Below are 144,179 nucleotides of genomic sequence, written 5' to 3'. Positions count from 1 at the left end.
CTACAGTCAACTCAAATATAGGGAAGGATTAGGAAAAAAAATGGTTAAACTACGGATCTACGAGGTGGGACTTGATTATGAGAAGTGGGAAATGATGAGATGGTAGTGGGGACCAGTGGTCCAAAATTGGTAACGTACCTTTGCTGCCAACACACCACCTCACCCTGAATCACCATAAGAGGAAATAGAACATCGTTCCCATGCATTCATGCATTTCACCTCCTTAAAAATCCCTCACTCAAGTTGCTCTCATAACCCAGGCCACCCACCAAAAGCAAAGATCCATCATTCTGCACAGCAATTCCTATAAGACATGCACAGGAATTCCTACAGGATACGATCGATCTGTCTACAGGATACATAGAGACTGTCTATAAGATTGGTGGAGAAGAGTTCAAAAGGGATATCACAGGAATTTCCCACTGCAACTAGTCTAAAGAGGTAGGATCTAAAATTTCATCCTCCTTTGCAAGTAAATGAACCAAGGATACTCTAAAATTGAGTGAATTTAGCAACTGTGTGAAGTGAATTAAATACACAGTCAACTCTGTTTTTCTCCTGCATTTGAAAAATTGTGTCAACCCTCTCATTTTCTCCTCAATCTTCACCATGAATATGTTAGGAGGGTTTAATAGGAGAGAGCCCACAAACACTGTGAGAATCCAACAACACCCCTAGGTGCTTGAAATCTTTACAAGACACATATAGATTGGGATTTTTCGAAAAATTCAGAGGGTATGATGATGAGGTGGCTCAAGAATTTTCTCTCTCCCTCACTCCACACAGCAGAATCCATGCCACTATTGTAGTAAGGGGCCTCACTATAGATCTCACCCCAAATCTCATTAGTAGGGTCACCACACTTCCCTTAGGAATCCCATGGAGAAAAGAAGACAAAGGAGACAGCTAGGGGGCAAAAAGAAAATTCTTTTTAGAAGGTGAAGAACCCACTAAGGACAAAAATGGAGTAAGGAGGGAATGTCTTCCATACTGATGAAGTGAGGTAGGCTATCAACTCATCAAATATGTATCATGTGAGGGTAGATATAGTGTTGTCTATGGCTATCATTTCAGGATCCTTGAGGAATTATGATTTGGAGTAGAAACACCACCTCACCGAAGACTCAACATACCATATTTTTTGTTGCAATCACTCATAGACTCAATCATCAAAGTGAAGGAGGGGAATTCCCAACAATTGGCTCACCATGGGTTGATTAGGATGCCCTCCAAAACCTCAGAACCCCTATAACATGGTCAGTTTTCCAGGACTTTCCAGTAGAGGATGACATCAAAGCCCTCACTTATGATGTTAGTCCTACTATTAGCGAAGAGGAGGTATAACAGGAAGAGGAAGATACAGAGCAAGATAAGGATGAGATGGAGGAAGAAGGAGCTGACACAGAGGAACATGATGAAGATGAAGAAGAATAGGGAGAAGAGAAGGAGGATGATGAAGAAACAGAGGAGGAAATTAAGGAGGAAACCGATGGAGATGAGGAGGATCTACAAGAAGAAGAGGACATGAAAAACAAAGAGGAAGGAGGCAATGCAACAGAGGGGAAAGAAAGAAAGGAGGAGTCACCTAGGGTGTCTCTAGAGGCCACTCAGAGAGAGACAGCAACTGCCCTCACTGCTCTCAGCACCCCAATCAAGAAAAAAGGAAAAAGGCAGAGACAGACTCCACTATATTTCAGAACAATAAAGAGCACATGAATAAAATTGGGGAAGCCACAAACATCAATAAAAATTCCTATTGAGATTGAAGATTCCCCTACACAAAAAGACAAAATTCCTTCCCCTAAGTCCCCTATCACCTATGTAAGGAGGCCTACTACTAGATCAACTTCCTCAAAGGGTAAGGCAATCCTACAGGATCCACAACAAAATCTATAGGAAGAAAAAATAGTCCTACAAGATACTCTGTTGAATCTACAGGAGGCAAAAAAATTGGAAAGAAAGTTAGGGGAGCAGCAAGAAGCTAAAGAGGAGGACCCAGAGACAAAGGAACCCAGCCCCCAACCTAACCTAGACTCCTATTACTAGTTTATTGAAGGAGGCAGGGTAATACCTCAAAAATTTTCCATCCAACTGTTCTTCGAGCTTGAGAAGGAGAGGGCCAGAACCCATTGATGGATGCAGATCATGAAATCAAAGGGGGTGGAAGACATTGGGCACATGGAGGAAAAACTCAAAGAAATGGGCAGAGAGCTAAGTGGCTTAAGGGACGGAGAAGATATAATGAGAAATCAACTTGAGACAGAAAATGCATGGCTGAGGGGACAGCTACAGGAAAGAGAGAACCAACTAGCATGTATGGCCAGCCTCTCCTTGGAGGAAATCCAGTGTAGGATTCCAGCTAAATCCTATGCTCTCTACCTCATAGAATAATGGCTGAAGTTTCAAATTAAGACACTAGCACAGCGAGGAACCATGCCATTTCAGGACTAAAGGTAGTTTATTGATCTTTGTGATCAAAGTACACTAGAGGATAGGGCCAAAATGCCTAAGTTTTATTTTCACAACATGGCCCTTATAGACATGAATGTTTGGAACCCTAGTGCTAAGCTAGGAGATCTACAATTAATGGCTTTGGAACCATGGACGAATCGTGAGGAGTCAAGAGTTGCATAGATGAAAAGGATATTGGCTAGAGAGCAAACTGAACCTCTTTTGATCAAAGCTAAACAATCAAATCCCATGGCCCTCATCAATACCCATAAGTTGATTGCAAATGATCCTTAGCTGGCACATAGATATCTTACTACCCAAGAGAAAGCAATTTCACATTTTGAGGACATGTTTAGGCTGCTAGGAGATGATAGTATACATGCTTTCCTTAGGAGATGGAACACACTACCACATAGCTTAAAGATAAGAGAATATCACTCCCCTCAAAGGTTGAGAGAGGCACTCAACATGACACCTATGTATAAAAAATATATGCAAAGGTTGAAGGTCAATTGGATAGGCCTAAAACTCAGTCCACCACTACTCATAGGGATGCTAGAAGGGAGAAAAGAAGAAGAAGAAAAATGGCAATGGGAAGAGGTAGAAAAGAAAGTCGGCTTCTATGAACAAGAAGAGGAGACCACAACAGAGGCATGGGATGTCAAAGAGGCTACCAGAGCCATGAAGGATATGGATATTGAATAAGTTGCTCAGAGGATGAGAAACACTTTTAGTAGGGGGTGACGATGAGCCTCATCATTGGGTAATTATATGGACCTTAATTCACCTCCTAGCTTAGTCAAACCAACTATTCTCATAACTTATTGCATACTTTTGATTATATTTTGTTTATGAGACAAGTTAGAGTTGGATATTTTTCTTTGTGGTCTAATGTGCATTTAATGTAGGATTAAAGGATAAAAGCAAGGAATTTTGGCTAAGACCAATGTAAAAACTCGAATGGGACAAGGGAGAGGGATTATAGGAGGTAAATCCTCCTCATTTACTACCCCTCCATTTGAATATTCCTCCATCAGCTCAGAGTGAAAACAACCAAATCATGAGGACAAGAAGGCAGCCGAGCAAGTGAAAGACAAAGCACCAATTTATCTCGAGTTTGAGAGTAGAGCCTCCCTAATTTTAAGGAAGTCATTGGAGACTTCAGGTGTATAAGTAGCGAGGCCTAGGACCTCAGTAGGATTCATATTTTTTTGATTGTAAAACTCTACTCTATTTTCGAGCTATAAGACTTGTGATAGTTTTTGATGTAATCCATTGTGTTGGAAATAAGAATGAGTTTTGTTTTGAGCCAAAATTGAGTTAACTCATAGGGATGAAGCTATTGGGTTAGGGCCCAACCCTAGAAGCCAAGGCTCCTCTTTATTGTAGATGTATGCTAGTATAGATTCATAGCTTAATTGTTCATTTTCTTAGTAGATGCATTTCCATTACAACAATATAGATTAGATTGGTTGTGTGATATTTTGCTTCCATTTGTGCCTTCTTTGAAGTAGCAGGTTAGCAAGGAGGAAAAGGATCACCACAAGGTTGGAAGCAGGTGTCTTAGCCTCACATCCTCCCTCTAGGACCATGACTTGAGGAAGGGATATTTCAACAACCCCAAAAACACAAATTTCTAGTTATTGTATGAGCTTTGGAATTTGTTGTCTTTGATTCAGTATTTGGTTTATGTTGCCAGGAATATTTCATTGTCATCTTTTTCCATCTCCATTTCTACAATAAGATCTCACTCATGCTTTCGTTCCCTTCATCATCTTTCTTTATGCATAATATAGGCAATTGATTCATGCTTTTCTAGTTTATGTAAATGTATCTTGTTGCATAGTTTTTGGAAGACACACATGTTTTATGCAGAATAGGTACTTCAAGAGGATACCCAGAATTCATCACCAACAACCACCTTCCACTTCATCCACCTTAGCCATCTCTTGTTTCACCATCACCCTCACTAGTTTTTCATCATTTTTCATTGAAATTCCCCTAGATACATTAAGTGAATCTAGCCATCAGTTATCTTGGATATTGACTCCTCAGTTCTGCTAGACCTTCTAACACCCCATTCCACTCAGCACACACCTTTCCCAAGCTTCCCAACACCTCCAACACATCACAATTAGCTCTCGGCCGTATCCTGTAGGTTTCTTGTAATTCCTACAGGATCATCCTATAGGTTTCTAGTACATCCTATAGGTTTTCTTGAAACAGCCTGTTTTGAGGCTGAATTGACGGGAAACCTCTAGGAAGTCAAAAAAAGCCTCCTAGGACCCCTCCACACCATCCAACCACTTCATAAACCTTCTAGCCATACTCAAACACCTTCCATCCACCTGTCACATCCACAAGAACAATTAGTTTGCACACTTGATTTTGCCTAAGAAAACCAAAAAAGTGAAAACATATTTAGTTTAGTTTCTTGCTTGCACATTAGTATGGTTTGATGCTTTTTACCCCTCCAACTTAGATAGTAGAATTTATTTAGTGTTGATTTAACAATTCTGCTTAGCATAACTACTTAAATGGTTAATTAGGGTATGGTGTGATTTAGCATTACAAGTTGTTTTTTTCATTACTATAGTAGAGTACCTCTCTTAGAGTATATTTTCCCTTCTTCCATCAAAGAATCAAGATTTTTCTGACTCTATAGAAGTCTGGCTTGGAACCCCAGTGGTCTCTTGCCAGCTGAATAGTGACAAGAGGCAGGACCATCACTTTTACTTATGCATACAACACTATCACCTCCAAGTTTGTACGAACCCTGGGTTGATAAGCAAAGATGGTATCCCAGGAGTTGCAACATCCTTGCTGCAATACTGGCGCTCATCAGCGACCTTCTTCTCCACACATGCAACCTTTCTATATATCGCTCTCCCTCATTTGTCATTCATTAGTTGTTTGGAGCACTCGAGCAGATGACATTGGCAACTTGGCAAGCATGCAACCCCTCTTGTCTTGGTAAGTGACCTTTCACTTCCCCTTGTAATCATTAGATTTCACATGTGTCCTCCTTGTCGGTCTTGTGCCTACATCTTCCAATTCATCCAAGATTTTATTCCTTGTCACATTGATTTAAACCCACAGTGATTCTGACACCCCCCAACCATTCCCCCATCCATCAAAAGCCTCATTTGGTCTCCCACATTTCACTTGAGGTGCATTGTATCCATATTTGACCAACCTCAGACCCTTTTGTCTTACATGTAGTCACATCAAACCCTATGATTCCTTTATTTTTCCTAGGCCTGTGAGTTAGACGTCAAACTACCAAGAAAAGGAAGGTCATTCCCTTTCCGTACTTGATCACCCTTTCCTCATGACCTTGCAACCCAATCATCTTGGCAGCCCCATGACCTCCATGAAATCTATCACTCTCCCACAGAACCCTAGGTAGAAAAATCACAAAATTGTGCAAGAGGTTGGCCTATAACCTTGTGACTACCCCAAACTCACAACCTAGCGACTTCCTAAACCTTGCAACCTAGCAAACTCTAGCCTTTCCAAGGTATCAGGTCTGGAAGTTGTCATTCTCATGGTCTTTTGCTCTTGGGACTACCTAACTAGTGCAACCCTCCGAGTTATCCTATAAGCGCCCCTTGTGACCTAGTTGTAAATCCTACACCTTGTGCCCCTAAGACCGAATTTTACATTTAAATCGTATCATTATTATTCATGCCATCACTTTCATCTTGGGATTATCGGTTTGAAATTTCAGGTCACCTCGATCTAGAATGCATCTCCCTATCATCCTTCTTTGGAGAAATCGCACCATTAGTAGTCAAATCCTCCCACAAGAGCACATAGATTAGTATCCAAGGGATCGTCAAAATTCCACCTCTATTACCAATATATAGTGATACAAATTGCAATATCAACAAAAGCTACCAACTCTCACAGTGGGACATTTATTCAGAATTCTCAAGAAGAGACATCCCTCAAGACCAAGAAAATTTTAGGGTGTAGATCAGTGTTAACAGGTATTGGCTACACAAAGTAGTTTCACACCCATCAGTGTTCTCATGTGAAAAAACTATAGATTGGATATTGCAACACACTAAAGAAAATTGTTGGGTTATTAGGAAGTATACTCATGAAGACTTCACTTATTTCAATGCCACTGATATCACTGCCTATTATAAGCTACCAGAACAGGAGGATTTTTTCAACACCTTGTGTCTATCTAATTCGAAAGGGTTAACCAAAGACATTCTAAAGTTATGGTGGCAGGAACCCTCCAAGTTTAGGGTCAGGGAAGATGAGGTTTACATAATAAAAGGCCTCAGGAAAGTTTTCCAACTCATAACATCTATAATGAAAAGGTTATATGGAAGGGAAAATATTGACACTTTTTTGGGAACATGGGTCCCCATAATGTATACGGTAGCTACTATAGGGACTATCTTCAATAGGGAAAGAATTTTGGCGTCGACCCTAAAGAAAAATATCCAAGCAGTAAAGAATCCTGAGAGAGGCCAACCATCAAGTTTTTGTGGCATCATAACTTATGGATATAGCATGTTCAAGATGTCAATTTAAAGGATGGTGTCAAAACTAGACCCGAGAGGTATCAGAACCTGTGGACATTCACTATAAAATATTTTGGGATCCACGTTATGAAAGTATGCATGAGACTACTTCTAAATCATTCCTTGTGCCCATGTATCAAATTATTTTTGGAGGAGATGCTCGTTGCATGCCTAAGAGGGTTGAATATATGCTCATTAAGGTAGCATATTGGTTTCCCATTAAAGAGGCCACCTTTTTAAGGGTCTTCACTCTTATAATCCCCCACATGTTTTCCCTACATTGGCAACAAACAAAATAGTATTACAAGAAGTCTATTATGAGTCAACTATACGATTCTCCAAGACATTAGCCAAAGGAAAGAAAAATCCATGGCATGCCTTTCCTTAGACCATCGGGGCCTATACTTTTGAGAAATTGAAGGAATTTGAGGGAGAGGCTAAGTAGATGAAATATTTCTACTTTTTCGACTTGAGCCACCGCAGGTGTGACCCAAAGGAAATTGTAGCAACACATTGCAAGAAGGTAGGTTTCAATTGGTCCTACGTCCATACAAAGAATAGTAATGCATATAAGGATAGAGATTGGTACAATTCCACCAAAGAAATGGGATAGAGTGAAAAACAAGAAAAGGAGGGTGAACAAATGGAAAATTCCTAGGAAAGTATAAGATTGGAGACTAGAGACATCCTACTAAAAAAGAAGGAAAAGAAGTAAAATACAGATGGAAAGCGAAATAAACATAAGAGAATCCATTAAGAAGACCCAATGGATGAGAAAGAAGAGGACGAAGAAGAAGAAACCCTGGAAGAAAGGAACAAAACAATAGATAGAAGAAAGAAAGAAATAAGGAGGAAAAGGGAAGAGGAGCAGTGTAAACAATCATAAGATGTGGGAAGTAAATATGGGGAGGAACTTTAGCAGTAGAAACAGGAGGAGGATATAAGGAAGAATAAAGAAGAATAAGAATGACTTAAGAAAGAAGAAAAGGATTGGAAAGCATAAGAATCCAAACAGAAGAAATGACAAGAAGAAGAAGAAACGAGGAAGAAACAAGATGAGGAAGAATTAAAGAGAAAGTGAGAGGGAGAGGAGAAAGAAAAGAAAGGATGGAAGAAGAGGAAAAAATAAAATATGAAGAGGATAAGAAAAGGAAATATGAGGAGGATATCAAGAGGCAACATGAAGAACATGCTAAAAAAGTTTAATTAGACTACCTCAACGAACAACAAGGCAACACAAGAAATTATCATCAGTGTCAAGGGTCCAGGCTACAGATTGATTTATCCCATTGGACATTCCTCCCTCCACCCCAATTACTTGAGGGCATCTTCCACTCAAAGAGCTAGGCATCCTAGATGAGGAAGAAGAAGAATTTGATATCACTAGATTGACTTTTGATCAAATCCAGTGTAAGATTATGTAGGAAAGGAGAAAATTCTATGTGAAGAACCTGGCCAAGCCTTTATCAGTGATTACAAAGAAATAAATTATCCTAGAAACTACAATGAATCCTGATATGATCGTTGCAGCTGGAATGACCTTTGATACCGCAATTGAGTTAAATGTGAGTAGACTAAATAGATGGGTCGTTGAATTACAAGCTAAACTTCATCCTTCCAAACAAAGAGCTACCTGGGAAGAAGAGGAGAACCAGGTTCTTCCCTTACCCCTTTTAAGTGGAAAAGAGTTGCAAGCTTCCATTCAGGAGGAGGAAACAACATTAGAAGATGATATGGCCTTAGTATATCAAGAGATGATGAAGTTACATAATATTGTGGAAAAGTTCCCAACCATACAAGAATAATCTAAAGACAATATAATTATGCTTAAACAATCCACCACAACTATCAATAACATATGTGACTCAACTACCCAATATCTAGATGCACAAGAAACTCTCCCCATGAAGGATTTTATAATTTCTTAAAATGACAAGGTCCAAATCTACATCAAGATCCAATCACGAGATAAACTAGAAAAGGATGTGCATAAGGTACTAGCCTCATATAAACATCTACCAAGTGGACTAGAGTCTATGATTAATGTGAACAAAGTACCTCCCATTGGATCATTCGATCAAGTACTAAAAAAAGAATAACTTCTCCATGAAATTCATGAATTTCTCAATCCATTCAAACATGCCACTACCATGGAAAACTTACAAGTTACGAAAGAAACAATTACTCAATATGTGGTGGAACCAGTAAGGATATATACCAAGTTGGTTAACTTATCTAACCAAATCTAGGGTAAGAAGAACACTCTTTTTCCCGATGCCTTAAAATGCCTTCACAAGCATGGGGACAAGCACCAAGAGATGATCAACTTAGAAAGATAATACAAGATTTGGCACTTGTATCTTGTATAGGAGTTACATATGGATGTTCCAAAGTTGTCTATTGTTAGATTGGTGTATTAGATCCATCTCTTTCATGTAACACGTGCATAGTAGAATAGGGACTAGAGTAGAGTAGAATCTCATAGGTATGTGAAAGGTCATGAGGTAGCTCAATAGTCATGGGGAGGATGAAAGGTCATGCCCATTTCTATAAATATGCCCTCATGACACATTGCAAAGGGTTTTTTCCTGTGGACTTATCTTTGGTGCATATTTTTTGAGCACTAAGAGATCTTTTGGTGAATGCAAGAAGTAATTTCCTATTTCCACTTATGGATTTGATAGATGTCTCATGTGATGGTGGTATGGATAGTATCGGATTAATGATTTAAATTTCCATTAATTTTGGTGTAATATTTCGTCGTGTGTAAATGTGCATTATGGAATTCCTCTAACGATGAATGGATGATATATGATTTTATTACCTTATGCTTGTGTTGATAAACTAATTTTCAAAGTTAACATTGTATCATTGTGTGAATCTAAACTTACTTATTTTTTCATATAGTTATTAATCACGAAGGTATTCACGGTTGATAAAATTATATTTACATGTATGTGTGGACCTAATTTGAAGCTTTGCTAATATTCCTTTTCTTGAGGTTCATGCTTTGAAGTTATGTTGTTTTTATTCATGGCATCTATTATATTGGATTTACACAGGTTACTTATTTACATTAGTTGAGGTTTTGTTTGTTCTCTTATGTTGACACTTTTATTATCTAAAGAAAAAACTTAATTAACGAGATGGCAGTTGGGCCCACATATCAGATGAGACTCCTAAACCAAATGATGTACAGTTTGATTGGTATCCTACACTAGGGAGATTCCCTAGTTTTTGTCATTACATTCTAGCCCGTCAATAATGTATTATGTAATTCTATTATAATCCATCATACTGCACGAGTTGTATGTGTACACCTCCTGTGGATACTTTATACAATATTTTCTACCAATTCTCAAGTGTTTCTTTTAAATATAAGGAGAAAGAATTAATGCTGCACCTACTCAACACACCATCTACAATGGGATTGACATAGTCATCCCTTCACATAGTATGTTGAAAATGTTTTGAAGGTCTTATGCATTGAATTACTCTCTTATAGGATCAACATAGTGGTCTCTTTATTGTTGGATGTCAATGGTACATTAACCCTCAAATATCCTAATTCAAAGACCATTTTCCCCTTCTTCCATTTGATTATGACCTGATTATCAAAAGGATAGTCAATTCCTGATAAAGTAGGATATGGGTTAATATTTTCCACAGTCTCTTTGACTTCAAAATCAATGATGCTTTTCAATCCATCAATGTTGACCTATACCGCTGTAAGTCTACTGATGAGCCTCATCATTGGGTAATTATATGGGCCTTAATTGGCCTTAATTCACCTCCTAACTTAGTCAAACCAACTATTCTCACAACTTATTACATACTTTTGATTATATTTTGTTTATGTGATGAGTTAGAGTTGGATAGTTTGCTTTGTGGTCTAATGTGCATATAATGCACGAATAAAGGATACAAGCAAGGAAAAATGCAGGAATAAAGGATAAAAGCAAGGAACTATGGAAAAGACCTTGGTCAAAACTCAAATGGGACAAGGGAGAGTAATTATAGGAGGTAAATCGTCATTTACTACACCTCCATTCGAATATTCCTCCATCAGCGCAGAGTGCAAACAACCATCACTTTGAGGACTAGAAGAGAACTGAGCAAGGGAAAGTGACATGAACCAATTTATCATACGTATAAGTAGAGAGGCTTAGGACCTTAGTAGGATTCAAACTTCCATTGTAAAAATCTACTTTATTTCTGAGCTGCAAGACTTGTGACAGTTTGTTCTATAATCCATGGTTTTGATAGTGAGAATGAGTTCTGTTTTAAGCCAACTTTGAGTTAACTCATAGGGCTGAAGCTCTTGGGTTAGGGCCCGACCCAAGTAGCCAAAGCTCCTCTTTACTATACATGTAGGCTAGCATAGATTTATAGTTTTGTTCATTTTCTTAAGCAACCTCCTGGTTCAGTTCATTTGCTTAAGTAGATTCATGGTTTTCTGTTTTATTTTCTTAAGTAGCTTCATTTTCATTACAGAAGTATACCATAGACTATTCATGTTTTTTATGTTAATTTGCTTTAGTAGCTCCCTTTACTGTAGTTTACTTCCATTTGTGCCTTCTTTTAGTTTATAGGTTAGCTATGAGAAAAGATCACCATAAGGTTGTGCGCAGGTGTCTCGACCTCATCTCCTCCCTCTGGGACCATGACTTGAGGAAGAGACCCTTTAGCAACCCCAAAAACATAGTTTTCTGGTTCTCACATGAGCTATGGAGTTTGTTATTTGATGCAGTTATTTGTTCACCCTCACTGGTTTTTCTGTCATTTTCCTTTGAAACCTCCTTCAGCACATTCTTCATGCATCACTTCCTCACCGTCCAATCCATAAAACACCTTCACAATCACCATCTCATTCATTATTTTCTGCAACTGCTGCATTGCGTGAAGTCTTCCACTTACTTTACGCTCTTTAATATCCACCATTGATCTGTCTCTTGATCCGAAGGCTATCGCGGCACCTCAACACTTTATGCACTCTAAACCCCCACCGTTGATCTGCCTTGCTTGATCCGACGACTATCGTGTCACCCGATCGCCAACTAGCTTGGATGATCTCCACTGTTGATTAGCCCAACCTGATCCAATGACTATCGCACAATCTTGTATAGATTATTACACGACTATTATCCTCCTGAGAGCATGCGAGAAAAGTGGTTTTCTCATGCTACGTGTTGTGCAGTAAGGCTAATCGCATGAAATTTTAGAATTCTGCTTACGGCCTTGAGGGCGCGCGAGAAACTACTTACCACCTTAGAAACCTGCTCCATCATTTCCTCATGTTTCTTTTTCCAGCGATATGATCTCCGCTGTTCATCACTTTGTTTCCCTGTCCATCCATCTCTTGACTTAATCCACGCGATAAGATCTCAGTCATTCATTTCTTCGTTACCCTGTCCTTCCATCTCTTGACTTAACCTCCATGATAAGACCTTAGCCGTTCATCCTGTGCATTCACCATGTTCATCCATCTAGTCACTTAAGCCTTCGCGATAATATCTCAGTCATTCATCCTGTTCGTTCGTCCAGTTCATCCATCTATCCACTTAACCTCCACGATAAGACCTTAGCTATTAATCCTGTGCATTCACCCGTTTCATCCATTTAGTCACTTAAACCTTCGTGATAATATCTTTGTCATTCATCTTATGTTCGGTGATTGATCCAATGGTCCCTATGTGCTACTTCGTCCTTACATCCTCCTTTCATTGATTTTGACCTCTGATTGCTCTTCTGCTTGAAAATCGATTTAGCTTAATTTTCTTTGCTTACACCTTAGTATAATTTAATGCTCTTTACCTCTGCAACTTAGATAGCAGCCTTAGGTTAGTGATTGTTTTAGCAATTCTACTTAGCATAGCTATTTAGTTAGTTAGTTAGGTTATGGTGTGATTTAGCATTACATGTTGTTTTCTTCATTACTGCAGTAGATTAGCTCTCTCTTAGAATAGGTTTTCTCTTCTTCCATCAAAGAATTAAGCTTCCTCTGACCCTATAGAAGTCTATCTTGGAACCCCTGGGGTCTCTTGCCAAATAAACAGTGACAACAGGCAGGACCTTCACTTCTACTTGTGCATATAACACTGTCACCTCCAAGTTTGTACAAACCCCGAGTTGATAAGTAAAGCTGGTAGCCCTGGGAGTTGCAGCATTCTTGTTGCAATACCTAAGCTCATCACTTTTTGGCACTGTTGCTGGGGAGGTGTCTAAGTAGAATGTGATTATTGCTTTCTTCTATTTCTAGTCTCCAACTTTCTTTTCTTTTACTTCTTATCCTCAATTTTCTTGCACTAGTTTATTTCTACAAAAGTAATGTAGTAGCTTCCCTTTTTTTTATTTGTCATTATCTACTTTCCTTTCCATTCTGCAAGTAGGATTTCAATTCAGAAAGTAGTCTTTTTATTAGTAGTTTTCATTCAAATCAACAATTTCACTTCTGAAAAGTACTTTATAGATTTAAAGACAATCTTACAAAAACCAAACGAAAAAAATTTCCTTTCATGCCTCGTAGGAATAGGGACAATTCAAGGAAATTCTTGTAAAATACCCCCACTGCATCCAACAGTCAAACTTCTTTCTTCTTTAGTGACAGTGAATTGGAAAACCCTTTCGGTGAGAAACCTTACATATTTGAGGAACCTACAAGGGAAGAAGAAGAGGAATAACCCATTCCTACTGAACCAAAGGCTGAAAACTGAAATGACATAGGAAATAGAGTGAGAATTGAGGGTTCCTTCCCCATCAAGGAGACCAATGGGGAAACTAAGATGAAGAATATAAGCCCCTCTTCTCTACCTCATTTCCATGACCTGACCACAAAGGACCCTGACAATTTCCTATTTGAGTTTGTTGTTATATGCCAAACCTATGACTATACAGATGATGACCATACGTTAAAACTATTTCCATCTACCCTCAAGGATGCATCATTGCACTAGTTCATGGGTTTACTTGGAGATAGCATCACAAATTGGGCTCAGATGCAACATGCTTTTAACAAGAAATATAGGCACTACTGTAGGTCAAAGGACACTAAATAAGGGATTTTTAGGATGACCGTAGGCCCAGATGAATCCTTAGAAGACTATGAAGAAAGATTCCACCTTACTTACAAAAGGGCCAGGTGCACACTTGACCTTGAGTCACTAAAGTTGGTCCTGCTTAGAGGAGTAAGGGAGGATATTTTAGATACCTTACATATGATAGTAGGAGGAGATATCTACCAATTACCCTATGAGGATATTAAGACTGTCTTTAGAAACCATTCTAGGGCAACTAGGAAAAAGGGTAGGGGTAGTCAACCTATGGCCAGTACATCATCCTCCAACTTATCCATCAAGGTTGAAATTGGAAATATGCTGGAAGATTTCAAAAGTGATATGTTACAAACTGTTGCCCTGCAATTTGACACCATGAGCATCAAAAGGAAGCATGAGGAAGCAGAGAATGCCTTGGCCATATTTTGTCCTAGGTGCACCAGAAGGCATCCTAGGAACAAATGTCCATTGAACTGTATTAAGATTTTCTCAGTCTGTGAAGGAAACCACTCCATAAATAAGTGCCCTTCTTTACTTGGACTCAAATATGTATATCAAGGAGATGAAGGGGTCACGGAGCAGCTATGCTACAACAACCAAAGGAGACATTCTAGGCCTAAACCATACCAACAGGGTATGCAAGGGTCATCCCTTGCATATTACAACCCAACCAAACCATAAATATACCTTCTTGGTGACCCCCTGCTCATCCTTCCTTGTCTACACCCCCTCCTTAGTCTTATGCATATCAGTATCATTCCCAGCCAGTCATTTCAACCTTATGTTCAACCACAACCTCAGTAGAATACACCACTCCAAGGGTGGAGGCCCCAATTTAACAATGTTTCAGCCTTATTGCCTCCACCAACTACCCAAACACAACTCCTGCACTCTGCTCCACCAAAGAAACCCTAGATGCCTACCCAGCCAAATCCGAACCCAAACAATATGCTAGCTCAACAAGTATATAGTGGAGAGAAATCATACCCATCTTATGCTGTAGAAATTTAGGAGATCAACCTAAGATTTGGGGGAATTCTCCCAGAAAACCAACCTCCATCTCCACATAGGGAGGCAGAGGAAGAAAGAGAGGAAAGCAACCTTAAAGTAAATCCACCCTTTCCTGAGAGATTAACCCAACCACTCCAGCCTACCCTAGGAGAAACTCAACTTATAGAAGAATTGAAAAATCTATGTGTAAAGATCCCCCTTCTCCAGGCAATCAAAGATGTTCCCATTTACAATACGTTTATTAAGGAGAAACGCTTCAAGCATCCAGGAAGAAGAAAGAGGGATGCCCCTACCCTTAATGTCGTTGGGCAGTTTTCTGACTTAATGCTGGGGTAGGTAATATGTCTAAAATATTTGGACCCTGGAAACCCTGTAGTAGATGTGCACATCAATGGAACCATTGTCCCACACACTCTGATTAATCTTGGGGATACCATTAATGTGATGAACAATGACACCATGCTCAAGCTCAACCTCCAACAGTCATTGAGGAAGACCACAACATTTCTACAAGTTGCAGACCATTCCACAGTCACCCCTGAGGGAATTGTGGAGGATGTGATGGTCTCCATTGACTCCTGGGAGTACCTTGCATATTTCCTAGTTCTCCAACTTAAGGCTAAGCTTACCAGTTACCCTCTCATCCTTGGGAAGCCATGGTTGGCCACAACTGATGCTTATAGCTACAGAGTTGGGAATATGAACATTAAGAATGGGCATATGTCGAAATAGTTAGTCCTATACTGTCCTACTCAACCTACCCTAGAGCATGATTTACCTTTATGGTTGGAGGAGGAGGAAGAAGATGAGGTTTTTTTTGTGTAACTTTATGCTTTGGAAGCAACCATAGGAGGAGGAAAGCAAGATGAGGATGACTTAATTGAACACCTACTCCAAAGTCCAACTCCCAGTTCACTACCACTAGAAGAAGAAGTAAGGGAAACCCTAAACAATCATCCAATTGAATTATGATTGGCCAATTCCAACCCTCTTCGTGTCAAAACCATAGAATTTGGCCCAGAGAAAACTTTTAAAATTAATCCATCTCTTCCTGCTTTAGAAGAGGAAAAGCTATGCAACATGTTGAGAGAAAACCTAGAAGCCTTCGCTTGGAGTTATAAAGAAATGAATGGAGTACACCCCTCAATGTGTACTCACCACATATACATCAAAGAAGGTTGCAAGCCAGTTAGGCAACCACAAGGGAAGATGAATCCAACTCTTAAAGACATAGTCAAAGAAGAATTGCAAAAACTACTAGATGTAGGATTCATCTACCCTATCTCAGACAATGAGTGGGTCTCTCCTTTAGTGTTGGTTCCCAAGAAAAATGGTAAGTGGAGGATTTGTGTTGATTATAGGGAGTTGAACAAAGCCACAAAGAAGGATAATTTTCCCCTACCCTTCATTGACCAAGTGTTAGATGGTTAGGCAGGGAAGAAGTTTTTTTCCTTCCTAGATGGATTCAATGGGAACAACCAAATACAAATTTGCCCAGAAGACCAGGATAAGACCACATTCACCTGTCCTTTGGGTACTTTTGCTTATAGTGTCCTTCCTTTTTGCCTATGCAATGCTCCTGCCACTTTCCAGATAGCAGTCCTGAGTATTTTTGCTGAATTAGTACACGATGCTATGTAAATCTATATGGATGAATTTACACCTTATGGCTATGATTTTCAAGAAGCCCTGACTAGCCTAGGCAAAGTATTTCACAAATGCATTGAAATGAACCTTTCTCTCAGTTTAGAAAAATGTGAATTCTTAATGACTGAAGGGATTGTGCTAGGTCATTGAATATCTCAGCAAGGATTGCATGTGGACCCAAACAAAATAGAAATCATCCAAAGGGTCCCACCTCCACAAAAGCAGAGAGATGTCAGGAGTTTCTTAGGGTTAGTTGGATACTATTGAAGGTTCATAAAAGACTTCAGCAAGTTGGCCTCTCCTTTGTTTGGGTTGTTGGCCAAATATTCTGAGTTTATATGGTCAAAGAGCTATCAAGAGGCCTTAGAAATTATAAAGGGTAAGTTAACCATTGCACCAATCCTTAGAGGCCCAAACTAGGCCCTCCATTTTCACATTCATGCTAATGCCTCACACAAAGCCATAGGAGCAGCTTTAGGTCAGGAAGAGGAGAAATTGCCCTATGCCATCTATTTTGTTAGTAAGAACCTGTCAAAGGCTGAGCTAAACTATACTATGACTGGAAAAGAACTCATGGCTATTGTGCATTCATTAAACAAATTTAGGCATTACATTACAATTTATCAAACATTTGTGCATACTGACCATGCTGCAATCAAATATTTAATGAACAAACCAGATGTGAATGCTATAATTATAAGATGGTTGCTTTTATTACAACAGTTTGATCTAACTATTGTTGATAAGCCTGGTAAGGAAAACATTGTTACAGACCTTTTATGTAGGATGAATCTACATGTAGGTGAAGAAGGAATGATGGATGACCAGTTACCAAATGAGCATTTGTTTTCTATTTCAATTCTCTTCCCATGGTTTGTTGATATAGAAAATTATTTGGTATCAACACAGTTCCCACCAAACTTGCCCTCTAAAGAAAATACCAAAATAGTTAGGAAATGCTCCCCCTTCACTTGGATTGGGGGCAATCTGTTCAAACTTGGCCCAGATCAAATCTTGAGAAGGTGTGTAAGGGAAGACAATGTCTTTGACATCCTTTTGACCTGTCATGATGGACCTTGTGGAGGTCACTTTGCAGTAAATAGGACAACATCAAAGTGTTGCAAGCAGGCTATTATTGGCCTACTCTTCATGAGGATGTGAAAAAGTACGTTAGTTAGTGTGATCAGTGCCAGAGGATGGGAAAGCCTACTCCAAGAGATGAAATGCCCCTACAATCTCAAGTGAGTTTCAAGCCATTTGACAAGTGGGGCATGGACTGAATTGGGCCTATCAACCCTCCTTCGAAGAAAAAATAACACATTACTGTGTGCACTGATTATTTGACTAAGTGGGCTGACACTAAGGCAATTAAGGAAACAACAGAAGAGAAGGTGGCTAAGTTCCTAAAGGAGAATATATTCTATAAATTTGGGTACCCTAGAAAGCTAGTCACAAACCAAGGCAGCCTATTTACCTCCAGCATGATTGAATAACTGCTCAGCCATCACAAAATCAAGCATAGGAAACCCACTCCTTATCATCCACAAGCGAATGGGAAAGTGGAGGTGACCAATAGGGCACTGGAGAACATCTTAACCAAGGTAGTGAGCAACAGTAGGAAGGATTGGGTAGAGAGACTAGTTGAGGCCACCTAGGCCTATAATACAACATGGAAGACCACCACTGGATTTACACCCTATGAGCTGGTCTATGGGAAAAAGGCTTTGCTATACATTGAGTTGGAATATAACACATTGAGGATGGCAGCCCAACTAGATTTCGATCTTAGTCATGCAAAAAAAGAAAGATTGTTCCATTTGAATGGCTTGGATGAATTTAGAATGCAGGCCCTTTTACATACAAAGATAGTTTAGCTTCAGAGGAAGATCTGGGATGAGAAACATATCAAGGAGAAGCAATTTCAAGAGGGAGATTGGGCATTGTTATATGGTTCTAGGTATAAATACTTCAAGGGCAATCTAAGGACAAGATGGCTCAGACCTTATGCGGTGGAAAGATGCCATGATAATGGTTCAGTGTAAATCAGAACTATAGATGAAGAAGCCATTCCATTGCTTGTTAATGGATACCGATTGAAAATGTACAAGAGGCCTTTATCAAAACAATAGTTCATTGATAATATCAATAAGAAAGTGATGATGGTGGGGCAAGTTCCAACTTCTCCCTCATTAGGGCACTAAAAAAGAGAAAAAAGAATAGGGATTCAAGTGAAATCCTCCATGAGGTACTTGAGTCCCATATTTGGGTTGAAAACCTCGTAAGGCGGCCAAGGATAAGAAAAAAATGAAAAAGAGTAAGAATATCCCTGGGTGAAAACCTTCCTTGAGGCGCCCAGGGCAGATATCTAGGGTGAAAACCACTTTGAGGAAACCTAGGTGTTTTTCAAAAACATATAATAATAAAAGAAAGAAGACATAATTGCTATTTATAGGTGGGTGCGAAAGACAATCAAGGAGCAAAGAGAAGATCCAAAGGGAACCCTGCTTCACATATATTCATCTCCTCCACTCATTACCATGCATCCCTCCATCAATTCCATTGTTTTTTACTTCATTTCTTCAATTTAAGGTGAAGATTGTGTTTTATACATGATGTCGTGAATTGTAGGTTGGTTAGGTCCCCAAAATTCATTCTAGACATGATCTAACCCCTCACCTCATCCATTACCATCATCCATACACTCACACACACTCCTACTCCTTATGTCCATCATTACAACATCCTCACAGCACCATCCAACAACATGATCAAGAAATTGTAAGGGAGACACCAAACATTGCCAAGTGGTAATCAAGGAGCTACACAACAGCAATAGCATCAAATATGCAGTCACGGACATCATCAATAGAAAACAGAGGAGGAAGAAGAATGACCATGCAACAAATAGACAATGCGACACCTTTGATCTTTGACAACTGCAGCATGGCATTAAGACCACAAGTAAGTATCTCACTCACTCACTCATATGCATCATTTGATAAAACGTTGTAAAGGTTAAGAGGTGGCAAAAAGGAAATTCTTTAATAAGTCAAAAGAGAATGCAAGAGTCCATAGATACAACATTTTTATGGCAACCATTTGAGAATGCTTCAAAAATTAAGACTTGGGGCAGACACACTAGTTCACCAGAGACTCAGCATACCCTATTTCTTGATGAAATCACTCATAGCTTCCAACAGAAAATTAAAGGAAAAAAATTCCCAGTAGTTAGTTCACCATGGGTTGATTAGGATCCTCACTAAGGATGCCCTCCAAAAGCTCAGGATCCCTATAACATGGTCAGTCTTCAGAAACTTACCAGCAGAGGATGAAATCAAAACCCTCACCTATGATGTTAGTCATTCTGTCAGTGAGGAGGAGGCAAAACAAGAAGAAGAAGATACAGAGCTAGCTGGGGATGAGATGGATGAAGAAGAAACTAATATAGAGAAACATGACAGAAGTGAAAACAAGGAGGATGATACTGAAACAGGGGAGGAAATGAAGGAGGAAACTGATGGAGATGAGAAAAAACAATGGAAGGAAGAAGATAAGAAAAACAAAGAGGACAACTACAGGAAGAGGAAAACCAACTAGCATGTATGTCCAACCTCTCCTTGAAGGCCATCCAGTGTAGGATGCCAGCTAAATCCTATGCTCACCTCAGAAAATAATAACTGCAATTTTAGATTAAAACACTAGCATAAAGTAGCACCATGCCATTTCAGGACTGCAGGTAGTTTATTGATATTTGTGATCACAGTGCACTAGAGGATAGGGCCAAAATGGCTGAGTTTTACTTGCACAACATGGCCCTCAAAGACATAAATATTTGGAATCTTATTGCAGAGCTAGGAGATCTACAATTAATGGCTTTGGCATCATCGATGAACCATGAGAAGTCAAGGGCTGCAGAGATCAAAAGAATATTGGCCAGAGAGAAAAATGAACCTCTTTCCATTTGAGCTGAATAATCAAATCCCATGGCCCTAATCAGCACTCATAATCTAATTGCAAATGATCCTCAGCTGGCACACAGATATCTTACTACCCAAGGGAAAGCAATTTCACATTTTTGAGAATATGCTTAGGCTGCTAAGAGATGATAATATACATGCCTTCTAAAGGAGATGAAACACACTACCACACAACTTGAAGATAAGAGAATATCACTCCCATCAAGCATTAAGAGAGGCACACAACATGACACCTATGTATAAGAAATCAATGCAAAGGTTGAAGGTCAATTGGATAGGCCTAAAACTCAATTCACCACTACTCCAATGGATGCAAGAAGGGAGAAAAGAAGAAGTGGAAAAGAGGCAGTGGGAAGAAGTAGAAAGGAAAGAAGGCTTCTCTAAACAAGAAGAAGAGACCACAACAAAAGCATGGGATGTTAGAGAGGCTACCAGAGCCATGAAGGAAATGGGCATTGACTAAGTTGCTCAGAGGATGAGCAACACTTTCAGTAGGGGGGTGATGATGAGCCTCATCATTGGGTAATTATATGGGCCTTAATTGGCCTTAATTCACCTCCTAGGTTAGCCAAACCAACTATTCTCACAACTTATTGCATACTTTCAATTATATTTTGTTTATGAGATGAGTTAGAGTTGGATATTTTTCTTTGTGGTCTAATGTGCATATAATGCAGGAATAAAGGATACAAGTAAGGAAAAATGCAGGCATAAAGGATAAAAGCAAGGAACTATGGCAAAGACCTTGGTCAAAACTCAAATGGGACAAGGGAGAGTAATTATAGGAGGTAAATCCTCCTCATTTACTACCCCTCCATTTGAATATCCCTCCATTAGCTCGAAGTGCAAACAACCATCACTTTGAGGACTAGAAGATAGCCGAGCAAGGGAAAGTGATAGAAACCAGTTTATCAGATGTATAAGTAGAGATGCTTAGGCCCTCAGTAGGATTCAGACTTTCATTGTAAAACTCTACTTTATTTCTAAGCTACAGGACTTGTGACAATTTATTCTATAATCGATGGTTTTCATAATGTGAATGAGTTCTGTTGTAAGCCAACTCTGAGTTAACTCAGAGAGGGCTAAAGATCTTGGGTTAGGGCCCAACCCGAGCAGCCAAAGCATCTCTTTATTGTACATGTATGCTAGCTTAGATTTCTGGTTTTGTTCATTTGCTTAAGTAGCTTCCTATTTCTGTTCATTTTCTTAAGTAGATTCATGGTTTTCTATTTTATTTGCTAAAGTAGCTTCATTTTCATTATATCAATATAACGTAGATTATTCATGGTTTTTTTTTCATTTGCTTTAGTAGTTGCATTTACTGTAGTTTACTTCCATTTGTGCCTTCTTTCAATTTACATGTTAGCTAGGAGAAAATATCACCATAAGGTTGTGAGCAGGTGTATCGACCTCATCTCCTCCCTCTGGGATCATGACCTGAGGAAGAGACCCTTCAGCAACCCCAAAACCACAGGTTTCTGGTTCTTGCATGGGCTATGGAGTTTGTTGTTCAATGAAATTATTTGTTCACCCTCACTGGTTTTTCTGTTGTTTTCCTTTGAAACCTCCTTTAGCATGTTCTTCATGCATCACATCATCACCATCGGATCCACAACAAACCTTCACAATCACCATCCTATTCATTATTTTCTCCAACTGTTGCCTCGCGCGAAGTATTCCACTTACTTTATGTGCTTTAATCTTCACCGTCAATCTATCTCTTGATCCGATGGCTATTAGGTCACTTCAACACTTTATGTTCTTTAAACCCCCACCCTCGACTTGCCTCACCTGATCCAACAACTATCACATCACTTGATCGCCAACTAGCCTGGCTGATCTCCACTGTTGATTAGCCCTGCCTGATCCAATGGCTATTGCACAAACTCGTGCGGATTTTTGCATGACCATTATCCACCCAAGAGAACGTGAGAAAAGTGGTTTTGTTGTGCTGTGTGTCGCGCAGTAAGGCTAATTGCATTAAATTTCAAAATTCTGTCTACGGCTCGAGGGTGCGTGAGAAACTACTTGCTGCCTTAGAAACCCACTCCATCATTTCCACACGTTTCTTTTTCCCCCGATACGATCTCCACCATTCATCACTTCGTTACCCTGTCTATCCATCTCTTGACTTAATCCATGCAATAAGATCTCAGCCATTCATCGTTTCGTTTTATAGTTTGACAGTTTGACACACAAATGGCACGTTTGACAGTTTTTTGATTTTCACTGTTTTTCTGCAAATTTGATTTTCATCTTGCGAAATCAGGTTTTTACTTATGTAATTGATGATGTAAATGTAATTATGGTGCTTTTACCATTACCTAGGGTAAATACAGGTAAATGGACTCAATGAGGTGTAATGAATTAGCTTCATTATAGTTATGGATGAGTCACTTTAACCATCCTATACTCTAGTTATCAATTTAGGTTTTGGTGGAACTACTCCTCTCATGGATTCGACCTCTAAGGCTGGGAGGAGTTTTTTTGAGGCCTATATCTTGTATTTATCAGTCTTTTGAAAGGTTGGGAATCAGTTCGATGTTGGCATATTGATCAGAGACTCTATTGTAATCATTTTGGTAGGAACTTAATAAAGTGTTGCAGCTATTTCTTTGGGATACCAGTGGTATGGTTGTCTATCATTGTTTTTTCTTGTGTTTCATTTGTATGAATGTATTTTTGGTCCATATTCCATTTCATGTCTATTGTATGATCTCTTCCAAGTTGATAAACAAAATTCATCTCACATGCTCTAGTTTGGGGAAGTTTTCATAGTCTGGTCATTTTTCTTCAGTTTAGGAAGAATTCATCTTTCACTTTCTTCCTATCTCCTCACTTGTATGAATCATCCCATCCTAAGAAACCCTAATGTGCTAGCCTACCTTCCTACCTTTCCCCATTGAATGGACTGTAACCCTAATATTATTTTCCTTGACCTAGCCTCTTTGACCTAATATTTTCATCCAGCAAAACCCCAATCAAACCAAATGAAAACAACCTTTGCACTCATACCTAGCCGAAAAACCCTAATTCATCTAGCCCTCTTAGCTGCGATTTTGTGTAGATATCCCTCTATGGCTTGGTAAGGCTAGATACTAATTCAAAAGGTTGGTTTGTGGTTACCTCAAGTTGACTCTTCCTTAGACTTGGAGATCCAGAGGAGTGATAACATACTGGAGCCGTTGCCGGGGAACGAAATATTCATTTTCCCTGGGTGTACGAAAAATTTTAGATCTGATTGCTGATGGTGGATAGTGATTAGGCACACAAAGGCTGAAATCATTCACTTGGCAACTCCAAATCAATTTCGAAATCAAATCCAAAGACTCCACTGGAGGATGAACCTTGCCAAGAAATATGAAAGCACAACATGGGAAGATCAGGTATTCAACTTGGACTTTTATTCAAGACATCATGTTGTTTATCATGAAAGATATATTCTCTCTTCCTGAGAATTTCCAGAAATTTTTCCAAGGTATATTATGTTTGAGAAAAGATCACGAAACTCCATTGGATTCCTTTCCTTTGAAGGTTGTAAATACAAATTCCTCGTACGCCTTTGTTCTTGGTCCGGACCCTTTTTCTGAATCATATGAAGACCATGTTCAAATTGATGAACCTCAAGAGATCAAGGCTGATCCTACAACTTCTGTACATACTCCTACACCTTGTAAAATTCTAGATAGATAGAAACTGCTCATCTTGCCTCCCATACTCCATGCATTCCTCGAAAATCATTACTTATATTTGTCGAGGTTTGATGGTGAATGTGAAAAAATCACCGTTGAGAGACATATGCATAATTTTGAGACTTTCCTCGACCATTTTGAATTTGACGAAGAGGATGTCAATATTAGGTTGTTTTCTCTTTCTTTGCAATGCAAAGTCAGGAGTTGGTTCAAAAACCTACGAGCTGCAAGCATCTTAAATTTACTGCAGTTTACCAAAGCTTTCCTTGACAAGTGGGTGGTTAAAGAAAACCCTTTCCTAATTCTAGAAGAGTATGACCAGCTGAAAAGATGTCCAGGGGAGAGAGTACTACCATTTTCTGGCATATTCAATCAAGTCTATTATTTGATACCTGCCAATATAAGACCTCCTCCCGACTCAGCTCTCTTATATTACCCGGATTCCTTTGATCTGGAAATGGAGTTTCAGTTCAGAGAAAGGAACCTTGCAACACTTGAAGATATGAAGAACAATTCGGTAGATGTAGAGGCTAATTTGTTGATTAGAAGGGCAAAGATGAAGGAAGAAAAGAGGGCTAACATAGACGTAGAGAACTTGACATCTTCAGAGGTAAAGCTCAACATTTTGGTGAGTACAGTAGAGGAAATGATGCAAAATATCACCATGAGAGATGAATTTGCTGTTCAAGGTCACCATGACCCACTTATCCTAGAAAAAGAAGTGGTTGCTAGCCCTAAACACTTGCCTTCTAATCCCAACTACCATAGATCAAAAAATGGATTTATAGACTAATTTGAGGAGAAACAATCTATTGATCTAATATGTATGTTTGATGACATTAAATTTTATGATTTGTGAAAGTTTGATTAGTATGATGATGATTATGTTCTCCAAATTGAAGCTAATTCTGCAAAGTAATCAGCATCTGGTTTGTGGGTGGAGGAAGTTCAGTTGTAGCAGCTTGAATACAATGATCAGCCAACACATATTAGTGATGGTAGTGAGGAGGAAAGTGCAGAAAATGTGGAAGTAAGTGAAGGATATTTGCCTCTTTGTTTTACTTCATTTTAGTTCATCAGAGACAACTTTGATGCAATAAAGAATCAACAGTCATTAAGTCTTGATCTTGACAATTAAGAGGATAATGAAATTCTTGATCATAGCTCCTTACCCTTGTGTTTCTCCTCATTTGCAAAAAATAAGAGAAAACTATAAGCAAGAAGATAAGTGAGTGGTCAACACTATAAATGATCTGAATTGGGTCCATGAAGAAAAATCAGAGAACCATGACTGTATCAAATCAGGACAAAAATTCGAATTCAAAGAGCATGGAGCGATCAGAAAAACCTTTGAACAGTGGCAGTTGGCAGCCAGCGTGGAATGACGAGGACCTCGGTCAAAGCGTGCTAACCCAAGCCCATGGAGACTGCGCAGGAGGAAAAACTAGCCCCTAGGTAGCCCAGATCAGGAAAAGGAGGCAGTTTCTGATGCGCGATTAGCGCTTAGCACTAATCATGCATCGCTGGGCAAAACCCCTCGAGAAGGAGAGGCCCTGAGCACTCGGTCGCATGGGAGCTGGGAAAACCATGGGGAAAAGGTTAAAGGCTAAAGGCAGGACCCGCACTCCAAAACCAGTGGTATTTATTGGGGGCACCCTTGGGCGGTAAGAAGATTTGGAGAAAAAGGAGTGATTCGCGATTCCACTCAACGCCCGATGCATGGCAGGCATAGGAGAGAGAAAACTGCCGCTCATCGTGCAATAATGTCGAGCAAGTCAACTACGCGAAATGAGCGAACGACATTGGATCTGGGGGCTCCAGATCTAACGGTTGAGAACGCGCCTGATTGAGAAACTAGAATTGATGGGGGATTAACCCACAATATGTAAGAATTTTAGGTCTAATTTGATGTGGAGGTGGCAGATGAGTCATTTCCTGATGTAACCGAAGAATCGAACCAACGAGGAAAAAGTTGGCACAGTTCGTTGGAAGACAAGTGGCCATTCGCTGTGAGCTCATGAGCATGATGCAAATATAGGGGATTCCAAGCGAATAGTAGTAGGTGATCTGATGGAGGCAGAAAGGAAATTGAACAGTCGTAAGGCCGATTGGCTTTAAAGCCATGAACAGATAGAACAAAACATAAAGAGAGAAAAATAAGTAAACAAAGACAGAGAAATCAAAAGTGAAGAAGATAGTAAAGCAAGAAGCAGAAAGATAGAGAGCTGATCTGACCTACAGCATAAGTTAGCATCGAGCAATCCCTGAGAGGATCTGTCGAGAACTGAGCACCATATTGGGCTCCTCCCCTCAATACCAAAGAGGTCAAAGAGCTGGTAAGGAAAAGAGTCTGTGCACTCTAGTGGCTTGGGGAATCCAAGAACCACATTGCCAAGAAATTCTATTTCAAGAGACTCAGATTGAGCTCCTCAGTGTATTTCTCTGCTTGAAGACATAATAAAAGAAGGCCAGCACTGAGATCTGGACTGGAGATGTAGCCCTGGAGGATAGGGTGAAATCCTTATTAATTTGTTGTGTTCTTGTATTTTCTTACTGTGTTTCTCTACTATTTTCCATTTTCCAATGTATGTGTATTTTGCAATCTGATCGATCCATTGCCTAAAATAAAATGGACACACATCAGCACATGAGTCTGCAATACCTTCAATTAATAAATCTTAACTGAGATCACTCATAGGGTGATTTTTAGATCAAGTGGTATCAGAGCTTTAGGCTGTAAGGTTAGACAACCTTGTGTTGGTTTAGCCATTGGATGCTCACTAGATCAAAGGTCAAATTAGGAGAAGGAGAGTTGGTCGAAACTAATCCTAAAATTGGGAGAGTCTATCCTCGGAAGACAATGTCAGAGGAAGGTTCTGTGGGGCTAGAGCCTCAATTCATAGAAAGTTTCCTAGTTATAAAGTCCATGGTAGAAGAAATGTATAGGGACTTTAGAAAACATAAGGATGAAGACTCATCAGGCTCTAAACAAGACAAAGAAGAAGATGAGTCTCACTTCCATGACCAATCTAAAGGAAAAGGGAAAGAGGAAAGCTTCCTCACCCCTCCTAATAGCCCTGTGCATAAAAAGAAGGCATCTTTAATCAAGCTAGATGTTAAATTTGATTTGCCCATATATGATGGAGAGTTAAATGCAAAGAAGTTGGACAATTGGATTAGACAAATTGATGTTTATTGCAGAGTACAGAACATCGACTCAGACAAGAGCAAGATTCAGCTGGCAAGCCTACACCTAGGAGGCATTACCTTGGTTTCGTGGGAAGGCAAAACCCAAGCTGACATGAAAAGACATGGTAAGACCATCTCTGTCTGGAGTGAATTTGATTATGCAATCAAAAGGCAGTTCTATCCATTGGCCTACATGCAACAAGCCATGATGAGTTGGCAAAATCTTCGACAGTTGAAAGGGCAAAGTGTGCAAGGGTACACTCAAGAATTTAGAAAGAGAGAATTGATTCTAGGAATCTCATTAGACTCACCAGAGACTCTGTTGAAGTACATTTGTGGTCTACACAGCTACATGAGGCATACCATCGTCATGTTTAATCCCACTAGCATAGATGAAGTATCTGTACAAGCTACTCATTTAGAAGCTAGAGGAAAGAATGGAAATCCAGAAGTTGGGGGACCATTCCAACGCACTGTAAGTGATAGCAAGGAGAGAAGAAAGAAGAAGTGGAAAGTAAGGAAGGCTAACACTGCATAGAAAAGCAAAGCTTCATGCACTCACTATAAAAAGGATGGGCGTGATGATGGGCATTGTTGGATTCTGCATCCAGAGCTGAGGCCTGAGAAGTTTGAGGGCAAGAAGAAGAATATTGTTGCAGCTATTCAGAAAGATTTGGAGTCAGACTCGAGAGATGAAGCAACCATTACAGCCACAGGTATAAAAGGTAAGAATTCTAAGGCATCTACTAGTAATTCTGCTCAATTTGTTATTGATGAAGAAAATGAGAGAAAAATACATGAGCTTTTCCATATTCGAGTTGTTTCCAAATATCAAAAGATTGATACTTTGTTTGATAGTGGCTCACAAGTAAATTTAATTATTGGGATTAGCAACTACACCTCACAAGAGACCATACCCATTAGGATGGTTGAATGATAAAGCACAACTACAAGTGACTATATAGTGCAAACTCAAGTTTTCTTTTGGGTCAACATTTGTAGATGAGGTTGAGTTAGACATAATTCCTTTGGATATATGTGGAATTTTTTTAGGAAGTCCTTGTATGATAGAAAAGCTATTTTCTATAGAGCTGAGAACAAGTATATACTTGTTAAAGATGGAATCGAATACTTTGTAAGAGCTCATAAGCTCAAGAATAATTATACTCTCATAAACTCAGGGTGGATGAAAAGAATGATAAATTCATGCAAACAATTCTTACTAATGGTTGTAAAGGAAAAGAAACCTGATAAAACCAATGTATTTGAGGGCTGTAATGCTAAACAACAAGCTGATATAGAAAAGGTTGTTTCAGAGTATGATATCTTGTTTCAAGAACCTAAAGGTATACCACCCAAAATGGAAATAGTACATGATATTATTTTGCAGCAAGATGCTCCATTGCCTAACATTGGAATGTACAGGTTGTCTGCTTTAGAGAATGCTGAAATCAAGAAGAAGGTGTAGGAGTTGCTCGAGAAGGGGTTCATTAGGCCTAGCACATCACCATGTGGGTCACCAATTATTTTGGTGAGAAAGAAAGATAGCTCGTGGAGAATGTGCATTGACTATTGAGCACTAAATAAGATAACAATAAAAAATATTTATCCCCTTCCTCGCATAGATGATCTTTTAGATCAATTGAAGCAAGCTGTTTATTTCACCAAGCTAGACTTGCACAGTGGATACCATCAGGTCAGAGTTGCAAAACAAGATGGATGGAAGACTTCTTTCAAAACAAAGTAGGGATTGTATGAGTGGCTGGTTATGCCTTTTGGCTTAACTAATGCTCTTGCTACTTTCATGAGATTAATGAATTATGTACTCAGACCTTTTCTTGATGATTTTGTTATTGTGTATCTGGATGACATTCTGATTTTTAGTAAAACATGGGAAGAACACTTAAAGCATGTTAAGCAGACACTAGATGTTTTGAAAAGAGAAAAACTTTATGTTAAACGCTCAAAATGTGAATTTGGCAAAACATTTTTGAATTATTTGGGTCATATAGTAGGGGGTGGTGAATTGGAGATAGATCCCTCTAAGGTGGCAATCATTGTAAACTGGCCTAAACCCAAAACTACTACAGAATTTAGAAGCTTCTTAGGAGCAGCACAGTATTGGAGGAAGTTCATTTCTAACTTTACCCCAATTGCATCTCCCTCACATGCTTTAATAGGATTGAACAAGGTGTTTCAGTGGGGAGGCAAACATCAGAAAGCCTTCGACACCTTGAAAGAAAATATTAGTACAACACCTGTACTAGCATTTTCTGATCGGCAAAGACCATTTGAGATCGAAACAGATGCCAGTGACTATGCCATGGGAGCAATGTTGACACAGTACGGTAAACCCATATGTTCTCATTCTGAAACTTTTAATCCTGCAGTAGTTAACTATCCTACATATGATAAAGAATTGTATGCATTAGTTCAAAGTGTGAAAAAGTGGAAACATTACTTAATGGGCAAAGAGACAGTAATACATACTGATCATCAACCACTTCAATATCTACACTCCCAAACTAAGCTGCAGTAATCAAGACATTACAGATGGATGGGTTTTCTACAATAGTTTCATTTAGTCATCAGACATAAAAAGGGCATACATAACAAAGTTGCAGACATGTTATCTAGACCCATTATGAATGCATCTACTATACTTAAGCATAATTCTTTGCTACATGAAAGCTACATTGAACAATGTGCTCAAGATATAGACTTTAGAGATGTATATGCAACTTTGAGTCAAGGCAAAAGAGTAGAAGAATTGGATTATAATGTAAAGGACCAACTCTTATACCATTGTGGGAAACTTTGCATTCCACAAACTGAGAGAATAAATATAATTAGGGAAGAACACACTTCTCTGATATCAGGTCACTTTGGGGTAAGTAAAATAGTTGCATAGCTGCAACGATTTTGTTATTGGCCAAAAATGAATGAGACAGTTTCTAGATATGTAAGAGGGTGTACTATGTGTACTAAAAGTAAGCCCAACAACAAAACACTAGGCTTGTACACTCCATTACCAGTACATTCTCACCCTTGCGAAAGTGTTTCCATGGATTTTGTTGGGGGACTGCCTAAATATATAAAAGTTCATGATTATCTATATGTTGTTGTGGATAGGTTCAGCAAAATGTGTATTTTGATACCATGTAATAATAGATTACAGCTAAACAAACTGCAAAACTATTCTTTGAACATGTATGGGTTCATTTTGGATTTCCCACTTCTATTGTATCTGATCGAGACACCTGATTTGTGGGGAAGTTTTGGTCAAGTATGTGGGAACTGATGGACACCAAACTAAAGAAAATCACAACTTTTCATCCACAGACTGATGGCCAAATAGAAGTATTTAACAGGACAGTGATCTAGTTACTCAGAGGATATTATAGAAAACATCCTAAGCTTTCGAATGAACATTTGTGTTATGTGCAACATACTTACAATAGAGCCAAACATTCTTCTACACAAAGATCTACTTTTGAGACCTGTTTTGGTTTCACACTGTTGGAGGGAATTGATCCCCTAGTGCCTTTTGGGTTGAAACCCTAGTAGACTGAAAGTTGTCTATTCAAAGAAGCACACATTCACACAGCCATTATGCTATTATAAGAAAATTCTATTGTAAAGGGTATGTACCTTGGGTCCTACGTTTGAGAAGGCCCTTAGGGTACAAACCCTTCTTGGAGTTCCCTTCTTCTCTTTTGTCCTGCAAAACAACCGATTCCAAAGAACACAACAGTATATGGACAAAACCTTATAAAGAAACCATCTTCATGTTATAAAGAAAGGTAGTTAGTTATGAAATCCAAACAACCATCTACATATGAATTCTAAACATGAATATCATTAACAGAAAGAGGATTCATTTTGGGAACCAAGACATGTGTTTCTTTTATTATAGACAAATAAAGTACATAAAAAGGAATGATTTCACCTGAGTCACCTTTAGCAGGCTCCAAGCAAAGCTTCCTTCCGGATCCGTTCCAGCCTCAAGCCTTTAACAAACTCCTTGCATGGCTCTCTCCATGATGCCACAAGTAATGGATGAACATCAACACACAAGGAAACAAGAGTTTCCTGTACAAATGGGGGAAGTGCAAGAGGCACAAGGGACTTCAGACCTGGTCAGGGGAAAAATCTCAGCACAATAACCTTTCTCTCTCTTCTCTCCTCCTTTAGGCCTTCCCTTTGAGGTCTTTTTATACCTCTACCAAAGTAGTTTTTTAGTTGGGAGTTGGTTGGGAACAGTTGGGCCACGGGCACTAACAGGTAATCAACAGGTAAAACCGCGATCTCCGCCTGAAAATAAGGATTTTTATATTTTTTTAAGTGTTTTAATACATATACGTGGGTTGGGTATATGCCTACCGCGTATACACATGTTTAACTCAGGGCAATGTAGTGTATAAGGGATAAAACACTGTTTTTTAAATTTTAGGACCAGGTCTGGAAGGAGGGGTTGCCCTAGGCCATGAGTGCAACATCACAAACCATAAGAGTGAGATTTGGAGCTACAACAGATGCCCCCTAATATATGAGGTCAGAATGGGTACATGATGGCCGAAATATATTATGCGAGTACATGGAAAGGAAGTCTATAAAAAACCGAGGAGGACTTCACCAGAATTCAGCCTGCCAAGCCACCAAAGGAGATCGGAAAGAAACACTGTCTAAGGCAGGCATACCCATGCTCAGAAAAAGTAAAGCATGTCCGCATATCAAGTGCAAGCGGATCCACTAAGTATACAAGTATAAATGACTAAAAGATAAATAATGGATCATCTGATCATAATGAACAAGTACATGTCTGAATATCACATATAAGACTGTCAATGATGCTGAAAGATGCAACGGATCATTGATATCAAAGACTGATCCCAAAAGGTACCAATTGAACATGATGTAATAGGATGGTACTACACTGCAAACTCAGGTGCCAGCATATAGAATGTCGCCATGACTGACTGCAACATATAAAGTGGAGTGGTATCAACTAGCAGCAACAGGAGCAAATGTCAAGTGAACCAATGAATGTTGATACAACCTGAGGTCTTCACCGACCACCGTGGTACATTTCTACACCATGGGAATAAATGATCTGAAGTCGACCATGTGAGAAATCATTTGATTACCGGTCATTGATGTATACCGTTAACAAACGCGAGACTACTCACCGATAATGATAATGAGCATCAAGGTACCCAGTACAATCTAACAAGTGTGAATAGATGAGTTGGAGTCGAACACCTGTAAGAATATATCGATCAGGAGACAATGATGGTTTCCCACTGTCGATAGCGAAGGATCTGCCACTAATGACTGCAAACCCCAAGGTACTACCAAATGGACTCTAGATCTTTGCCCCAAAGCAATGAGTCGGAGTTGATAGGGAAAGATCTGCTAGAAGGAAGGCATTAAGGCATCCTTCATCAATCTAGCGCGAGTGTAACCCGTAGGCCAATAATGTGGAAGGAATCGGACGAAAACGATGTAGTAACCCAACCGAAGTACGTTTCCGGCGTACACAAGATGTGGCTAGCGCACTACAGAAACCCTCTGAACCAACCAATAATGAAAGCTGAAACAGAGGCGAGGTATCCACCAATAGGGTCAAATGGAAACCAAGGTACTACACGAATCCCAATGTGTGATAATGTAAGATGATGTCGAACAAAAGGGAAACCACTCAGTCAAAGACACATAATACTAATCGATGCTGAGCACAAGGTAACCTATCAATAATGAAAATAGGGCTAGGGTATGGCTCTAGGCCTGTCCTCAGAGCAAGATGTCATCGTCGATAAGGACAAGACTCGCCAGCAAGAAGTCAATGGGGACCTTCTCAAACTGGCATGAGTAAAGGACCAATATAGCTGATGTGATGATAGACATGACACTGACAACCACGGATGGCCGACTGAAAAATGAGTCAAGAGACACCACAGACAGGCCGACTCAGGCTAACTTCCCTTGAACAAAAGCACGACTCAATGTGACTATGTGGTAGCATATGATGACTCTGTATAAGTTTGCCATGCAGGAGGCATGAACGAACCCTCCATATGATTGGAAGAGATAACCAATCGGAGGAGAACTGACTCAATAACAAGGTTAAGGCGTCCCCGAGTCAAACTAAATCCCACCCACACGGAGGAGAATTTTTTTTGTTCAAGGGCGACACGACTGACTCTAGCTGCCAACAATAAATGGAAATACTCTCCCGTTCCAGCTCTTTTTTGGAATATTTAATTTTTTGTCTAATCTGTTAAGCTGAAAAAAGAATAAAAGAATTCTATGGTACAGTGGAAAGAACGAGTGTAGGTGAAACAAATGATCTAGTTCCTGGGAATGGAACGTTCCTATGCTCAATGCAAGGAGGTGAAAACTGGTCAGTGACACTCAAAGGTATGTTCCTTCCACGGGTCAAGGTGTGTCAAGCTGTAGAGGTCAAAGGTATGCAAGGCTGATTTTGCAGTCGTCATCGTCAAAATTTGGCTTAAACATGAGTCCAAGTGAAGTCGGCTCTAGGCCAAAAGGTGCAAGTGGTCAACATGCAATGCAGTAGTACAACTCAACACAAAGGAGCATCTAGGGTATAAGGCCAGAACAAAGTGGAGAAGCTAAGAAGAATGAGTCTTCAATGCATAAGTCATGGCGGGACTACAGAGGACTCCCGAACCTACTCAAATCGGAGCAGCATGGGCAACAAATGTCAGTGAGGTGCTAACTACAATGCCCATGTAAAGGATGGCTCTACCATCATGTCATGATTTAAAGAATCGGCAAGTGAAGATGGCTTACGAACCATAACACGATGGGATCGACTCTATGGCAGATGTATCGGCAAAAGGAGGCTAGTATGCATAATGCAATGGAAAAATGGTGTCCCTAACCTATATGCCAGTGAGAAAACGATACCTGCCATGACGGGTTAGTAGTCATGGAACCATCTCGAAACTGAAAATCATCCAAAATGTCCTGAAAAAAAAACCCATCTCGACATTCCAAGCTCCCAAGTTAAAAGTCACATGAGGCCAAACAAAATAAAATTTTGAAAACATTTTGCATTTTCAAAACTTATAAAAAGAGTTTTGGACTCACCATCTTTACCATTTGAGTTTGAGAGCAAAGGATTTGGAGCAAACTTCCCACATCCAGATTCAACCATTCGAATTCGTTAAAAACCTCCAGGTAACTCTTATACTTAGCTTGCAATTGATTGTGACTGGTTTTAAGATTTTTGATTAATGTTTCATCGTTGAATTTTTGTCAAAAATTTCCACGCGGCGTATACGCGGGTTAGTAATATGAAACCCACGTACACGCGGGCCCTATGTGCGACTGTGTGCACAGGTGTTATAGACATTTTTGTGCCTTACAGCTCTAAGCATGAAATGTCCATAATCCAAGGGATCCAAAGTCCCTAAAAGTGTTGTTCCTGCCCCTAAAGGAACAAGGTCAACCAATGACAGCTTCTCCCAGAAGTTCTCCACCAAAAACTACTCAGAAACAGTCAAATCAGGATCAATTCAAGTGCTCCACTAGCTGCCTGCATTGCAAAGCACCCAAATACACTGGCTAGGTGCGTTGCAACGCACTTGAATGCACTACCCAGGTGCGTTGAGCGGGAAATGACAAGTGGCAGAGTCATTCAACGAGGTGGAGAGACAATGGAAGCTTCCAGAATCTTCTCCAATGACACTTGCCTCACTGAATTCGACCAGTGATGAGTAAGAGGCTCTCAGTCTCCAAGTGGAAGCAAGAACTGACAGAGAGAAGCCACAAGTCAAAACATAAGCTGACTCATCCTCTCTGCTTACATCTATGTATGGATCCCTCATCCCAGAGATCCAGAGGCTGGAATTTTGTACTTTGCAGAGAATTGTTGTTGGTTTGAGATTGAGATTAGTACATTGGGTGATTTATGCTTTGTTGGAGGAGAGGAAGGGATTCCTTTGCTGGGAGGTAGACGCTGGATCAGGACTCACTTGGTTGTATCTCCTCTTGGACTTTCTTATCATATCAATAAAATTATTTGAGTTTCTCCTACATGCTATGTATCAATGATGTTTTGTTATATTTGCATGTTTAGCTTAATCTGATCCTAAGATTTTTATGAATGTATATCTATATCTTCGTGTAGTTTCTCTCTCTTGTGATCTTGCAGGAATTCGGTGAAGCTGGGCCGGTAAGGGAGCAGGGAGCTGGGAACTATTGAAGAGAGGAGCGATTGGATCAACAAACTAGCGAAAGACATAGGTTAGTTACATCCTTCCTCTTCATTTACATTTCATAAAGAAGAATACTCAAGTAGTTTTCCTTGTTTGTTTCTAAGGCACTATCACACCTTAGAGTGGGATAGGGGCGTTCTGAATAGATACTTTTCCCAACAAAAAATTGGCGACTCCACTGGGGATTGTATCTAGTTATTTTATTTGTGTTTCTATTGTTGTTCTTCTCATAAACTTAGGAGTGGCAAATCGAACTGCATTTTCCATTTACAAGTGCAAAGTAGAGATCTGCTACTCTAGTCCACTCACTAGGCCTGTTTATGATTTGAACAACTAATCCACAAATGCTCTAACTGCCCTTTGTGATAGCTCTTAGTCCTCCTTTAAATCATCCTTCTAATTGTACCTTATTGATAGCTTTTATCCGGCTAAAATCCATAGATTAAACTGCAAACCGCGACCCAGAACCCAGGGGAAACTCTCGTTTCTGCTTCAGCTCAGGCTCTGTGAAGAGGTTCTGCATTTCAACGCAGGTCCCGAGAGGGCTACCTGTGCTGCAATTCAGTTTCTCTATGCAACAGGTGTGCTGATCAGCCTTTGCTCCATGGAGCTGTGGTTCTTTGCTTCATTTTGTTCAGTTTTATCTCTGATTTTTGCAGCCTGTTATCAGTGTGTGTACCTATCTGAAAACCCCTTTTCTTTGCCTTAATTCCACCTCAGTTGTATAAAAGAAACTGTATTTGTTTTTGTGTATTTGTTACATCATTTGTAGTTTCCCATTACAAAAGTAAACTAGTCATACTGTCGCCCTTAGATCTAGACCTGTCGTAAGTGTCGTTTTGATCTTAGGAGTAAGTTTGTTTGCTGTTGACAGTTGATTGCGCTTTTAATTTTTTCTTTTGGTTTGAATTTGTGAATTTCTAGTGTCAAAACAAGTGTTTACTTCAAAATCATAAAGTTTCGTAATCGTCTTTTTGATTTCAAAAAGAAACTTGTTTGTGTTTTCACTTGAAAACGAATTCAAATTTGTACAACAACTTTCTTTTTAGGCATCAATATTAAGAAAGTGAAAACAAATACATGCATTTGTGCATTTGCATATTGATAGTTTGTATGGTTTGATTTAGGAAAAGTGCATTTACAGTGTGCTCTTTTCTCTTTGAGAAAATATTGTGTCTTTCTTTTCCCCTTGTAGCTAGGATTTTCATTGTTGAAAAGAGATAAAAGCTTGCTTATCATCTTTAGACTGCATTTAGGAATTCTATCTACATCTCGTGGTGATCCAAAAAGGCAAACTTCTAAGAAAGATCAACCTAAAATAAATTGAATGAACTTAACAACGCATTGGAACTTAACGCACAACATAGAGGTCTAGGCTAGAGACGTGTTACGACGTCATAAAACCTGGTTACTGTTGGCCTCACTGATGGTTGGGTGATTCCTCCTGAGAGACGATAAGTGCCAGTACGGTTTGTGCTCCCACGTACCGTCGAGTATATATTGGGAGACCCCTATAGGCATAAAACCTTTATCCATAGGAAGCCGTGTCGGCCGCCCTACTGATCGCAATGCACTGAACACAGCATTCGGGAAGATTGACCGCCCGTACCCTAAAAAGTATTCTGCAGTTTTGCGATCGGTTTGGCACACCCGCTACCTAAAACTCTAGAGCAGTCCCTTTCGTTCCTTTTCAGACTCCTTAGCGGAAAAGGTCCATCTGAGCACTTGTCACTTCAGGCTCATTAAAAATCGAAGGAGACTAGAGTCATCTTTTTCTTTTTCTCGACTCTTTGAAATTGAAAAAGAAAGTTGTGTCCAAGCGTCGTTAAAATTTATTTTAAACGGAATATTCATACCCTTTTTCCTGCGTTGATCTTTAGGTTGAGAAAATGGAGCCTACCAACCAAGGAATTCCCCTTGGTGGAAATCCTACTCCCTTCTCCTCTTGGGGAGATGTTGGTGCTCCCCATATGGCCACATTGTTGCTTCTAGGACTGACAATTGGCTTGCCGGTCTGGCTCTTCTCAACCAATGTCGTTCAGAACACCACTATTCCTGAACAGTCGAATCAGCAGTTAGACCAATCCAGAGTTACCCACCAGCCTTCTACTTCCTCTAATTCTTCCTCTCCTCCTTCCTCTTCGCTTGATGAGGCTGGCAAAGCCAAAAGTCAAGTTCCTAAGAAGAAGAAGGAAAAGAAGAAGAAAGAGAAAAAGAAGAAGGAGCCAAAAGCGACTGGGGGCAAACGAGTGTCATCTAATGAAAATCCAAACACTGCACTGACCAGGCCTAAATCGCCATGTGTCATTTGCAAGGGAGACCACTTTCACAGAGATTGTCCCTGAATCCCTCGGATACTAAGGGACTGGTCTCCCCGTTTGCACAATCCGGTGGCGTCAACCTCTGATAGCCATGTTGAAAGAACACCGTCAACTAGCAAAAGTGAAGTCCCTGGACAAAAAGGGAGAGCTAGATCTCCTTGTAAACTGTGCGAAGGCGATCACGCCATCCACCGTTGTCCCTTCTTAGACGAAGCTAAAAGAGTTTTGGATGATCGTCCGGTTTCACCGTTACGACTTCCTGCTGGATATAAAAAACTCTTGCCGAGTCCTTCGTTAGTTGAAAATCCAGCTGGCTCGCTCAAGTGGTTAGCTGAAACACCGGTCATTGAAGATGAACCAGCTGAATCCATACCCGACGAAAGTCAAAAGGTCGAGGCGGCAGTTGACCTGGTCTTGCCTTCAGAGGTTTTATCTTCAAATGATACAGTAACTGAAGAGGATAAAGATGACACCATCCAAATTCTCTTCATCAACACAGACTTCAACGAGCATGGGGGCAGTCCACCCATTCCTTTATCGCAGGAAGGAAGTTCGTCATAGCGATACCCGACCATCTACTCGGTCCCACCACCAAGCAACCTAGTTGTATCCTTCGAATGGAACCAACTAGGCAGACCCCATTTGCCAGCAAGCATACCATTCAGAATTATCGTCCAAATATACAGAATGGTCATGGCTGGCACCATCATTGATGAGGGGGCATCTGTGAGTATCCTTTCCTCTATTGCTTGGAAAGCGCTTGGTTCACCATCGCTTTTGCCTGAAATGAGGAATCTGACAGGCTTTGATAAAGGAACCAGTCGACCTTTAGGGATCCTCCCCAATGTGCCCATAACATTGAAAGGGAAGACCGTTCAAATGAACATGATGGTCATTCAAGGACCCTTGGATTATAACCTACTCCTTGGATGAGACTATATATATTGCATGGGAGCCATCGTCTCCTCATTCTTTAGAGTAATGTGTTTTCCGCACGAAGGAAGAGTGGTCAAGCTCGTGGACCAGCTTTCATTTCCTGGATCACGCATCGCAAATAGTCATATACCATCCCTAAATGGTCTCTTCATGCAAGAAATGTCTCAACCCATGGTTCGTCCTCCCGATGAGCGCGAGTAATTCGGAGGGATATGACTAGAATCCAGGGGGCATGCGTCCTGGTCTACTTCGGCAGGAAAACTTCGGGTATAGGGTAGGTTTCCGCGGGAGAATATGACTAGTCTGTACCCCGTCTGTGATTGAGATAGGGGTTATTCTAGAATAATATTCTTTTTTCAAAGTTATGTGAGTTGGCGGGCTTCGTCGCTCACCTTTGTTTATCTCAGTAGACATCGCCGAAGAAGTGTTTTTTTTGAAAGATTAACAGAACAACCTTTGGGTGACCTGAAAGAGGTAGGCCTCTCTCGGTAAAACAATTGTTTTGGCGGAAGTGAAGTAGAGGTAACCTTGAAACTCTGTTTTATACCTGGGGGCATGCAAACCTTTTGGAGTGCAATCAAGGGGCGGCTATTTATTTTTAAAATTTTTAGGACCTCTAACCCTTTAAACTCGTAGGATTAGTCGTTTCCAAACTTTCATAATGAAAGGATGCGGGGCATAGCTTTGTAAGGCGCAAGCTCCATAAAAAATGGCATCTTACATGAGACATTCTTATCATATGACTAGATTAATCGAGCAGTTTTAGCACATAGTTCATGCTCATTAAAAAATAAACATAAGATTGAGCAAGTGTTTCAACCCACATTTAAGCTCGTTAAAAAATGAACTATCTTCCGGTAAATAACCACCATGAATGTAACATTATCAGCCATTAAAACCTTGGTCATGTTTGCACCGTCACCTCCACTTTTCCATTGGCCGATCATTCACCTCCATTTGATTGTTTACACATTTTGAGGAACAGCTGCGAAGAGTGATTTCACTAGCCATCCTTGTGACACTGCCGTGCTTGGAAAATTCCAACCCTTACCTGGAATCAGCTACTACCCATTTTATCACTCGTTCCTCAAAAGATGAGTCTTCTTTAAGCTCTTTTCATTTGACTCGTAAAATATGAAAAGATTGCCGAGTTTTGGCCTTCGAGTTCGTTAAAGCGACAGGAAGAGCTATCCCTCCTCTAGATTTTAATCTTTTTGGACCTGAGGGATTATTGCACAAAAAGATCGAGTGCTTGTTTTGTTCGGCTCGTTAAAACTATTGAAAATTCATCCCTTCTGTATTGTTTTATACTTTTTCGGACTTAAGGGATTAGATGACGAAAAATGAACTCTGGAGTTAACTTTACGTTCCTTTTCAGACTCTCTAAAAATGAAAAGGACCGAGTTATCTTTGTCGTTAGACTCGTTAAAAACATTAATAGTGACAAACTTGTCTTTAGACGAGAACGCGTTTCACTATTGCTAGGCTCGTTAAAACACAGCGATGGGTTTGCCCGAAGGGAAAATTATAGAACAAGCATATGTTATCCTCCTCAAGCTTGACAAAAATAAAGAGGTATTGGTCAGCAATCACTGGGGAAAAATTGGGAAGAAACTCAAAGAACCTTTATTGGTAGCAAGTCACTCTTGAACATGACACTTCCACTCCGTGCCTGAGTCGGGTTGGGTTGTTTCATTCACCGGTCACATCACCATGGTCTCGCCATACCATCCACCTTTGGGGTAAATGCTACCAATCCATCACATAAGTGTCGCCGACATGTACAAGAGAAGTCATCCAGAGAAGTCACCCGTGTCCCATCCACTGCCATACATTATACTTCATTCTTTCATGACCGCCACCCTGAACCATATATCATCAGATTGTTTTCACCTCCATCAAAATCATTTGCTCCGTTCCATGTCATTGATGTGGGATTCATTAAGGCCCTCCTTTGACGGTTCGCTTCTTGTCGACATCAGCTCATTATCCAAGAAGTTGATCTAGGAACACCCCCTTCAGTACTTTGAAGCTTGCATGCCTCAATGGCAAGTTTCTCACTTCCGGCGACAGGTATACATCAATGACCTTCGACCGAAAGATTTTTCGTGGTGTTCGACACCAAGTCCTTTATTCACACGACGTGAATTGTATTGCAGTACCTTGAGGGTCATTATCATTATCGGTGATTCCTCTCGCGCTTGTTAACAGTTTACATCATTGACTGGTAAGCAAGTGATGTCTTTCCATGTTCGACTCCAAAACATTTCTCACATGGATCGACTTGTACTTAGAGTGAAGATCGGACGAGATTGAAGACCCTAGATCTAGTTTCATCCATCCGGGCTGCGATATATATTCAGGAAAAATAAAGACATTGACATGTACATCATTGCAGAACAGATAATCATCCTACCAAAAGGATGATGACTTCATCAGAATCATCAGTCTACCATCAGACGATTGTCTGTCCTGTGTACATAAAAATGAATTTATAAAGCTGAGCATGGGAATGCCCGCCTCAGCTAGATCATGAAAACAGTATGAAAATAATGTATTGTATTGTATCTTATTACAGGTCTCCTACCAGCATTGAAAGAACTTTGGATCCTCCTAATAAAGCATTTCACCCGATAAACGACCTCATACTTTAGGGGGCAACTGTTATAAAAAATTTTGCGCCTTACAGCTCTAAGCATGAAATGTCCATAATACAAGGGATCCAAAGTCCCTAAAAGTGTTGTTCCTGCCCCTAAAGGAACAAGGTCAACCAATGACAGCTTCTCCCAGAAGTTCTCCACCAAAAACTACTCATAAACAGTCAAATCAGGATCAATTAAAGTGCTCCACTAGCTGCCTGCGTTGCAAAGAACCCAAATACACTGGCCAGGTGCATTGCAACGCACTTGAATGCACTACCCAGGTGCGTTGAGCGGGAAATGACAAGTGGCAGAGTCATTCAACGAGGTGGAGAGATAATGGAAGCTTCCAGAATCTTCTCCAATGACACTTGCCTCACTGAATTCGACCAGTGATGAGTAAGAGGCTCTCAGTCTCCAAGTGGAAGCAAGAACTGACAGAGAGAAGCCACAAGTCAAAACATAAGCTGACTCATCCTCTCTGCTTACATCTATATATGGATCCCTCATCCTAGAGATCCAGAGGTTGGAATTTTGTACTTTGCAGAGAATTGCTGTTGGTTTGAGATTGAGATTAGTACATTGGGTGATTTATGCTTTGTTGGAGGAGAGGAAGGGATTCCTTTGTTGGGAGGTAGATGCTGGATCGGGAGTCACTTGGTTGTATCTCCTCTTGGACATTCTTATCATATCAATAAAATTATTTGAGTTTCTCCTACATGCTATGTATCAATGATGTTTTGTTATATTTGCATGTTTAGCTTAATCTGATCCTGAGCTTTTTATGAATGTATATCTATATCTTCGTGTAGTTTCTCTCTCTTGTGATCTTGCAGGAATTCGGTGAAGCTGGGCTGGTAAGGGAGCAGGGAGCTGGGAACTATTGAAGAGAGGAGTGATTGGATCAACAAACTAGCGAAAGACACAGGTTAGTTACATCCTTCCTCTTCATTTACATTTCATAAAGAAGAATACTCAAGTAGTTTTCCTTGTTTGTTGCTAAGGCACTATCACACCTTAGAGTGGGATAGGGGCGTTCTGAATAGATACTTTTCCCAACAACAACAGGGACCTGTGTATATGTCGCGAACCATTTTTAATAAAAACTAACGGTTACAAATCATTTTTTTCTCAGAATGCCTGTCACATGGCATGAAAGAGAGCACGCAGCGGTGGATAATGAAGTTATGAATAGTCCAGAAGCTTTAGATGCCCTACGGGGATGCGGTTTGCTTAAATTTTTCAAATTGCCGAATATGAAAGCGAACACGCATCTGCTTGAGATGCTCATTGATTATTGGGATGTCAAGGAGGAAGCCTTTACAATCAATCAGATGCCGCTCAGGGTAGAAGTGGAGGATATCTATTTTATCACGGGCCTTTCTCGAAGGGGAGAGGTAGTACGTTCCTGGGGCAGTACATGGAGTAGCCTCACAATAGAGTACTATGTACAGATATACTGCCCGAGACATCCCAAGAAGGTTGGGAGCCAGATTTCCATCACACATGTGGCGAGTTTATCACTTAGGATAATCATGTTCACCATAGCTCGAGTGAACGGATCATCCTCTCTGCATCAGGCGTCATGGCTAACCATGAGGGTGGCAGTTGACTGTCTCACTACTGTGTTCGACTGGTGTACTCCTCTTCTGGCCAACATGAAGAGCCAGCTCACTTCTATCAGGAGGGGACAGACCAAAAACTTTGGATACAAGACTATCCTGTGCACTTTCTTTTTCGAGAAGGTTCCCTCACTCCGCCCCAGGGTAGCAGTTTCCATCAGCACCCCACACGATCCACGCATGGGCCGGTGGGTTGATTTGATGAAACGTCTGGGGGTGGGGAGGTCCCAAGGACTGCCTTCGACGATGACTTCTTCACCTGGTGGGATTAGCAGATCATCGCCGTGGATGACTACCCCTATGCTGGGCTGGATTTCCAAGGAGATCCTGATCTAGTGTTACCACCGAACGCAGCATGGGGCGAGATTGGTAAGAATTTTTTGATTTTAATTTTATGATTTTTTTTGGATTTTTCAAATATAATGATGATTTTTGAAAAATATTTTTGATGAGATTCAAATGACTGATATGATGATCATGTTCCAGACATTGGACCAGTACGACCAGATGGGTTCCTGCGGCATGGACGGCGTGGCCGAGTGTTATAGACATTTTTGTGCCTTACAGCATGAAGCATGAAATGTCGATAATCTGAGGGATCCAAAGTCCCTAAACATGTTGTTCCTACCCCTAGAGGAACAAGGTCAGCAAACCACAGCACTGAAAATCAGTTCTCCACCTGAAAACACTCAAAAACAAGTTATTTCTGGATCATGTCAGCTGCTCCACTGAGCATCTGCGCTGAATGTCAACTGCTCCACTCTGTACCTGCGCTGAATGTTAAAAGCAATGAAGGCTACCTGTGCTGGGCGAGATTGGCCAAGTGGCACAGTCATTCTGCAAGGTGTCAAATGCCCAGGAAGCTTCCAAAATGACACTTGGAACAGGGAATTCGCCTTGTGATGAGTAAGAGGATCTAGATCTCCAAGTGGAAGCAAGAAACTCCAAGTGCACTCAAGAACTGAAGTATAACTGAAGTGGGAGAGGACACTAGTCAGCTTCATGCCAGCCTCAAGCTGACTCATCCTTTCTCCAAATCTCCTATATATAGAGCTCTCTCATGAGGTCTAAGGGGGCTGGAATCTTGTGAATGTAAGGAAGTGCTGTTGGTTTGTGCATAGAACTATTGGGTGATTGCTTTGAAGGAGGTGAAGAGGAGATTTCTTTCTGCTGGGAGGTGTTACTGGATTGGGCCTCTTATGGTTGTAACACTCTCAGAACTTTGCTTCTTCTATTAATAAAAGCATTTGAGGTTCTTCTATATGCATGTGTCTCTATGGTGAATTGATGCTTGTATATTTGATTTATTCTAATCCTTGAATCAGTTATGGATGTATGCTTCTTGTAGTTTCCTTTCTTTGTGCTTTTACAGGATCTTTGTGTAGCTGGGCCGGTGAAAGAGCAAGGAGCTAGGAACAAGCAGCAAAGAGGGAAGATTGGATCAACCATTAGCGGAAGATAACGGTTAGTGGATCCCTTTTCTCTTCTCTCTCTCATCTCATAAAGAAGTAATCTTGAATAGCTTTGCTTTGATTGTTGCTGAGGTACTATCACCCTTAGAGTGGGATAGGGTCATTCCGTATTGGATACTTTTCCCAACAACAAATTGGCGACTCCGCTGGGGATCGTATCTTGTTGGTTGTTTGTGTTTTTGCTATTCATTTCATAAACAAAGGGAGTATCGAATCGAACTGTGTTTGAATCATTCAAATACAAAGTAGAGGGCAGATACTCTAGCTCAGTTTCTGGGCAAGTTTATGATTTGAAGAGCTGATCCACAAGGACTCTAATAAGCTCTTAGTGATAGCTTTTCACCCTCCTTGTCATCCCTTAGTGTGTCCTTGACTGATAGCTTCTTATTTGAGCAAAAAGTGTGAATTTTTGAGCAATCTGTGACCCGGAAACCACCAGAAACGAAAGTTTCGTTCTTCAGTGCAGGTTGTACAAAGGCTGTTTGCATTTCAGCGCAGTTCCCGAAGGGGCTACCTGCGCTGAAGGTCAAACAGGCAGTGTTCCACCTGCGCTGGACCAGTCTTGCCTTGTGCTGCTGGGGTTTCCTGCTGTTTCTTGCCCTGTTTTCACTCTTGTTTTTGATGTTTGTTACCAGTCAGTGGGCCTATCTGAAACCAACTTTCCTTGTCACTATTCCGCCTCGGTTGTATAAAGAAACTGTGTTTGTTCTTTGTGTATTTCTTATACATTTACAGTTTCCCATAACGAAAGTGAACTAGTCTTGTTGTGACCTCTCAGATCTAGACCTGTGATAAAGTGTCGTTTTGATCTTAAGAGTTAGTTTGTTTGTTGTTCATAGCTGATTGAGCTTTTGCTTTCGTCATTTGGTTTGAGTTTATATATTTCTAGTGTCGAAACAAGTAAATCTTAAGGTGTCTTTTGATTTTGGACAAGCTTGTTTGCTTTCACTTGAAATTGAATTCAAAATTATACAACGACTTTCTTTTTGTATTGCACCAACATTAAGAAAGAGAAAAGAAATACTTGCATTGTGCATATACATTATGACAGTTTGCATGTTGATTTAGGAAAAAATGCATTAGTGTGTGCTCTATGATCTGTGTGAAAAGGTGTTATCTTTCTTTTCCCTCAGTAGTTAAGGTTTTCAAAGTTGAAAGATTGAAAAGCTTGCTTATCATCTTAGACTGCATTTAGGAGTGTTATCATACATCTCGTGGTGATCCATAAAGGCAAACTGCTAAGCAATATCAACCTTAAAATAAATTGAATTTACATAACAACGCATTGAAACATAACGCAAACATCTAGAGGTCTAAGCTAGAGACGTGTTCCGGCGTCGTTAAACGTGATATCTTAGCGTTGAGTGGTTGGGTGATTCCTCCACGGTGAAGCGATAAGTATCAATACGAACTTGTGCTCCCAAGTACCGTCGCGTATATATTGGGAGACCCCTATAGGAATAAAGCCTTTATCCAATAGGAAACCGTGTCGGCCACCCTACTGATCGCAATGCAGTGAACACAGCATTCATGAAGATCGACCACTCGTACCGTAAAACATATTCTGTGGTTTTGCGAAAAGTTTGGCACACCCTCTGCCTAGATCTCCAGAGCAGTTTCTTTTGGCCTTTTTCAAACTCTATAACTGAAAAAGTCCATCCGAGCATTTGTCACTTCGGGCTCGTTAAAACATCGAAGGAGACTAGAGTCATCTTTAGCTTTTTCTCGACTCTTAAAAAGTGAAAAAGCAAGTTGTGTCTAAGCGTCGTTATAAAATTTATTTTAAACGGAACATAATCACCTCCTATTCCGGCGTTGATCTTAAGTTGAGGACATGGAACGCCCCAACCAAGGAACTCCACATGATGGAAATCCTAGTCCATTCTCCTCTTGGGGAGAAGTTGGTGCGCCCCACATGGCCACATTGTCGCTTCCAGGACTGACAATTGGCCTGCCTATTTGGCTTTTCTCAACTAATGTAGTTCAGACCACCATGGTTCCTGAACAGTCGAGTCAACAGTTAGATCATTCTAGAGCTGCCCACCAGCCTTCCACTTCTTATAACTCTTCCTCCAATCCTTCATCTTCGCAGGGTAGAGCCAGCAAAAGCCAAGCTCCCATGGAGAAGAAGGAGAAGAAGAAGAAGGAGAAGAAGAAGAAGGAACCTAAGGCGACTGGGGGCAAGCAAAAGACATCTGACAAAAACCCAAACACATCACAGACCGGGCCTAAATCGCCATGTGTCATATGTAGAGGAGACCACTTCCATAGAGATTGTCCCTGTATTCCCCGGATACTAAGGGACTGGTCACCTCGTTTGCACAATTCGGGAGCATCAACCTCTGATAGCCATGTTGATTGCGTACCGTCAACCAGCGAAAGTGAAGGTTCAAGACAAAGAGGGGGAGTAAGATCCCCCTGCAGACTGTGTGAAGGCGGTCACGCCATCCACCATTGTCCCTTCTTAGACGAGGTGAAGAGAGTTTTGGAAGATCGCCCGGTTTCACCGATGAGACTTCCTCCTGGATACAAAAAACTCGTGCCAAGTCCTTCGTTGGTTGAAAATACAGCTGGCCCGCTCAAGTGGTCAGCTGAAGCGTCAGTCATTTAAAATGAACCTACTGAATCCAGACCAGACGAAAGTCTAAAGGTCGATACGGCAGTTGACCCAGTTCTTCCTTCAGAGGTTTCATCCTCAAATGACACCGTCACTGAAGATTCATCTTCAAATGACACCCTCACTGAAGAGAATAAGGATGACACCATCCAGATTCTTTTCATCAACACAAATTCTGATGAGCATCAGGGCAATGCGCCCACTCCTTTATCGCAGGAAGGAACATCGTCAGGATCGTATCCGGCCGTGTATTCGGTCCCACCACCAAGCAACCTGGTTGTGTCCTTTGATTGGAACCAACTAGGCAGACCCCGGTTACCAGCCAGTATACCATTCAGAATCATAGTCCAAATCTACAGGATGGTAATGGCTGGAACTATCATTGATGAAGGGGCATCTGTGAGTATCCTTTCCTCTATTGCTTGGAAAGCACTGGGTTCCCCAGAGCTTTTACCTGAGATAAGAAATCTCTCGGGTTTTGATAAAGGAACCAGTCGACCGTTAGGGATCCTCCTCAATGTACCTGTTACATTGAAAGGGAAGACCGTTCAAATGAATGTGATGGTCGTTCAAGGACCCTTGGATTATAACCTACTCCTTGGACGAGACTATATATATTGCATGGGAGCTATAGTCTCCTCACTCTTTAGAGTAATGTGTTTTCCACACGAAGGAAGAATGGTCAAGCTCGTAGACCAACTTTCATTTCCGGGATCACGCATCGCAAATAGTCAAATACCAACCCTGAATGGTCTATTCACCCAAGAAATGTCTCCACCCCCAGTCCTCCTTCCCGATGAGTGCGAGTGATTCGGAAAGATGGGACTGGAACCCAGGGGGCATGCATCCTGGCCTGCCTTGGGCAGAGGAAACCTTGGGTATAGAGTAAATTTCCGCGGAAGAATATGACTAGTCCGTACCCCGTCCAAAAAGGAAGAGAGGGTTGTTCTAGAATAAGATTCTTTTGTCAAAGTTATGTGTTTGATGATTTCTAGTCATTCACCTTTGTCTAAATAGGTAGGCAATACCAAAGAAAGAGATTCCTTTGCGGCAGCAAATTGTAACCATCTTTGGGTAAAAGGCAAGCCTCACCCATTAAAACAAATGTTTTGAAGGATAAGTAGGGGCAGCCTCCAAAGAAAGAGATTCCTTTGTTGCAACAAATTATAACCATCTTTGAGTAACCTAATGATAGACATCGCCGAAGAAAGAGTTTCATTTGCGGCAGCAAATAAAACCATTCTTTGGATAACCTGAAATAGGCAAGCCTCACCCATCAAAACAAATGTTTTGAAGGATAAGTAGGGGCAGCCTTGAAATTGTACTTTATACCTGGGGGCATGCGAACCTTTTGGAGTGCAAGCAAAGAGCGGTTATTTATCTATTTTTTGGATTAGTTGTTTCCGAACTTGCATAAAGAAAGGATGTGGGGCAAAGGTCAAAATTTGCCAAATGAGGAGCATAGCTTCGTGAGATAAAGCTCCATAAAAAATAGCTATCTCACAGGAGACATTTCTTATCTTATGACTGGTATATCGAGCAGTTTTACCGCGGAATCTATGCTCGTTAAAAAATAGAAAAGCGAGATCCGAGCAGTTTTAGCGTCATAGTTCATGCTCGTTAAAAAATAAACATAAGCTTTTGAGCAAGAGCTTCCTCCAGAGTTCAAGCTCATTAAAAAATGAACCTATTCCGGTAAATAACCATTGTGATCGTAAAATTATTAGCCATAAAAGCCTTGGTCGTGTTTGCACCCGCCACCTCCATTTCATTTGGCCAATCGTTCACCTCCATATGATTGTTTACCCATTTTGAGGAACAGCTGCGAAGAGTGATTTCACTTAGCCATCCTTGTGACACTGCCGTGATTGGAAAATTCCAACCTGTACCTGGAATTTGCTGCTATCCCTGTTTATCACTCGTTCCTCAAAAGACGAGTCTTCTTTGACCTCTTTTCTCCTGACTCATAAAATATGAAAAGTTTGCCGAGTTTTGGCCTTCCAGCTCGTTAAAGTGACCGGAAGAGCTATCCCTCCTCTAGATTTTAATCTTTTTGGACCTGAGGGATTATTACACAAAAAGTTCGAGCACTTGTTTTATTCGGCTCGCTAAAGTTATCGAAAACTCATCCCTTCTGTATTGTTTTATACTTTTTCGGACTTAAGGGATTAGATGACGAAAAAGGAATTTTGGAGTTAACTTTCTGTACCTTTTCAGACTCTCTAAAAATGAAAAGGACCGAGTTTTCCTTGTCGTTAGACTCGTTAAAATGATTAAATAGCGACAAACTTGCCTTTAGACGAGAACAAGTTTCCCTATCGCTAGGCTCGTTAAAACATAGCGATGGGCTTGCCCGAAGGGCAGGTTATAGAACAAGCATATGTTATCCTCCTCAAGCTTGACAAAAATAAAGAGGTACTGGTCAGAAATGACTGGGGAAAAATTGGGAGAACCTCAAAGCTTTAATGGTAGCAAGTCGCTCTTAAACATGACACTTTGTCCTCCGTATCACATCGGGTTGGGTTGTTTCATTCACCGGTCTCATCACCATGGTCCTCGCCAAACCATCCACATTTGGGGTAATGCTACCGATCCATCACATCAGTGTCATTATATGTTCAAGAGATGTTGTTCAGAAAGAGTCAACCGTGTCCCATCCACTGCCATACATTATCCTTCATCCACCCATGATCGCCACCCTGAATCATATTTCACAGATTGTTTTCACCTCCACTAAAATCATTAGCTCCGTTCCGTGTCATTGATGTAGGATTCATTAAGGCCCTCCTTTGACGGATCGCTTCTTGTCGACTTCAGCTCATTATCCAAGAAGTTGATCTAGGAACAAACCCCCCAGTACTTTGAAGCTTGCATGCCTCAATGGCAAGTTTCTCACTTCCGGCGACAGGTATACATCAATGACCTTTGACCAGAAGATTTTGTGTGGTGTTTGACTCCAAGTCCTTTATTCACACCACGTGAATTGTACTGCAGTACCTTGAGGGTCATTGTCATTATTGGTGATTCCTCTCGCGCTTGTTAACGGTTTACATTATTGACCGGTAATCAAGCGATGTCTTTCCATGTTCGACTTCAGCGCAATTCTCACATGGATCGACTTGTACTTAGAGTGAAGATCGAACGAGTTTGAAGACCCCGGATCTAGTTTCATCCATCCGGGCTGCGATATATATATTCAGGATATAAAGACATTTGTTATGTACATCATTGCAACAGATGATCATCCTACTCAAAGGATGATAATTTCAGCAGAGAATTATCAGTCTACCATCAGACGATCATCTGTTCTATGTACCAAAATGAATTTATAAAGCTGAGCATGGGAATGCCCACCTCAGCTAGATCATGAAAGCAGAATGAAAAATAATGTATTGTATTGTATTTTATTACAGGGCACCTCTCAGCGATTGAATGAACTTCAGATCCTCCTGATAAAGCATTTCACCCGATAAACGACCTCATACTTTAGGGGGCAAATGTTATAGACATTTTTGTGCCTAACAGCATGAAGCATGAAATGTCAATAATCTAAGGGATCCAAAGTCCCTAAACATGTTGTTCCTACCCCTAGAGGAACAAGGTCAGCAAACCACAGCACTGAAAATCAGTTCTCCACCTGAAAACACTCAAAAACAAGCTATTTCTGGATCATGTCAGCTGCTCCACTGAGCATCTGCGCTAAATGTCAACTGCTCCACTCTGTACCTGCGCTGAATGTCAAAAGCAATGAAGGCTACCTGCGCTGGGCGAGATTGGCCAAGTGGCACAGTCATTCTGCAAGGTGTCAAATGCCCAGGAAGCTTCCAAAATGACACTTGGATCAGGGAATTCGCCTTGTGATGAGTAAGAGGATCTAGATCTCCAAGTGGAAGCAAGAAACTCCAAGTGGACTCAAGAACTGAAGTATAACTGAAGTGGGAGAGGACACTAGTCAGCTTCATGCCAGCCTCAAGCTGACTCATCCTTTACCCAAATCTCCTATATATAGAGCTCTCTCATGAGGTCTAAGGAGGCTGGAATCTTGTGAATGTAAGGAATTGCTGTTGGTTTGTGCATAGAACTATTGGGTGATTGCTTTGAAGGAGGTGAAGAGGAGATTTCTTTCTGCTGGGAGGTGTTGCTGGATTGGGCCTATTATGGTTGTAACACTCTCAGAACTTTACTTCTTCTGTTAATAAAGTATTTGAGGTTCTTCTATATGCATGTGTCTCTATGGTGAATTGATGCTTGTATATTTGATTTATTCTAATCCTTGAATCAGTTATGGATGTACGCTTCTTGTAGTTTCCTTTCTTTGTGCTTTTACAGGATCTTTGTGTAGCTGCGCCGGTGAAAGAGCAAGGAGCTAGGAGCAAGCAACAAAGAGGGAAGATTGGATCAACCATTAGCGGAAGATAACGGTTAGTGGATCCCTTTTCTCTTCTCTCTCTCATCTCATAAAGAAGTAATCTTGAATAGCTTTGCTTTGATTGTTGCTGAGGTACTATCACCCTTAGAGTGGGATAGGGTCATTCCGTATTGGATACTTTTCCCAACAACACCGAGGAACTGAAGTGGTGGCTGCTGATACAGAACGGACTCTAAACAACGTCCAGCGACACTTGGCAAGACTGAGCTGCTGAGTACCGATGGCTGCCATAGAGGATGTTCCTGAGGATATGCAGCGTCATGTGGTTGGCATGCCACGTGACTGGGTTCACACTTTTTAGTGTGTGGCCAATGCGAAAGTTACATACTTAGACGCTCATCCTGAGCCGAGACATTAGATATGCCGGACATGATTATGGGCATTTGAGTCCCAATTTTGTATATTTTTGGACACACATATGTACACTCGAGATGCTTTATGATATCTATATATATATATATATAGTTTGACTTTTTGATGCTTGATTTTATTATGATGAATGATTGATGTGCCAGTCTAATGCATGATTAGCAATAGAATCAGCTAACCAATTATGAGATCTTGGAATGTGAAAATATAAGTAAATGACCTTTGCAACAACCTCACCCATAAATACTGGCGATATAAAGATGGATCCCTTACCTAATAAATGTTATTTAATTGAGACACTATCAATTGAGAATCAAGATATGCTACCAACGAGTCGATCCCATGAGAGATTGCCTCGGATAATAAACTAATAACGACAGTATACTCAGCCATATTGTTTGAAGCAGGACTGATGCATACGCCTCTTGATACCATCAATTGACCAGTTGGATAATAGAGTACCCAAGCTGCGGAAGAAAGATTCCGAGTGTTCCGACTAGCACCATCGGCGAACCCAAAATAGACCAAGTCATCCATCAACACCTGCCACAGCAGACCAAAAAGTGCTGATATAAAAAAAATCTCGATGATATATGTACAAATATAAATAAAGTACAAAGAAGCCATTTCCTGGCCAAAACCAAGCAAAGTACTTCTTTAAGTAGAGCCCATTTCGGGGCTCCGCCAGCTTGCTTCCCTCAAAATCGATTAACTCATACGACCCTTTTTCTAAAACTCGTTTAATAATGAAAGGACCGTACCACATAGGCTTAAATTTTCCTGCCCCCAAGGTGTCTTTATCTTGGTCATAGACCAGGACAAGGTCACCTTCAGAAAAGACTCGAGGATGGACAGATTTATCATACTGCGTTTTAACCCTTTTCTTATGAGCCTCATTCATCGTGGCGGCATCTCGACGCTGCTCATCGAGATGTTCCAGGTGAAGTAGGCGCTCTTCGAGACTCGATGTCTCTGGAAGGAGCTCAACAGCCAATTTGAGAGATGGAATTTCACACTCAACCGGAAACATAGATTCCATCCCATAAACCAACTGAAAAGGTGTAAAACCAGTAGTCGTTTTCATGGAGGTTCGGTATGCCCAAAGAGCTGAATACAACATAACGTGCCAATTGGACCAATTTTTATCGATTGTCCATTGGAGTATCGTATTAAGAGTTTTATTGACTGCCTCGACTTGTCCATTGGCCTGAGGATAATAAGGAGACGAATGCTCCTACCAGAAACCTAACTTGAGTGCCAATTCAGACATCAGTTGATTCTGGAAATGACTGCCATGATCAGTGACAATCTCTCTCGGGATACCAAATCTTGAGATAACATGATTGAAAAGAAACAATGTTGCCATGTCACTATCGTTCTTATAAGTAGTCATGGCCTCAACCCACTTCGTAAAGTAGTCTACAACCACGATAATATACCTATGATTCGCCGCTGAAGGCGGATTACAAGTCGTAAAATCAATACCCCACTTAGTAAAGGGACCAACGGTGACAACGGGAAAAATAGGAGCTGGATGCGCGCGCATCTTCTGAGTAAAACTTTGACACGGGTGACAACATTTGACCACTGCCACACAGTCTTTAAAGAGTGAAGGCCAAAAATAGCCGACACGTAAGATGTGTTGGGCTGTAGCAAGCCCTGATAGATGACCACCACAAGCTCCACTGTGGCAGTCACTCTGCTTCCTCTAAGGTTAAACAACGCCGAAGGATTGAATCAACCCCTCGACGATATAATGTGTCACTGATGATAACATAGTTTTTAGCCAAGTGACGTAATTTTCGATGTTCATCCTTGGAGAAAGTAGAGGGAAACTTCGAAGTCTGGCGATAGACAACGATATCTCCATACCAAGGGTCGAGTGAAGAGATGAGGAATAAATGTTCATCGGGAAAACTTTCCTCATAAACCGTGTCCTCTCCACAAGGCAGCTCAAAAATTAGCTCCACGAACACCATGGATTTCTTAGACTTTGCAGACAAGAACTCGAGATCGAAGTCTTGCAAAATGACTATCCATCAATTATATTTGCCCCCAATAACTCGCCTACTCAGGACAAATTGGAATGGATTGACTGCCACTAAGACAAAAGTTTTGCGTAGCAAGACATAATGACGGAGCCGCTGGACAGCATGGACAGCTGCCAAGGCCAACTTCTCAACCGGAGAATAGCGAAGTTCAGGACCTATTAAGCCTTGGCTCAAATAATAAATCACATGCTCGGCGAGAGAATCGTCTTCCTGAACGAAAACCATATCAATGGTTGATTCTGCTGCAACGAGATACAAAAGGAAGTCTCTACCATAATCCGGTGGACTCAAAAGCGAGGCAAAGACTAATGCCTTTTTCAAAGCATCAAACGATCACTACGCAAAGTCGTCCCATACAAATGGAACTCCTTTCCGTAGCAAACGCATGAACCCTTTAGTGACCTAGGCATAGTTTGCTATAAACCGTCTTAAGAAATTATCCTTCCCTTGAAGACTTTGAAGTTGTCGAATCGAGGACAGGGGAGGCAACTGAACTATTGCCTCAACCTTGAAAGGATCAACCCGGATCCCTTCATTGGACACAATGAACCCTAACAACCGACCGGGCGTAACCGCGAAAATGCACTTGTTGGGATTCAACTGGATTTTATAAAAATGACATCGCTCGAAAACCAATCGAAAATGACTAGGGCGATCAGTTCTTTTTTGAGAACGAGTAGCGAGATCATCCAAGTATGCCTCGATGACATGTTTGATGTCATGGAAAGCATATGACATGGCCCACTAAAAAGTGGCTCCAACATTTTTAAGACCAAAAGGCATCTTTCTATATGCAAAGGTACCCCAAGGACATATAAAGGTTGTCTTATGTTGATCTTCAGGACGAATAGAAATCTGATTATAACCCGAAAAACCATCCATGAAGGAAAAAATCTCATTACCCGCACACTCATCGATAATCTCATCAATGAATGGTGTGGGGTAATTATCTTTCAGACAAGCCTTGTTTAAGTCCCTAAAATCAATGCATACTCGGATTGTTCCTTGCTTTTTATCCATAGGGACTAGATTATAAACCCAATCAGTAAGAGGAACAGGGTATATAAAACCCACCTTTAGCAGCTTCTCAACTTCAGCTTTGATAGCTGCTGCTTTCCTAGGGTTAACCGGACGAAGCCTTTGAGGAACCGGTTTGGCGTTTTCATACGTCTTGATCTCATGTTGAACTATAGAAGGATCAATGCCAGGCATTTCCTCATAAGACCAAGAAAATACATCTCGAAATTCCTTAAATAGGTTGGTGTAAATTTGAATTTTTTCAGGGGAACACTCAATTCCGATGAAGAGATTCTCGATTACGTTAGGGTCCATAGAGATGTTTATAGGTATTGTTTTTGAAAGTATCGACATATTACCTTTGGCACGAATGTGTGCTGGAGCCAAAGGATTTAACACCGTACAAACATCGCTAGTAAAGAGCTCGGAGAATCTAGATTCTACTTCCTGCAATGGAGGAAGAAAGTATGAACGATGGTGCAAGTCTTCCCAAGGTCGATCTATACCCATCATTGCTTCGAGGATTGCTTCTTCAGAAGGTAAAACCAAATCTAAGCAGTCCAAGGCAGAGGTAGAATCAAGGCTCCAAGCTGGGGCCACATCACCATCTAACTCCTCTTCGGAAAAAGGAGCAGAGTGGTTGTCTGCACACTCTACGATAGACTGATATCTAAGCTCAGCTGCAGATATAGGGAATGCCATTCCATTCACTTGTCCTTCAACTAATGTGGTCGTAGGTGAAGGCAAGGTCCAAGGGTCTCAAAAGTAACGAGTTCAAAAGAACTCTTCTCGAGGGGACTCCTTAGGTGACCAAATGGCATTTATTTTAGCGAAAGGAGAGGGAAGATCAAAGGTACCCATTAATGAGGAATATATTCCCACTCCTAAATTCTCAGTAGGCGAGCAAGGGTTATCCACTAAAGGAACAGTAGAGTTAGAGCTTGTTTGAGGATCGACTGGAAAATAATCCATTTGATCAACCTTGACGATCTCCCCTCATGAGGAAAGCAAATGACATGAAACAGAGTCGAAACAATGGTGTCCATTTCATATACCCAGTTCCTTCCTAATAGGAGATTATAGTCTAGGTTAGCATCTATGACTCCTACTTCAATATTGACGAACTTCCCCCCAACACATATAGGAAAGGTCGGGATAATCTTATGCGGCTTATGAGAATGACCATCAAATGCAGTGAAGACGGTGGGTGAAGGAACAGCCGAAGGTGATCCAATAGCCTTCCAGCATGACATCGACATGAAGCATGTGGAAGCTCCTTCATCTATAACGGTACGAAAAATATTGATTTTCCGATATGTAGACTTTATTTGGAAAGTCATATAACGAGGGAGTCTCTTTTTGACATTTAACATGTCAAAAGTGAGCACTAAAGAATTAGCTGGATTGACTTCTCTAATCGCAGAAAGTAAAGCACTTCGCTGAGCTAGACACGATTAGAAAACCTCTAAAGTGGTCATGGCACATGGACTCTAAGCCAGATCCTCCACAATGGAGTAATTCTGGGCGGCCCTGGCATTAGGATTAATAGTCGCGCGTTTAGCGGAACCTTTCGGTATCCGTGGTATAGTCTCAACAGGGGGTTGCTCAATATGAAGGTCAGTATTTCCAGGAACAGTCTTGTCCTTGGAAGTTTCGGCTTCACCATAATCACGTGATCGAGTAGTCACATGGACATTAGAACCCATCATGAAAACATTCGATGATTTTTCCCCTTCCTGGTTGCCCCCTGTGGAGGTACCAGGATTTGAACTCGTGCCAGCAAGAAGTTGCTGCCCTTGGGAAAAGGGTTAGTTAACACATCCTGAGAACTAGAAGTCCCTTGCTGTCCTAACAAGCACTGAGCATCTTCGATCTTAGGGCAGAGATGAGTTAAATGGTCTCCACTGCACAACTTGCATGGAAACTTGACTTTCTTTCTAGACTCATTTCTACCACCACCAGTGTTGTTGTCGGACTTATTTGCATCAGGTTTCCTATCCTGGTTCTTTTTCTTACCTCATCCTTTCTTTTTCCCATTGGGATTTTGATTTCCTTTGAGGTTATCAGATTTGATGGCATTAATTGAAGAAGTTTGGGAAGCCAGGGGATTAGACGATGTGACTTGGTTGTTAGAAGCATTTTGTAAGGACAACTACTACAATTGGTTCAACAAGTTTAGGGTAGTTGTGTCTACCGACCCAACGATACCATCTGCGTGGGGACCTAACTTCAACTTAGCTACGTCAACCTTAGACCCAGGAGCATCTGGCAAGTATTTTTGTAGGATCCCAGAGTGAGAGTAGATCAATTCTAATTGTTGGGCCCTAAAAATGGCTTCCTCCTCAGAATAGACTCCAGACATGGAGACATCCTCGGAGATCTCTGGTTGTAAAGATTTCAAAAACCACTCGAGACGGTACTTCAGAGGGATTTCGGCTTTAATGAGCCTCTTTCTCCGTCTCCATTCCTGAATATGGTCAGAAATGTGAGTTGCCTTATCCTGACGAAAAGTGGCTAGAAGTTCAGTTCCGGCATCATAACGGACAGGCAACTGGAAATGATTTAAGAAAATATTGGCTAAGTTAGCAAAAGATGTAAAGCTTCCCCCTGGAAACTCTATATACCATTTGGCTGCATTACCAGTCAAGGTGCATTGAAAGAGTCTCAACCTAATCGAGTCAACAATGAGGGAGTTAGATGAGCACCACAAATGGAATGTGGTTACATGGTCGCCTGGGTCTTCACCGCTCTTCCCTTCGAATTTTGGAATGTCCGAAGGGAGTTTGGTTGGGACCGGAGGCTAGGCTAGATTGTATTTGATTGGGTCATTTGTTAACTTAGTGAGATCTGGCAAGTTCAACGTTGCCAGAAATGGAAGCCTAGGAGGACCTTGGGGATTCCACCAAGACTGGGCAGAACTCCCAAAGTTCTGAAAAGATTGTCCTGGATTTTGGGAGGCACCAGGCTGCCCGAGGTAACCAGTAGAACCGACTGAACCAAAAGGAAAGCCTTGTGATCCATCAAAATTCCGAGTTTGACCAACTCCGACCGCAAAGCCTCCATAACCAGCAAAGTTTCCTCCTAAAGGATTATAAGGAGTTGATAACCCCTGATACGGATTCCAACCTGAAGCTAGGGGAGGAATACTTTGAAACGAAGTAAGCATGGAGTACGGCCTATTCCCATGTTGGTCGATAAACGGATTCCCAGTTCCCGCGCCACTAACCCTAAGGTTATTCAACCCTTGGAAAGGATTGCTGCTTTGTCCTATAGAAGAAAAAGGCATGGATCTTATCGTCAGGTTGGAATGTGGTATATGACCACTTCCGAAAGGAAAACCCTGGAATGAGGCCGATCCACCCATCATGGATGTAGCGGCACTAAACAGAACCGATGGAATACCCTGTGAGTGGGTGCCAAATGGGAAGAATCCAGTACCAAAAGCATTGGTTTGGGCATTTCCACTCGTGTACGGAATGGAGGTAGACCCAACTAAAGATGTGCTAGCAAAAGATCCAAACAAGGAAGCAGAGGAGATGGAAATCGTTCCTCCCCCTTGCATCGATGTTGGAGTTTGCAAAGTCGTAGCACTTGTAGAAGCCATGCTTCCAGTAGTGGTCATCGATGGTAAGCGCGTAGCATAACCTGGACTTGACAGTCTATGCGTCAGAGTCCCAACGTATTGTAATACGTCTGGATGACTAGATGGTAGTGGAGAATTCGGAGCCGCTAACAACTCTGAGAGTTCTTCTACCTCTATGTTATTCTCCACTTGAAAGAGAACTCGAGAAAGGACTGGAGTGTCCCTCTCTTATTCAAAAGTGCCAAGTCTTGCTTGAACACTAATGCCCCCCAGAGGAGGATCAATCCCCGATGCATCAACCGGTGTGGGACGGAACCCACTGGTAGTATTACCTCTGTGCCTTCTAGGAGAAGGCTCTAAAATTGGTGGTGAAAGACCACGAAGTCTTCGAGACCGTCTGGGAGATCGGTCAGCGACTTTGAATTTTTTGTTATGATCTAACTAAAGACTCAAAAAATTGAAAGCTAGGCCAACTAAGAGCACAGAGCACACACTATAAAGTCCCTAAAGATAATAGCCAGTCAAACAACTTCCAAGTATTTCCGCTCCGGGTGATTAGGACCGGACGCCAAAATATGAGAAAGTGAATTAAGGGGCCTTTCGAAGATAGTCTGGGATGATGAGGGCTAGTCCTATCAGCGAAGGTATCAGAGGAAGTTACGCTGACCTCCTAACAATAGCCTGCGCCGGTGCAAGCCCCCATGCTTCGCAAGGGTGCCCTCCAGTAGTACTGTCGAGAGTGATGCAACGTCGACCTCAGGTGCCACGGGATTCCCCTCCGCAGCCACCTGTGTAGATCCCTAGGAGTAGCAACTATGGATACCAACTCATTGCAGAAGCCAGGTGGAACAGTCATGAGGTAAGTTCGGACAAGTAGGAGAGGGGGTATCTCTCTTCCCTGTCTTCACAGACCCTCATGCTTAACTCCCAGATCCAGAGCTTTCCTGGTCTTCCTAACGCTATTAGATTTTCTCTCGTTATTCAGACTCCTACGTTTGACGTTTATATGGCCTTGGAGAGTTAACTCTCCACTCGCCTAATCCAAGGCCCTAAAATCCTAAACTTATTGGTGTAACTGACTTAAACAAAAAGTTCTAGTGAATTTTAGTTAGCGCTTGATTTTAAAATAGGTTGTTCTTTAAGTCACAAGGTAATGGAAGTGAAACTAGTGGTGTTTTTTGACGCAAAAGAAAATAATAAAAACTTAACTACATGCACATGCACTTTTTTCGTTTTTCGATGAAGAGCAATTTCTATAGGGTTCAGAGGAACTTCTAATAAAAAAAAATTCTTTTCTTTTCATTAATTCACGCTTCACACTCACAAAATCTAACAAAGCTATATATGCCTAAAAAGGTATGCAAATCTATCCTAATGCGATAAATATATGCCGATGCAAGATTCGAAACTACCCTAACAAAATGAAAGTTGCTTGCCTATCAATCTTTATCTTGCCACTTAAAATGTCTAGATGGAATATGAGATGCTACCATTCATTTCGTCTACACACTAAAAACAAGTTCTAAGACAAACATAAAGCACTTTCACTCACTAAAAGGAAACCGAATGAAAACCAAGTTCAAGAAAGAAAAACTAAGTTTTTCAAAAAGATTTTCTTCAAATGAAACAACAAAAGAGTCTTTTCAAAAATGCTCTCAACAATACTGAAACTTGTGATTGAAGAATAGGCAACAAACACTTTTGCAAATTGACACCACACAATGGATGAAAACTCAACAAAAATAAATGTGTTTAAAAGTGCTCTTAACAATCAAAAGCAGCAATGAAAGCTTTGGTAATGAAAACCAAAAAGATCAAAAAGACAAATTCCAAGAAAGTGTCAATCAACAACTTTCATGAAACAAAGAAGCGAATGGTCACAAAAGCAGTTTTGTCAAGCAAACAAAAAGTCACCAAAAGCAAGATTTGACACGAAGATTGAGATCAATCTCCCTACCCTGATGAATCAAAGCAGCTAAGATTCCTAGCAAGAAATCTTGCGTGCTTTAGCAAAAAACGATGATGCTTGCAATCAACAAAAAACAAGACCAATTCTCCTTATAATTAGAGAAAATTTGGAACAAGATGCTCGCTGTAAAGACAAAAACTGATAGTGGAAAATGACTGTTTCAGACTGACTCAAACTACCAGACAGACCTTCAGAGACAAAAATATTTACAAATCTTGAAAATTGCGAGATATAAGCGATTGTACTTATGTACAGATTGCGTGTATATGCTACTGTAACTAAGGAAACTTGCGTATACGTGGGTTCACTTAAAGAAACATGCATACATACGCCTCTGTAACTAAGAAAAACAGCGTATATAAAAGGTTTCAAGAAAAATAAAAAACAAACTGAAGAAACTGGAAAAACTTAAAGTTCAAAAACAGACCAGACAACAACAGCAAACAAATAGGCAGCTGAGCCCTGATTGGCTTGAAAACACCCAAACTAGGAACAACAAGAGTGTTGTCGCCAGGGGAGTCGCCAATTCTGTTGGAGGGAATTGATCCCCTAGGGCCTTTTGGGTTGAAACCCTAGCAGACTAAAAGTTGTCTATTCAAAGAAGCACACATTCACACAGCCATTATGCTATTATAAGCAAATTCTATTGTAAAGGGTACGTACCTTAGGTCCTACGTTTGAGAAGGCCCTTAGGGTCCAAACCCTTCTTGGAGTTCCCTTCTTCTCTTTTGTCCTGCAAAATAACCAATTCCAAAGAACACAGCAGTATATGGACAAAACCTTATAAAGAAACCATCTTCATGTTATAAAGAAAGGTAGTTAGTTATGAAATCCAAACAACCATCTACATATGAATTCTAAACATGAATATCATTAACATAAAGAGGATTCATTTCGAGAACCAAGACATGTGTTTCTTTTATTATAGACAAATAAAGTACATAAAAAGGAATGATTTCACCTGAGTCACCTTTAGCAGGCTCCAAGCAAAGCTTCCTTCCGGATCCGTTCCAGCCTCAAGCCTTTAACAAACTCCTTCAGGGGATGCGCCCGATGGAGAAACCAAAATTGACGGGGGATTAAGCCACAATATGTAAGAATTTGAGGTCCAATATGACGCGGAGGTGGTGGATGAGTCATTTCCTGACGTAACCAAAGAATTGAACCGATGAGGAAAAAGATGGCGCAGTTTGTTGGAAGACAAGTGGCCATTCACTGTGAGCCGATGACCATGACACAGAGACAGGGGATTCCAAGTGAACAACATCAGGTGATCCAATGGAGGCAGAAACGAAATTGAACAGTTGTGAGGCTGATTGGATTTAAAGCCATGAACAGACAGAACATAACATATAGAGAGAAAAGGAAGGAAACAAAGACAGAGAAAGAAAAAGTGAAGAAGACAATAAAGAAAGAAGCAGAAAGACAGAGAGTCGAGCTAACCTGCAGCATAAGGCAGCATCGAGCAATCCTTGAGAGGATCTGTCGGGAATTGAGAACCACATTGGGCTCGTCCCCTTAAGACCAGAGAGGTCAAAGAGTTGGTAAGGAAAAGATTCTGTGCACTCTAGTGGCTTGGGGAATCCAAGAACCACCCTGCCAAGCAATTCTGTTTCAGGAGACTCAGATTGAGCTCCTCATTGTAATTCTCTGCTTGAAGACACAACAAAAGAAGGCCACCATTGAGAGTTGGACCAGAGACGTAGCCCTGGAGGATAGGGTGAACTCCTTATCAATTTGTTGTGTTTTTGTATTTTCTTACTATGTTTCTCTGCTGTTTTCCATTTTCCAGTGTCTGTGTATTTTGCAATCTGATCGATCTGTTGCCTAAAATAACATGGACACACACCAGCACATGAATCTATAATACCTTCAATTAATAAATCTTAACTGATATCACTCATAGGGTGATTTTCAGATCAATAAATGATAAGCCTTCTCCTGAAATGGTTGAGGAAATCATTTGCGACGTAGAATCCTCCTTAGCTCTAGATTTGCAGCCACTAAGTTCCATTAAATTTCAAATTGTAGATGAAGGATTGGAAGCTAAAACATATAGTCAAATAATGCAAGATGATTCTGTACCATTATTTTTTGAAGAATTTCAGTTTTTAAAGGAAAAGTTTCATAATATCTCTAAAGCAAAGGATGAGAAGCCTATAGAAAGTCATGCAATCTCATTAGAATCAATGGAAAATAGGTTGCAACAATCCTTTCAAGTTTTTCATGACCCTATATCTGATGTGTCGGATGATATCTGCAGTAAAATTCCTTCTCCATTAGAAAATTGTGAGCCTAAAAAGAGTGTTGATATAAACTTGATCCGACAACCAGTTTCATTGTCTTTTTCAGCACAAGTCTCATTACCAAACTCATTCGGACATTTGTAGTCATATCAGGAAAGTAAGGGTAAAGATGAAAGTTCATATTCATTTCATGAAGACTGCCTAAAATATAGCAATAATGTATTATATGGGTTTGAAATCAATATGAATTCCTATGAAGATCCTTTTGCAGCATTCTTGAGGTTAGCTGGTGGGCTCATGCTTTGAAATTTCATTAAGATTCAATCTGATTACAAGTTTTCATGGGAGTTGCCTTTTAATAGTTCTCTCTTATTGCTCATAATAAATCACTTGTGGAGAATTCAAAGAGTAGCCAGAATGCTTACATGGTTGCATTGGTTGTTCCATTTTACTTGATCAGGTGATGAATGGATCATTTAGAGTAGGTTTTCTTGAATAAACTCAATTTTGAGCATCTTTTTCAATTTGTTAGTTTTGTTTTAGTCTGAGTTAGTGCAGTTTATTGGGTCAAAGTTTCAGTATTTAGTTTGGTTTTTGGCCTTTTAATCCATGCCCAATGGATAGGCACTTGGTCTACAGTGTTCTTGGCACCTCCAAGGAGTTACCATCCCTAGCTAGGGCCAATGTTAGTGTCAATATTTGCATCCTTCCATCAGTGATCAAATTAACTCTTTCATATCAAAATAGGGTCCCATTTTGAAATTTTTTTCATTCTACTAGGTCATCATGTAAAAATTTGGTCACTGAAGGTTGAATTAGGGTTTCCTTTACTCCTTTTAGAAATTTACCCCTTGCTCACTCATTTCACCTTTTGCTGAAGTATACCATTAGTCATGGCTTGTATTCATCATGAAAGTCATTTTCATCATAGTCACAACGACTCAAAGTCTCCATTAGGTCTTATGGTTTCCAAGGTCCACTAAAACACCATCTCCTGCATAAAACAATAGCAAGTGAAAGAGTAAGAATAAACAATATTTCATCAGCAAAATAGTTTGTAATTTGAATATTCAAGCAAAAATGTAATTTTATGGTTTTAGTATGTAATAATTCTCATGGTTCCAAGTGTTGTAAGTTAAAAGTTCCATCAATCGAAAGGAAGATTTTCAAAGTAATTATCTTTCCAAATCCACCAAGAAGATCAAAGCACAATATCAAGTTCAAAGGTAAATTGTAAAAGACAAGTCAAGTTTGAGAAAGAAAAAGTGGGTCCCAAGACCAATTTTGAAAATTTAAACAAGGTATAAAGGCCATCAAAGACCAAGGGAAGGCTAATTTCACTCTTATCCATAGATATATCACTCACCTACACTCCATATACCTCACTTGACCTTTTCCCATGCCCATTCATCTCATTTCCCTCTCCTAGGGTTTTGAGGGCATTTTTCTTGGTTTCATGACATCCATGGTTAAATCATCAACAAAACTTGTATCTTGATGCTCTTACACCTTCCCCTATCCTTAAAATACCTTCCTAAACACTTCCCATCACTCCTATCCCTCAAAATCATCATCTTTCTACAAACCCTAGCTTATTGCTTCGCTTTTGACACTTTTATAGACTAGGCCTGTGTTTTTCCATTTTGGACCCCTTCCCCTCACTCAATCCTTGAAATTCTGGTTTCCTCGACTTCCTTACATCCCTCCCTACCTCCCAAAATTTTCCTAATAATTTCGAATCCCCCTATCCCCTTTATTTCCCTTTATTCCTATAAATTTCCCAAATCCCATGTTTTGCCTACACTAAACCCTAATTTCCTCTCCCAATGAGCTAGGGTTTGCTATGGAATCAGACACATCTGAGTAGAGGAGGCATAAGGGAGGTCATATCAGTAGGTGTGAGGTCATTTCAGGTCATAAATATCATGTCACCATCATTTTTCAAGAAGTCATTCCAAGGGACAAATCATTTGCCACACATAAGGCCAGTTTTGCTTCAAAGTATGTTTTTGACCAAAAAAAGATGAATTTTACAAAAGTGAGAGAGGCTTTTGTCCATCCTAGGCCAAGGAAAAAAAAATTCCTTCAATTTTTACATAGGGGTTATGGTTTTGGATAAATTTCAAAAATAGAGTTGCTACATGAGAGTTGTTTCACTTAAGGAGTGACCTTGGGAAAATACATTTGTCTCCTAGTTGGAGTGTCTGTATGACTTGCTTGATAAGTCAAATGATAACTAGAAAAAGAGAGATTTACAATGAGCTATCATGAGCTCAATTTTGAGTTTAGGAATACCTCAAAAATTTTCCTCCAAGAGCACACTTCATTTTTCACCCTCATTCTGCACGTTTTTACCAGTCTTGGGGGAATTGATTTTTGAGGGTCTATACTTGATCATTTTCAGTGCATGATAGGCCCTTGTGTATCCAAGAGAGAGAGATTTCCAAAGAAATATCATGAGATCAATTTGGACTTCAAGAATGCCCTCAAAACTGGGCCGAAACATGGAGGGTGTGCCTGGCAAAGTGATGGCGTGCCTGGCACTAGCAATGGGCACCTAGGCGTGCATTGCCCTAGGCGTTACGCTTTTGTTTGAGGCACTTTTTTGTCCAAATGAAGACCACCAGTAGATAAAAATGATGAATACATGCAGGAAAACAACTTTTGTAGGCTTGGTTTGCAAAACTGGTAGGTGAAAAGGTGAAAAAACACACAAAAAATCAATGTTCTGCCTCCTTTTTCACCTTGGGGCTACGCACTGAGCAGTCTTGGGAGAAACTTATTTTGAGGGGTTAAACCAAGCCCATTTTGGAAACTAAAGGTATATTTGGAAACTAGATAGGATAGGATTTCCAACGAGATATCGTAAGCCTAGTTTGGACACCAGGAAGGCACTCAAAACTTGGTTGCAACATGGATGTCATGCTTGGCACAAAAATGGCGCCTTGGACAGTTTTCTGAATTTTCATTGTTTTTCTGCAAATTTGATTTTCATATTGGGAAATCAAGTTTTTACTTATGTGATTGATTATGTAAATGTAATTATTGTGTTTTTACTATTATCTAGGGTAAATACCTTAGGTAAATGGACTCAATGAGGTGTAATGAATCAATTTAATAGTAATTAGGGATGAGTCACTTTGACCACCCTATACTTTAGCTATTAGTTCAGATTTTGGTGGAACTTCTCCTCCTCTCATTGATTCGACCCCTGAGGTTGGGAGGAGTTTGTTTGAGACCTATATATTATATTTTTCATACTTTTCAAAGGTTTGGAATTAGTTGGATGTTAGCATATTGATCAGAGACTCTATTGCAATCATTTTGGTAGGAACTTAATAAAGTGTTGCAGCTATTTATTTGGGATACCTGTGTTATCATTGTCTAGCATTGTTTTTTCTTCAGTTTCATTTGTAGGAATGTATTGTTGCTCCATTTTCCATTTCACATCTATTGTATGATTTCTTTCAAATTGATAAACAAAATTCATGTCACATGCTCTATTTTGGGGAAGTTTTCATAGTTTGTTCATTTTTATACAATTTAGGAAGAATTCATCTTTCATGCTCTTCCTAGATATTCACTTGTATGAATCATCCCATCCCAAGAAACCCTAATGTGATAGCCTACCTACCTACCTTGCCCCATTGAATGGACTGTAACCATAATATTATTTTCCCTAACCTAGCCTCTTTGACCTAATATCCTCATCCAACAAAAACCCAATCAAATCAAATCAAAACAACCTCTGCACTCATACCTAGCCTAAAAACCCTAATTCATCCAGCCCTCTTGGTTGTGATTTTGTGGAGAGAGCCCTCTCCGGCTTGGTAGGGCTAGATACCAAGTCAAAAGGTTTGTTTGTGGTTACCTCAGCTAGACTCTTCCTCAACCTTGGAGATCCAGAGGAGTGATAACAAAGCACACAAAATTCATATAAGAATTAAGAATTTTGATTCATAGTAAAAGGAAAATTTGTGGAGAATTATGTTGTTGACATAATGATATTTTTTGCAAAAAAAATTAGTGTCGTATAATCTATCAATTTTCCATTAAAGGAAATGCTTGTCCCTTAAAATTGTTGCACATATTAAGAGGTATGTGTGTGTTCCTATAACGTAACTTACTCTATAATGTGTAATTTAAAATAATATATATATGAGCATGATCTACATGAAGAGAACTAAGTTTTTCATACTAAAAAATTATTTTTTCATGCAAAATTGTATATTTTTTTTTATTTTTTTAATTTGGTAGAGTAATATTTCAATTGCATTTTGTAGACACATGTTTTCGTGTAAGTTTTTTCAAATATTTTAATAAATTGAAAAACGAGGAGTAACCTTTTGAAGAGGACTTGTAAATGAAGATGGTGGTATCTTTTGAAAAAATTTCGTTGCGTATATTTTGAGTTATTGATTTTTTTATTTAGCCTCTTTGAAATTGTCCAAAAATATTTGAAGCATTATGTTTAAGAGAAATTGGATGAAAAATATCATATGAATCCAAAAATGTCATATGAATTGGATATAGGATTCCTTCATGAATCGAACATGATGATCTCTACAACTTAAGGATAGATTTTTCCCTAAGTCTACTAGGGTGAAAAATGGTGTTGCAAAGACACTTGCAAAAGGGCTGCTAAAATTGTGATTTTTAGGAACTTCTACGCTTGATGGAGCACTTAAATTATAAAATAAAATATCTAGATCGAGCAATAAATCTCATTCGAACCTTTGTAAAAATAAATATTTGAGCCTCGATCGAGTATTTAAACACCGAAGTCGAGTTGTCACTTTCCTCATTGTCTACAAAATCACTTGGTTCACTGTGGTCATGGATTTTAATGCCAAATAGAGGCTCGATTAGCATCATAGCTTGATCAAGCTTTAGTGATTGATTAAGCTCCTGTGTTAGCTCAATTTAAATAGTAGCTCGATCAATTTGTTTTTTAAATGCTCAATCGATCTATATCTAATCCCTTAAGCAACTCAATTGAGCAGTTGAAAATTGCTCGATCGAGCGCTTAAAATGGCTCGATCGAGCCTCATTGTTTCAACAAATTTCACCTTAACTTTTCCAATAAGTGTAACCTAGTTCCATGCATAGATCTATATGTCTTAATCAAGTAGACAAATATATTATAAGTCATGATAGATTGAATTAGGTGCATCCTTTCATATGACTCCCCATAGGAAGTGGTTTTTCAAATATGAGAAATATGATGGTGGTGATGTCTTCCTAGAAGATGAGTGGAAGACCAAAATCATAAGATGAGGAAAATTCAATCTAAATCTGATAGTTGGAAGGATTAGAACATGTGACCACCCCTCCCATATTTACCAAAATTCACCAGATCACCGGGGTCAACATGAGATGAGTGTCACTATGACATGACCCGACCTCCAATGTTCGAATTAAGGTAGTGGGGCCTACAAACTAAATATTTATTGACATCCTAAAGAGACTACATCACTAAGGAGTTGAACAACCACCCTAGGTGATCAATCGTTGTCTTGGAACCCTTTTTCACTAGCGTAACACCCCAATCAGATGCATAACAAGGCAAGGGTGTAGTTATAGGCCTCCAACTGCATCCATAGGCCTGCTTCCATGTAGTTATGGCCTAATTTCCCACATTCTATGGCAACGGTCTTGATATATGAGCCACTTTTCCAAGCTAGCCTCTAGACCACTCCCTATAACTTTCCAAAATCATATTAAACTTGACCTAGACTACCTAGAACATACTATAAATATAGTCAAACATATGGAAAACATATAAGTGCCAGGTCATGAATTCATATATGGTCATAAACTGATGGTATTCATCTGATAATCACCAAGAAGGTTCTAATCTCTCTCTAGATAGATGTAATCAAATTTTTTAGTCCAAGCATCCATGAACCATTCAATAAATTATAAAAACATATCAAGAACCATATATATTTTGCTTCATATAACCAACATATAACCAGTAAATAACCAACACAGAAACCATGGAAAATCAACCATAACATCATCATCATAGTCAAAGAAAATGTTCATAGATCATAATAAGGAAATATCTCATATTAACATCTGAAAATGACAACCAAGTTAGGGTCTTCCACGTACCACTTGACCATAGATTAGGTTGAACCAAATATCTCTTTAAGCCAATCACCCTTGCGCCATATTCCATGCTTGAATTTTGGATATCATGGAATGAACCAAGACAAAACCAACGAGGGCTTCCAGAGGCCAAACCACCTCAACCCTCAGCCACATTGATTCCACCTCTATTGTCTGGAAATCACTAGTATCAACTAGATCAGTATCTACCTAAGTTTTTCGGGGCTCTAGGAAGTAGTAACTAAACCCAAAATATTCTAGTTCTCCAAATAATTTGTTCCAACTATGGCTTCAAGGACTAGTAACTCAACTCACTTAGGGCTCCAAAGTGTTTTTCCCAACCAACGACTTGAGGAACTAGTAACTCAACCCAATTATTTCCAAGGCTTCCAGATAATATTTTCCAACCCATAACCATAAGGAACATGAGTACCATTAAAATAAGAATTAGAAAACACCCACATAACCATGGCTATCTAGGAAATTGCAAGGCAAGGCTAAAGCCACTGTCACTCTAGAAAAATCTCCATTCGAATGAAAACACATAACCAAATAATGACATTCATATACCCTGCATCAATCAATCAACAAGGAAATCACACATGAAACTTATTATCTGCAAAGAAATCTAGCTATAGCTATTGATCCAACTATTTCCTTACACTTTCTTGCTTTCCATTACATTCTTTACCCGATCCAAGTTAATGCTAGAGTGATCCAAGAATGCTCCAAGATTTCTATAAGTGTGCAAAAGTATGAGATAATGTGAGAATGAATGAGGGCTCAACGCAAAAAAATATAAAAAATATAAAAACTAATTCTCTGATGTCTTTTTATCATTGAGGCCATTATTTTCTTCATTTTCCTCTAATTTCCTTTACTTGAAAATTTGTATCTCTTCACCTTCATTTTCTCCTGTTTTCATTTATTTTCATAAGTAAACGTCAATTATTTCCTCTTTTCCTTTTCCAATTCCTTTTCCAATTTCCATAGCCATTATTAATTATAACTAATGTCTAGTAAAGTTTTTTTCCCAACATTTAGCTTGGAATACAAGTCTCATGACCTTGGTCTTATTTTGTTTACATAGAAAATAAACCATGGTGGTTACAAACCCCTTACCCTTATGGGAATAACATCTTCAGTATTCTATGACACTTATGACCAACAAACGACTGGAAAAAAACATACCTCATGGAGGTTTATAACATAGCTTGACACAATATTTACCATGACATCCTATTGAAAACAAAACAAACATACCGCTTATTAGAGATTTATAACACAACTCATTGTAGTATTTAAAACAGCATCCACATACATATACATATCTGAAGACTTATTTTCTTGAACCAAAAAATAATCAAGGATATAAAGTCCACATCTGATCAATTTTCTTCCATGTAGCTTCATTAGGCCCAAAGTGCTTCCACTCAACTTTAACCTACTTGATTGCTATATTTCTGAGCATGAGTTGTTTCTATTGCAATATGCACTAATGTTTTAGATGGAATTTTCCCTTTAGTTCCATCTGCAATAGAGACCAGTGAATAACATGATCAACATCCTAGACATATCTCTTAAGCAATGAAACATGGAAAACATCATGGAATTTCATTGTTGGCGGTAGTGCAAGTTAGTAGGCCACTGATTCAATCCTCTCAAGGATCTAGAAAGTCCCACAATACTAAGGTACAATCTTGGAACATGATAAAATGTTCAAGGAGATCCTCTTAGGCTTGACGCAAAAATACACATGTTCCCTAACCTGAAACTCCTTTAATGATCTATGTTGATCTGCATAACGCTTCTACATATCATGTGCTTCCTTTAGATTCCTATTGATTACCTACATTTCATGTTCCATCTCAACTAACATATCTGGTCCAATCAACACTGTACCCACTAGATCACTCCATTTGATAGGTGTATTACCACTCCACACATAGAGAGCATCAAATAGACTAATTATCAAGGATTCCTGATACCCATTATTATATGCAAAGTCTACCAGTGGAAGATACGTTTCCCACTTCTACTGCTAATGCATGACATACATCCTCAACATGTCTTCAATAATATTGTTGATCCTCTCTATTTGTCGATTTATCTGCAAATTATAATTTGTATTAAAAGCCAACTATGTCCCAAAAATTGCAAACAACTCCTTCCAAAACTTGGAAGTGAACTTGGCATCTCTATCTGATATAATCTTCTTGGGAACACCTTACAATCTCACTATCTCCCTCATGAAAAGTTGAGTTACCTCACTAGCTGAATTCGTAGACTAAAGTGCAATGAAGTGAGATTCCTTACTTAACCTATCAACCACAACCATGAGGGAATCATTTTGTCTCAATGTCCTCTAAAAACTTGTAATAAAGTACATGGAAATGACCTCCCATTTCCACTTTAGAATCAGAATCAGGTGTTAAAAAACCACCTGGATGCTTACACTCTGCTTTTTCCTACTGAGAGTCAAAACATATCGCAACAAACTCAACCACCTATTTCTTGAAGTTCGGTCAATGATAGAACTTCTTAACTACTGTCAAATTCTTCTGATGTCCCGAGTGACCTTAATATGGCTTGAGATGAAAATCCCTCAAGATAAGCTTCTTGACCTCACTGTTATCTGACACATAAATATCATTCCTAAATCTGACTAATCCATAGGTATGAGGTGATACTCCTCATCCCTATCACCTTTGCTTTACTACTGCAACATGTGCTTTAAATGCTGGTACCTGTCATCATGTTGTCATTCCTACAAGATTTTCTCTTGCAATTTTGTCCCATAAGAACTCACTATTGCAATGTGATTCACCTACACTCTCCTACTGAGAGCATCTACAGCCCTGTTCTCCTTGCCCTTTATGTATCTGATCTCGATGTCAAAATCACTAAGGGTAGCCAACCATCTAGCTTTCTTATCATTCATATTGGGTTGGTGAAACAAGTACCTCAGCCAACTATGATCACTCATCAAGATGAAGCTCCTCCCAAGAAGATAATGCCTCCACATCTTCAATGCATGAATGATAGCTTCCAACTCAAGATTGTGGTCACATAGTTCAGCTCATTCTCATTCAACTTCCTTGAATCATAGAATACCACTTGTCCTTCCTGCATCAAGACTCCACCAAGTCCTTTCTTGCAAGCATTTGTACACACCACAAACTCTTTATCTGGATATACAATCTTAAATATAGAGGAATTCGTAAAAAAATGCTTCAAATACTCAAAACTTGTTGCACACTCCTCAGTCCATTCCAACTTCTTCCCTTTTCTCTGTAAAGATGTAATAGGATATGAAATCTATGAGAAGTTCTTGATGAATGTCCTGTAATAACCTACTACTACCATCAATGATATGACCTCATCCACATTCCTAGGAGTTAGCCACTCCATGATGGCTCTAATTTTTTTGGGGTCCACTGCTATACATTCCTTGGAGACAACATATCCCAACTAATGAACTTTAGTCTGAAAGAAACTACACTTGCTAAGATTGGTAGACAATTGATGCTCTCTTAGTAATATTAGCATTGCTGCAAGGTGCTCTACATGCTCTTCCTCATTCTTAGATTATATCAATGTGTCATCAATGAATACCATCATAAGCATTTCCAGATACATATGCAACACATTTTTCATCAAACAAATGAAAGTAGATGAAGCATTAGTAAGACCAAAAGGAACCACTACAAACTCATAATGCCCATATCTGTTATGGAATGTAGTCTTGTAAATATCTTCCTCTTTGATGTGCACCTTATGATATCCCAATCTCAAGTCAAACTTTGAGAATATCGTTGCTCCCTTTATTGATAAAACAAACCATCAATACATGGAAAAGGATACCTATTATTGATCATCACCTTGTTCAACTGCCTATAATCAATGCACAACCTTATAGTACCATCCTTCTTCTTTAGAAACAATACTAGTGCACCCCAAGGTGACACACTTGGCTTAATGCATCCCTTATCAAGCATTTCCTTAAGTTGCAACTTCAATTCCACCAACTCTGGAGTACTCATCCTGTATGGTGCCTTAGATGTTAGTGTTTCTCCTGGAATCAACTCAATACAAAACTCCACTTACCTATGAGGAAGAAACTCTAAAATCTCTATTGGAAATATGTCCTGAAATTGCTACAAAGCTAGATACCTCTTCAGAACTTCATCATCCTCATCTTCCTTCCCTTTCACTATAAATATGAGCAGCGAAAAATACACATCCTTTTCTACAAATATACTTTTCCTGAATAGCTATAACCATTATCACTGATTTACGATTCTTCTTACCCTACAATACTTTAATTTCTCCATCACCATCCAGGCACTCAATAACCTTGTCATAGAAATCTACCTTATTCATTTAAATGTACAATTAATCCATGCAAAAAATCATATTGTATGAGACCAAAGGAAGAACATTTAGATTTTCTAATGTAGAAATATCATTTAGATCAGATGGAGAAGACCTCACTCAATGATGAACTATTCTCTTGGTCCTTGTAGCCAACTTCAATAACCAAGATTCTACATGCACTTCTCCCATCTTGATAATAGATGCCTGATGATCAACCTGCCTACTATCCACTACTAAATAAATATGAGGAATTATATGACGAACATCCCCAATTGTCTGTGCCTCCAGAGAACTCTAAATTTTAGGTATTCCATCCTGATGTTGTGGACAATCTCTCCTGCGATTCTCTCCACCACAATTCCAACACTGCAATGGCTTCCTGTTGTCACCCTTTCATCTCTCCTAAGTCTGAGCACCATTTCCTTTGTGAACTACATTAAACTTCTTGTACGACACTACATTATACTTGTTACCTGCATCTTGAGGTCTTCCTTGCTTCTTATCCCACTTTCCTTTAGTCTTGTTATTCCCCTTACAATCATGCTTAGGCTCAAACTTAGGCTTAGACTACCCATAAAAATGCTTCAAATTTATAATGAATTTCTCCAATGCGCAAGGATAATCATACTCAATCCAATCCTTAAATGCTAAAGGAAATCCATTGATGAATCTTTGGACCTTTTTCTTCTCATCCTTGAGGTATGGCACATACCTCAACATCTCTAGAAAATTAGTTGTGTACTCTTCATCTTTCATACAACCCATCTTTATCTCATAGAACCCCTTAGCCTTTCCATTGTAATATCTCTCAGACAAGTACTTATTTTTGAAGAATATTTTAAACACATATTAACTCAACTCCTCTGTCATGATACCTCTAACACACTTCACATCCTCCCACCAAATATTTTATTTCCCTTTGATATAGAAAATAACTATCCTGACTTTCATATTCTCTATATAATCACTCAACTCAAATAAATTCTTTATCACAAGCAGCCATGCTTCTGCATTGTTAGTTTTATTAAGCTCTCCATTAAAGGCAAGATGCTTGTATTTCTTGAACTCATTTGAAAATCACTTCTTCTCACTCCTCTTATAAGGATGATGAAAATGATGTCTATGATACCTATTTTAACCATAAGTAAAATAGAGTCCATAACCACTACCTCTCTTATTAGGTGTATCCAACCATCTTCCACCTATGACTATGTCATCCTTGTCCACCCTGTGTCCTCCATGAGACCTGCTGCCATATTCCCCATTAGTCCTTTCCTCTTGTCCATAATTAATACTTGGTTGTCTCTGTCTCTATAAATATGATAAACTATGAAGAACCACTGAATTGACCTCCGTGTGCTTTTATCGAGCTCTAGAAAGCCTTTCCTGTGACTAAATTATATTTTCATTATATTCCTCACAACTTGTGATTTCTGCCTTTATACATCTCAAGGTATATATTCTATGTCAGGAGAATAATCTTCCCCATGCTGCTCAACTAATCTATAAGGAGAGTCATGTGAAATGTAATCCACCATTTTGATTTTCATCTTTGATCTTCTTCTTCCCGGAAAAACACCATGTTAGATAAACCAAATATAAACATAATCAAACATAACTTAGTGTGTTTCAGGGGAGACTATATAATTTGCACAACCAATCCAGATTAGCTATATATATATATATATATATATATATATATATATATATATATATATATAGATATATATATATATATATATATATCTATATATATATATATATATATATATATATATATATATATATATATATATATATATATATATATATATATATATATATATATATATATATAGATATATATATATATATCTATATATATATATATATATATATATATATATATATATATATATCTATATATATATATATATATATATATATATATATATATATATATATATATATATATATATATCAACCTATCAATATCATCTCAATCATCATAAGACAATGAATTCATGATGATGACATGAGACTGCAACAATGACCATCACAATGGATCCTAAAAAACATATCAATAACTAACATGCATGCATAACAATCAAATATAGCCCATCTAGTACAAGTGTTTGAACTTGGAAGCTTTGATACCAATCCGTGGTATCAGATATCACCTAAAGAGAATGGAACTCTCTCTTATACAAATCGGTGGCTATCCCTCCCATATTTACCCAAATTCACCAGCTCGATAGAGTAAACATGAGATGAGTGTCACTATGACATGACCTGACCTACTTTTTTCTAGTTAAGGATGCGGGGCCTAAAAGCTGAACACTTACTAACATCCTACAAGGGTTAAAGATCACTCAGAAGTTGAGAAACCACCTCAGCTGATCAATCTCTGAGTTGGAACCCTTTTCCACTGACCTAACACACCAAATGCACGCATAAAAAGGCAAGGGTGCAGTTATAGGCCTCTAACCACAGACATAGGACTGATTCCATGTGGTTATGGCCTAATTTCCCCTGTTCTATGCTAGCAGTCCCCAAACCCGTGCCACTTTTCCAAGCTAGCCTCTAAACCATTTCCTAGAACTTCCTATAACTTTCCATAATCATATTTAACATGATGGCAAGGCTAAGAATTCATACGTGAATAAAAAAACCTGACCTAGACTACCTAAAACACATTGGAAATTTCGTCAAACATATGGAAAACGTATAAGCTATAGGTTATGATTTCATATCTGATCATAAACAGATGGTATTCATATGAGAATCACCCGAAAGTCTATAAGCCCTGTCTATCTAGTTGCAATGACACTTGTTAGTCCATGCATTCATTGACCATTCAATAACTTATCAAAACATGTAAGGATTGACAAATATAATAAATCATATAACCAACATATAACCAATAAATAAACAACATAAAAACCATGGAAAATTGTCGATAACATCACATCATAGTCAACGAATATGCTCATATTAATATGTGAAAATTCCAACCAAGTCAGGGACTTCAATGTACCACTCGACCATAGATTGGGATGAAACAAATATCTATTTCATCCAATCACCCCCACACCATATTTGAAGCATGAATGTGGGATCTCATAGAATAAACCGAGACAAAACAAACTAGGGCTTCCAAAGGTCAAACAACCTCAAACCTCAACCACAGTGATTCCACCTCTATGGTCCAAAAATCACTAATATCAACTAGATTGGTCTCTACCCAAGTTGTCAAGGGTTGGAAGAACTATTAACTCAACCCAAAACCTTCCAGGGCTCCAGAGCATTTGTTCCAACTGTGGCTACAGGGACTAATAACTCAACCCACCAAGGGATCTACAGTGTTTGTCCCAACAATTAGGTCCAGTAACCTGTAACTCAACCCAAGTTATTCAAGTGCTTCTAGAGAATTTATTCCAACTCACAACCATAAGGAACCTAAGAACCAATCAGAAAATAAGTGGAAGATTCCAGAAAACCATGACTATCTAGGAAATGGCAAGGACAGGCTAAAACAACTATCACTCTAGGAAAATGTCCATGCTAATGATGACAGAAAACCAGAGAATAACATACATATACCATGAATCTACAAATCAACAAGGAAATAACACATGAAACCTATTAGTTGTAAAGCAATCCAGCTATAGCCACTGATCAAATTGCTTGATTACGCTTTCCTACTTTCCTTTTCCTTTTTTATCCAATCCAAGTGAATATTAGAGTGCTCCAAGCATGCTCCAAGATTTCTATAAGTGTGCAAGGGCATGAGATACTGTGCGAACGAATGAGAGCTCAACTCAAAATTGTCCAAAAAATTTGGCAACTCATTCTCTGATGTCTTTTTATCATTGAGGCCTCTATTTCCATCATTTTCCTTTATTTTTCCTCTAATTTCCTTTGCATGCAATTTTTTGTCCCTTCACCTTCCTTTTCTCCTATTTTCCTTTATCTTCATAAATAAATGTCAATTATTTCCTTTTTTTATTTGTCGATTTTGTATCCTTTATTAATCATAAGTGATGCCTACTAAAGTGTTTCCCCAACATTTAGCTTGGAATACATGTCGCACGACCTTGGTATTATTAACATAGAAAATCAACCACGAGTTATTATAGAACAATTTTGGGTGTTATGCACATTTTAGGATTAGCCAAAATTCATTTTTTGTAAGCAAGATGGATGATGTAGGTGTAAATAAAGTGTTTGTGAAATATACCTACAAGATGGTCTGAGGAGTGTTGATGTTGATGTGGGGAGTTTGGATCGAAATTCTATACAAGATACAAGGAAGTGCTATTACTGATGGGTGAAATAGTTTTTTTCTTTTTCTTTAAAGTGGAGTAAAAGACCTCGTAGTCTCTGGATAAAAGACTATGTTGTGGCATCAAAGATTAGGACATATTAGAGAGAAGGGCCTTTGAATACTACATGGTAATGGTATGGTAGAAGGTATGTCTACTTTCTCTCTAGATTTTGATTTTTGTGAGCATTATTGATCCAGATTTATGAAGGAGCGAAATGAAATTTAGATTTAAACAAAACACAAACATACAACAAAAGAAGAAAACTTCAATTAATTAATAACAAGTATTAAAAATTGTTTACATGCATAATGGAACAAACTAGCTCGGGTGACAATAGCTTATCTATAAGAAGAGATGTGATGGCTACATGTCTTTTGCATTGTGTTACAATGAGGCTTGAAGGAATTTTTATCATAAAAGAATAAGTGTGAAACCTTAACCATAGGAGACAAACTGCCAATGGTTTTGGGACCCGTTAGGGTAAGTTCGCGCGCTAATTTCCTAGGATCATAACTTTGGAATATGATCTCCATTTGGTTATCATAATACCTTGTTTTGAAGATGTACATTAGGAGGCAAAAAAAGAATTTGTTAGACAATTGTTGGCACTTTTATTTATCTCTCTGTTTTCATAGAAAATACATTTTAGGACCTCAAAATGACTTTGGAAATTTAAGACCCAAAAAGTTGTCAAAAATAGATATATGTGCTATAATTAAGGAAATAAAAAGGAAAAAATGGTTGATCCAAGTGGAATAGGTAGGTGGACACCAATATCCACCTGGACCAATTGTGTATATGGGAAGTAGAATCATGTGAGTTTTTCCTTTGGTGTTAAGAGCGCAGAAGGAGTATTAGAGCTTATGCATGTTGATGTGTTTAGCCCTGTGTCAGCTCCATCACTAAGCATTTCTATGTATTATATCTTATTTATAGATGTATTCTCGAGGAATACATGGATATATTTCCTTAGGAATAAATCTGAAGTCTTTGACAAATTTAAATAATTAATGGCTCTAGTGGAAAATTAGGGAGATAAGAAGATTAAGTGTTGAGGGCAGATAATGGTGGCGAGTTCTGCAAGAAGCAATTTGAATAGTTCTGTAAGAAGTGTGGTATAGCATCACAAAATACAACTCCATACACACCTCAGAAAGATGGAGTTGTAGAAAGGGTCAATATGATGCTGATGGAAAAGGAAAAATGCATGCTTGGTGGTGCTAGATTAGGGCAAGAATTATGTCAGAGGCAATGGATAATGCATGTCACCTGTTTAATATGTATACTTTATCAATGTTAAAGGATAAGACTCCACATGAGGTATGGATTGGAGTGATATCCCCTATGGGTTGATTACCTTTGTAAACATTGTAAATAATTCCTTGTAATTATATGGCCATAAATAAAATGGTTGAGAGAAAGGGACACAAATTCTGGCACTCGAGGAATTGGTTATTTTAAATATTAGTCACGGGTTGAATAAGTGGATTTAATCAGTTCAATTCGTATTAAATTAATATGAAAAAATGAAGGACAAGACTATTTTCACTCCTAGAGACAACCCCTGGGTTAAATGGAGACCAGTGCTTAAGACATCTTAGTGAGTGATGTTATATTTGATTAGAAGCTCATAACACATTTACTCTTTAATATAATTCAAATGAGACTGATTCAGAACCCTCCACTAGGGATGCCACACAGGAAGTGATGTAAATAATAATTCACATGAATGTTACTTATAGATCCATGGTGGCCGATCTCGATTTAAGTTTGTATCTTATTAGCCATTTTAGGGTGTGTGATAGAATATATGAGTAGAAATGAAACTTAATATACAGGGCTTAAATGTTTAAGAATCCTATGTGTTTGAATTTAGAGTGAAACGAAAGCAAGGGAAATGTTTATGGAGTGCAAAGATACATGGAGGGATCTTAATGACTTAGTTTCCATATCCATATAGGTGTCATTCATCAACAACTGATTTAAACAAATTTATATATTAATGTAAAACATATCGGACAGATACTTTACATGTGATATCGGATGAATATTGAACATATGCAAACACATAAAAGAGAGTACATACTTTATACTCAATAAGTCAGAATCACCAAAAACCTTGTATTGATTTCGAAAGAAGCATACATCCATAAAGATCCATAGTGTCATTCTTATGAAAACAAGAAGTGAGCTCCCCCAAAATTTTGAACCCTTGTTTTGTTCTATAACACTATTCTTATAGGGACTCCTAGAGAGCAAGACGCCATTACAAAAATATTATTTTCTTGATTTCATCATGATAACTAAGCATGTCAAAATTTTAGTGTGATATATGACACATCTATACTAACTAAATACTAACAGACTAAATAGCACAAAATATTAACATAAGAGAAGTAAAATGTCGTAATCTGCATGATTAGAAATAGCTTCAAGGATAGTGGGTAGGTGGTGTATGTTGTTTTGATGGTGTTATGCCCCTATAACAATAGGTGTCATATTTCATGATTGACTTGGTTTAGCTTTGTAATATGTTCATACCTTTACTTGTTGCAAAGGTTTTTAATATTTGTAAAATACCAAAAAATTAAAAAAATGTAAACAGGGTATACCCTAAAAGAAAAATCAAAGGGTGAAAAGAATAAAAAGATGGTCAAAAAAATGAAGGAAAATGAACCCCAACAAAAAGAAAGACCAAGAAAGTATGCAAGTCTAAATTCCACTACTTTTTTACTTTTGTATAATAAAAATTGTGTGCAGTTTGTCACTAATGCCACAATTCATGAAAAGTCAAACAATTTAAGCTTGGCTAGGTCATATTTCAATTTCATGTTTTAGAAGTAGAGAATAAAGATATGACCAAATAGTATAATATTGGCAGATAAGTAGATAAGTAGAGTGAAAAAAAAACGATCTCAACAGTTTAATCTAAGCCCTTAGATGTAATAAGTGTAGACTTAGATAGGCATCACCATGTAAAAGAAAAGAAAGTTTGATAAGGGTTTGCCAGTCTAAGTGCACCCTAATAAAGAAGTGAAAATGCTAGGTTAAAGTAGGTAGGGTAAGTAGATGATGGTTGCAGAATAATATGTGGTGAATGATAAGTCTAAATGTGTAAATATTTTACTTTCATCACAAGGCAAAGGCATGTATCACATGGAAATCACATCAAGCAAGAAAAGTAAAAAATAATTAACTTCCCTACTCATTTTCCCCAAATGTTCACTAATTTCCCCTAAGTGCCAAGGTATCTATCAAAGTTAGAGGGGCTCAAAGCATTTCTCTAACTTTTGGAGGGACCAGACCCTTGCCCCAATAATTTATAATGCCTAAGTACATAAACCCCTTCATAAAATCATTCATTCCCTTAATAAATCTTTTCCTAAGTAAAATCCTATTTTACTTAGGAAAAATAAAACATTCTACATAAAAACCCTCATGTTCACTTAGCCTAAGTTTTAAATATACACATGAAAATGTTTTAGAATTAGCAACTTTTCCATTCATTTGGTCATATTAACTACTAGTTTATGTTAATATATAGTTCCCCTATAAAGGTTACCCACTCCCGTATTATTATAACTATGTAAAACCCCAAATTCTTATATATCCTGCCCCTTGGTTAAATATAGCCATAATAGAGTTAATAAATGGGATTAACTAGTTAAACTATAACTAATTGAGAACCCCAACCCCACCATATTAAGTGAGGATTAATTAATCACCAGGATCACCAGGATTAATTAATAACTCAACGACCAATCTTGTTGCCCCTGATGTAATTAAAATACCTTTAATTAAGTTGGGTTGACCCTCATTAACTTTCCGCCACCTCACCTCTGTGATAGTCATCCGATCGAGCCCAACAGATCTGACAGTTGTCGCGCATATCACATGGCCCTCCACAACTAAACTTTACAATGTGATGGTGAGCAGTTCTGCAAACAGTGCCATCGCTACATGTCAAGTGTTGTATGGAATCACACGGTCGCACCCAAATACTGCCTCCCCTCCATTATCGGTGCGATGAAAACTGCTTACCCCCTCCCGCTAATGACAAAACATCAAAATCTTTCTCACGCTGATGCCACCTGTCCAAATCCCGAACCCGCCAAAGTTTTAACTTTGTATAAAAAGCAAAGTTAAACAGTTTTTGTCCTATTCTGAAAACACATGAATGCAAACTAAATGTTGAGGTCAACCAGCTCACGCACCCAACCATCAACCACCCTCAAAATTGTAGTCCGACACTGCTCCAAGTCCGCTATTCACACCCAGTGTACCTGCAATCCATTGCCCGACTCTATAAATAGGTATTTACCAGTTTCCATCTAGAAACCCTGCAAATACTTGTTTTCCTCTGTAATTAATTGAAAAAACCCAAATTTCATCATAATTCAGTTGCTGCATTCACAATTCAAGTTTCCCAAGACCCTCTGTTTCACCAATTTCACTTAAAAACCCCAGTTTCCTATCTGAATCCACAAGAACCAGAATGGAAGCCCCTGTCGCCCTCAATGTAGCACCTATCACTACCCCTCACCATGATTTAGATTATCTGCCCCTGGCAGATAAATATTTTCAAATAAAAGACCTGGATACTGACAAAGACCACCTAAAAGTATTTTTCCAATGCCAAGATAATTTCATGAATGGCTATGATGCCATAGGACTTTGGGAATCCAATCTCCCAATTTATTTTCTCCCCTATGTGCACATTTTTCCTGACATTATCCATCAATGTCATGCCAACTATGATCCCAACCTTAGAGCAGTAATGTCCCCAAATCAAATTGTCCTCTTCACAATTACTGCAGACTCAATCAATGAGATGCTTTAGTTCCAGCCCAGCCAATCCCTCACTCCCATTTCCCTTGGAGATTTGCTAGAGAAATCATCTAAATTTTCCCAGTCTGAATTCAGTCGCCTATGCTAGACCTTCATAGATAAACAACATCAACCCAAAATTTCCTAGTGAATATGTGGATGAATTGACCCTAGTCTTGATGTCCATCTTTACTCCTGGTCAACCTCTTGTTGTCAAGTACAACTATGCTACATTTATTGTTGAGAAAATCCATGACCAATTCATGAGGCTAGAAAATGAAAAAGTGTTCAAGTACTCCACATTCATATATCACCTCATCCCCTACTATCAGTTTGACAAGTTCCCATTTTCTGTGAACAAACTTGATACAAAGGGTAATCCCAGATCAGTCATTTTTTGGAATTCTATTTTCCACCATTCATTTGCTTGCCCTTATTCATGCAATGAATTCATTGACCAGTTTGTCCACCCAGTGACCACCACATTGATAGGAAATCCTCCTCCTAGTATTAGTGATGAAATCAAGAGAATCCTTCAGCTATCCAAACAGTACAAGGTAGGTGACTGGTACTTATACCAGAATCACACAAATATCAAGAATGGTTGTGAACTTCCTCCATTCAAACTACCAAAATATGTTTCTATGAAGTTGTTTGCATTGGAGTATTATAGAAAAATGATAAACTCAGATCAAATTCACTTTACCAAGGCCAAGAAGAAAGCACAATTAAGAACTAAGGATCACCTACACCCATTTATCTGCAACAACAGAGAAGTAGGCAAAGCAACAGAAGCAATCCTAGAACAAAATAAATTAAATAAAATTTTTGGTTGGAGATATGACCCACATAGCTTCATTTGTGATAGGAGGATGAAAAGTAGTTTATCACCATATTTTCATCATAAAATCCCTGAAATTGAGCAATATGCCAATATGGATGAATGGAGGGAAGGAACTCTTGTTGATATGGATAGTGATCAGGTCAATGTAGATAATGTGATGAAAGACCTAGAAAAGCGACTTGACCTGGACCCTTTTGAATAGGTACCAGTTGGGACTTCTCAGAAGCCAACACGAGGAACTAGTGCCTCTACTATAGATACTTCTCAGAGGCAACCACAAGAAGCTAGTGCACCCCTTGCAGAATCATCCCAAGGAAAAGAACAAAGAACTAGTACTCCAGTATCAGGGCAATCAGACATATCAAAGCAACTTGAAATATTTGAAGAACAAGCTCAACCATAGACCAATCCAACTCAGATTAATGTGGGAGACCTCCCAGTTTTGCAAACTCCTCTGAATAAGGAAAAGAGCTTAAAAAGAGACAGGGAAGTAGCTACCCCTGCCAGTGGTCCTTTAGACCATCCTAGTTCTAAGAGGCACAGGCTAAATCTGCATTCAAAAGAAGAATTCTTTGAAGAAACCATAGGGAGTTTGAGGAAAGAAGGTGGAGACAGCTAGCATACATTCCCAGTAGGTGGGACACCTTCTAGTTCACAAAGACAGAAGCTGGAAAGATAGTAAAGTGTTGAAGTTTCATCATTCAGGCCTTCATCTAACAAGTCCTTAGACATCAAAGAAAAATTCAAGGAAATAAAGGCAAAAAATGAACAGCTAAAGGCCCAAACTTACACTCAATATTTGAAGATGGTTCCTACCAATCAAACTAGGTTGATGTCAGCTTATGACATCAAGGAAGGAAAAATGCAGATGATCTTTTTTAAGCCTAAAGTACAGTAACCCCAAACACTTGCAGACTACCTCAAAATAGATTTTGAGGTCTTGGCCAAGGTCATTCACCCCATAGATCAAATATAATTGCATAAGCAGACGGGGGAAATGGTTTATTCAACATTGACAAGCAAGGCCATGATGGCACATAGATTAGAAAATTCATTGAGAAATACCATTGCTCAATTACAGTTGGAAAGGGCCTCCTCACAGGAAAAAGACAACATAATTAAATCATTGGAGGATTTGATTATAGGATTGGGCCATAACCCAAAGGATGTTAAAGCTACATAGGCCTTGATAAAGAAGAAAAATGAAGACATAGCTGCCTTGAGAAAGTAATTAAAATTACCACCACTAATGCATCCACAGAATGCAAAAGTAATTGAAAAGAGGAACGAAGAAGAGATTATGTACTTAGTCCTCAAGATAAATGAGCAATTAAGGGAGACAGAGAAGGAACTAGAGAAAACACTACAAAATAGCCAGAGTGATTCGACCACTCAGCCTCAAAATGTAGTACCAAAGGTTTCCACGATAGTCCCTTCTACACTTGCAACACCTCTTGCACCAAGTGTTCCTTTAGCCACACCAGAAACTATCACAGGTGCAGTTATAGGTACAATCACAGGCACATCGCAGGTGGGAACTTCAGGTCAGAGCACTGAAGAATTAATCAAGTCCATGGAGGAGATGAAACTCCAAGTTTCTAAACTCCAAAAGGTAAAGGAAAAATTTTTCACCTTAGAGCAGAAGTATGACGTGTCAAAGAAAAATTTTGCTGAAGAAATGAGGAAAAATAAAGGCTTGGCTCAACAAGTAAGAACTCTGGAGAAGGATCTCACATTTGAAAAGCCTTTGACAGATATTAGGAAAATTCTATGGACCAACATCACTCAATCAATCAGTGATGTTTGGTCATCAATTCAAATAATTTTTTAACAAATTGACTTAGTCAAAGTTGCTCATCAGGAAATTCAAAAAACCAAGGAAGAGCTAGGAGGAAAGCTTGAAGAAGCTATCAAGTTGATAAATTCTCTAAATAGTAGAAATAGGTACCAATTGGAACAGCTGAATATTGAGGATAGAACTGGAACTATCCTAGAAATCAAGAAAGTCTTAACTAAAAGGACTTTGATGTAGAACCTAGAGAGGAAATGTCAAAATATGCAAGAAGACATAGAGGAATTTATGGAAAAGTTTGGCATTTTATAGAGTAAAGGACTTCCAAGTCCTTTAGTTATCAATGATAAGTTAATGAGGCATGAGAATTATATCGAAAAATTGGATTATTATGCAAATAACCAAGCCAGTTCATCAGCTAGTGCATCTGCACCCAAAGCATTACCTACAGGCAGAGTTCTCTATGACAGCCTAGAGAACCTCTTTTATGTTGAGCATGAATTGAAACATTTGTTTCCAGTACAACCAAATTTTGTAAAATACACAGAGGCTGATGAAATCTTCAAGAAGCTACAAAGGACCAGGATACCAAGGGATGATTGGTGGATAGATATGATAGACATTTTATGATTTACCTTGGTAAAAAGTAAATTGAAGTATTTACCATAGTCAATTTTGGTAAAAGAAGATGAATGAGGATAAAGTAGGTAAAGAGTATCAGAACAGGTTAAAGAGTATTAGTAAAAAGCCAAAAGCAATCAACCAATACAAAATTATGAGCAAGATAGCAAGATGCTCAATCATAGGGCCTGCCTCCAGCTCATTCACAACAATAGGGAAAACAAGCCAACAATTCACTTTTAGTGTCTATCTTGGAGACCATCTGTCTCTACTTTTATGTAAAACATATTTAGTTTCCTAGAATATATCTCTCTTAGTTAGGAGATATTTTGTTCTAAATTTTTGTATAAGTACTTCCTGATTCGGAGTACTTAGGGTGGATTCTTAGACATTTCTTTAGACTCAATATTTTGGAATAGAAGTGTTGTTGAACGACTTTTGTACGGCTGGCTGGAAGAAGTAATAAAGCAAAGGACTTTTACAAGATTCATGTGTCAAACAATGGACAAATAAGTATTCTATATCTCATGTTTTACTGTTTTCTGGTTTAATATTTCACATGTGTTTCATATCTGAATTATAAACGAAAAACTATATTTCAGAAAGTTCTTTACTGCATTCTATCTTTAAAATCATTTATATTCTTAATGTTTTCATCTAAGCTATCATAGGAAAGGAATTCTTAATTGCTCCTTGCTTCTTAGTTTATCATTGTGGTCATTTAATAAGAAATTATTAATTTCTTTTTGTTAATGATCACCCACTTTCCCTCTTGAAATTTGTTGAAGAATTCTTAACTACCCTTCCTCCCTTTTGAGACCATTTCACCCTTTCAAGTTATCATTTTTCTCTTTTTTAGCTGTCTTGCCCTGTGAAGCCCTCCTTTGTTGAATCAACCTAATCTAGTTAAGTCATCTTCAGTTGACTCCATAGCCCAATGGCCTGAAATTCTCTGTTTTATCCATCTACTCCTGAATATCACCATCAAACAAAATCAAAACCCCCCAAGCTTTCATTAATAGCCTAATATCTCATAAACAAAGCTAAATCTTAAAGAGAGATCCGTCTCTGAGTACAGATTGTCTAGATTATGTACTTAAAAGTTGGTTTGTGGTTACCTTGGACTCATTTCCTTCTTCTGACAACTTCAAGGAAAATCTGAGTGATAAAATAGTGGCTACTCCATTGGGGATGACAATTCCTCAGTCAAGACAAATCTTTAAGAAAGTTTAAACCCTAAATCTAAAGCATCTTAAAGAAATCATAGAAGTTTTTTTGATATTAGTTCAGAAAATCAAAAACATAATCCATAAACCTGGCTTCAGAAAGGACTCGTTACACTAGAGCTAATCCTGATCCCAATCCTCTACAAGTGTTTGAGAACCCAAATCTAATCCCCAAAATTCTTAGGAGACAAGAAAGTTCTGTTAGTCCTCTACCCACCTTCAGATCTTCATCCTATCTTGTTAGGTGGATTTACCTCGAAGACCAACCCTTTGACGAATACTTTGAGACCTCTCTGTTTAGGACTTCATTTGACTTAGAATTAGTAGACTTAGTCCAAGACCCAGTATTCATCCAAGAATTAGAGCTCCAAGCTGCCAATTTGTCAATTGATAGATATTTGCAGAACTCCCCACAATCTAATCTTACCACTAAAGGAACACCTAATCCCTCTGTAATCAATACTATTTCTACAAGTTCATCATCATTTCCTCATACATCTCAACCTCAAACCACTCCATAGCAAACCATCACCTCCAACACTCCATCCACAACTCAAACACCCACTATTATTCTAACCCCAGCTGTTGTTTCACCATTACCTACAGCAATGACAAATAGATATGCCCCCCTGATACTACCAACAGACTTAGGTGCCATGCCTCAGGATTACCAAAGAAGATCACTACTTTTGATGGCACTGGTACATATACAACCCAACAGCACACCAAGAAAATGACTGATATTTTTGAAATATATGAAATAGATACTGATGATGTGCAAATGAGAATATTTGATCAAAGTTTATCTGGGCAAGTTAGAACCTGGTTCAAAGGTTTAGCAAAAAATAGTATAGATAGTCTAGCAACTCTCTATATACAATTCTTGAACTGATGGGAGAAAAAGAAAGATCCTCTTCAGATTCCATCTGAATACGAAAAACTAAAGACAGGAACACAAGAAACTGTGTAGGATTATTGCATTAGATTCAACAGTGTCTATAATGCCATCCCTCAAAATATTAGACCCCCACCTGATTTAGCCTTAATCAAATTCCCAAACGGATTTGGTTCTGATATGGCTTTCCAGCTGAGAGAATGAGCCCCTCGTACTTTGAAAGATATGCAAGGCATAGAAGTCAGTGTTGAAGCCAATTTTATATCTAAAAGAACCAAGGCTAGGAGTGAAAGGAGAATACCATTAAAGGAAGAAGCCTCACCTTTTGAAAAAAAGCTAGATGCCATATTTAAAGGGATGGATAGACTAGGAAACAGAGTGGAGACAATTGAAAGGAAAGCTCCTTAGGATGGTCAGCAAACCAACACAGGGAGAAATCCTAATTTCAGAAAATATCAAAACCTAAACACTAGGAAGAATGGTCCTGACCAAAACATCAGACCCCCTTTCCAAGAGAATTATGCAGAAGCTTTCAACTTTGAAGAACCAAGAGAAGATACTCAAATTAATCTGAAGGGACTTGGTAATGAAGGAGAAGTTTTCTTTACACAAGAGGATCAAGAGGCCCACATACTTAAATAGTTTCAAACTCAATCAGGGGAGTCAGTCGAATTTAGGGAGGGTTAGGACGTGGCCATCTTTGAGGTGCACAAGAAATACAACCTAAGAAGTAGGAGAATTGATGTCCCTGAAGCAAACAAGAAAAAAGTTCCAAATCAACCCAAAAAATGTAAGACAATCACCACACTTGTACATATTCTTTCTAGATCAAACACTAATCCTTCTAACCCCATAATTGAAGATGTCTCTGATAATTAACCAAACAATAGACAGCCTTGCACTCCCCTTCCTTCTAAGGAAACTGTGGAAGAACCTATAGAAGTTGATTTAGGGGAATCATCAAATCGTGATTCCACTCCTGAAAAGGAGAAAAACATAGAAAACACAGAAAACAAAGAGAATACTGTTGTTCGAAATCCAAAAGAACAAATAGAAAAACCCTTTAATCTGTAAACTAAAGTAAGTTGAAAATTGTTGTTCCATTATCTAAATTAGCTAAACTTGATGCTTACTGAACTCAAATAAATAGATCACTAAAAATTACCAGAACTAAAGACTTAGTTAATCTTTTTTATTACCAACCCGAATTAATATTTGACCCAGAAGTAAATGGAAAACCATTGGAAGGAAGGATTCCTCCCTTCTATGCGATTTTAAATATACATGATAAGATTCTGCATAATGCCATGTTTGACTCTAGGGCATCTCACAATCTAATGCCCAAGTCTGTAATGGAAAAGCTAGACCTAGACATCACTAGACCATACAAAGATTTGTTTTCTTTTGATTCTAGTCAATTGAGATGTTTAGGAGTGATAAAGGACTTGTGTGTCTCATTGGTTCAATACCCTGTAAAACCAATTTTAATGGATATAGTGGTGGCAGATATACCACCTAAATATGGCATGTTATTATCCAGATCCTGGGGTGCTAAGCTTTAGGGATCTCTTCAATTAGATATGTCATATGCTACTATATCGGTTTTTCGACAACCAAAGCAACTATATAGAGAAACATTGATGAAATATGTAGTCAGTAGTCAAGAAAAACCCCAAAATTTCCCCATCTACTCAGTACACTCTAATATGGACTCATTCATTCTCTACAATACTGAAACCAATCCTTCCAATAATTTAGAAGTTTTAGTAGCAGAACCAAAAGAAATTAAAAAGAAAAATCAAATGTTCATATTTAGGAAATATCAGATAACAAAGAAAAGCCAAATGAGAAGAAAAAACCAGATCCCACTGTTAAACAAATTCCTACTACCCCAGACACCAAAGATGAGCATGAAATCCTTTGGCGCTTAGAATTTGATGGCTTAGTCAATAAACTAGGGGCAAGAGCAGGAGTTTGGGTGTACAATTTAGAAAATGATCATGCTGAAGGCCATGCCTACAGATTAAATTTTAAGTGCACCAATAACATAGCAGAATATGAGGCTCTCATGTTGGGTCTTAAACTTTTCAAAAGATTAGGAGCAATCAGAGTGTCTGTCATAGGAGATTCATAATTAATAATCAAACAGATTAAAGGAACTTACTAAACTAGGGATCCTAGACTAGGATATTATAGAGGAACAGTCATAGAAATTCTAAATACTTTTTTGGAAACTCAGCTTGCAATGATTCCAAGAAAACACAACATCCAAGCCCATAGCCTGGCTATGTTTTCCAGCACCTACAAATTACCTTTTGAACCTAATCATCAGTATACTACTAAGATTAGGCACAGACTAGCCATCCCTAATAATCTGAAGAACTGGCAGGTTTTTAATAGTGATGAGCAGATCAATAACTTTTTAACTTTAGATAAAGAGTTTTCTAATAGTAACATAGATTTTGATACATTAATTAGTTCTAATCAAATAGATGAGGTAGAAACGAACATTTTAAAGGAAAGTTCAATAAATAAGCTTCATCCCACAAAATTCACACAAAGAGAAGTTCAAGACCTGAAACAAATGGATCTAGAAGAAATAATTGAAGAAGAAATAGAGGTTATCAACCTAAAGGACAATCATCTACCTAAAGGATTGACTCCTCTAGAAGATCTATTTGACTTCAATGACATTCCCAAGAAACCTAAAATGGAGCCATTAAAAGAAAATATTGAAGAATACAACTTACGTACTCAAGACAATCCAAAATTGATAAAACTATCAAAATCTTTACCTCCTGATCAAAAGCTAAAACATGTTGAACTTATGAGGGAATTCCAAGATGCCTTTACTTGGAGTTACGAGGATTTGAAATTCTATGACACCTCTATTATCCAGCATACTATACCTTTGAAAGAAAATCAAAAGCCCTTCAAGAAAAAACTCAGAAGAATTAACCCTGTGTTATTACCATTAATTGAAAAAGAAATTAAACGCATGTATGAAGCAGGGATTATTGCCCCTATTAGATTTTCAGAGTGGGTGTCTAACTTGGTACCTACTAGGAAGAAAACTGGGGAAATAAGGTTATGTGTTGATATGAGAAATGTGAATAAGGTCTCTCTTAAAGATAACTATCCTTTACCCAAAATGGATCATATTTTGCAAAGGGTAGTGGGTTCTTCTAGAATTTCACTTTTAGATGGGTTTTCAGGATATAACCAAATCTTGGTTCATCCTGATGACCAAGAGAAAACTGCTTTTACAACACCATGGGGCACTTTTATGTACATCAAAATGCCATTTGGACTTAAAAACGTAGGAGCAACCTTCCAAAGGGCAATGGACATTGCCTTTGCCAAAGAAATTCATGATTTTCTTGTTATATATCTGGATGATCTAACTATTTTTTCTAAATCAGATCAACAACACTTGGACCATCTCAGACAAGTTTTCTTAAAATGTAAAAAATATGGTATTTCTTTGAATCCAAAGAAGTCCTTGTTTGGTCTGGAGGAGGGTAAACTTTTAGGTCACATCATTTCCAAAGATGGCATTCGAATTGACCCTTCCAGGATCAAAGCTATTCTACAGATACCTCATCCAAGAAGTATTAAAGAACTTCAAGCTTTCCTAGGGAAGATAAATTTTTTAAGAAGATTCATTTCTAACTTAGCTGAACTCATTAGATTACTAAATAACATGCTAAAAAAGGATTCAAGTATCAAATGGACAGTAGAGGACAAGAAATCATTTGAAGAAATGAAAATGGCCTTAACCAGAACACCAGTCCACAATTTGATAGAGACTTCATCATTTTTTCTTTTGAATCAGAACACACCATAGTTACAGTTTTATTACAAAAGGATGATCAAGGATGTCAAAAACCTATAGCCTTTTTTAGTAAAGCACTCAGAGATGCATCATTAAAATACGAAATAATGGAGAAACAAGATTTTGCACTGGTGAAAGCCATTAAAAACTTCAGAGTCTACATATTATACTCTCATGTGATAGCATATGTTCCAAATGCAATTGTCAAAGACATCCTAACTTAGGAAGGAATTGAAGGTAAATGAGGAAAATGGATTGCTACCATCTTAGAGTATGATAGAGATAAAACCTACCAAGCTAATAAAAGGTCAGGGATTGGCTAAAATCATGGCAGAAACTAATTGTCAAGCCTTAGACATAAATGAACTGGACAACGAATAGGAGATGGTGACTCCGCAAATCAGCCAAGCTTTTTTAGACTCACCTTGGTATGCTGATGTAATTTATGTTTTACAAAACCTGCAGGCTCCTCCAGGGTTATCCAGAACCAAGAATAGGTTTCTAAAAATGAAAGCTTCAAAGTTTTGTATCTTAGATAATACTCTTTTTTGGAAAAATCATGAAGGAATTTTATTGAATTGTTTATTAAAAAATGAAGCTGACAAGGCTCTTCAAGAATTTCATGCAGGACACTGTGGTGGGCATCTCTATTGGAAGTCAACTGTAGATAAAATCCTAAGGGCTGCATTCTATTGGCCAAATTTGTTTGCATATGTGAAGAAATTTGTAACTTCTTGCCATAAATGTCAAATTTTTGAAGGCAAAAGAAAATTGTTACCTTTACCCGTAAAGCCCATTTCCAACAAGAAACTGTTCCAACAATGGGGTCTTGACTTCATTGGAGAAATCCATCCACCCTCTTCAGGCCAACACAAATGGATGCTCACTATCACTGGCTATTTTACTAAATGGATAGAGGCCATCCCCTCTAGATAGGTCAATGACACAGTGATCATAGGTTTCCTAAAAACCAATATATTGTCCAGGTTTGGTTGCCCCACTAAAATCATTACTGATAATGCTACAGCCTTCAAGTCAAAGAAAATGATTAGTTTTTGTAACAAGTATCACATTACTCTGGGCCATTCCACAGCCTACTACCCTCAAGGGAATGGATTGGCAGAATCTTCCAACAAGAGTCTAGTTAATATCATCAAAAAACTATTGGAAGAAAATAAGAAAACTTGGAACAAAAAACTGATAAATGCATTGTGGGCAGACAGGATTACAACCAAAAAATCCATTGGAACCAGTCCTTATGAATTATTATATGGCATGGAGGTAGTTTTTCCTTCATCACTAGGAGTTCTTGTCATGAAGATACTCCAGGAAGCTCAAGTGGAACCTAATGATATTCAAAGAAGGATAAACGAGACTATCAATTTACAATGGACCTGGGAGGAGGTGTATCAAAGATCCCAAGTGTTGCAGGAGAAGCTCAAGAAGATATTTGACAGAAGAACCAAGGCAGAGGATTTCTACCTTGTAGATAAAGTGTTTGTTGGGTCCCTATAATACTAGTGATTACCCCATTACTATTGTAGTTATACCCCTTATTAATATTGTTGTGCCCCTATTGCCCCCATATTGTTATTACTATGCCCCATAGAATCCCTCTATTGTTAATTTTGTAGCTTTATATTATTATTGTTAGGTCGGCTAGGTTATATTGTGACTCCTTAGACTCCTACATATAGAAAGGAGGTTTTGTCATTTGAATCATCCAAGAATTGTTCATTTATGTAATGTAAAGAAGGTTGCCCCCTAGAAGAGGCTGAATTCTAAGGCATGGATCTATCTTTTCTATCTTTTCTTGAGTTGGTTTCATAACATTTGGTATCAGAGCTTTGGATTCTAGGGTTTCGCTGCTCCAAATAGGTCATCGTGGCATTTTCGCTATAATTTTTTTTCTGCGACATTTCAGAAGGTAAAAAAAAAATCCATTTGAGAAGACATTGTGTTGAATCTCAGGTCCAAATTTCAGAGTTTTTTGCACTATATTTGCGGAGATATGATTGGAGGAAGTTGGTCTTTTTGCAGACTCCTAAATTACATTCCAAATAGGTGACCTGGGGAAAATCATCATAACTTTTTCCCTGAGCATTGGATTGAAATTTCGTAAGAAGGTGCAGAAAGAGGACGGACTGTTGTTTCTTGTATATATTTTTTAGATCCAAAGGACGAAACAGTGACTCGTGGAATGTCGTACAAGCTCGCTCTACTGAACTAGTCTATAATCAGGTCACTCTGGGAGATTTTGCATAGCTCTTCCTTGGAGAATCCCAATTGGATTAGATTGGTGGCATTGGAAAGAGGACACAGAGTGCTACCACAGGTTGCAATTTCAGAATAGGATGATCTGAAAATATAGAGATACATCAAAGGCAATATCGAGCTCCTACAAAGTGAAAAAAAGGTGTGTAGATTCTTTTAAATTTTTTTCTTAAGAGTGGTTTGAAAATTTATTTTGAAGGAATTGAAAGGGCTAGTATAGAATTATTATCGGTAACTGATGCCCCGAGGAAAGAAAATGCAAACACCTAGTAAGGAACCTGAAAGCTCTAGCATGACTCATGAAGAAGAAGAAGAAATGTTATATGATATATCAAAATTACAAGAACAAGTGCAACAAGTGTAACTTGCACAAAAAGCAACAGAATCTAAGATGGATGATAAGATGGAAGAATTGAAGATAAACATGAATAAGTTGGTACAAGAAATGGTCACTAATGGTGAAAGGGTACTAAAGGAAACTCATGATGAGAACAAAAGAAATGTTAATCATGATTCCATAGACTCTAATGTTGGATCGAAGACTCACCATATTCCAAAAATCGATATGAGGAAGTTTGATGGCAAGGATCCCGCCACGTGGATATTACAGATGGAGCAATTCTTTGATCTCAATAATGTGCAAAACACACAAAAGGTACGTATGGAAACTTTATATTTGGAACCAAATCAGTTTGTATGGTATCAATGGCTTTTCTCTAGTAAACAATTTATCACTTGGGCAATTTTTATGGAAGAATTGATAGCACATTATGAGGATACAAAAAGCAACACTTTTTTTAGCCAATTGATAAGTCTCAAACAAAAGGGTTCAATAATGGAGCACATTGAGGAGTTTCAAAAATTGAACATAAGGGTAAAAATTATTCTAGAGGAGCATAGGATTGATGTGTTCATAAGGTCTTTAAAGGATAATATCCAACATGATGTTCGCCTTTGGGAACCCGATTCATTAGAGAAGAAATTCAGGTTAGCAAGAAAAATGGAAAGAAAAATTATGGCAACTAGGGAGCATACCACTCACAACTATAAAGATGGAAGTGTTGTTGCCCTTAGTCTTCCACAACCTATAAGGTTGACACCAGAACAATTGGAAGAGAAAAGAGTAAAAGGGGTTTGTTACAGTTCTGATAGAAAATACACTAAAGGTCATAAGTGTGCTAAGAAGAAATTACTCTACATAGATTGTGGAGAGGAAGAAGAAAAGGAGAAAGAAAGGTCAAAAGAAGAGGATATACTCCAGGAACAAAGCCTAGATGAAGAAAAAATAAATCTGACCATATCTTGTAATGCATTGGCGGGAATTACCACTCCTCAAACCATCAAGATAGAAGGAAAAATCAAGAAGAAAAAGGTAATAGTGTTGATTGATTCAGGAAGCACCCACAATTTTATTCATTGTAAGGTAGCAAAAGAATTGAATTGCTTCCTATATCCAGCACCAGAGTGTCAAGTGATGATTGCAAATGGAGGAACAATAAATTGCTCTGGAAAGTGCCATAATATCAAGCTATCCATGGGAGAATATGTATTGACTAGCCCAATGCTTTCCATTCCAATGGGAGGTGCTGATGTTGTACTAGGAGTCCAATGGCTACAATCCTTGTGTACAATAGCTTTTAATTTTCAAGAACTTTTCATCAAATTTTCTACGGAAGGAAAGGAAGTTGAATTAAGGGGTATTGCAGGGAAACCAGGAAAGATAATCAGCTCTAATGGTATGACAAAGCTTCTAAAAAAGGAGCAAAGAGGTGTAATTGCACAATTATGTTCGCTAGATGTTTCCACATCGGAATCATTTATTTCTCTAGATCTCCAAAAAGTCATGGACAACCATTACAAGGTATATTTGAGACTCCCAAAGGTCTCCCACCTATGCGTGATCATGATCATGCTATTCATCTGATTCCAGGAAGTGTCCCTCCAAACATCAGGCCGTATAGATATCCCTATGTCAGAAAGAGTGAAATTGAACATATGGTTGCAGAAATGCTAGAGACTGGTATAATTCAACCGAGTCAAAGTTCTTTCTCTACTCTAGTAGTATTGGTGCACAAGAAGGATGGATCATGGTGCATGTGTCCGGATTATAGGGAGCTCAACAAGCTCAATATTAAAGATAAGTTCCCCATTCCTGTCATGGATGAATTACTGGATGAATTGCATGGATCAATTTACTTCACCAAGTTGGATCTTCGTTCAGGATATCATCAAACCAGAATGAAGACTGAAGACATCCCGAAAACAACATTTAGAACTCATGAGGGTCATTATGAATTTTTGATCATGCCTTTTGGCCTTACCAATGCACCTTCAACATTTCAAGGTTTGATGAATTCAATTTTCAAACCATTCCTTAGAAAATTTGTGTTAGTATTTTTTGATGATATACTAATCTACAACAAGTCTTGGAAGGATCATGTTGAACATGTTGACAGGGTGCTACAACTATTGGAGGAGAAACAATTATATGAAAAAAGATCCAAATGTTTCTTTGGAGTTCAGGAGGTGGAATATCTGGGTCATATTGTATCTCATGAAGGAGTTAAGGTAGACCCTAGAAAAATTAAAGCCATCAAGGAATGGAAAATCCCCACATCCATAAAGCATCTGCGAGGATTTCTCGGGTTGTGTTGATGCCCCGAAAATTGTTGTATCAACATTGGGGGATAACCACCCGGTCCGAACCTTAATACAGCTCCTTTTCCATTTGGGATGGTGGCTTCGACTGGATATAATGGGACCAGTTTCCCAATAATGAATAAAAGGGGATCGATGAGTGATTGGTTTCTAATAAATGATAACGAATGGATGACTTAATCTAATAACAAAAACATAAATGACTATTCTATCCCGGGAGGCTTCTATTCTTTTAAGTGCAACACTTGATGATCTCTATTCATTGATAGGCATGTAGATGACTTTACACAATAAACATAGACATTCATTTACTTAATGATTGCTTTGTTCAAGTAGTTGAAAAAAGTGACTAACAAAACATTGTTACACTTATCCTTTTATATTACCGATACATGTATGATAAAAGAAAAGCATGTTGTAAACATCCAATAGTGGAAATTGTAAAGAATGTTGTTAGAAACACAAGCATATATCGATAATAGAAAGAGCGATCAAACAACAATTCACATAAACAGAATGAACTCAAACATAGATAGTAGTACCATATGAGCTGCAAATCATTCCTAATATCAATCGCTATTTGAATTCCTTCTTCCGACGCAGAAATACTTTTAAATAAACGCAATAGTGCACATCCACATAAAATCTTCGTTATCAAAATTGGAATAATTGTCCCAGTCTTTATAAAAAATATGCCTGAAGTACAGTAGTGCAACTTCAGGTTTAAGTCATATACAAAAACTTACAACCCTTTCCAATGCATTGAAAGGGTCTATAAATACTTGACTAAAACTAACTAACTATGAAATTAAAATCCTACTTAATTGGTGCAACTTGATTTGGAGTATCTTCCTCATAGCAATCTGGTAGTCCACAGCATGATTCATCACTTAGGTTGTTTGCCTCTCGACCTGAGTTGGCATATTGCAAGCATTGGTTCCACTTTTGGAGGTCGGATGAGACGAGAGTTGAGTTGGGTAGCATAGGTGGCATCTTGTATATCGAGAATGATACACCCGATTGCATCTGTCAAGAACTTGAGGGTGGCTCTCTGGCTAGATGGTTTGACTAGGAACAACCAATAGGTGTCCCAAGTCAAACTGTTAATACCTACGATCAATCTCACATTCTTCTCCAGCTCTTGATAACATGATTGCTCCAATGTTTTAGCCGATAGCAATTTACCTGGGGTACATTGAGAGATCATGTTAGATAAGTAGAGAGTATCATTAATCAATTCAACCAAATTACTTGTGGTTAACTTGCATCTCGAAACTGCTCTCTCTGCCTTCATTAACTGGGACTGCCACTCCATAAATAGGATCCCTTTATGTGATTCTAAGACTTTTGGTAAATTAGCTACCTGTCCCTCATCAGTGTGTTTCCACTCAAGAAAATTGGTCAAGGTCTCATCGCCCTGCTCCAAGTCTGTTCTAGCATCAACCGATTTATCAATTATTGATTTTGTTAAGTCACATAAAGTTTCTGCTTGAGAAATTTGTTGACATAACAGCCTTATTTGTGTTACCAATGCTTTGTTAATCTGTAATGCTTCGTATTTGAACTCTGCAGGCTGTGGAAGATTCCTAGACTTTTCTATTTGGGCTGATAATTAAGCAATTTGCTCATCTTTAGATTTCCCCATCTGTGCATGCATTGCTTTCAATTTTGCCAGCGCTTCTGACAGCTCCTTCTGCTTTTGAATGGCACTTGAATCAATTCTTTGTTTTTCTTCCTGCAATTGTTTATTCAGTTGATTGTTTATTTGTTGTTGTGTAGACAACTGTTGTTCAAGTTGCTCTACCTTCTGATGTGCCTCCGATAACTGTACCTGTAGCGAGGTGATTGCTTGGTCCTTTTCTCTTAACAGATTAGTCACTTCTGATGCCTTGTCCATCGTGGCCGCCGAATAGGCTCCAGCATATTGGGACAATTTAGTAAGGTCATCAGAAGGATCAAACTCCTCTTTCCAGACCACATTGGTTGTCACTGTTTGTTCAGGGAATAGGGAAGGTTGACCAGTCCTTCTCCTTTTCCGTTGTTGTTTTACTACAGCACTGTGCTTTGGGCTGTAAAAGACATCCAATGGAGGTATCTCCTCCGCTTGTAAAATGATCTGATCGAAAGGATCCTTGGGAATTATCTCTATTCCTGTAGAAAGGGGTAGGCCACTGGTTCCACTTGGAACCTCTTTAGATGTTGTATCATATGAGTCAGTTGCTTTTGATGTATCAAATTCCTTTGAGCTCTCAAGATTGCTTATGATTGAGTCGAATTGTTGCCATTCCTAGAGCAATTTCGGGTCAATCTGGGCATCTACATTCACATCCGTGTTGCTCTTCTCCTGCTCTTTCCTCTGTGTTTCCTCTCGCTCTTTCCTCTACACTTCCTCCTGCTCTCTTCTCTGCACTTCCTCCTGCTCTTTTCTCTGCACTTCCTCCTGCTCTTTTGTTTGGATTTCTCCAGCAATTATTGTAGCAAAAGGTTCATTAGTGAGTCGCTGCTCAGGCTCGCTTGATTGTGTCATTGGGGTCGTTTCTAACAGATCTAGAGTCAGAGTTTGCAACCTCTGTTCTCTAAGTCTATTAAATTCAACTAAACCGTCATCATTATATCTCATTCTGGCTAGTGATTTAACCTGGAATAGCGACTCGGCTGAGGAGAATAGGTCATCAAAATCATCATCTTTATGGTCAAATTTAGTTAGTTTTGCCTGTTCAAGTGCATTATAGGCGACTTTGTTTGGATCAAATCACCTATTAGGAAGAGTGGCGAGATTCAGTGCCTTAATCTTATCTGTTCTTTCTCTGCATGTTTATAGTCATGCAGAGCGTAGACACCACATCTTAGAGGAAAAGAAGGCCAAACCTACTTCTTTTTATTCCTTAGAATCTGTGTAACTCCTTCGGATGTGATCTGATATGCTACCTCTCGGGCTAACATTTTATCCGGTATATACAAAGGGAGGACATGAGGCTTGGCCTGGCTGCCGAAAACTCTTACATAGGTGAATTTTTCTTCTTCGAACCATCTCCCTATGGCTGTCAAGTCAATCTCCGCTTGGTAGGAAATCTTAGGAGCAGGTTTGTCAAAAATGGCATAGTGGATGGGTAAAGTAAAACCATTGCAAACTTGATATAAACGGTGTTTATAGTGGGTTTTCCATAACTTCTGGTGGTATATATGAATGGGCATGGGGTCTTGTGGAGTCCATCTCCACCGAAGCACATGAAATTCAGAATTAAAACACAGGGTGTCCAAGATGTAGGCACTATAGTAAAATGGGGGAATGAATCTTTTAGTAATGCAGGATCTTTTTCTAAATTCAAGAACTGCGGTTGCTAACTTATCAGACAGTATATTTCCCCAATCCATTATTTCACTATTACATGCTGCCTCCATCAAAGGCACCATCTCTAGGGTGAAGTTTGCGGAATCATGTAACCCCCACAACCTACACATCATTACCCCGACATAACAATAAGGAGAACACAAGGAATCGACAGAGTACTTACCCGAAGATTCATGCTTGTGTTTTGCTGGGTTTTTCCTCCAATATCGAATGGGTTCTGATTCAATGTCGTTTTCATTTCTAAATTTCTCCAAGAATGCCTTGTTGTATTTCTTTTCCGGTGCAGGCAAATGGTACATTTTCCTCAAATCATCGGGTTGAAATGAGCCGAAGACTCTCCCGTCCATGGTGCAAAATGTCCTATTTGTGATTGGGATTTCTTCAATTGCCCATCTCACCACATCTGTATATGGGAGAATTTGTTCTCAAGTTGCTATCCCATGAAGGTAAGAGTCGGCTAAATCCTTTAGAGTAGCATCAGACTTCCGAGTCGTGTCTGTTGTGGCTTGCACCGTTGTTACCTCAGGCTCTTCGGCCTCAATCAGATTGTAGATGCTTAGCCAAGTAGTTTTACCGAGTCCTAGACATGTGGTGTTGGATATCGGTCCCTTTTTTCTTGCTCTTGGATCGACAATGTGTTGTCCTGTAACTGCCGAAGGAGAAGCTGTTGCAGTTTTCTTAGATTTCTTCCCCATTTGGCTTGAATTTGTTGCTTCGAAAGAGCTCTGCATAGGAGAGAAAATGAACGTAATGCGGAGAATTGGTAGTGCAAACCAAAGACGAATGAGATATATTAATCAATGAATAATGGACGATTTAACCTAAGGTGGCCGCGGATACAATCTCTGAAGAGATTTTAGCCTTACTATTTCATTAAATGGCCGTTTAAAGCTGTCAATCCTTTAAATGCTCATCATATCGTTTATTGGCCGAATGATTCATTTAAGTGTGGCTTTGATATTTTGGCGGTTGAGCGTAAGTGAATCGCTATCGGGAAGAGAAAGGCCTTTAATACTAAATAACCATAATATATACTGGCTTTTATCAATCTTTTTTGAAATTTGCGCTTTAGATTTACGCAATCAGCAATCGGGGGAAAGCTTAAGTTGTTATATTGGTGTCCTTTCGGAATCCCCGATCGCCGATGGCGATATCACCAATTCACATCGGGAGTTTTGAACGAGGGCTTTAGATGCATGCATGGTACATCCTCAATCACCGATAGCGATATCGCATCGGAGTGAAGAGGGGCCTTTTGTTATGATCACTTGCCTTCCCGATATCCGATAGCCATTTGTGCATTGTCGCATCGGGGAAAATCAATGGGTCTTTTAAGTCATGCATCCTTTGTTATTGCGATATGCGATCTTGTGATCGCTTTATCGTAATAATAAAAGATTACTCATTCTTTATTATAAGACCGATTAAGTGATTTATCAAAAAGGTTTTATAATGTTTTATTTCTTTTCGGACCTTTTTGAATAATGATAAGTTGATACCAATTTAAATGAAAAGGGACCCATTTCATATTATAGTTTTGAAAAATAAAAATTGTATGAAATGGGCGGGTGTTTTAGAGCACAACAATTGGCGATTCGCTGGGAGAAATAGTTATCTCCGAGAATTACTGAAATACTTAAACTTTCTTTAAATAGGAATCTCATCAAAGAGGAAAATTCTAATATAACTAGGTATATATGCATTCCAAAATAAAATAAAAACTATCTTTGCTAATTTCTTCTTTTGTTAAAATTAGATACATTCTAAGTTTTAAACTGACCTCTATTGGTTGATAATGATAAAACAGAAAACCTTGCCAAATCAGCTTGTTAATTGACTCCTTTGTCATAGGTAGAGCCTCTGCTTCCAGCAAATGTTCATAGTTTCGACAGGGATACCTTTTAACCATGTTATTGTCCATTATCCCATCCATTTCAGAGTATGATTAACATAATGAATTCAAAACATGCTTTCATGTTTTGTATTTCTTTTTACTTTTCTACTATTTTGTAAGATAAAAAGCCATTGTCCTGGTTTGGTGCTTTTTTGACAATGTCATTCACTGGTAGTAATCTAACCGAACAAGCTGGCTCGTGATGAGACCCCTTGTCTTATGATTCTAAGCCATTACCCTGTTTTGGTATGTAGTGTTGGTAATGTCGGTTAAACTATTTCCCGATGATCATGGTAAGCAGGCTTGTAATAAGACCCCTTATCTTTTTATATCAAATATTTTAGTATTACACTCTGAGTAATCACAAACTTTGATGAATGGGATGGACAATTTTCTCCTTAAGAGAGAATAGATGACAAGGTAATAGTGGAAGATGTTGAAGTTGGATTAGTTTCTGTTTTGATATTGATAAACTTTTTTGTGACCAATTTGAAAACATAAAATGATTTACAATACTTCTAAACCTTGAGAAGAGTTCACAAAAATTGAAATGTGGTTTCAGAATGCAATTATACCTAGTTTCCTAGAAAATTTCCCTTTTGTTTAAGGCTTCTATTATTTAAAAGTAAATATCAACACTACTTCTTTGAGAAACTTTTAAATACAGCAAAGGTCAATGGAAGATACCTTTAAACTTTATTTCCTAATGGTTCTACAAACTACAAATTCCACTAAACTAAAAAGGGAGAAGGGGTTACCTCCTCAATTGAAGAATTTCTTTAAAATGAGGCCATTAACAGGGAGAGAATCTCTCTTACTTGATAAATCTTGTAATATGAATGTCGAATGACCTATCTTCTCGCAGATCTGAAATGGCCCAAGCCACATTTTCTGGAACTTGTTGTGTTTTCCTTTATCCTCATGGGCTTTGTCCCATTTCAGAACTAGATCACCAACTTGCAACTGTTTTGAACTGGATGAAGTTGAATCAAAGGATGACTTGATAATTTGCTGATTTTTTGCATGAGTAATGTTTGCCTTCTCTGTTTCCTCTTCTAATTTTAAGATTTGATCATGTCTAAGTTGAATAGAAGAAGAAGGGCTTTCTTCAATAAACTAAACTAGGGCTAGAGAAGGAAGGACAAGATTTGTTGGTAGCACTGCTTCTATCCCATATACAAGATTGAAGTGAGAAGAACCTATGGAAGCCTTCTGTGTTATCCTATCATCCCATAGTGCGAATATTAAATATTTGTGCCAGCTTTTATGATTATGTTCGATAGTTCACTTAATAATCTTAACTAGATATTTATTGGTAGATTCTGCTAAACCATCACCCTGGGGATAGTAATTAGCAGAATAATTCAATTTAAACCCTCTTTTAATAGCGAAATCAAACATAGCATTCCTAGAGAAATAAGATGCATTATAAAAAACAAGAGCATTTGGGACACCAAACCTGGTAATGATGAATTGATCTATGAATTCCATAATTGCCTCAAAATTTGTTGTCTTTAAAGGAATCGCTTCAACCCATTTAGTAAAATAATCAGTGGCAGTAAGGATATACTTATTCTGTTTGGAAGAATGTGGATTGATTTCTCCAATGATTTCCAATCCCCATTGCTCAAATGGTTGTTCAATATTGACTGGTTGCAAGGGGAAAACTGGCTTTCTTTGTCTTCCACTAGAAGTTTGACAACTTCGGCATTTCCTTACATAATCATGAGCATCTCTGAATAGGGTGGGCCAATAGTATCCAACATGAATGATTTTGTGGGTTGTTGTGTCAGCTCCAAAATGTCTTCCTGCTGGTCCATGATGTAATTCCTGCAAAACCTTTTGTGCTTCAGGTTTTTCTAGGCATCTTAATAAAATTGAATCATAATTTTGCCTAAAAAGTACATCATCAATGATTGTGAAGTTTCTTGCTTTTAATCTAATGGCCCTTTTGTTTTTATAAGACAAGTTAGGAGGTGCATATCCATTTTTCAAATAAAAGATCAAGTCTGCATATTGTGATTCAGAATCAGTAATACTTATCTGGTTGATTTCTTCGATATGTTCTGTATCACCTTGTTGTTGAATGTTGGATGCTCCTACCAATAACCTAAAAAAACCTTGGCCTCTAACAATCTTTGCTGGCTTTATTTCCAAGTCATATTCTTGAAGTGTTGTAACCCAATTTTCCCTTTTTTCACCTAATTCCCTTTGGATTAATAGTTGCCTTACTGTAGGAAAAGGAACTATAACTTTTGTGTGGGCTTTTAAAAGGAAGGGTCTGTAATGTTTGACAGCTTTATACACAGCAAAGGCTTGTTTTTCTACTTCGAAGTAATTCAGTTCAGCACCCTGTAGGTTTGAACTATAAAATGAAATCAGTGCTTCCAAGTTGTGATCATTAATCTGAGTAAGTACTGCTGCATAAGATGACTCGAATGAGATAGTATACAATGTGAAATGATTAGAAAAATTAGGATTATTTAAAGTGGGGGCATTGATTATTGATTGTTTGATTGAATCAAATGCTTCCTTTTCTGCTAATCCCCATCTAAACACTGAATTTTTCTTAATCAGAGTTTGTAGTGGTAAAATGATGTGAGAAAAGTCTGGAACAAATCTTTTGACAAAATTGATTTGGCCTAAAAATGACTGCATGGATTTTTATTATGAGGAAAAGGGATTTCAGAAATTTCTTTAATCCTATCTGGATCAATATAAATGCCATCTTTGGAAACAATAAAGCCCAAGAGCTTTCCTTGATTAAGAGTGAAGAAGGATTTTTTCGGATTGAGTGAAATACCATATCTTCTGCAACGTTCAAAGATCTGGTTTAAATCATGAAAATGATTAGATCTCTTCTTAGAAAATACAGTAATATCATCTAAGTAGACAACTACTATTTTATTGATCAATCCATTGAAAGCTATATCCATCGCTCTTTGGAACGTGGCTCCTGCATTACTAAGTCCGAAAGGCATTTCTTTATAAGCATAAGTTCCCCATTTTGTTCTGAATGTAGTTTTGAGTCTGTCATTAGGATGGACCAAAACTTGGTTATATCCTGAAAAACCATCTAAAAAGGACATCAACTCAGAGCCTGCTACTTAATGGAGTATCTGCTCCATACTAGGTAATGGGAAATTATCTTTTAGGCTTGCCTTATTCAGATTTCTGAAATCTATACAAATCCTGATATCGCCATTTTTCTTCCTAACAAGCACCATATTGGAGACCCAGTTTGAGTGCCGAACGGGAAAAATAATCTTAGCTTTCAAGAGTTTATTGAGTTCTGATTTTATTCGACTCTCTAAGTTCGGATGTATTTTCCTCACCTTTCGTTGAACTGGTTTTTGTTCTGCAAGCATTGGAATGGTATGCTAGATGATAGATGTATCATATGTCTTTAAATCATCATATTTCCAAGCAAAGGCATGTTTATTTTTCCTTAACAGTCTAATGAATGTTGTTTTTTCTTCCATAGAAAGTCCTAATCCTAGATTAATGTTTTGAGGATTTTGCTCAGTGCCAAGATTTATCAATTCAAACCTTAAGGTGGAACTTTGGAGCTTTGTATTGGTCACAGTTTTAAACCTGTCTTTAATATCATAAAGATCCTCAAGCTTCACCACAGGCTTCAGTATTGAGTTTTCCTCGTGCTTTTGACTTATCTGAAGATCGTGCTCGCTTTCCTCTATGATCTGATCATCGTAGGACTTTTTGGATGTCAAAAATTGTAAAATGTCTTCATCGTTATTGAATACTCTCCAATTAGCGACATTATCAGGAATTGATGGTCTAAAAACAGTTCTACTGGAAATCTATCTGGGTTATAATCTTCGGAAGGTAGGAGTTTGGAAGCAACATTGGCTAGCAAGTCGGCTGTTGAATTTTGAGACCTAGGGATAGAAGAAATATTGAACGCTGAAAAGTGAGAGGTGAGTTCTTGTACTAGCGACTGATAATGTTTGAGGTGGTTTGAAAGACAATGAATCGTATTTCTCACCTGTTTGATAATAATTTCTGAATCGCCGAACACTTTCAAATATTGAACCTTAAGGCCAATCGATTTGTATAGTCCTTGGACTAAGGCTTCATACTCAGCTGTATTGTTTATGCATTCAAACTCCAACCTACAGGACAACATTGGTTTTTCTCCCTGAGGGCTAACCAAGATACATCCTGCTCCCGAGCCTTCACTAGACTTAGAGCCATCAAAATATAGTGACCAAAATAAAGAATTATCAACAATTTTATTTACAGTTTTCTCAGTATCATTAAAACATCTTGACCTGTCTGTTTGTGAATAATTTTTTATCTGAGATGTAAAATTGTTTACTAAGAAAAGAGATGGTTGGGCTGTGAAATTGCCAAAGAATGATTCAGATGAATAATTCCACAAGATATTGTTATTAAATGCTATTGGTTGATTCTCCTGTTCAAATTTTGTAACAGTATGGGTCATGTGTTTTTCCCGATTGATTTTTATTTGATTTGGCTTTCCCTTGTAGGGTAGCCACATGTGGGACCAATCGGTAGAAATATACCCATGGAGCTTCTCAGACCAATCCCTACTCAAGACTAAACCATAAAATTCAGGTATATCGGCGATTAAGATATCAATTCTTTGAACTAATCGTGGATTGGACGATAACATGATAGTTACAGAGTTAATTTCTCCTACAACCTATACCTTGGTTCTATCTAATAGCACAATGTGGATTGCGGACTTTTGGGGCTCAATGTTCAGTTTGGAACAAACCGAAGCTGGCATTATATTTGAGGATGCCCCTGAGTCAATCAAAAAATTGTGCAGATTTCAATTATAAATCTCATAGGTTAAGAGGAAAGGAGGAGTATGGGAATTAGATCTGTCTCCAATCAAAATCGTATCAGTAGCTTCAATCCTGCTAGAAGGTGGTTGTCCTAAATCATTTGCAGCTTTAGCACTGGGAAGAGGTGAAGAAGGAACAACATTCAATTCTTTGAGAAGCAATTTCTGCTGATGTTTTAGTTTACTAAGTTCAAACATAGTAATGTTTGCCTTAGTTTTCTTCATATCATCAACAATATTGTAATCCATTGAATCGGATACTACCAACGTTTTAGATGTTGAAGGTATATTTGAGGTTGAAGGTTGGTTTTGTGGAACTGTTGCAGCTGGCTTCTTTGTGGATACCTTTTCCTTTGTAGTAGTAGCACCTGCACTTCTTTTCTTTGAAGTTGCCTGGACGGGTTCAGGGACACCTTTACTCCTAGTGATGACAGGAAAGGCTTCTTGTTAATTTTCTGTATCGGAGTTAGGCAGTATAAAATCCCACATTCCATGGCATTCAACAATTTCCTCTTCTTCATCAGTTGGTGAAATTGTTTCCTCTTCTTCTTCTTCCTCAAGATCTGAATCTGCATTAGATATAACATTCGGTGGCTTTGATTCGGTTTTCTTGAAATTTCTAAAGGGCCTTTTAGTTGAGGTTTCTGCTACTTGTTTTTTGATTTCAACCATTTCATTTGACAAAGTATTAACGACCTTTTGCAGACCTTCCATATCATAGGGATCTTTAGGGGTTTTCTTCTTTGAATCATCTTTAAAAGAAACTTTTTTGGATTTTCTATCTTCAAGAGTAGCTTTCTTCTCTAGAGCATTAATACGTTTTTCCATAGCAAGTTCTTCTTTCATGTTTTCAGCTAAAGTTGGTTTTCCGGCCCTGTCTACGAAAATAGCTATATTGGCAGGTAGGGCAGTTATATACCACTCGCTTCTGATTTGTTCACTTGGTTTGGAGGCCGTTGGGATTTTATTCAAGAGTTTATTGAATCGTGCATTGAATTCTATAATCGGCTCCCTATGCTCTATTCTAAGATTGGAGAGATCATTTATTAATGTGGCTAAAGATCTATCATCACCATACTTAGTGAGAAACTGCTCTTGGCAAGTGGTCCAACTGGTAATGGATCCAGAAGGTAAGGAAAAATACCAGGATCCTGCTGATCCTTGCAAAGTGCAAGGGAAAAACCTAACGACAACATCTTCCTCTGTCACTCCTTTCAAATTAACTGATAACATGAAGTTATTAATATGTTCCTCAGCCTGTATTCCATCATCTGGGTTAAACTTGGGTAGCCATTTTTCAGGAGCATCAGGTAATGCATGTAATGGTGCAGGCATATAGACCGCACCAGGTCTATTCCATGGATTTTCCATTGAAACACTAGTAGGGGATGAGATGGATGATGAAATTCCATATGTTTTGGAAGGACTTGATATTGAGGATTGACCAGGTTGGGATGTTGAAGTTCCTAATCCCTGATGAACAACAATGTGTAATGAGGGAGTGGATGGTTGACTTCGCACAGGGGAAGATGAGATGCAGGATGTGGATGAATGTGCCTCACTGTCAGATACTTCAGTGTTCCTCTTTGCCCTTTTCCTTTTAGGTAAGGGCAGCTCAGTGGGTTTAATACCAAGCTTTCTGCTCTGAAATCTAGTGAGGGGATGAGGTAGATTGAATTGTGAAGTCTCACTGCTTTGAGATACTTCAGATTTCTGTGGTGTTATCGAGAAGCCTTGAAGTTTATGGATGAGTAACTGAACTTCACGGGACTCAGGACTTAATCGTTTTGGAGTGTTATGGATTTGAGCAGTGGTAGTTGATTCCTCTTCTTCTTGCTTGGATAGTGGAGAACCAGCATGCAATTGGGAAGTACGAGGTGATGTGGAGGGAGATTTACTCTCAGAATGGTCTGTAGATCTGGATTTGCTTGCCATTCATAGTTAGGCCCTCCTTCTAGTGCCAAAAATATTGATGCCCTGAAAATCGTTGTATCAACATTGGGGGATAACCACCCGGTCCGGACCTTAACACAACTCCTTTTCCATTTGGGATGGTGGCTCCGACTGGATATAATGGGACCAGTTTCCCAATAATGAATAAATGGGGATGGATGAGTGATTGGTTTCTAATAAATGATAATGAATGGATGACTTAATCTAATAACAAAAACATAAATGACTATTCTATCCCGGGAGGCTTCTATTCATTTAAGTGCAACGCTTGATGATCTCTGTTCATTGATAGGCATATAGATGATTTTACACAATAAACATAGACATTCATTTACTTAATGATTGCTTTGTTCAAGTAGTTGAACAAAGTGACTAACAAAACATTGTTACACTTATCCTTTTATATTACCGATACATGTATGATAAAAGAAAAGCATGCTGTAAACATCCAATAGTGGAAATTGTAAAGAATGTTGTTAGAAACACACGCATATTTCCGATAATAGCAAGAGCGATCAAACAACAATTCACATAAACAAAATGAACTCAGACAAAGATAGTAGTACCATATGAGCTGCAAATCATTCCCAATATCAATCAGTATTTGAATTCCTTCTTCCGACGCAGAAATACTTTTAAACAAAGGCAATAGTGCACATCCACATAAAAGCTTCCTTATCAAAATTGGAATAATTGGCCCAGTCTTTATAAAAAATATGCATGAAGTACAATAGTGCAACTTCAGGTTTAAGTCATATACAAAAACTTACGACCCTTTCCGATGCATTGAAAGGGTCTATAAATACTTGACTAAAACTAACTAACTATGAAATTAAAATCCTACTTAATTGGTACAACTTGATTTAGAGTATCTTCCTCATAGAAATCTGGCAGTCGGCAACATGATTCATCACTTAGGTTGTTTGCCTTTCGACCTGAGTTGGCATATTGCGAGCATTGGTTCCACTTCTGGAGGTCAGTTGAGACGAGAATTGAGTTGGGCAGCATAGGTGGCATCTTGTATATCGGGAATGATACACCCGATTGCATCTGTCAGGCACTTGAGGGCGGCTCTCTGGATGTATGGTTTGACTAGGAACAACCAATATGTGTCCCAAGTCAAACTATTAATACCTGCGATCAATCTCCCATTCTTCTCCAGCGCTTGATAACATGATTGCTCCAATGTTTTAGCCGATAGTGATTTACCTGGGGTACATTGAGAGATCATGTTAGATAAGTAGAGAGTATCATTAATCAATTCAACCAAATTACTTGTGGTTAACTTGCATCTGGAAACTTCTCTCTCTGCCTTCATTAACTGGGACTGCCACTCCATAAATAGGATCCCTTTATGTGATTCTAATATTTTTGGTAAATTAGCTGCCTGTCCCTCATCAATGTCTTGCCACTCAAGAAAATTGGTCAAGGTCTCATCGACCTGCTCCAATTCTGTTCTAGCATCAACCGATTTATCACTTATTGATGTTGTTAAGTCACATAACGGTTCTTCTTGAGCGATTTGTTGACATAACATCCTTATTTGTGTTACCAATGCTTTGTTAATCTGTAATGCTTTGGCTCTGAACTCTGCAGGCTGTGGAAGATTCTTAGACTTTTCTATTTGGGCTGATAATTGAGCAATTTTCTCATCTTTAGATTTCCCCATCTATTCATGCACAACTTTCAATTTTTCCAGTGCTTCTGACAACTCCTTCTGCTTTTGAATGACACTTGAATCAATTCTTTTTTTTTCTTCCTGCAATTGTTTATTCAGTTGATTGTTTATTTGTTGCTGTGTAGACAACTGTTGTTCAAGTTTCTCTGCCTTCTGCTGTGTCTCCGATAACTGTACTTGTAGCGAGGCGATTTCTTAGTCCTTTTCTCTTAACAGATTAGTCACTTCTGATGCCTTGTCCATGGTGGCCGCCGAATGGGCTCCAGCATATTGGGACAATTTAGTAAGGTCATCAGAAGGATCAAACTCCTCTTTCCAGACCACATTGGCTATCACTGTTTGTTTAGGGAATAGGGAAGGTTGATGAGTCCTTCTCCTTTTCCGTCGTCATTTTACTACAACCCTATGCTTTGGGTTGTAAAAGACATCCAATGGAGGTATCTCCTCCACCTGTAAAATGATCTGATCGAAAGGATCCTTGGGAATTATCTCTATTCCTGTAGAAAGGGGTAGGTCGCTGGTTCCACTTGGAACCTCTTTAGGTGTTGTATCTTGTGCGTTAGTCGCTTTTGATGTATCAGCTTCCTTTGAGCTCTCAAGATTGCTTATGATTGAGTTGAATTGCTACCATTCCTGGAGCAATTTCGGGTCAATCTTGGCATCTACATTCACATCCGTGCTGCTCTGCTCCTGCTCTTTCCTCTATGTTTCCTCTTGCTCTTTCCTCTGCACTTCCTCCTGCTCTCTTCTCTACACTTCCTCCTGCTCTTTTCTCTGCAATTCCTCCTGCTCTTTTGTTTGGATTTCTCCAGCAATTTCCGATGTAGTAGGAGGTTCATTAGTGAGTTGCTGCTCAGGCTCGCTTGATTGTGTCATTGGGGTCATTGCTAACAGATCTAGAGGCAGAGTTTGCAACCTCTGTTCTCTAAGTCTGTTAAATTCAACTAACTCGTCATCATTATATGTCATTATGGCTAGTGATTTAACCTAGAATAGCGACTCGGCTGAGGAGAACAGGTCATCAAAATCATCATCTTTATGGTCAAATTTAGTTAATTTTGCATGTTCAAGTGCATTATAGGCGACTTTGTTTGGATCAAATCGCCTATTAGGAAGAGTGGCGAGATTCAGTGCCTTAATCTTATCTGCTTCTTTCTCTGCATGTTTATAGTCATGTAGAGCGTAGACACCACATCTTAGAGGAAGAGAAGGCCAAACCTGCTTCTTTTTATTCCTTAGAGTTTGTGTAACTCCTTCGGATGTAATCTGATATGCTACCTCTCGGGCTAACAGTTTATCGGGTATATACAAAGGGAGGACATGAGGCTTGGCCTGGTTGCCGAAAACTGTTACATAGGTGAATTTTTCTTCTCCGAACCATATCCCTATGGCTGTCAAATCAATCTCCACTTCGTAGGAAATCTTAGGAGCAGGTTTGTCAAAAATGGCATAGTGAATGGGCAACATAAAACCATTGTAAACTTGATATAAATGGTGTTTATAGTGGGCTTTTCATAACTTCTGGTGGTATATATGAATGGGCATGGGGTCTTGTGGAGTCCATCTCCACCCAAGCATAGGAAATTCAGAATTAAAACACAGGGTGTCCAAGATGTAGGCACTATAGTAAAATGTGGGAATGAATCTTTCAGTAATGCGGGATTTGTTTCTAAATTCAAGAACTGCGGTTGCTAACTTATCAGACAGTATATTTCGCCAATCCATTATTTCACTATTGCATGCTGCCTCCATCAAAGGCACCATCTCTATAGTGAAGTTTGCGGAATCATGTAACCCCCACAACTTACACATCATTACCCCGGCATAACAATAAGGAGAACACAAGGAATCGACAGAGTACTTACCCGAAGATTCATTCTTGTGATTTGTTGGGTTTTGCCTCCAATCCCGAATGGGTTCTGATTCAATGTCATTTTCATTTCTGAATTTCTCCAAGAATGCCTTGTTGTATTTCTTCTCCTGTGTAGGCAAATGGTAAATTTGCCTCTAATCATCAGGTTGAAACGAGCTGAAGACTCTCCCGTCCATGGTGCAAAATGTCCTGTTTGTGATTGGGATTTCTTCAATTGCCCATCTCACCACATATATATATGGGAGAATTTGTTCTCGGGCTGCTATCCCATGAAGGTAAGAGTCGGCTAAATCCTTTAGAGTAGCATCAGACTTCCGAGTCATGTCTGTTGTGGCTTGCACCATTGTTACCTCAGGCTCTTCGACCTCAATCAGATTGTAGATGCTTAGCCAAGTAGCTTTACCGAGTCCTAGACATGTGGTGTCAGATATCAGTCCCTTTTTTCTTGCTCCTGGATCGACAATGTGTTGTCCTCTAACTGTCGAAGCAAAAGTTGTTGCAGTTTTCTTAGATTTCTTCCCCATTTGGCTTGAATTTGCTGCTTCGGAAGAGCTCTGCACAGAAGAGAAAATGAACGTAATGCGGAGAATTGGTAGTGCAAACTAAAGATGAACAAGATATATTAATCAATGAATAATGGAGGATTTAACTTAAGGTGGCCACGGATACAATCTCTGAAGAGATTTTAGCCTTACTGTTTCATTAAATGGCCGTTTAAACCTGTCAATCCTTTAAATGCTCATCATATCGTTTATTGGCCAAATGATTCATTTAAGCGTGGCTTTGATATTTTGGTGGTTGAGCGTAAGTGAATCGCTATCAGGAAGAGAAAGGCCTTTAATACTAAATAACCATAATATATCCCGGCTTTTATCAATCTTTTTTGAAATCTGCGCTTTAGCTTTATTGTAATCGGCGATCGGGGGAAAGCTTAAGTTGTTATATTGGTGTCCTTTCGGAATCCCCGATCGCTGATGGCGATATCGCCAATTCGCATCGGGAGTTTTGAACGAGGGCTTTAGATGCATGCATGGTACATCCTCGATCGCTAATAGCGATATCGCATCAGAGGGAAGAGGGGCCTTTTGTTATGATCACTTTCCTTCCCGATATCCGATAGCCATTTGTGCATTGTCGCATCGGGGAAAATCAATGGGTCTTTTAAGTCATGCAATCTTTGTTATTGCGATATGCGATCTTGTGATCGTTTTATCGCAATAATAAAAGATTATTCATTCTTTATTATAAGACCGATCAAGTGATTTATAAAAAAGGTTTTATAATGTTTTATTTCTTTTCGGACCTTTTTGAATAATGATAAGTTGATAGCAATTTAAATGAAAAGGGACCCATTTCATATTATAGTTTTGAAAAATAAAAATTGTATGAAATGGGGGGGTGTTGTAGAGCACAGCAATTGGTGATTCGCTAGAAGAAATAGTTATCTCTGAGAAGTACTGAAATACTTAAACTTTCTTTAAATAGGAATCTCATCAAAGAGGAAAATTCTAATATAACTAGGTATATATGCATTCTAAAATAAAATAAAAACTATCTTTGCTAATTTCTTCTTTTGTTAAAATTAGATACATTCTAAGTATTAAACTGGCCTCTATTGGTTGATAATGATAAAACAGAAAACCTTTCCAAATCAGCTTTTTAATTGACTCCTTTGTCATAGGTAGAGCCTCTGCTGCCAGCAAACGTTCATAGTTTCGATAGGGATACCTTTTAACCATGTTATTGTCCATTATCCCATCCATTTCAGAGTATGATTAACAGAATGAATTCAAAACATGATTTCATATTTTGTGAATTCATGACCGGAGAATCCACAGTTTTAACATTTTTGAACCAATGTTTCAAATCCCAAATGGGATCCATCATCAGGATATGAGAATGATGATGAGCAGAAGAGCAACAAAGAATTGATAAATAGTTTTAGAGAGAAAATGTAAATCTGCTGCTCTTCTTGCTATCCTCACTCTCGATTTTTCGAGTAAAAGGATATCACTCCAAGTGTCCCCTCCGTACTGGGACAAGATTATGGATTTCAGAGATCTGTGGCTTGAATCTTTTGAATTCATGACCGGAGAATCCACAGTTTTAACATTTTTGTACCAACGTTTCAAATCCCAAATGGGATCCATCATCAGGATATGAGAATGATGATGAACAGAAGAGCAACAAAGAATTGATAAATAGTGATTTTTAAGAAAATGTAAATCTGCTGCCCTTCTTGCTATCCTCCCTACTTTTCTACTATTTTGTAAGATAAAAGGCCATTGTCCTGGTTTGCTGGCCAGCTTTTTTGACAATGCCATTCACTGGTAGTAATCTAACTGAACAAGCTGGCTCGTGATGAGACCCCTTGTTTTATGATTCTAAGCCATTACCCTGTTTTGGTATGCAGTGTTGGTAATGTCGGTTAAACTATTTCCCGATGATCATGGTAAGCAAGCTTGTAATAAGACCCCTTATATTTTTATATCAAATATTTTAGAATTACACTCTGAGTAATCACAAACTTTGATGAATGGGATGGACAATTTTCTCCTTAAGAGAGAATGGATGACAGGGTAAGAGTTGAAGATGCTGAATTTGGATTAGTTTCTGCTTTGATATTGATAACCTTTTTTGTGACCAATTTGAAAACATAAAATGATTTACAATACTTCTAAACCTTGAGAAGAGTTCACAAAAATTGAAATGTGGTTTCAGAATGCAATTATACCTAGTTTCGTAGAAATCTTCCCTTTTGTTTAAGGCTTCTATTATTTAAAAGTAAATATCAACACTACTTCTTTGAGCAACTTTTAAATACAGCAAAGGTCAATGGAAGATACCTTACAACTTTATTTCCTAATGGTACTACAAACTACAAATTCCACTAAACTAAAAAGGAAGAAGGGGTTACCTCCTCAATTGAAGAATTTCTTTAAGATGAGGCCATTAACAGGAAGAGAATCTCCCTTACCTGATAAATCTTGTAATATGAATGTCGAATGGCCTATCTTCTCGCAGATATGAAATGGCCCAAGCCACATTTTCTGGAACTTGGTGTTTTTTCCTTTATCCTCATGGGCTTTGTCCCATTTCAGAACTAGATCACCGACTTGCAACTGTTTTGAACTGGATGAAGTTGAATCAAAGGATGACGATAATTTGCTGATGTTTTGGATGAGTAATTGTGTCCTTCTCTCTTTCCTCTTCTAATTTTAAGATTTGATCATGTCTAAGTTGAATAGAAGAAGAAGGGCTTTCTTCAATAAATTGAGCTAGGGCTAGAGAAGGAAGGACAAGATTTGTTGGTAGCATTGCTTCTTTCCCATATACAAGATTGAATGGAGAAGAACCTATGGAAGCCTTCTGTGTTATCCTATCATCCCATAGTGCGAATATTAAAGATTTGTGCCAGTTTTTATGATTCTGTTCGATAGTTCGCTTAATAATCTTAACTAGATTTTTATTGGTAGATTCTGCTAAACCATTACCCTGGGGATAGTAATTAGCAGAATATTTCAATTTAAACCCTCTTTTAATAGAGAAATTAAACATAGCATTCCCAGAGAAATAAGATGCATTATCAAAAACAAGAGCATTTGGGACACCAAACCTGGTAATGATAAATTGATCTATGAATTCCATAATTGCCTTAGAATTTGTTGTCTTTAAAGGAATCGCTTCAACCCATTTAGTAAAATAATCAGTGGCAGTAAGGATATACTTACGTTGTTTGGAAGAATGTGGAGTGATTTCTCCAATAATGTCCAATCCCCATTGCTCAAATGGTTGTTCAATATTGACTGGTTGCAAGGGGAAAGCTGGCTTTCTTTGTCTTCCACTAGAAGTTTGACAACTTCAGCATTTCCTTACATAGTCATGAGCATCTATGAACAGGGTGGGCCAATAGTATCTAGCATGAATGATTTTGTGGGTTGTTGTGTCAGCTCCAAAATGTCCTCCTGCTGGTCCATCATGTAGTTCCTGCAAAACCTTTTGTGCTTCAGGTTTTTCTAGGCATCTTAATAAAATTAAATCATAATTTTGCCTAAAAAGTACATTATCAATGATTGTGAAGTTTCTTGCTTTTAATCTAATGGCCCTTTTGTTTTTATAAGATAGGTTAGGAGGTACATATCCATTTTTCAAATAAAAGATAAAGTCTGCATATTGTGATTCAGAATCAGTAATACTTATCTAGTTGATTTCTTCGATATGTTTTGTATCACCTTTTTGTTCAATGTTGGATGCTCCTGCCAACAACCTGCAAAAACCTTGGCCTCTAACAATCTTTGCTGGCTTTATTTCCAAGTCATATTCTTGAAGTGTTGTAACAATTTGGCCTTTTTTCACCTAATTCCATTTGGATTAATAGTTGCCTTACTGCAGGAAAAGGAACTATAACTTTTGTATGGGCTTTTAAAAGGAAGGGTGTGTAATGTTTGACAACTTTATACACAGCAAAGGCTTGTTTTTCTACCTCAGAGTAATTCAGTTCAGCACCCTGTAGGTTTGAACTATAAAATGAAATCAGTGCTTCCAAGTTGTGATCATTAATCTGAGTAAGTACTGTTGCATAAGATGAATTGGATGCGATAGGATACAATGTGAAATGATTAGAAAAATTAGTAAAGCAGGGGCATTGATTATTGATTGTTTGATTGAATCAAATGCTTCCTTTTCTGCTGATCCGCATCTAAACACTGAATTTTTCTTAATCATAGTTTGTAGTGGTAAAATGATGTGAGAAAAGTCTGGAACAAATCTTTTGACAAAATTGATTTGGCCTAAAAATCACTGCATGGATTTTTTATTACGAGGAAAAGGGATTTCAAAGATTTCTTTAATCCTATCCAGATCAATATAAATGCCATATTTGGAAACAATAAAGCCCAAGAGCTTTCCTTGATTAAGAGCAAAGAAGGATTTTTTGGGATTGAGTGAAATACCATATCTTCTGCAGCGTTTAAATCATGCAAATGATTAGATCTCTTCTTAAAAAATACAATAATATCATCTAAGTAGACAACTATTGTTTTATTGATCAATCCTTTGAAAGCTATATCCATCACTCTTTGGAACGTGGCTCCCGCATTAATAAGTCCGAAAGGAAGTTTTTGATAAGCATAAGTTCCCCATTTTGTTCTGAATGTAGTTTTGATTCTGTCATCAGGATGGATCAAAACTTGGTTATATCCTGAAAAACCATCTAAAAAGGACATCAACTCAGAGCCTGCTACTGAATGGAGTATCTGCTCCATACTAGGTAATGGGAAATTATCTTTTAGGCTTGCCTTATTCAGATTTCTGAAATCTATAAAAATCCCGGTATCGCCATTTTTATTCCTAACATGCACCATATTGGAGACCCAGTTTGAGTGCCGAACGGGAAAAATAATCTTAGCTTTCAAGAGTTTATTGAGTTCTGATTTTATTTGACTCTCTAAGTTCAGATGTATTTTCCTCAGCTTTTGTTGAACTGGTTTTTGTTCTGCAAGCATTGGAATGGTATGTTGGATGATAGATGTATGATATGTCTTTAAATAATCATATTTCCAAGCGAAGGCATGTTTATTTTTCCTTAACAGTATAATGAATGTTGTTTTTTCTTCCACAGAAAGTCCTAATCCTAGATTAATGTTTTGAGGATTTTGCTCAGTGCCAAGATTTATCAATTCAAACCTTAAGGTGGAACTTTGGAGCTTTGTATTGGTCATAGGTTTAAACCTGTCTTGAATATCATAAAGATCCTCAAGCTTCACCACAGGCTTCGGTATTGACTTTTCCTCGTGCTTTTGACTTATCTGAAGATCGTGCTCGCTTTCCTCTATGATCTGATCATCGTAGGACTTTTCGGAAGTCAAAAAATGTAAAATGTCTTCATCGTGATTGAATACTCTCCAATTAGTGACATTGTCAGGAATTGATGGTCTAAAAAGAAGTTCTACTGAAAATCTATCTGGGCTATAATCTTTGGAAGGTAGGAGTTTGGAACCAACATTGGCTAGCAAGTCGGCTGCTGAATTTTGAGACCTAGGGATAGAAGAAATATTGAATGCTGAAAAGTGAGAGGTGAGTTCTTGTACCAGCGACTGATAATGTTTGAGGTGGTTTGAAAGACAATGAATCGTATTTCTCACCTGTTTGATAATAATTTCTAAATCGCCGAACACTTTCAAATATTGAACCTTAAGGGCAATCGCTTTGAATAGTCCTTGGACTAAGGCTTCATACTCAGCTATATTGTTTGTGCATTCAAACTCCAACCTACAGGACAGCATTGTTTTTTCTCCCTGAGGGCTAACCAAGATACATCCTGCTCCCGAGCCTTCGCTAGACTTAGAGCCATCAAAATATAGTGACCAAAATAAAGAATTATCAACAATTTTATTTACAGTTTTCTCAGTATCATTAAAACATCTTGACCTGTCTGTTTGTGAATAATTTTCGATCTGAGATGTAAAATTGTATACTGAGAAAGGAGATGGTTGGGTTGTGAAATTTCCAAAGAATGATTCAGATGAATAATTCCCCAAGATATTGTTATTAGATGCTATTGGTTAATTCTCCTGTTCAAATTCTGTAACAGTATGGGTCATGTGTTTTTCCTGATTGATTTTTATTTGATTTGGCTTTCCCTTGTAGGGTAGCCACATGTGGGACCAATCGGTAGAAATATACCCATGGAGCTTCTCAGACCAATCCCTACTCAAGACTAAACCATATAATTCAGGTATATCGGCGATTAAGATATCAATTCTTTGAACTACTCGTGGATCGGCCAATAACCTGATAGTTACAGAGTTAATTTCTCCTACAACCTGTACCTTGGTTCTATCTAACTGCAAAATGTGGATTGCGGAATTTTGGGGCTCAATGTTCAATTTGGAACAAACCGAAGCTGGCATTATATTTGAGGATGCCCCTGAGTCAATCAAACAATTGTGCATATTTCGATTATAAATCTCATAGGTTAAGAGGAAAGGAGGAGTATGGGAATTGGATCTGTCTCCAATCAGAATCATATCAGTAGCTTCAATCCTGCTAGAAGGTGGTTGTCCTGAATCATTTGCAGCTTTAGCACTGGGAAGAGGTGAAGAAGGAACAACATTCAATTCTTTGAGAAGCAATTTCTGCTGATGTTTTAGTTTACTAAGTTCAAACATAGTAATGTTTGCCTTAGCTTTCTTCATATCATCAACAATATTGTAATCCATTGAATCAAATACTACCAACATTTTAGATGTTGAAGGTATATTTGAGGTTGAAGGTTGGTTTTGTGGAATTGTTGCAGCTCTCTTCTTTGTGGATACCTTTTCCTTTGTAGTAGTAGCACCTGCACTTCTTTTCTTTGAAGTTGCTTGGACGGGTTCAGGGACACCTTTACTCCTAGTGGTGACGGGAAAGGCTTCTTGTTCATTTTCTGTATCGGAGTTAGGCAGTATAAAATCCCACATTCCATGGCATTCAACAACTGCCTCTTCTTCATCAGTTGGTGAAATTGTTTCCTCTTCTTCTTCCTCAGGATCTGAATCTGCATTAGATATAACATTTGATGGTTTTGATTCGGTTCTCTTGAAATTTCTAAAGGGCCTTTTAGTTGAGGTTTCTGCTACTTGTTTTTTGATTTCAACCATTTCATTTGACAAAGTCTTAAGGACCTTTTGCAGAGCTTCCATATCATAGGGATCTTTAGGGGTTTTCTTCTTTGAATCATCTTTAAAAGAAACTTTTTTGGATTTTCTATCTTCAAGAGCAGCTTTCTTCTCTAGAGCATTAATACGTTTCTCCACAGCAAGTGCTTCTTTCATGTTTTCAGCTAAATTTGGTTTTCCATCCCTGTCTACGAAAATAGCTATATTGGCAAGTAGGGCAGTTATATACCACTCGCTTCTGATTTTCTCACTTGGTTTGGAGGACGTTGGGATTTTATTCAAGAGTTTATTGAATCGCGCATTGAATTATTTAATTGGCTCCCTATGCTCTATTCTAATATTGGAGAGATCATTTATTAATGTGGCTAAAGATCTATCATCACCATATTTAGTGAGAAACTGCTCTTGGCAAGTGGTCCAACTGGTAATGGATCCAGAAGGCAAGGAAAAATACCAGGATCCTGCTGATCCTCGCAAAGTGTAAGGGAAAAGCCTAATGAAAACATCTTCCTCCGTCACTCCTTTCAAATTAACTAAGAACATGAAGTTATTAATATGTTCCTCAGCTTGTATTCCATCATCTCAGTTAAACTTGGGTAGCCATTTTTTAGGAGCATCAGGTAATGCATGTAATGGGGCAGGCATATTGACCGCACCAGGTCTATTCCATGGATTTGCCATTGAAACACCATTACGAGATGAGATGGCTGATGAAATTGCAGATGTTTGGGAAGGACTTGATATTTAGGATTGAGCAGGTTGGGATGTTGAAGTTCCTAATCCCTGATGAACAACAATGTGTAATGAGGGAGTGGATGGTTGACTTCGCATAGGGGAAGATGAGATGGAGGATGTGGATGAAAGTGCCTCACTGTCAGATACTTTAGTGTTTTTCTTTGCCCTTTTCCTTTTAGGTAAGGGCAGCTCAGTGGGTTCAATACTGATCTTTCCGCTCTGAATTCTAGTGAGGGGATGAGGTAGATTGAATTGCGAAGTCTCACTGCTTTGAGATGCTTCAGATTTCTGTGGTGTTATCGAGAAGCCTTGAAGTTTATGGATGAGTAACTGAACTTCAGGGGAATCAGGACTTAATCGTTCTAGAGTGTTATGGATTTGAGTAGTGGTAGTTGATTCCTCTTCTTCTTGCTTAGATACTGGAGAACCAGCATGCAATTGGGAAGTACGAGGTGATGTGGAGGGAGATTTACTCTTAGAATGGTTTGTAGATTTGGATTTGCTCGCCATTCATAGTTAGGCCCTCCTTCTAGCGGCAAAAATGTTGATGCCCCGAAAATCGTTGTATCAACATTGGGGGATAACCACCCTGTCCGGACCTTAATACAACTCCTTTTCCATTTGCGATGGTGGCTCTGACTGGATATAATGGGACCAGTTTCCCAATAGTGAATAAAAGGGGATGGATGAGTGATTGGTTTCTAATAAATGATAATGAATGGATGACTTAATCTAATAACAAAAACATAAATGACTATTCTATCCCGGGAGGCTTCTATTCTTTTAAGTGCAACGCTTGATGATCTCTGTTCATTGATAGGCATATAGATGACTTTACACAATAAACATAGACATTCATTTACTTAATGATTGCTTTGTTCAAGTAGTTGAACAAAGTGACTAACAAAACATTGTTACACTTATCCTTTTATATTACCGATACATGTATGATAAAGGAAAAGCATGCTGTAAACATCCAATAGTGGAAATTGTAAAGAATGTTGTTAGAAACACATGCATATATCTGATAATAGCAAGAGCGATCAAACAACAATTCACATAAACAGAATGAACTCAGACATAGATAGTAGTACCATATGAGCTGCAAATCATTCCTAATATCAATCGCTATTTGAATTCCTTCTTCTAACGCAGAAATACTTTTAAATAAAGGCAATAGTGCACATCCGCATAAAAGCTTCGCTATCAAAATTGGAATAATTGTCCCAGTCTTTATAAAAAATATGCCTAAAGTATAGTAGTGCAACTTCAGGTTTAAGTCATATACAAAAACTTACAACCCTTTCCAATGCATTGAAAGGGTCTACAAATACTTGACTAAAACTAACTAACTATGAAATTAAAATCCTACTTAATTGGTACAACTTGATTTGGAGTATCTTCCTCATAGCAATCTGGCAGTCAGCAACATGATTCATCACTTAGGCTGTTTCCCTTTCGACCTGAGTTGGCATATTGCAAGCATTGGTTCCACTTCTGGAGGTCGGTTGAGATGAAAATTGAGTTGGGCAGAATAGGTGGCATCTTGTATATTGGGAATGATACACCCGATTGCATCTATCAGGCACTTGAGGGTGGCTCTCTAGCTATATGGTTTGACTAGGGACAACCAATACTTGTCCCAAGTCAAACTGTTAACTTGCGATCAATCCCCCATTCTTCTCCAGCTCTTGATAACATGACTGCTCCAATGTTTTAGCCGATAGCAATTTACCTGGGGTACATTGAGAGATCATGTTAGATAAGTAGAGAGTACCATTAATCAATTCAACCAAATTACTTGTGGTTAACTTGCATCTAGAAAATGCTCTCTCTGCCTTCATTAACTGGGACTGCCATTCCATAAATAGGATCTCTTTATGTGATTCTAATATTTTTGGTAAATTAGCTGCTTTTCCCTCATCAATGTCTTGCCACTCAAGAAAATTGGTCAAGGTCTCATCGGCCTGCTCCAAGTCTGTTCTAGCATCAACCGATTTATCACTTATTGATGTTGTTAAGTCACATAAAGGTTCTGCTTGAGCGATTTGTTGACATAACAGCCTTATTTGTGTTACCAATGCTTTGTTAATCTGTAATGCTTCGGCTCTGAACTCTGCAGGCTGTGGAAGATTCTTAGACTTTTCTATTTGGGCTGATAATTGAGCAATTTTCTCATCTTTAGATTTCCCCATCTGTTCATGCACTGCTTTCAATTTTGCCAGCGCTTCTGACAACTCCTTCTGCTTTTGAATGGCACTTGAATCAATTCTTTGTTTTTCTTCCTGCAATTGTTTATTCAGTTGATTGTTTATTTGTTGTTGTGTAGACAACTACTGTTCAAGTTGCTCTGCCTTCTGCTGTGCCTCTGATAACTGTACTTGCAGTGAGGCGATTGCTTGGTCCTTTTCTCTTAACAGATTAGTCACTTCTGATGCCTTGTCCATGGTGGTCGCCGAATAGGCTCCAACATATTGGGACAATTTAGTAAGGTCATCAGAAGGATCAAATTCCTCTTTCCAGACCACATTGGTTGTCACTGTTTGTTCAGGGAATAGGGAAGGTTGATCAGTCCTTCTCCTTTTTCGCTATCGTTTTACTACAGCCCTATGCTTTGGGCTATAAAAGACATCCAATGGAGGTATCTCCTCCACTTGTAAAATGATCTAATCCGAAGGATCCTTGGGAATTATCTCTATTCCTGTAGAAAGGGGTAGGCCGCTGGTTCCACTTGGAACCTCTTTAGATGTTGTATCCTGTGTGTCAGCCACTTTTGATGTATCGGCTTCCTTTGAGCTCTCAAGATTGCTTATGATTGAGTCGAATTGCTGCCATTCCTGGAGAAATTTCGGGTCAATTTGGGCATCTACACTCACATCCGTGCTGCTCTGCTCCTACTCTTTCCTTTTTGTTTCCTCTTGCGCTTTCCTCTACACTTCCTCCTACTCTCTTCTCTTCACTTCTTCCTGCTCTTTTCTCTACACTTCCTCCCGCTCTTTTGTTTGGATTTCTCCAACAATTTCTTATGTAGTAGGAGGTTCATTAGTGAGTCGTTGCTTAGACTCGCTTGATTGTGTCATTGGGGTTGTTGCTAACAGATCTAGAGGCAGAGTTTGCAACCTCTGTTCTCTAAGTCTGTTAAATTCAACTAACCCGTCATCATTATATCTCATTCTAGCTAGTGATTTAACCTGTAATAGCGACTCGGCTGAGGAGAACAAGTCATCAAAATCATCATCTTTATGGTCAAATTTAGTTAATTTTTCCTGTTCAAGTGCATTATAGGCGACTTTGTTTGGATCAAATTGCCTATTAGGAAGAGTGGCAAGATTCAGTGCCTTAATCTTATCTGCTTCTTTCTCTACATGTTTATAGTCAAGCAGAGCGTAGACACCACATCTTAGAGGAAAAGAAGGCCAAACCTGCTTCTTTTTATTCCTTAGAGTCTGTGTAACTCCTTTGGATGTAATCTGATATGCTACCTCTCGGGCTAACAGTTTATCGGGTATATACAAAGGGAGGACATGAGGCTTGGCATGGCTGCCGAAAACTCTTACATAGGTGAATTTTTCTTCTCCGAACCATCTCCCTATGGCTATCAATTCAATCTCCGCTTGGTAGGAAATCTTAGGAGCAGGTTTGTCAAAAATGGCATAGTGAATGGGTAACATAAAACCATTGCAAACTTGATATAAATGGTGTTTATAGTGGGCTTTCCATAACTTCTGGTGGTATATATGAATGGGCATGGGGTCTTGTGGAGTCCATCTCCACCCAAGCATAGGAAATTCAAAATTAAAACATAGGGTGTCCAAGATGTAGGCACTATAGTAAAATGGGGGAACGAATCTTTCAGTAATGCGGGATTTGTTTCTAAATTCAAGAACTACGGTTGCTAACTTATCAGATAATATATTTCCCCAATCCATTATTTCACTATTGCATGTTGCCTCCATCAAAGGCACCATCTCTATAGTGAAGTTTGTGGAATCATGTAACCCCCACAACCTACACATCATTACCTTGACATAACAATAAGGAGAACACAAGGAATCGACAGAGTACTTACCCGAAGATTCATGCTTGTGTTTTGTTGGGCTTTGCCTCCAATCCCGAATGGGTTCTGATTCAATGTCGTTTTCATTTTTGAATTTCTCCAAGAATGCCTTGTTGTATTTCTTCTCTGGTGCAGGCAAATGGTACATTTGCCTCAAATCATTAGGTTGAAACGAGCCGAAGACTCTCTCGTCCATGGTGCAAAATGTCCTATTTGTGATTGGCATTTCTTCAATTGCCCATCTCACCACATCTGTATATGGGAGAATTTGTTCTCGGGCTGCTATCCGATGAAGGTAAGAGTTGGCTAAATCCTTTAGAGTAGCATCAGACTTCCAAGTCGTGTCTGCTGTGGCTTGCACCATTGTTACCTCAGGCTCTTCGGCCTCAATCAGATTGTAGATACTTAGCCAAGTAGTTTTACTGAGTCCTAGACATGTGGTGTCGGATATCAGTCCTTTTTTGCTTGCTCCTGGATCGGCAATGTGTTGTCCTGTAACTGCCGAAGCAGAAGCTCTTGCATTTTTCTTAGATTTCTTCCCCATTTGGCTGTATTTACTGCTTCGGAAGAGCTGTGCATAGGAGAGAAAATGAACGTAATGTGAAGAATTGGCAGCGCAAACCAAAGATGAACAAGATATATTAATCAATGAATAATGGAGGATTTAACTTAAGGTGGCCACGGATACAATCTTTGAAGAGATTTTAGCCTTACTGTTTCACTAAATGGTCATTTAAACCTGTCAATCCTTTAAATGCTCATCATATCATTTATTGGCCGAATGATTCATTTAAGCGTGGCTTTGATATTTTGGCAGTTGAGCCTAAGTGAATCGCTATCAGGAAGAGAAAGGCCTTTAATACTAAAAACCCATAATATATCCCGGCTTTTATCAATCTTTTTTGAAATCTACGCTTTAGCTTTATCGCAATCGGTGATCGGGGGAAAGCTTAAGTTGTTATATTGGTGTCCTTTCGGAATCCCCGATCACCGATGGCGATATCGCCAATTTGCATCGGGAGTTCTGAATGAGGGCTTTAGATGCATGCATGGTACATCCTCGATCGCCGATAGCGATATCACATCAGAGCGAAGAGGGGCCTTTTGTTATGATCACTTGCCTTCTCGATATCCGATAGCCATTTGTGCATTGTCGCATTGGGGAAAATCAATGGGTCTTTTAAGTCATGCATCCTTTGTTATTGCGATCGCTTTATCGCAATAATAAAAGATTACTCATTCTTTATTATAAGACCGATCAAGTGATTTATCAAAAAGGTTTTATAATGTTATATTTATTTTCAGACCTTTTTGAATAATGATAAGTTGATACCAATTTAAATGAAAAGGGACCCATTTCATATTATAGTTTTGAAAAATAAAAATTGTATCAAATTGGGGGTGGTGTAGAGCACAACAGGTTGACAGGGTATTATCGCAAGTTTGTTAAGAATTATGGGAGAATAGTAGCACCTCTAACAACATTATTGAAGAAAGATGCATTTTCATGGACTCTGGAAGCAACAAAGGCCTTTGAACATCTTAAAGAGGCAATGTGCCAAGCACCGGTCTTAGCTACATCGGACTTCACAAAAACCTTTATTGTGGAATGTGATGCTTCAGGAAATGGAATTGGTGTTGTTCTAATGAAAGATGAAAGACCCATTGCTTTTGAAAGTCGCCCAATCAAGGGAAAGTTTTTAAGAAAAGCTATTTATGAGAAGGAAATGCTGGCAATACTCCATGCACTTAGAAATGGCGACCCTACCTAATGGGAAGACACTTCAAGGTAAAAACGGATCATGATAGCCCTAAATACTTTTTAGAACAAAGATTATCCGCTGAAGAGCAACAAAAGTGGGTCACAAAGATGTTGGGTTATGACTTTGAAATCATCTACAAAAAATGGAAGCAAAATGTGGTGGCAGATGCACTCTCAAGAAAGGATGAGGATGTGGAAGCATTGTTGTGCGCCATTTCTATTATCCAACCAGATTGGATAAACGAAGCAAGGGAGGAATGGAAGAATGATGAAGAAGTGTGGGCACTTATTCGAAAGTTACAACAAGATTCTAGTATGTCTGATACATTTAGCTGGCAAAATGATTTGTTATGGTACAAAGATCGCTTATACCTCTGTAAGAATTCCCAGCTAAAACAAAAGATTCTTATGGAATTGCACACTTCTCCCTTAGGAGGGCACTGAGGATTTTTAAAAACTTACCATAGGGTTAAGAAGGAATTTTTTTGGGATGGCCTTAATCAGATATTCAAAAGTTTGTGGTAGAATGTTGGGTTTGCCAACAAAATAAAGTTGAAACAATTAAGACATCAGGTCTATTACAACCTTTATCCATTCCAAGACAATGTTGGGAGGAGGTTTCAATGGATTTTATCACAGGTTTACCCAAGTCTGAGGGAAAGAGTGTCATCATGGTGGTAGTTGACAAACTCACCAAGTATGCACACTTTTGTGCATTATCACATCGATTTAAAGCTAGTACAGTTTCTACTGCATTTATGGAAGTAATTCAAAAGCCACATGGAAACCCAAAGATTATTGTAAGTGACAGAGCTCCAATTTTCACTGGAAATTTTTGGACAAAATTATTTTCTTGTTTTGGTACTTAGTTAGCTCATAGCTCATCTTATCATCCTCAATCTGATGGGAAAACTGAGATAGTAAACAATTGTTTAGAAGGATATCTTCGTTGCTTTGTATCTGATAAATAGACATAATGGGTCAAATGGTTGCCTCTGGCTGAATGGTGGTATAACACTTCCTTCCATATAGCAACAAAAATGACCCCATTTATGGTAGTTTATGGGTATCAACCACCATCCATCACATCATATTTAAGAGAAAATTCTAAGGTTGAGGCAGTGGAACATCACATCGAACATCAACAACAAGTCCTCCAACTCTTAAAGGATAACCTCGTGTTGGCACAGAATAGAATGAAACAATAGGCAGATCAACATCACAGTGAAAGAAGTTTTGATGTAGGTGATTGGGTATTCCTATGGCTACAACCATATAAGCAAATGTACCTCAAGCAAGCTAAGAAGGATAATAAATTATCACCAAAGTATTATGGTCCGTACAAGGTGTTGCAAAATATTGGTACTATGGCATACAAATTGGAGCTTCCTGCAGCTTCTCGATTTCACCCAGTCTTCCATGTTTCATGTTTAAAGAAGGTTATAGGCGACAAGCTCCCAGTTCAAACAATATTTCCAGAACTTGACGAGGAAGGAAAAATTATATTTGAACCGGAAGCAGTCACAGAAACAAGAACTCGATAGCTACGAAATCGATCAATTTCAGAGTATCTTATCAAGTGGAAGAACTTATCCACTAAAGATTCCACATGGGAGGATGAGTATTTTATGCAGAGGTATCCAAAACTACTCAAGCGTTGAGGACAACACTTTTTTGAAGGAGAGGCGCATGTTGGGTCCCTATAATACTAGTGATTACCCCATTATTATTGTAGTTATACCCCTTATTAATATTGTTGTGCCCCTATTGCCCCAATATTGTTATTACTGTGCCCCATAGAATCCCTCTATTGTTATTTTTGTGGCTTTATATTACTATTGTTAGGTCAGCTGGGTTATATTGTGACTCCTTAGACTCCTATATATAGAAAGGAGGTTTTGTAATTTGAATCATGTCAAAGAATTGATCATTTATGTAATGTAAAGGAGGTTTCCCCCTCGAAGAGGCTGAATTCTAAGGCGTGGATCTATATTTTCTATCTTTTCTTGAGCTGGTTTCTTAACGGTGTTAAGATGGGATTCGAGAAGAGAGGACAACAAGAAACATGGGAAGTTTGACTTCCTATGGAAAGGACCATACGTCATCTATGCTTTCAAAGGAAACAATGCATATTTCCTTAAAGAGTTAGATGGTACAGAAGCAAAAGAAGGACCAGTCAACGGCTGGATGTGAAAGCATTACTTTGATCCAACTTACTAATGTTACCATGTTCTTCATGTACATATTATATCCTTTGTAATGTCATAGTGTTGATTGGATAGTAAAGTTTTGGAGTTGAAGCCCGAAGAGAAGGCCGTAAGCTTCAGAAGTATCACTGTCATACATATAATAAAGCAATAAGCAAAAGAAGATTACAAAGCATAGTCAAAGTCACTAAGAGACCAGTGATCTACTGTTCTTGACTTTCCACCAGGGAAGGTCATCTCCAACTGGAGCCACTGTTATGCCCCTATACCAATAGGTGTCATATTTCATGATTGACTTGGTTTAGCTTTGTAATATGTTCATACCTTTACTTGTTGCAAAGGTTTTCCATATTTGTAAAAAATCAAAAAATTTTAAAAATGTAAAGAGGGTATACCCTAAAAGAAAAATCAAAGGGTGAAAAGAATAAAAAGATGGTCAAAAAAATGAAAGAAAATGAACCCCAACAAAAAGAAAGACCAGGAAAGTGTGCAAGTCTAAATGCCACTACTTTTTTACTTTTGTATAATAAAAATTGTGTGCAGTTTGTCACTTATGCCACAATTCATGAATAGTCAAATAGTTTAAGCTTGGCTAGTTCATATTTCAATTTCATGTTTTAGAGGTAGAGAATAAAGATCTAACCAAATAGTATAATCTTGGCAGATAAGTAGATAGGTAGAGCGAAAAAAAACGAGCTCAACAGTTTAATCTAAGCCCTTGGATGTAATAAGTGTAGACTTAGATAGGCATCACCATGTAAAAGAAAAGAAAGTTTGATAAGGGTTTCCCAGTCTAAGTGCACCCTAATAAATAAATGAAAATGATAGGTTAAAGTAGGTAGGGTAAGTAGATGATGGTTGTAGAATAAGATGTGGTGAATGATAAGTCCAAATGTGTAAATCTTTTACTTTCATCACAAGGAAAAGACATGTATCACATGGAAAGCACATCAAGCAAGCAAAGTAAAAAATAATTAACTTCCCTACTCATTTTCCCTAAATGTTCACTAATTTCCCCTAAGTGCCAAGGTATCTATCAAAGTTAGAGGGGCTGAGAGCACTTCTCTGACTTTTGGAGGGACCAGACCCTCGGCCCAATAATTTATAAAGCCTAAGTACTTAAAACCCTTCATCAATATTCACCCCTTCATAAAATCATTCATTCCCTTAATAAAATTTTTCCTAAGTAAAATCCTATTTTATTTAGGGAAAATAAAACATTCTACATAAAAACCCTCATGTTCACTTAGCCTAAGTTTTAAATATACACATGAAAATGTTTTAGACTTAGCGCTTTTTCCATTCATTTGGTCATATTAACTACTAATTTATGTTAATATATAGTTCCCCTATAAAGGTTACCCACTCTCGTATTATTATAACTATGTAAAACCCCAAATTCTTATATATCCCACCCCTCGGTTAAATATAACCATAATAGAGTTAATAAATGGGATTAATTAGTTAAATCGTAACTAATTGAGAACCCTGACCCCACCATATTAAGTGAGGATTAATTAATCACCAGGATTAATTAATAACTCAATGACCAATCCTATTGCCCCTGATGTAAAAACTTTTAATCATGTTGGGCCCGTCCTCATTAACTTTCTGCCACCTCACCGCCGCGATAGCCATTTGATTGAGCCCAGCAGATTCGACGGTTGTCGCGCATATCACACGACCCTCCACGACCAAACTTTAGCGGGCGATGGTGAGTAGTTTTGCAAACAGTGCCATTGCTACGTGTCAAGCACTGTATGGAATCACACGGTCACACCCAAATACCACCTCCCCTCCATTATCGGAGCGATGAAAACAGCTTACCGCCTCGCGCTAATGACAAAACATCAAAATCTTTCTCCCGCTGATGCCACCTGTCCAAATCCCAAACCCGCCAAAGTTTTGACTTTATATAAAAGACAAAGTTAAATAATTTTCGTCTTATTCTGCAAATACATGCATGCAAACTAAACGTCAAGGTCAACCATCTCGTGCACCCAACCGTCAACCACCCTCAGAATTGCAGTCTGATGCCGCTCCGAGTCCTCTATTCACACCCAGTGTACCTGCAATCCATTGCCTGACTCTATAAACAGGTATTTACCAGTTTTTGTCCAGAAACCCTACAAATACTTGCTTTCCTCTGTAATTAATTTAAAAAACCCAAATTTCATTATAATTCAGTTGCCGCATTCACAATTCAAGTTTCCCAAGACCCTCTATTTCACCAATTTCAATTAAAAACCCTAGTTTCCTATCTAAGTCCACAAGAACCAGAATGGAAGCCTCCGTCGCCCTCAACGTAGCACCTATCAATACCCCTCACTGTGACTTAGACTATCTACCCCTAGTAGATAAATATTTTCAAATAAAGGACCTAGATACTGACAAAGACCACCTGAAAGTATTTTTCCAATGCCAGGATAATTTCATGGATGGCTATGATGCCATAGGACTTTGGGAATCCAATATCCCAATGTATTATCTCCCCTCTATGCACATTTTTCCTGACATTATCCATCAGTGTCATGCCAACTATGATCCCAACCTTAGAGCAGTAATGTCCCCAAATCAAATTGTCCTCTTCACAATTACTGCAGACTCAATCAATGAGATGCTTCAATTTCAACCCATCCAAACCCTCACTCCCATTTCCCTTGGAGATTTGCTAGAGAAATCATCCAAATTTTCCCAATCTGAACTCGGTTGCCTATGCCAGAACTTCATAAATAAACAACATCAACCCAAAAAGCCCCCTCCTTCTTTGTCAATTTTCTTCACAGAGATAGGAAAAACTATACTTGATATGATAGCTGCGGTCATGGGATTTAATACCAGTGAATATGTGTATGAATTGACCCTAGTCTTGATGTCCATCTTTACCCCTGGTTAGCCTCCTACTTTCAAGTACAACTATGCTACATTTATTGCTGAGAAAATCCATGACCAGTTCATGAGGCTGGAAAATGAAAGAGTGTTCAAGTACTCCACATTCATATATCATCTCATCCTCTACTATCAGTCTGACAAGTTCCCATTTTCTGTGAACAAACTTGATACAAAGGGTAATCCCAGATTAGTCATTTTTTGGACTTCTATTTTTCACCATTCATTTGCTTGCCCTTATTCATACAATGAATTCATTGACCAGCTTGTCCACCCAGTGACCACCATGCTGATAGGAAATCCTCCTCCTAGGATTAGTGATGAAATCAAGAGAATCCTTCAGCTATTCAAATAGTACAAGGTAGGTGACTGGTACTTATACCAGAATCACACAGAGATCAAGATATATGACTATGAACTTCCTCCATTCAAACTTCCAAAATATGTTCCTATAAGGTTTTTTGGATTGGAGTATTATAGACAAATGATAAACTCATATCAGATTCACTTTACCAAGGCCAAGAAGAAAGCACAGTTGAGAATTAAGGATCACCTAGGCCCATTTGTCTACAACAATAGAGAACCAGGCAAAGCAGCAGAAGAAATCCTAGGACAAAAGAAATTAAATAAAATTTTTGGTTGGATATATGACCCACATAGCTTCATTTGTGATAGGACGATGAAAAATAGGTTATCACCATATTTTCATCACAGAATCCCTGAAATTGAGAAATATGCCAATACAGATGAATGGAGGGAAGGAACTCTTGTTAATATGGATAGTGATCAGGTCAATGTAGATAATGTGATGAAAGACCTAAAAAAGAGACTTGACCTGGACTCTTTTGAATAGGTACCAGTTGGGACTTCTCAAAAGCCTACACTAGGAACTAGTGCCTCTATAGCGGATACTTCTCAAAGGCACCACAAGAAACTAGTGCACCCCTTGTAGAATCATCCAAGGGAAAAGAACAAAGAACTAGCATTCCAGTATCAGGGCAATCAGACATGTCAAAGCAGCCTGAAATATCTAAAAAACAGGCTCAACCACAGACCAATCCAACTCAAATTAATGTAGGAGACCCCCCAATTTTGCAGACTCCTCTGAATGAGGAAAAGAGCTTAGAAAAAGACAGGGAAGTAGCTACCCCTTCCAGTGGTCCTTCAGACCAGCCTGGTGCTAAGAGGCATAGGTTATATCTGCATTCAGATATTTTGGCAGTTGAGCCTAAGTGAATCGCTATCAGGAAGAGAAAGGCCTTTAATACTAAATAACCATAATATATCCTTGCTTTTAACAATATTTTTTGAAATTTACGCTTTAGCTTTATCGCAATCGGTGATTAGGGGAAAGCTTAAGTTGTTATATTGGTGTCCTTTCGGAATCCCCGATCGCCGATGGCGATATTGCCAATTCGCATCGGGAGTTTTGAACGAGGGCTTTAGATGCATGCATGGTACATCCTCGATCGCCGATAGCGATATCACATCGGAGCGAAGAGGGGCCTTTTGTTATGATCACTTGCCTTCTCGATATCTGATAGCCATTTGTGCATTGTCGCATCGGGGAAAATCAATGGGTCTTTTAAGTCATGCATCCTTTGTTATTGCGATATGCGATCTTGCGATCGCTTTATCGCAATAATAAAAGATTAATCATTCTTTATTATAAGACCGATCAAGTGATTTATCAAAAAGGTTTTATAATGTTATATTTATTTTCAGACCTTTTTAAATAATGATAAGTTGATACCAATTTAAATGAAAAGGGACCCATTTCATATTATAGTTTTGAAAAATAAAAATTGTGTGAAGTGGGGGGTGTTGTAGAGCACAACAGGTTGACAGGGTATTATCGCAAGTTTGTTAAGAATTATGGGAGAATAGCAGCACCTCTAACAACATTATTGAAGAAAGATGCATTTTCATGGACTCTGGAAGCAATTAAGGCCTTTGAACATCTTAAAGAGGCAATGTGCCAAGCACCGGTCTTAGCTACATCGGACTTCACAAAAACCTTTATTGTGGAATGTGATGCTTCAGGAAATGGAATTGGTGTTGTTCTAATGCAAGATGAAAGACCCATTGCTTTTGAAAGTCGCCCAATCAAGGGAAAGTTTTTAAGAAAAGCTATTTATGAGAAGGAAATGTTGGCAATACTCCATGCACTTAGAAATGGCGACCCTACCTAATGGGAAGACACTTCAAGGTAAAAACGGATCATGATAGCCTTAAATACTTTTTAGAACAAATATTATCCTCTGAAGAGCAACAAAAGTGGGTCACAAAGATGTTGGGTTATGACTTTGAAATCATCTACAAAAAAGGGAAGAAAAATGTGGTGGCAGATGCACTCTCAAGAAAGGATGAGGATGTGGAAGCATTGTTGTGCGCCATTTCTATTATCCAACCAGATTGGATAAATGAAGCAAGGGAGGAATGGAAGAATGATGAAGAAGTGTGGGCACTTATTCGAAAGTTACAACAAGATTCTAGTACGTCCGATACATTTAGCTAGCAAAATGATTCGTTATGGTACAAAGATCGTTTATACCTCTGTAAGAATTCCTAGCTAAAACAAAAGATTCTTATGGAATTGCACACTTCTCCCTTAGGAGGGCACTGAGGATTTTTAAAAACTTACCACAGGGTTAAGAAGGAATTTTTTTGGGATGGCCTTAATCAGATATTCAAAAGTTTGTGGCAGAATGTTTGGTTTGCCAACAAAATAAAGTTGAAACAATTAAGAAATCGGGTCTATTACAACCTTTATCCATTCCAAGCCAATGTTGGGAGGAGGTTTCAATGGATTTTAACACAGGTTTACCCAAGTCTGAGGGAAAGAGTGTCATCATGGTGGTAGTTGACAAACTCACCAAGTATGCACATTTTTGTGCATTATCACATCGATTTAAAGCTAGTACAGTTTCTACTACATTTATGGAAGTAATTCAAAAGCCACATGGAAACCCAAAGATTATTGTAAGTGACAGAGATCCCATTTTCACTGGAAATTTTTGGATAGAATTATTTTCTTGTCTTGGTACTCAGTTAGCTCATAGCTCATCTTATCATCCTCAATTTGATGGGCAATCTGAGATAGTAAACAAATGTTTGGAAGGATATCTTCGTTTCTTTGTATCTGATAAACGGACACAATGGGTCAAATGGTTGCCTCTGGCTGAATGGTGGTATAACACTTCCTTCCATACAGCAACAAAAATGACCCCATTTATGGTAGTTTATGGGTATCAACCACCATCCATCACATCATATTTAAGAGAAAATTTTAAGGTTCAGGTAGTGGAACATCACATCGAACATCAACAACAAGTCCTCCAACTCTTAAAGGATAACCTCGTGTTGGCAGAGATTAGAATGAAACAATAGGCAGATCAACATCATAGTGAAAGAAGTTTTGATGTAGGTGATTGGGTATTCCTATGGCTATAGCCATATAAGAAAATGTCCCTCAAGCAAGCTAAGAAGGATAATAAATTATCACCAAAGTATTATGGTCCGTACAAGGTGTTGCAAAAGATTGGTACTATGGCATACAAATTGGAGCTTCCTGCAGCTTCTCGATTTCACCTAGTCTTCCATGTTTCATGTTTAAAGAAGGTTATAGGCGACAAGCTCCCAGTTCAAACAATATTGCCAGAACTTAATGAGGAAGGAAAAATTATATTGGAACCGGAAGCAGTCACAGAAACAAGAACTCGATAGCTACGAAATCGATCGATTTCAGAGTATCTTATCAAGTGGAAGAACTTATCCACTAAATATTCCACATGGGAGGATGAGTATTTTATGCAGAGGTATCTAAAGCTACTCAAGCATTGAGGACAACACTTTTTTGAAGGAGAGGGGCATGTTGGGTCCCTATAATACTAGTGATTACCCCACTACTATTGTAGTTATACCCCTTATTAATATTGTTGTGCCCCTATTGCCCCAATATTGTTATTACTGTGCCCCATAGAATCCCTCTATTGTTATTTTTGTGGCTTTATATTATTATTGTTAGGTCAGCTGGGTTATATTGTGACTCCTTAGACTCCTATATATAGAAAGGAGGTTTTGTCATTTGAATCATCAAATAATTGTTCATTTATGTAATGTAAAGGAGGTTGCTCCCTCGAAGAGGCTGAATTCTAAGGCGTGGATCTATCTTTTCTATCTTTTCTTGAGCTGGTTTCATAACGGTGTTAAGATGGGATTCCAGAAGAGAGGACAACGAGAAACATGGGAAGTTTGACTTCCTATGGAAAGGACCATACATCATCTATGCTTTCAAAGGAAACAATGCATATTTCCTTAAAGAGTTAGATGGTACAAAAGCAGAAGAAGGACCAGTCAATGGTTGGATGTTAAAGCATTAATTTGATCCAACTTACTAATGTTACCATGTTCTTCATGTACATATTATATCCTTTGTAATGTCATAGTGTTGATTTGATAGTAAAGTTTTGGAGTTGAAGCCCGAAGAGAAGGCCGTAAGCTTTAGAAGTATCACTGTCATACATACAATAAAGCAATAAGCAAAAGAAGATTGCAAAGCATAGTCAAAATCACTAAGAGACCAGTGATCTACTGTTCTTGACTTTCCACCAGGGAAGGTCATCCCCAACTGGAGCCACTGTTATGCCCCTCTACCAATAGGTGTCATATTTCATTATTGACTTGGTTTAGCTTTGTAATATGTTCATACCTTTACTTGATTCAAAGGTTTTCAATATTTGCAAAAAATCAAGAAATTTTAAAAATGTAAAGAGGGTATACCCTAAAAGAAAAATCAAAGGGTGAAAAGAATAAAAAGATGGTCAAAAAAATGAAAGAAAATGAACCCCAACAAAAAGAAAGACCAGGAAAGTGTGCAAGTCTAAATTCCACTACTTTTTTACTTTTGTATAGTAAAATTTGTGTGCAGTTTGTCACTTATGCCACAATTCATGAAAAATCAAATAGTTTAAGCTTGGCTAGTTCATATTTCAATTTCATGTTTTAGAGATAGAGAATAAAGATCTGACCAAATAGTATAATCTTGGTAGATAAGTAGATAGGTAGAGTGAAAACGAAGGAGCTCAACAGTTTAATCTAAGCCCTTGGATGTAATAAGTGTAGACTTAGATAGGCATCACCATGTAAAAGAAAAGAAAGTTTGATAAGGGTTTCCCAGTCTAAGTGCACCCTAATAAATAAATGAAAATGATAGGTTAAAGTAGGTAGGGTAAGTAGATGATGGTTGCAGAATAATATGTGGTGAATGATAAGTCCAAATGTGTAAATCTTTTACTTTCATCACAAGGCAAAGGCATGTATCACATGGAAAGCACATCAATCAAGCAAACTAAAAAATAATTAACTTCCCTACTCATTTTCCTTAAATGTTCACTAATTTCCCCTAAGTGCCAAGGTATCTGTCAAAGTTAGAGGGGCTTAGAGCATTTCTCTGACTTTTGGAGGGACCAGACCCTCGGCCCAATAATTTATAATGCCTAAGTACTTAAACCCCTTCATCAATATTCACCCCTTCATAAAATCATTCATTCCCTTAATAAATCTTTTCCTAAGTAAAATCCTATTTTACTTAGGGAAAATAAAACATTCTACATAAAAACCCTCATGTTCACTTAGCCTAAGTTTTAAATATACACATGAAAATGTTTTAGAATTAGCGCTTTTTCCATTCATTTGGTCATATTAACTACTAATTTATGTTAATATATAGTCCCCCTATAAAGATTATCCACTCTCGTATTATTATAAGTATGTAAAACCCCAAATTCTCATATATCCCACCCCTCGGTTAAATATAACCATAATAGAGTTAACAAATGGGATTAATTAGTTAAATCGTAACTAATTGAGAACCCTGACACCACCATATTAAGTGAGGATTAATTAATCACCAGGATTAATTAATAACTCAATGACGAATCCTATTGCCCCTGATGTAAGAACTTTTAATCATGTTGGGCCCGTCCTCATTAACTTTCCGCCACCTCACCTCCGCGATAGCCATTTGATTGAGCCCAGCAGATTCGATGGTTGTCACGCATATCACACGACCCTTCGCGACCAAACTTTAGCGTGCGATGGTGAGCAGTTTTGCAAACAGTGCCATTGCTATGTGTCAAGCACTGTATGGAATCACACGGTCGCACCCAAATACCGCCTCCCCTCCATTATCGGAGCGATGAAAACAGCTTACCGCCTCCCGCTAATGACAAAACATCAAAATCTTTCTCCCGCTGATGCCACCTGTCCAAATCCCGAACCCGCCAAAGTTTTGACTTTATATAAAAGACAAATTTAAACAATTTTCGTCTTATTCTGCAAATACATGCATGCAAACTAAACGTCGAGGTCAACCAGCTCGTGCACCCAACCGTCAACCACCCTCTGAATTGCAGTCTGATGCCGCTCCGAGTTCTCTATTGACACCCAGTGTACCTGTAATCCATTTCCTGACTCTATAAACAGGTATTTACCAATTTCTGTCCAGAAACCCTGCAAATACTTGTTTTCCTCTCTAATTAGTTGAAAAAACCAAAATTTCATTATAATTCAGTTGCCGCATTCACAATTCAAGTTTCCCAAGACCCTCTATTTCACCAATTTCAATTAAAAACACTAGTTTCCTATCTAAGTCCGCAAGAACCAGAATGGAAGCCTCTGTCGCCCTCAACGTAGCACCTATCAATACCCCTCACCGTGATTTAGACTATCTACCCCTAGTAGATAAATATTTTCAAATAAAGGACCTGGATACTGACAAAGACCACCTAAAAGTATTTTTCCAATGCCAGGATAATTTCATGGATGGCTATGATGCCATAGGAATTTGGGAATCCAATATCCCAATGTATTATCTCCCCTCTATGCACATTTTTCCTGACATTATCCATTAGTGTCATGCCAACTATGATCCCAACCTCAGAGCAGTAATGTCCCCAAATCAAATTGTCCTCTTCAAAATTACTGCAGACTCAATCAATGAGATGCTTCAGTTTCAACCCATCCAAGCCCTCACTCCCATTTCCCTTGGAGATTTGCTAGAGAAATCATCCAAATTTTCCCAGTCTGAACTCAGTTGCCTATGCCAGACCTTCATAGATAAACAACATCAACCCAAAAATCCCCCTCCTTATTTGTCAATTTTCTTCACAGAGATAGGAAAAACTATACTTGATATGATAGCTGCGGTCATGGGATTTAATACCAGTGAATATGTGTATGAATTGACCCTAGTCTTGATGTCCATCTTTACCCCTGGTCAGCCTCCTACTTTCAAGTACAACTATGCTGCATTTATTGCTGAGAAAATCCATGACTAGTTCATGAGGCTGGAAAATGAAAGAGTGTTCAAGTACTCCACATTCATATATCACCTCATCCTCTACTATCAGTCTGACAAGTTCCCATTTTATGTGAACAAACTTGACACAAAGGGTAATCCCAAATTAGTCATTTTTTGGACTTCTATTTTCCACCATTCATTTGCTTGCCCTTATTCATACAATGAATTCATTGACCAGTTTGTCCACCCAGTGACCACCATGCTGATAGGAAATCCTCCTCCTAGGATTAGTGATGAAATCAAGAGAATCCTTCAGCTATTCAAACAGTACAAGGTAGGTGACTAGTACTTATACCAGAATCACACAAAGATCAAGATATATGACTATGAACTTCCTCCATTCAAACTACCAAAATATGTTCCTATAAGGTTGTTTGGATTGGAGTATTATAGACAAATGATAAACTCATATCAGATTCACTTTACCAAGGCCAAGAATAAAGCACAGTTGAGAATTAAGGATCACCTAGGCCCATTTGTCTACAACAACAGAGAAGCAGGCAAAGCAACAGAAGAAATCCTAGGACAAAAGAAATTAAATAAAAGTTTTGGTTGGATATATGACCCACATAGCTTCATTTGTGATAGGAGGATGAAAAATAGGTTATCACCATATTTTCATCACAGAATCCCTGAAATTGAGCAATATGCCAATACAGATGAATGGAGGGAAGGAAATCTTGTTAATATGGATAGTGATCAGGTCAATGTAGATAATGTGATGAAAGACCTAAAAAAGAGACTTGACCTGGACTCTTTTGAATAGGTACCAGTTGGGACTTCTCAAAAGCCAACACTAGGAACTAGTGCCTCTATAGTGGATACTTCTCAAAGGCACCACAAGAAACTAGTGCACCCCTTGCAGAATCATCCAAGGAAAAAGAACAAAGAACTAGCATTCCAGTATCAGGGCAATCAGACATGTCAAAGCAGCCTGAAATCTCCGAAGAACAGGCTCAACCACAGACCAATCCAACTCAAATTAATGTAGGAGACCCCCAGTTTTGCAGACTCCTCTGAATCAGGAAAAGAGCTTAAAAAAAGACAGGGAAGTAGCTACCCCTTTCAATGGTCCTTTAGACCAGCTTGGTGCTAAGAGGCACAGGTTATATCTTCATTCAGAAGAAGAAACCACAAGGAGTTTGAGGAGTTTGGAGACAACCAGCATACATTCCCAGTAGGTGGGACATCCTCTAGTTAACAAAGACAAGAGTTGGAAAGACAACAAAGTGCTGAAGTTTCATCATTCAAGACTTCATCTAACAAGTCCTTAGACATGAAAGAAAAATTCAAGGAAATAAAGGCCAAAAATGAACAGCTAAAGGCCCAAACTTACACTCAATATTTGAAGATGGTTCCTACCAATCAAGCTAGGTTGATGTCAGCTTATGACATCAAGGAACGAAAAATGCGAATGAGCTCTTTTAAACCTAAAGTATAGTAGCCCCAAACACTTGCAGACTACCTCAAAACTGATTTTGAGGTCTTGGCCAAGGACATTCACCCCATAGATCAAATAGATTTACATAAGCAAATGGGAAAAATGATTTATTCAACATTGACAAGTAAGGCCATGATGGCACACAGATTGGAAAATTCATTGAGCAATACCATTGCTCAATTACAGTTGGAAAGAGCCTCCTCACAGGCAAAAGACAACAGAATCAAATCATTGGAGGATTTGATTATAGGATTGGGCCATAACCCAAAGGATGTTAAAGCTGCAGAGGCCTTGATAAAGAAGAAAAATAAAGACATAGCTACCTTGAGAAAGCGGTTAAAATTACCAGGAGTAATGCATCCACAGACTGCAGAAGTAATTGAAAAGAAGAATGAAGAAGAGCTTATGGACTTAGTCCTCAAGCTAATTGAGCAATTAAGGGAGATAGAGCAAGAACTAGATAAAACACTACAAAACAGGTAGAGTCATTCAACCTCTCAGCTCAAAATGTAGTACCAGTGGTTTCCATGGTAGTCCCTTCTACACTTGCAACAACTCTTGCACCAAATATTCCTTTGGCCACAACAGAAACTATCATAGGTGTAGTTATAGGTACAAGCATAGGCACATCGCAAGTGGGAACTTCAGGTCATAGCACTGAAGAATTAATCAAGTCCATGGAGGAGATGAAACTCCAAGTTTTTGAACTCCAAAAGGTAAAGGAAAAATTTTTCACCTTAGAGCAGAAGTATGATGTGTCAAAGATCAATTTTGTTGAATAAGTGAGGAAAAATAAAGGCTCTGCTCAACAACTAAAAACTCTGGGGAAGGATCTCACATTTGAAATGCCATTAATAGATATTAGGAAAATTTTATAGACCAACATCACTCAATCAATCAATGATGTTTGGTCATCAATTCAAATATTTTTTTAGTAGATTGACTTAGTCAAAGTTGCTCATCAAGAAATTCAAAAAACCAAGGAAGATCTAGGAGGAAAGCCTGAAGAAGCTATCAGGTTGATAAATTTTCTAAATAGCAGAAATAGGTACCAATTGGAATAGCTGAATATTGAGGACAGAACTGGAACTATCCTAGAAATCAAGAAAGTCTTAACCAAAAGGACTCTGAGGTAGAACCTGGAAAGGAAATGTCAAAATATGCAAGAAGACATAGAGGAATTTATGGAAAAGTTTGGCATTTTACAGAGTAAAGGACTTCTAAGTCCTTTAGTTATCAATGATAAGTTAATGAGGCATGAGGATTATATTATAAAATTGGATCAGTATGTAAATAACCAAGCCATTTAATCAGCTAGTGCATCTGCACCCAAAGAATTACCTACAGGCAGAGTTCTATATGACAGCCTGGAGAACCTCTTTTATGTTGAGCATGAATTGAAACATTCGTTTCCAGTACAACCAAATTTTGTAAAATACAGAGAGGATGATGAAATCTTCAGGAAGCTACAAAGGACCAGGATACGAAGGGATGATTGGTGGACAGATATGACAGACATTTTATGATTTACCTTGGTAAAAAGTAAATTGAAGTATTTACCATAGTAAATTTTGGTAAAACAAGATGAATGAGGATAAAGTAGGTAAAGAGTATCAGAACAGGTTAAAGAGTATCAATAAAAATCCAAAAGAAATCAGCCAACACAAAATTATGAGCAAGACAACAAGATGCTTAATCATAGGGCCTGCCTCCAGCTCATTCACAAAAACAGGGACAGCAAGCCAGCAATGCACTTGAAGTTTCTATCTTCGAGACCATCTGTCTCTACTTTTATCTAAAATATATTTAGTTTCCCAGAATATATCTCTCTCAGTTAGGAGATATTTTGTTGTAAATTTTTGTATAAGTACTTCCTCATTCAGAGTACTTTGGGTGGATTCTTAGACATTTCTGTAGAATCATTATTTTGGAATAGAAGTGCTATTGAATGAATTTTGTATGGTTGGCTGGAAGAAGTAATAAAGCAAAGGACTTTTACAGGATTCATGTGTCAAACAATGGACAAATAAGTATTCTATATCTCATGTTTTATTGTTTTTTGGTTTAATATTTCACATGTGTTTCATATCTGAATTATAAATGAAAAAGTATATTTCAGAAACTGCTTTACTACATTCTGTCTTTAAAATCACTTATATTCTTAATTTTTTCATCTAAGCTATCATAGGCAAGGAATTATTAATTGCTCCTTGCTTCTTAGTTTATCATTGTGGTCATTTAATAAGAAATTCTTAATTGATTTTTGTTAATGATCACCCACTTTCCCTCCTCTTGAAATTTGTTGAAGGATTCTTAACTGCCCTTCCTCCCTTTCGAGACCATTTCACCCTTTCAAGTTACCATTTGTCTCTTGTTTAGCTATCTTGCCCTGTGAAGCCCTCCTTTGTTGAATCAACCTAATCCAGTTAAGCCATATTCAGGTGACACAATAGCCCAGTCGCCTGAAATACTCTGTTTTATCCATCTGCTCCTGAATTCCACCACCAAACAAAATCAAAACCCCCAAGCTTTCATAACTAGCCTAATATTTCATAAAAAAAGCTAAATCTTAAAGAGAGAACCCTCTCTAAGTACATATTGGCTAGATTCCATACTTAAAAGTTGGTTTGTGGTTACCTTGGACCCCTTTCCTTCTTATGAAAACTTCAAGGAAAATCTAAGTGATAACATATGGTTCAATGATTCAAAGAATAGGTGGATTAATGATCTGATTGCATCATTTCCATAATGCCAGAGGTGGAAGATCGGTCAAGCCAGCATAACTCATACTATGAAAAAAGAGGCTTCTCATCACTCTGAGTAGTTGAAATTATTTCTTCAGATAATTTACCATTGTTTTCCCTTTGAGGGTAGTGGTTTTCTCTTGGGACGAACTTGGCTTTCCTTTGGCTTCGACAAGTCTCTGGCTATACTACTCCTAAGGAGTTAGCTCCTTAAGAAAATCCCAACATGGTAATCCTTCTTTGACCACCCTTTCTAGCTCATCACTAAAGGCGATCACATCTATTGACATTATCTCGAGGAATTGCTCGGATTTGAGTCTAGCCTCCTCCTTCAGGATTACTTTGGATATCTACATAACAGTGCTAAATCTATCCACCATATCAATAGACCTCAATTCATTGATTATATTTTCATTAACAAACCAAATAAATTTCTTGGTAGTTTGAGAGTTCTCCTAGCCCTCCTCCTCGGCATCTTTGACGAAGCTTTTGTAATCCTTGATCATGATCTTATGTTCATTCATCAATGTTATGTGCTTCGAGTTGTTCTTCATATCATCTATAATCTCATCTTAGTACAATTTCCTTGCTTCCAATAGAGACATGTTTAATTTTATCTTGTCTTTCAACTCAATAACCTCCTAATTCACCACTGGCATATTTTTATTGATGAGTTCATCGTTTGTCATAGACATATCCAGTTGTCACTCCTTCCTAGCTAGACTTTCATTAGCATCATCCAAGTCTCTCTGCACCTTCTTCAACTCCCCTTCTAAGATTTGTACCTCTGTAAGGGTCTTGGTGATTTTTTCAATGGCCTTTTGAAGGTCTTCGGGCACAACCACCACACATACATGAGAGTTCACCTTTGTTTGTAGTTTGGCTACTTGTT

The sequence above is a fragment of the Pinus tabuliformis genome, chromosome 4_1 (genome assembly GCF_031772625.1).
Source record: "Pinus tabuliformis cultivar Carrire ecotype Pingquan chromosome 4_1, CPIR1, whole genome shotgun sequence".
NCBI lineage: Eukaryota > Viridiplantae > Streptophyta > Pinopsida > Pinales > Pinaceae > Pinus > Pinus tabuliformis.
The sequence above is the reverse complement of the archived record's forward strand: the minus strand, read 5'-3'. Positions refer to the sequence as shown.